At 52.0% G+C, this 144,179-nt stretch overlaps 1 protein-coding gene across 1 annotated transcript; it reads left to right on the plus strand.

Annotated features, from left to right (window-relative positions):
- The first annotated feature begins 35,385 nt into the window (after positions 1–35,385).
- On the plus strand, positions 35,386–108,568 carry LHX1 (LIM homeobox 1). The gene is made up of 6 exons (XM_061561662.1): positions 35,386–36,508; positions 89,173–89,396; positions 90,277–90,554; positions 95,191–95,356; positions 107,719–108,005; positions 108,165–108,568. Exons 1-6 carry the CDS (start codon positions 36,339–36,341, stop codon positions 108,366–108,368), a joined length of 1,329 nt encoding a protein of 442 aa, XP_061417646.1. The 5' UTR covers positions 35,386–36,338; the 3' UTR covers positions 108,369–108,568.
- Positions 108,569–144,179: the final 35,611 nt, after the last annotated feature.

Consider the following 144,179-nt stretch of genomic DNA (forward strand, 5'->3'; position numbering starts at 1 on the left):
GAGAGAGGGGGTAGAGAGAGAGGGGGGGTAGAGAGAGGGGGTAGAGAGAGAAGGGGGAGTAGAGAGAGGGGATAGAGAGAGAAGGGGGTTAGAGAGAGAGGGGGGGTAGAGAGAGAGGTGGTAGAGAGAGAGGGGGGATAGAGAGAGGGGGTAGAGAGAGAAGGGGGTAGTGAGAGAGGGGGGGTAGAGAGAGGGGATAGAGAGAGAGGGGGGGGGGTAAAGAGAGGGGGTAGAGAGAGAGGGGTAGAGAGAGAGGGGGGGTAGAGAGAGGGGGTAGAGAGAGGGGGGGGGGGTAAAGAGAGGGTGTAGACAGAGAGAGAGCGAAAAGGGGTAAGAATAAGAAGGAGCAGAGCTTGAAATCTTTCTTGAAATATTTCATTTAAACAGGGCGGGGGGCGGGGGGGGCACATAAAGCAAAGCATGAAAAAAAACCCCCAAAAAAACGAAATGATGAACGAAGCAAAGTGCCGACTACACCGAGCATCTTCTTGTTTCCTCTGATCGTAAAGAAAGGAGAGAGAGGGGGGCGATGAGAGGGAGGGAGCGAGACGCAGAGAGAGAGAGAGAGCGAGCGAGCGAGGGAGGGAGAGGGAGGTGAGTTATTCCACTCCTTGTGGGATTCATCGACAGCTGTGGTGCTGAGCGGAAGACAAAAACGCACTTAGTGTGTCAACAACAACAACAACGACAGCAGCAGCAGCAGCGCCACAACAACAACAAACACTGTCAACAACAACAAACACGACGTGAGCTGTCACGTGCCGCAGTCATCCTGAGGCATCATGTGTGTGTGTGTCTGTGGGGAGCGGTGGTGCAGCGGTTAGCGCACTGTGCGTGTGTGTGTGCCTGTGTGTCTGTGGGGAGCGGTGGTGCAGCGGTTAGCGCACTGTGCGTGTGTGTGTGCCTGTGTGTCTGTGGGGAGCGGTGGTGCAGCGGTTAGCGCACTGTGCGTGTGTGTGTGCCTGTGTGTCTGTGGGGAGCGGTGGTGCAGCGGTTAGCGCACTGTGCGTGTGTGTGCCAGTGTGTCTGTGGGGAGCGGTGGTGCAGCAGTTAGCGCGCTGCGCTGCGAAACCTACCGACCCGGGTTCGATTCCCGCACACGGCCAACACCGGTGACGATTATCTGAACCGGTCTTGGGCTTCCCCTAGGTCGACTCAGCCTCAAATGAGTACCTGGTGCGGTGTGGAAACATCGCCACTGGGGAGACAAAGGCTGACCACCCATCCTCTCGTGTGACGTGCCGGCCTTCGCAGGTGCTCGCTAACAGCACTTGCCCCTACAGTCTGTTCAGGCTATACGGGAGATCTTTGTCTTGTGTTGTGACATCATCAACCATGGTCCATCCACTGCTGGATGAAGGCATTCCCAAGTCGCCGCTAACTACCTCGGTCAGTCAACCTTCTACACGTGGCCTCAAAGTGCGCGTCGCCTGCCCACAACGTTGCTGGGACGTCAAGGGCACTGAGTGGCGAATGGCGCTTGTTGTATATGTGTTGTAGTTGCGTCTATGACAGAATCACTTGCCCTGTAGCCCCTGGGTTCAAAAGTTAGAGCCCAGCATTAACAGCGCAATACAACAATGTCTAGAATTCTGCGGTCTTGGATGTGTGAATATACTTCCAGCCAATGAATGAGTTCATGATCAACGTTTTTGGGTTAGATCGCGTTATTTATAAATGTGTCGTAACCCTCCACCACCCGACACGGCCAATCAGCAAAAAAAAGTGTCACGTTGACAAAAGACAAATAGTTCACTGCTTTAGCCCAGCGGTGTGTTGAAGCGTGAAACCACACCATTTACAATTATATTGGTCGCGAAAGCCTACGTGTGAAACTTACAATGAATGAGCGTTTGTTTATTATACACGTGGGTGGAAACCGGAGCACCGGGAGAAAAAAAACGACGCGCGCAGTGGGGGCAACGCTCGATCCCACACAGAAGGAACGGATGATTATAATTCCGAACTTTGCTGTACTCCCATGGGAAGGGAGTTTTGCAACGTATGTGTGTGACCCACCAACCCTCCCTCTCTCCCATCCCCTCCCTCACCCTGCAGTCGCCCCCCCCCCCCTCCACCTAAACCAGGGTTCGGGAACCTTTTTGACTGAGAGAGCCATAAAAGCCAAATATTTCTAAATATATTTCATTGAGAGCCATATAGTATTTTTTAACGTTTAATAAATTAAATATGTCTTACTTTTAATGCGACTTCTGGTGCTGCATGGTTTTGCTGGTGGCCTTGTAGTCTGGTTCATACGTGGTGAGGTTGAGCTTCGTGCAGGCGTGACCCGTGAAATTTATCTTCAAAACTAATTTCTGTTTACTTTAAAATGACACCGTAGTATGAAACAATATCACAAGTATTTTAAAATCAGTTCCAAACTGATTTTTTTTTTGTTTTTTCATTATTATTATTTTTTTCAACTCAAAATTGTCTGGGAGCCATAGGCCGTCACTGGAAGAGCCATATATGGCTCGCGAGCCATAGGTTCCCGACCGCTGACCTAAACCCTCCTTCCAATCACTCTCCCCCTCCCCGGCTCACTCCACCTTCGCATCCCTCCGTCTCACTCACCGGACTCGGACTTGTCCGTTGACTACCGGAGGAATCCGTTGAGCTTCAATGCCCGGCCTCTTCTCATCCCCAGCGTTCTCCATTTCCTCCCTCCGTCTCTTACCCATCCACCCCCCTCCCCATCCATCCATCCACCCTCCTCCCTCCCCATCCATCCATCCCTCCCAGACCCACTCCAATCTCGCCCCCCCCCTCCCCTCCTCCTCCTCCCCTCTGTGTTCTCTCCTCCCTGGCACGAGTCGTAGTCAGGGAAACGCGCCTCATTTGCATATCGCCGGCACGGCGCACAATGGAGCGAAACGCATAACTCGCGCCCGTGATTTAAAATGCAAATGGCGCGAATTGACAAACGAGCTCTTTATTAACTCATTAAAGACCATCTCCTTCTTTTTTTTTTGTTACGAGTCAAAGAGCCTCATTTACACGAGAAACGAGCCGCCGCCTTCTCTTTGTGCGCCTGGCACGGCACGGCTCGGGGTCGGCTCGGGTCGGTTTCCATGGACCTCCGGATTGTGTCGGATCGGATTCGTTCCGACTCCACTCTTCGGTTATCGATAGAGGCGCGAGAAATTTTATTTTATTTTCTGCATTGAGGTGTACAAGAGAAACACAAAAATACGAGCGTTGATCGGAGTGCGGTATAAAGAGACAACAAAGACAAAGATCCCCCGTGTAGCCTTTAGCAGACTGTTGGGGCAAGTGCACCTCGCCGAGTATGTGGCAGCGTAGTGGTGAGTGCGCTGCGTTACCAACACGGCCCACCTGAGTTCGATTCCCACTCACGGCTAACGTCGGTGACGAATATCCGAAGGGGTGTTGGGCCTCCTCTAGGTCGACTCGGCCATGAACGAGTACCTGCTGCGGCGTGGCGTAAACATCAACACTGGGGAGACAAAGGCGGCCGCGCGTGGTGTTGGATACCCAGCTCGTGTGCCGTGCCGGTGCTGCTCGCTAACAGCACTTGCCCCAACAGTCTATTAAGGGCTATACGGGGGATCTTTGTCTTTGAGTTTGATTCCCGACCACGGTTAACATCAGTTGAGAATGATATTAGAACCGACTGCGGCCCTCCCCTAGGTCGACTCAACGTGGACACACCAGCAATGAATGGGGAGACGAATCCGATGGGGCGAACTGCGTGCCCTGCCACCCCCTGGCGTGCCCTGCCACCCCTGGCGTGCCGTGCCACCCGTAATAGGCGCTCGCTAACACGTTCCCCAACAGTTTGTTAATGGCTCCATGGGGGACCTTTGTCTTTATGTAAGTGTGTGCGTGTGTGTACAGCACCAGCTCCTGCAGTTTTTGCCGGTAATCTTTGTCTTTGTGTGTAGGCTATATCTGAATCGTTCCTGGGTCTCCCCTAGATCAGCTCGGCCCCAAAGGCAGCCGGGCGTGGTGCTGGCCACCGACCTACCCTCACATGCCGTGCCGGCCTTCATAGGTGCTCGCGAACAGCACTTGCCCCAACAATCTGTTAAAGTGTACACACAACAACAACAACAACCGCCATTCGCCACTAAGTGGCGGTGACGTCACCACGGCGCTCGTGCCAGGCTAGGTGCACTTCGAGGCCACGTGAAGTGTCGAACGCCCGCTTGCAGCAGGCGGTCACGGGGCAGACCCAGCAGGTGCCGCACACAAACACGTTATAAAGGCCCCCCGTATAGCCTCCAGAGGCAAGTGGCCCTTCACTAGCCAGCACCTATGGCTGTCGGGGGCTCGGTGTTGCCGTCACCGCGCCCGGGCCGCCTTTGTCTTCCCTGCGCTCATGTTTTACAACACCGAAACCTCGTACTCATTTGCGGCTGAGTCGACCCAGGGGAGCCCCATGACCGGTTCAGATATCCGTCTCTGATGTCGGCTGCGGTGAGCGGGAATCGAACTCGGGAGCGGCGGGGTTCGTGGCGCAGCGCGCGAACGCCACCGAATGACAGAGACAAAGATCCCCCATGTAGCCTGAACAGACTGGAGGAGCAAGTGCTGTCATCGAGCACCTATACGATGGGGCGGGTGACCAGCATCGCTCCCGGCCGCCTTTGTCTCCCCAGTGGCGATGTTTTACATACCGCACCAGGTGCTCGTTTGAGGATTTGAGGCTGAGTCGACCTACGGGTGGCGCGGGACCGGTTCAGATATTCGTCACTGATGTTGGTGGCCGTGAGCGGGAATCACTACGCCGCCCCCCCCCCCACCCCCCATACATTAACAGACTGTTGGGGCAAGTGCTGTTCGCGAGCACCGACACTATTACGCACGCATGGTCCCTCTCCACGTCACGTGATCTGAAGAAGGACCTTTTCACGAAACCTCGCCAACGATATTGCTCTTCTCTGTAGCAGGTAAAGTCGCTTTTGTCATTCCTTACACCCCACTCCTCTTTAGCCAATTGTTGACGATTCAACCGCCAGGTCTGAATGCGCTTTTTGTTGTCCTCGTTGTCGTCGTTGTTGTAAAGGTGGAATTCGCCCCTGGCTAGACCCACGTCGTTTTTAATCTCATCTTCTATTGGAAGCAACGCACAATGCGGATTTATGCGCAAGCAGCAACAACAGCAGCAGCAACAACAGCAGCAGCAACAGCAGCAGCAACAACAACAGCAACAACAGCAGCAACAGCAGCAACAACAGCAGCAGCAACAACAACAACAGCAGCAGCAACAGCAGCAGCAACAACAACGACAGCAGCAGCAACAACAACAGCAGCAGCAACAACAACAGCAGCAACAACAGCAGCAGCAGCAGCAGCAACAACAACAACAGCAGCAGCAACAACAGCAGCAGCAACAGAAAGCAACAATGCTCTTTTGTTTAACCACTCTCAGTGAGTCCCAAGGCCTCAGAAAATAGTCACAATGAGTCACAAGGCTTCAGAAAAGTCTCAATAAGTCTCAATGTTTGAGAAAAAAGTCTCAATGAGGTCCAATGCTTCAGAAAAGTCTCAATGAGGCCCAATGCTTCAGAAAAGTCTCAATGAGTCTCAAGGCTCCTCTCCTCACTGCCGTGTAAGAGGAGATGGTGGGAAACTTTGGAGGGCAGATCTCGGAGGCGAGGTCGTGGCGAGTCTCCTGTGCAGCAACTGCACGGGACCTGGCAGAAGAAAGGAAGCGTTGGCGCTGAGGTGCGGTGGTTGGTGTTAGTGGTGGTGGTGGTTGGTGATAGTGGTGGTGGTGGTGGTTGGTGTTAGTAGTGATGGTGGTGGTTAGTGGATTGCATTTGGATGTTTTGCCAATGCGAGGAAACCGAAGGATCCGGAGGAATAAAAAAATAAACCCCACCACGCATGCGAGGTGTACGGCGCTGCAAGCTCCGCACAGATGGATTCAATCCACAGCCTCAACGCGCTTGGATGAGCGTGTGAATTCGTGAGTGAGTGGAGTGAATGGTTGAATGGATAACCCGAAGTGGGAATCATTCACAAGGGGATGGACTAGACGTACAGGCTATATCGGTTGTTCACATTCCAATTAGGCCGTTCACACGCTCGCACGTGCCTCGGCATTGGCAAACAATAGCACCACGTGGCAGCAGTGACGCTGCTGCTGCTGCTTCGGCAGTGGTGCGCAAGCAGACGCGGAGAGAACAACTCCGAGCCGGCAGTGGTCGGGGTCCCGGTGCCCGAATGGCCAGCCACAGCATGCCCCAAGCAGCTTCTGTTTGGCCGCAGAGACAGGCCAAGGGGGGGTCTATGCGGGCGCGGCCAAGGGGCTCAAGAAGAGATGGATGGGAGGATGCGGAGCTGAGTGGAGTTGCCGAAGTCCGATTACCCAGCGGTGTCAACATCGGCCTCTGTGGAGGAGGAGCAGGAGGAGGCTCGTGAAGGACCCTGCTGGGCAGTTGGAGGCAGTCGTCCTTCAACAACAACAGCGGACGGTGGGCGCATAAAATGCTGAAAGTTGGCGAGGTAGGGGACACAGGTGGTGCATCTGCCAGCCATCCCAATCAACCCATGGCACCTGGGTGTGTCCCGTGACCTCCTGCTAGCGAGCCTTCGAGACTTCAAGTGACGGTCTGAAGGTGCACCTAGCCTGGCACAAGCACCTTGGGGACGTCGCCGCCACTTAGTGGCGAATGGCGGTTGTTGTTAAGCGAATGTGTGAATGGGTGAGTGACTAAGTGCGTGAGCATGTGGTTGAGTGTGGAAATGAGTGTCTTTGTGTGTGTGCGAGTGAGTGGGTGAGTGAGTGGGTGAGTGGGTGGGTGAGTTGGTGGGTGAGTGAGTGGGTGAGTGGTGAGTGAGTGGGTGAGTGAGTGGGTGAGTGAGTGGGTGAGTGGGTGAGTGGGTGAGTGGGTGAGTGGGTGAGTGGGTGAGTGAGTGAGCGTGTAAGTGGGTGCGTGGGTGAGTGAGTGAGCGTGTGAGTGAGTGAGCAAGTGAGTGAGTGGGTGCGTGAGTGGGTGAGTGAGTGGGTGAGTGAGTGAGTGAGTGGGTGTGTGGGTGGGTGAGTGGGTGAGTGAGTGAGCGTGTGAGTGAGTGGGTGCGTGAGTGAGTGGGTGAGTGTGTGTGTGAGTGGGTGAGTGTGTGTGAGTGTGTGAGTGTGTGTGTGAGTGAGTGGGTGAGTGGGTAGGTGGGTGAGTGGGTGGGTGAGTGTGTGAGTGAGTAAGTGAGTGAGTGGGTGAGTGAGTAGGTGAGTGGGCCGCTAGAGTTTCCCCACTTCTGCACGTTCACCATTGAGCTGCCCACTCCCGTCGGACCATCACCACGAGGTCGACAGACCGATCTCGACGCGTTCGGTAGCGTCTCCTCTCTCCATTGTGACGTCGTTGACGCGGCGACAAGTTCGCGTCATCAATAAGCCAGCGAGCAAGAGAGAGCGGCGTGAGAGAGCGACTTTGTTTATTTTTGTTTGCTCCGAGTCCAACAATTTGAGTTAGAAAAATAAATAAATAAATAAATCCCACCCCCCCTGCGTCACCGCTGCTGGACAAAATGACCCCGATCCGTATTGTTTGTTTCGACCGCGGTTCCACGCCCGAGTGGGAAGTTTTCTTCGCCCGTGCAGCTGTAACCGACTGCGGCCGTATCGACCGTCAATGGAAATCCATGCGGCCCGGCGTGGTCCTGGCGGGTCTACAGCTGGCGAAAGCCCCGCCCACCGATCGTTCAGGCCACGCCCACCGATCGTTCAGGCCACGCCCAAATCGTTAACCGCCACCGCAGATAACATCAGCATATGGCAGTGGACAGGGCACAATATTCTTAGGGTTTTTTTCGGTAAAGTCACGTAGGTAAAAAAAAATCAAAATTTATAAAAGTAAAATTAAATAAAAATCACGACGTTTCGGAGGCAACACAAGCTTCCGTCTTCAGGTGGAACCGTCACAGTACGCTTGCTGTTATCAAGTAAATGAGAGATTCCAAGGGATACTAGCCCGTATATATATACTGGTTGAGGGGAGAGGGGATGGGCCAGGACCGGCAACTTTGGAAGGGTTGGAGGGAAAAGTCCGGGATTAGTTGTCCCACCACTCCCTCCCTCCCTCCCCCCCACCCCCATCCCCATCCCTCCCTCCCCCCCACCCTCCCTCCCTCCCCCCCACCCCCATCCCTCCACCCCACCACCCAACCTCCACTCCCAACTCACTTGGCAGCCACCGCAAGGGTACGCAGAGGGCGCACGTGGGGGTGCGGCGAGGCGGACAGGGGGACGGGGAGAGGTCAGGGAGCTGCATGGGAGCCAGGTGTGGGGGGAGGGGAGGGAGGGGGGAGGGGGTGAGGAGATGAGGGGGGAGGTGGGTTTGGGGTGACCGAGTCACGAGTTGACTTTGCGAGGGATAAAGTTCACGCGACGCTTCGTGTGAGAGCCGTGTGAGAGATGCGCTTCGGGTTCGCTCTGAGCGTTGTCGCCAGTTATTGGGGGGGGGGGGGTATAGACCCCCCCGGACACATGAACGTGGAATGGCCACTCATCGTATTACAACGGCTGTGGCGAGTTAACTACCTCGCCTGGTGTGCAGGAGGTCGTGGGTTCAATCCCGACCTGACGCCTGCTGCTGTGTATTTGGAGTTTGCGGTGTCTCTCTCTCTCATCATCATCACGGTGGCTAGGAGATGTTAACTACCTCGCCTGGTGTGCAGGAGGTCGTGGGTTCAATCCCGACCCTGGCGCCTGCTGCTGTGTATTTGGAGTTTGCGGTGTCTCTCTCTCTCATCATCATCACGGTGGCTAGGAGATGTTAACTACCTCGCCTGGTATACAGGAGGTCGTGGGTTCAATCCCGACCCTGGCGCCTGCTGCTGTGTATTTGGAGTTTGCGGTGTCTCTCTCTCTCATCATCATCACGGTGGCTAGGAGATGTTAACTACCTCGCCTGGTATACAGGAGGTCGTGGGTTCAATCCCGACCCTGGCGCCTGCTGCTGTGTATTTGGAGTTTGCGGTGTCTCTCTCTCTCCCCGTGTTCGCATGGGTTTTTCTCCGAGTTCTCCGGGTTTTCCCTCCACGTTTAGAATCGACATCATCACGCGTTTGGAGTATGTGGCTGTTATAAATGTCCACGCGGCGATGATGATGATGAACCACCTCGTTGAGCTATCATTTGTGGCCAGGTCGCTTCTGAAAAAGAGCCACATAGCTGATCTTGTTGAACAAAAACGTTCATACCCCTCTATCTCACCCCTCCATCTCGCCCGTCCATCTCCACTCGCGCGCGGTGAATGGAGCGCTCCACTCACCACTCCCACCCCCAACCCGGCTCCTCGGTGTTAAAGAGCTTTATAGATAATCGGATTCCTCCAACAGTAATATTCTGATGCTGACAGATGCTGACATGATTTATCGCGATACGGGTGACGCCAACAACAACAACAACCACAACAACAACAGCTACGTTGAGCGATGCCTTAGACGAGCTCGCTTCTTGTTGTTATGGTGGTTGTTGTTGTTGTGGTGGTGCTGGTTGTGGTGGTGGTTGTTGTTGTGGTGCTGGTTGTGGTGGTGGTTGTGGTGGTGGTGATTGTGATGGTGGTGGTTGTGGTGGTTGTGTGGTGGTGGTTGTTGTGGTGGTTGTGATGAAGGTTGTGGTGGTGGTTGTGGTGGTGGTGTGGTGGTGGTGGTTGTGCGCGCGTGTCTCCTGCCTCCGTAACTTTTCCCCTCGGCATTTAGTGGGATGGCAATTCGTAAAATAATTCATTACGCGCAGTTACAGCGCTAATTACGGGGACCGCGCGCCCGTAATTTGACTCCCAACGACTCCGCTGCCCCCCCCCCCCCCCCCCCCGTCTATTGCAGCTCGCCCCGCTCCTACGGGATAATTGGTTATCGAAATGTGAATTTCCTCAGCACCCCCCCCCCCCCACTCTTCTTCGGACTCTCCCCCCCCCCAACCACTTTGACCCCACCCCTCGAGCCTGTGAATTGAATCCATCTGTGCGGAGCTTGCAGGTGCTATACCCCTCCGGTAGCCTCTCATTGCCCAAATATCCCGATGCAATCCACCACCACCACAACCACCACCACAATCACCACCACCACAACCACCACCACATCCACCACAATCACCACCACCACCACAACCACCACCACAATCACCACCATCACAACCACCACCACATCCACCACAATCACCACCACCACCACAACCACCACCACAATCACCACCACCACAACCACCACCACATCCACCACAATCACCACCACCACCACAACCACCACCACAATCACCACCACCACCACCACATCCACCACAATCACCACCACCACCACCACAACCACCACCACAATCACCACCACCACAACCACCACATCACCACCACCACCACAACCACCACCACACACCACCACCACAACCACCACCACAATCACCACCACCACCACCACCACCACCACAATCACCACCACCACACCACCACCACCACAACCACCACCACAATCACCACCACCACAACCACCACCACATCCACCACAATCACCACCACCACCACAACCACCACCACAATCACCACCACCACAACCACCACCACATCACCACAATCACCACCACCACCAACCACCACAATCACCACCACCACAACCACCACCACATCCACCACAATCACCACCACCACCACAACCACCACCACAATCACCACCACCACAACCACCACCACATCCACCACAATCACCACCACCACAACCACCACCACAATCACCACCACCACAACCACCACCACATCCACCACAATCACCACCACCACCACAACCACCACCACAATCACCACCACAACCACCACCACATCCACCACAATCACCACCACCACCACAACCACCACCACCACAACCACCACAATCACCACCACCAACTAACCCGCACCCAGTCGTGGATGAAACTTGTGCGGGGCCTGTAGTATTTGTTATAAAGGAGCCCTAAATAAAATAAAAACACGCACAAATATTAAAAGACAATTGTTTTACTTGCACAGTAAAGTAATTTTATATTTTTATTTGCTATACAGCCAGATAATACAACAAATCGCTAACCTTAAACACCAAGTCGTTCATAAAAGTCGAAGGCGGTATAGTACTATAGTAATAGAACAAGTGCAGAATCACTGAACCGGAATTGATAGATTGAAAGCATTTAGCGCGGGGCCCTTGAAAGTTCGGGGCCCGTAGCTACTACACGTGTAGCTACTACACATGCAGCTACTACACGTGTAGCTACTACACATGTAGCTACTACACGTGTTGTAGCTACTACACATGCAGCTGCTACACGTGTTGTAGCTACTACACGTGCTGCTACTACATGTGTTGTAGCTACTACACGTGCAGCTACTACACGTGTAGCTACTACACGTGCAGCTGCTACACGTGTAGCTACTACTACACTTTTGCTACGAGGATAATCCGGCGTTGACCGCACCTCAGCGCCAACGCTTCCTTCCCTCTGCCAGGTCCCGTGCAGCTGCTGCGCATGAGACACGCAGCTTCTCTTCCGTGTTATTGACGAGTGTGTTGAGTTTGTTGTTGTTGATGTTGTTGTTAAAGCTGTCAGTGTGGTGGGTGGGGGGTGGGAGCGGCTGGTTGTCAGTGGTTAGCGGCACCGCACCACGAACCCCAAACAAAGCTGGGTTCGACTTCCCTTGCCAGGGTCATCGTCAGTGGCGAACATCTGAGAGGGAACCCGTGGCCTCCCGCAGTAGCACAGTGCACGGTGCACACTCGTGTCGAGGAGGTCACTGAAAGATCACCGGCAAGAACGAAAGTGAGCGAGAGACCGAGAACCCAGGTTCGACAACGAGTGCGGGGGTAGCCAACCTGCAGGTTCTGGAACCCGCACGCGGCTCTCCACGGATTTTTTATGTTTTTTATTTTTCTACGAAGGAACGTCTCCTAGTCACGTGGCATTGCGGCTCTTGAAATATTTGGGAGGTTGTTGTTGTTGTTTTCAACCGAATTCGGTAAACAAAAATAGCCCTTCTTGTTTTAATTTTGGTTCCCGTTGGAGTCAGTGGCAATGTACCGGGGTCGGCACGGGCACCGCTACACTGGGGATGGGGCTTCGCACGGCAGCCATCGCACCAGGCGCATGAGTCCAGGTGCAACTGCACCGCCTGCACACTCGACAGCTCGGTCACCACTGAGAGAGCGCGGCGAGAGCGATGATGTGAGAAAGCGAGAGTGAGAGACAGGGGGAGAAAGACAGCCAGGTGAGAGAGGGCAGGGGGGAGAGAGGCAGACAAGGGAGCAAGAGAGAGAGAGACAGGAGAGAAAAAGAGAGGCTGGGGGGAGAGAGAAACAGACAAGGGAGAGAGACAAACAGAGGATAGAGAGAGAGGCAGGGTGAGAGAAACAGACACGGGGGGGAGAGAGAGGTAGACAAGGGAGCAAGGGAGAGAGAGACAGGGGAGAAAAAGAGAGGCTGGGGGGAGAGAGAAACAGACAATGGAGAGAGACAAACAGAGGAGAGAGGCAGGGGGAGAGAAACGGACACGGGGGGGGGGAGGCAGACAAGGGAGCAAGGGAGAGAGGCAGGGGAGAAAAAGAGAGGCTGGGGGGAGAGAGAAACAGACAAGGGAGAGAGTCAAACAGAGGATAGAGAGAGAGGCAGGGGGAGAGAAACAGACACGGGGGGGAGAGAGAGACAAGCGAAAGGGGAGAGAGAGACAGACAGTGGTAAAGTGGAAGAAACTTTTGACTTTTTAAACAACTTTTATTGCCGCCAGCAGCAACAGCACTGGAGGCGATTTCGATATGAAATACACAAAGTCACCAGCGTACAAATGAAAATAAACGCTACAAATCCACGCGCTGTGGCGCTAAAAGCACCACGCACAACACGAAAGAAAAGTCACGTGGTGATGGTGGTGGTGATCATCGCGCACGCCACGGTGACGAGCGAGCGCTTCAGAAGGTGAACACCACGAGGGTGCCGTCCACGCTGGTACAGAGAGGGGCTTTTCCGGCTCCCCAGCGTTCGAAGAAGACGTGCACATCACCGACATGTGTGTGGTACATGGCGTGCTCCAGCCGGAGCCGCGCCTTGAGCAGGCCTCTGAACACTGGAAGCTCAGAGCAGCCGTCAGTGTCACCTTCCAGCATCTTTTTCCTCGTTCTGTACACCGCCAACTTCGCCTGAGCACAGGTGAAGTTGGCGAGGTCATGGCGCTTGTTAGCCAGATAAGGCACCACCCCATATACTAAGCTGCTGTTGTAGAAGGGCACCCCCAGTTTCCTGCCTGGAGATGTCCCCCAAAAGGCGGAGCATTGGTTTTAGGCGCTGGCAGTGTAAGTACTGGTGGGGCAGATCCTCCCTGGCACCGCAGGAAATGCACAAGTTTGTTACCATTAGGTTTTTTCGGTAAAGTCATTAGTATTATTATTATTTTTTTGTTTATTCTTTTTGTTTATTTTTACCTACGTGACTTTACCGAAAAAACCTAAGGATATGAATCCTTGCAGTCACGAAAGCTTCAAACCTAGAATTAAGTCTGTTACCCCTGGCGAGATTCGGCCGAGTCACACGGCCGATGGCAACGTGCAGTGTGCCAACCTCCACTGGAGGTCACCGCAGCGTTTGGCTTACGGGAGAGACTTGTACATTTGTTTCCACTGAGGGGCGGCCGCAATGAGGGTGAGAGAAATGGTCTTTCCATTTGGTGTCCGGTAGGTCGGCCAGGTTTCCGGGAATGCAGCGCCTTGGCGCAGCACGTGTAGATGCGCCGTGTTCGAGACGGCGGGAGTGTGCGAGTGTGTGATTGAGAGTGGATGCGAGGCAGTGTGCGAGTGTGGGAGGGAGATCCGCACCGTCTCGTCTCGGTTGCCCTCCCCCCCCCCAGTAATGATTCTTCAACTCTGCTCCGCTGACTACGCTGAGCTGCGTGCCCCCTCTCACCTCACAGCCCCCCCCCTCTACCCCCACTACACTCAGCCCAAGTGAAAGAGGTATGTTGTGTTGTGTGTGTGTGCGTGCGTGGGGAGCGGTGGTGTAGTGGTTAGCGCACTGCGCTATGAACCCAGCGACACGGGTTCGATTCCCGCTCACGGCCAACACCAGTGACGATTATCTGAACCGGTCCCGGGCCTCCCCTAGGTCGACTCAGCCTCAAATGAGTACCTGGTGCGGTGTGTAAACATTGCCACTTGGGAGACAAAGGCGGTCGGGCGTGGTGCTGGCCACCCACCCCCTCGTGTACCGTTCCACGGCCTTCATAGGTGCTCGCTAACAGCACTTGCCCCTACAGGCTGTTAAGGCTACATGGGGGATCTTTATCTTTGTGTGCGTGCGTGGTATTTTCCTTCGTATGATGTCCGAGAATCATTAAGGAGCGCGGTTACTGAGTAACCGCGCCGCCAGTCACGCGAGACGAACCCCAGACGCGAACTGTGACTCCAGTCGTGACTCTTATTATCTCCGACGTGTGTGTGTGTGTGTTCACGTGTGTGTGTGTTCACGTGTGTGTGTGTTCACGTGTGTGTGTGTTCACGTGTGTTCACGTGTGTGTGTGTTCACGTGTGTGTGTGTTCACGTGTGTGTGTGTGTTCACGTGTGTGTGTATTCACGTGTGTGTGTTCACGCGTGCGTGTGTGTTCACGTGTGTGTGTGTTCACGTGTGTGTACGTGTGTGTATGTGTGTGTGTTCACGTGTGTGTATGTGTGTGTGTGTTCACGTGTGTGTGTTCACGTGTGTGTGTGTTCACGTGTGTTCACGTGTGTGTGTTCACGTGTGTGTTCAAATGTGTGTGTTCACGTGTGTATGTTCACCTGTGTCTGTGTGTTCACGTGTGTGTTCAAATGTGTGTGTTCACGTGTGTATGTTCACCTGTGTCTGTGTGTTCACGTGCATATATCTACGTGTGTGTGTTCACGTGTGTGTTCACTTGTGTTCACGAGTGTGTGCGTGTGTGTTCACGTACGTGTGATTACGTGTGTGTGTTCACGTGTGTGTGCGTATGTATGTTCACGTTTACGTTGGTGCGGTGGTGTAGGGGTCAACGCTTGACGTGAGATGTTAACTCCCTCGCCTCGTATGCAGGAGGGCGTGGGTTCGATCCCGACCCCTTGACGCCTGCTGCTGTATATTTGGAGTTTGCGTCTCTCTCTCTCTCCTCGTGGTCGCGTGGATTTTTCTCCGGGTCCTCCGGTTTTCCCCTCCACGTTTAGAATCAACATCACCACGCGTTTAGAGTATTTGGCTGCTATACATTTCCACATGATGATAAGCCACCTCGCTGAGCTATAATTTGCAGTCAGGTCGCTTCTGAAAAAGAGCCATATTACTCGGTGGGCCTTACCTGGTAAAATAAAACAAAAGTAAATAGTTCCATAGTTTGTAGCATCCCACATCATCATCAGCAATCACGGTCAATCCACTTCCCGTGGTAGTGTGGATTTTTTTTCCGGATCCTCCGGCTTTTCCCTCCACATTTAGAATCAACAACATCACGCGTTTAGAGTATTTGGCTGCTATACATGTCCACGTGATAAGCCAGATAGTAACTGTCACCCGGCTACTACCCGGGAACGGTAAGTCCTCGCTTAACGCGTGGTGTTCACACTACAACGCGTTTGCACCTACAACGCGGAATGCGCCCTCTGTTATAACGCGGTTTCTGAGTGGTCGACGACGAACTACTTTCTTGAGCTGAGCAGTACAGTGATACGGTACGCGGAATGATACAGCAAGGCAGCAGCGTACCCTCAGTTGTTTGTCCCGCCATCTCACTGTGCATGTGCGTGCGCCATATCTCGCCAAACGTTATCGTTGCTTTATTTATAGGGGAAACAATTTTCGCTTAACGCGTCTTTCGCTCAACGCGGCACTTGTCAGGAACGCGTCCGCCGCGTTAAACGAGGACTTACTGCGCAACCCAATACGCACGCGAGTACGTTGAACTTCTTTCGCACCATACGTAGCCAACCGCGCTAATAAATTGTAACAAAACATTCGCCCCTCTCCGTATCTGCGATCACCATCACGCGCTCATCCAATGTGGGGGGGGGGGGGGGGCTTTCCCGTCAGCCCCCGCGGCAAAACTTCGATGTGCCGGGGCCGTCCAGAGGATGACACAGCACGGCTCAGGTCCCGTCTCCACTGGCCGTGGAAACGCGAGATCACAGCACGGCTCGGGTCCCGTCTCCACTGGCCGTGGAAACGCGAGATCGCAGCACGGTTCGGGTCCCGTCTCCACTGGCCGTGGAAACGCGAGATCACAGCACGGTTCGGGTCCCGTCTCCACTGGCCGTGGAAACGCGAGATCACAGCACGGTTCGGGTCCCGTCTCCACTGGCCGTGGAAACGCGAGATCACAGCACGGTTCGGGTCCCGTCTCCACTGGCCGTGGAAACGCGAGATCACAGCACGGTTCGGGTCCCGTCTCCACTGACCGTGGAAACGCGAGATCACAGCACGGCTCGGGTCCCGTCTCCACTGGCCGTGGAAACGCGGCATCTGCTGCGAGGCGGCGCTGATGATGGGAGGCGGTGGCGACGAGGAAGAGGAGGGAGGAGGAGGAGGAGGGAGGAGGAGGAGGGAGTGTGGTAATCACGGAGACGGGGTGATTTACAATCCCCGCTGCATAATCGGCCGGGGCCTAATCGATGCCTCCATCTCGCGCTCCGGTATCCGTTTTTATTTGTCTCCAAAGAGCGACGCTGCGCGCCCGGCGGGGACACGAGGAGCAGTGGGGGGGGGGGGGGGCGGGGGGGCGGGGGGGGGGGGGGCGGGGGGGTTAGGGGGGGAGGAGGTGGGGGCGGGTGGAGGAGGGGGGGGTACAGAGACGTGGCGACCACGAGAAAGCACGGGCAAGTGGGGAGACTGGAACACCACGGGGACGTGGGGGGGGGGGACACGGGGACACGGGGAGACAAGGAGGTGGGGGACACGAGAGCGCAGACGCATCCATCGGGACGTGGGAGGACACCTCCGATTAGCACGGTTGGCTAGGTATGGTGCGAAAGAAGTTCCACACACTTACGTGAACATGACAGGCGGCCACGTGCAGCGGCATGGCCACCACCGCCACCACCACCGCCGCCACCACCACCGCCACCACCACCGCCACCACCACCGCCACCACCACCCCCACCACCACCACCACCCCCGCCACCACCACCACCGCCACCACCACCGTCACCCCCGCCACCACCGCCACCATAGCCACCACCACCACCGCCACCACCGCCACCACCACCCCCACCACCACCACCGCCACCACCACCGCCACCGCCACAACCGCCACCACCACCACCGCCACCACCGCCACCACCACCACCACCGCCACCACCACCACCACCACGACCTTCGCCAGCCGGCTCAGTGACGGGCTCGCGATTCTCAGTGAGGCCGAGCGCGAGAAGAGAGAATGAACTCGTGGATGTTGTTGCGTGGGGCTCGGGTCGTCAGACTCACTGACGCATCATCTCGAGCAGTGGCTCTTGACCTCTACTTCAACCTGCTTCTCAATCGTAAAACAACAAAAAGAAGTAGAATGTTTCGATTTAAAGCTTTCGTGACTGCAGGGATTCATCTTCTTGGTTCTTTCGGTAAAGTCGCGTAGAAGGAAAATAATAAAATAATTCTCACGACGTTTCGGCCACAACGCAAGCAGCCGTCCTCCTTCACCTGAGGACGGCTGCTTGCGTTGTGGCCGAAACGTCGTGAGAATTATTATTATTTATCATTATTATTTTCCTTCTACGTGACTTTACCGAAAGAACTAAGAAGAAGTTTAATGTTAATAAATACATGGGCTTTGATGAAACAAAGTGAGTTGTAACGGACGTGCCTCGCGCTTCATTTGTGTTTCCGATGATTTACCTTCCTGCCCACGTCTCGAAACCCCCAGAAAGGGCATCTCGCACCCCCAGGGAGTGAAGCGTGCACCCCCAGGTTGAGAGGAACAAGAAGAACCACTGCCCTTGAAGATAAATAAGTGCATTCTAGATTTGAAGCTTTCGTGACTGCAAGGATTCATATTCTTAGGTTTTTTTCGGTAAAGTCACGTAGGTAAATTTTTTTAAAATAAAAGTCTAATAAAAAATTAAATAAAAATAAAATAAAAATCACGACGTTTCGGAGGCAATACAAACTTCCCGTCTTCAGGTGGAACCGCCACAGCCACGATTGCTATATCAAGTGAGAAAAAAACCTAAGAATATAAATAAGTGCAGCCAAAGGCGAGAGAACTCCGCCCGGACGACAACCGCGTGGCTTGGAGCCAGTCCTGAGTTCAGCTCCGTCATGAAACAAACAGAAAATTAACCCGTAAAAACAAAGTTTTTCACTATAAATCCTTTATATGCGTGGCGGCTAGAGTCCTCTCGTCCTCTGGCTTGAGATGGCTGCCACCTATGGGTCAGATGATTGTCTGCCAGTATTAAGCAATTGGTAATTAAATATTTTATTTGTTTTCCCTAAACAGTGTAAAATTTGGGGAAAAAAATTTCACGAACATTAATTGTCTCGCACAACGAGTCTGTGTGGAAAATGTCAGCTCGATGGGATCACGGGAAGTGGGTTAAAAAACGACCGAAAGATTTGCACGGTCGTAAGCAAGCAAGCAAGCACGCAAGCACGCAAGCAAGCAAGTGAACTTAATATAAAGGATTTAAAAAAACCCGCGGCCGAACGATGTGGGCCGTGGTGTCGAAGCGTCTCCAACTTGCAACAAAGACGGCACCGGGACGTGGAACCGGTCCCACTCACCGTACCCCGTCCTAAGCAGATCCTCCTACAAGCGGGGGGGGGGGGGGGGGAATAGTTTTGTCGCTCATCGGATACCTCCGGTAGAAATACAATTTCTGGTTAGTCTAATAGGTGCTACTCGCCGCTTTACAGTCTGTTCAAGATACACCGGGAAACTTCACGTCTATATTTGTAAAACTTTGTTTTTACTTCACCAATGCAAACTCATATTCTTAGGATTATTAACGAAGCACTCCCTCGTTTCGGAATATTTATTGGAGGGGTTTGAATGGGGATGGGGGGGGGGGTTCCTTAAACTCTATGGGTGCCCCAAAAAAAAACACGTGGTGGTTGTTTGACCATACTTCACTACGCTGCTGCTCAGCACGGGACCCGGTTGGTGGAATGTTTGGAGAGTTGTCCACGGACGTGTTCAGATAAACCACTCGCCACTGATACTCGCCGTAGTCAAGGAATCTAATCCGGGTTCGAACTCGTGGCTGGGAAACGAACTCGTGGCCAGGAATAGACCTGGGATGATTATTGCGGTCCAGGGATCGAACTCGTGGCCAGGATAAGAAGTCGTGGCCAGGAATCGAACTCGTGGCCAGCTATCAAACTCGCATGGCTATTGCATTCCAGGAATCGAACTCGTGGCCAGGAATCGAACTCGTGGCAGCTATCGAACCAGCATGGCCATTTCAGTCCAGGGATCGAACTAGTGGCTAGGAATCGAACTCGTGGCCAGCTATCGAACTCGCATGGCTATTTCATTCCAGGAATCGAACTCGTGGCCAGCTATCAAACTCGCATGGCTATTTCATTCCAGGAATCGAACTCGTGGCCAGGAATCGAACTCGTGGCCAGCTATCGAACTCGCATGGCTATTTCAGTCCGAGGGTTCAGAGCGCAGTGCGCCAACCGCTGCGCCACCGTTCACTCCCGAGAATGAACAGATCTGAAGAGGGCAGAGTGAACAGATGAGCAAGCGGCAGTGGCAGCAGAACGACGATCCGACAACAACAAAACCACAACTCTAGAATTCTACAACATTCTAGATTTGAAGCTTTCGTGACTGCAAGGATTCATATTCTTAGCTCTTTCGGTAAAGTCACGTAGGTAAAATATTGAAATTAAAATTAATAAAAAATTGTTTATTTTTTATTTATTTTATTAATTTAGGTAGGTAAAAAATGAAATTAAAATTAATAAAAAATATAAATAATTCTTTTTTTTTTATTAACTTTAATTTCATTACCTACGTGACTTTACCGAAAGAACCAAGAGTATGAATCTACAACAGATGCGAGGTTGGAGAACGGCTTTGAAAGACGCGCACGAAGTTTGTTACGCGTCCTCGTCTATAGCCTTCGGATAATTATAGTAACATCCCCCGGTAATGGTGGGGGGGGGGGGGGGGCAGAGGAGGTGGGGGGGAGCCTCCGGGGGGGGGGGGTACACATGGTGTGAGAGTAAAGTGTGAAGACTGTACGAGAGATTGACAGTGGGGGGCACTTTTTGACTCGGTGGTATGAGGGGGGGGGGGGGCGGCGGCTGTGGCTGTGGCTGTGGGATTGTTGATTGAAGGTGTATAGAGGTGGTGGCGATGGGAGCAGGAGGATGTGGGGAACGCGGTAGATGGAGGAGGTGGCTGGAGGGAGGTGGAGGAAGAAGAGGGGGGGGGGGGAGCTGGGATAGGGGGAGGGTTTATAAGGAGGGGGTGATGGAAACGGGGGGGGGGAGGGCGGGGTGGTGGTGGGGGGGGGGACACTGAGTAGGATAGAGAGGGTGGGGACGGGGGGGCGGTGGAGGTTTGTTTTTATTGGAGGGGGGGTGCTTGGGGGGGGGGCGGAGGGGAAGTGAAGGGGGGGTGCGGAGCAGGGAATTTACATTTTAATGAACTCGGGCATCTTACAGCTGCGCTCTCGCTCGCTCGCCCGCGTCTTATTTATAGCCCCCCCCACCAGCCCCCCCCCCCCCACTCCAGCCTCGCACAGATGCGTGCGTGCACGTGGAGGCGTAGGGAGAGTGGGGGGGGGTGTGACGGGAGGGGGACGAGGGGGGGGGGCTGGTGGATGTAAGGGATTAAGGTAGGGGGGGTCACCCCGTGTGCTGTCGCGTGCGCGTTGTCGAGATCGCATTGAGACATCGAGACGGCGTCGTCGTCGTCGTCACGTATGCTCGATCCACTGCTAGATGAAGGCCTCGCTCCCCCCTCCTCACCCCCCACCACCCACCCCCCGCCAAAGCCTCTGGCCATCGCTCGCAATCCACCAAATCCACTTGCACACGAGATTAATGTATCGCTCCATCTCCCCGTTGTACGTCCCATATATATACACACACACGCGAAAACGACAAAGATCCCCCGTATAGCCTAAACAGACTGTAGGGGCAAGTGCTGTTAGCGAGCACCTATAAAGGCCGGCACGGCACACGAGGGGGTGGGTGGCCAGCACCACGCCCGGTCGCCTTTGTCTCCCCAGTGGCGATGTTTACACAACGCACCAGGTTACTCATTTGAGGCTGAGTCGACCTAGGGGAGGCCCAGGACCGGTTCAGATCATCATCGTCACCGGTGTTGGGGGTGTGTGTGTATTTGCGCTGCACGTGCTTGCTAAATTTGGCTCAACTTCGGAACGTGAAACGAGGGATCACAGTAAGTCCACTCGTCAGAATCGGAATATTTATACTCGAGAAATCCGATGAGCTATAAAGATCTTTTTCCACAGAAGTCCAGTCGGGGTAGGTCAGAACGATACAACAACAGACAAAACAAACACACAATAGGAGTCCAAAGTATGGAAAAGCAAAGAAAATCACTTTTTAAAAATATCAAAAAATAGGATGACACTATTTATTTTATCTAATAAATGATGCTTGCTTGTGTTGCAGTCGAAACGTCGTGAGAACTTTTATTGTTTTATATTTATATTATTTTATTAGTTTCCCTTCTACGTGACTTTACCGAAAGAACCAAGAATATAGGTACTGAGCTGTGAGCGACCTGGCCACAAAATGATAGCCCGACGGGAGTGGCTTATCACGTGGACATTTATAGCAGCCAAATCATCTCTAGCAATCTCAACCAATGACCTCTGACTGCCTGACGACCTTTCCAGATCGAGAACTGGGACTCGTTCGGAGTGTCCTCCTCATTCCTTCCCCCGCAACTTCCGATCGGCAACGTACGGTGCGAAATAAGTTCAACGTAGAAACATTCCGCATCAACATTCTACAACTGTTTTATTTTTTTATTTTGCCAGGTAAGGCCCACGGCTGAGTTATGTTAGATTTTTTTCTTTTTTCAGAAGCGACCTGGCCACGAATGATAGCCCAACGAAGTGACTTATTGTCAGTTTAACACGGAGGCTTTCGCGACCAGTATTATTCATAATAAAGGTTTTTTTTGGGGTTAGATCCGGCAAACCGCCCGAAGATGCTGGATGTAATTACGAGCGAAACGTCGTACTACTCAAGTTCTAAATGTTGTAGATTCACTCTTCAAACACACCGGTGGGCTGAAGAAGTAACTAATTGGCCTCTTGTTAACGTGACATAGGTTTTACTGATTGCCTATGTCGGGTGGTGGAGGGTTGCGACACTTTTATAATAACGCGATCGAACCCAACAATATTTATCATGGCGTATTATCACTTGCAAATGCAGAGCGGCAGTCAAATACTCTAAACGCACGTTGATTCTTAGTGTGGTGGGGAAAAAAGCAAAGGAAATTCCAAATATATATGAATCAAGGTTCGGGATCGAACCCACGACCTCATGTATACCAGGCGAGGTAGTTTACATCTTAGTGTACCCAGTCACGTGAGCCATGTCTGGAGAAACCAAATCTGCAGCTCGCTGTCAGAATCGTCATGATCTCGGCCGACACGTGACCATGGTTTTAAAGCTAAATATAAACAAAACAAATTCACGTCTCGGCACCCCAGCCCACGTGTGAGTGAGTTGGGGACGGGGTTGGGGGGGAGCAAGCTACGGAATTCAACCTCTGCCACGATTCATCTTCTTGGTTCTTTCGGTAAAGTCACGTAGAAGGGAAGTAACAACGCAAGCAGCCGTCTTCACATGAAGACGGCTGCTTGCGTTGTAGCCGAAACGTCGTGAGAATTATTTTATTTTATTATGTTTTATTTTTATTATTTTATTACTTCCCTTCTACGTGACTTTACCGAAAAAACCAAGAAAATGAATCCTTGCAGTCACGAAAGCTTTAAATCGAAACTCTGCCACGATTGTCTGAGAAATGCTGCGACCAAAGCCAAGTGGGGGTCTCGTCAGCTGCACACGCACATGGCGTATTTGCATGAACGTCGGCGATGGGCTTACATGACACTTGGCGTTGATTTGTATCTAAACACGGTGGGTTATTGCTGTTGTTGTTGTTGTTTTGCGGTGCGTTCTGCCGTGGGTTTCGTGGTAAATATTCTGTCGTTGTGTTTTTCTCTGTGCTACTTTTTCACATACCCCCCCCAGCTACCGTCACTGAACACGGTCTTGAGGCCGTAGTCTATGGGTCTCTATGGGTCTCTATGGTTCTCCGCGTCACTCTACGATCCTCCGTGTAACTCTAATATACCTCTATGTAACGATGTGGGTCTCTATGTAACTCTATGGGTCCCTATGTAAAAGCTGCGAGTTTCTATGTAATTTCATCGATCTCTACGTAGCTCTAAAGATATTGATGCAACGCTTTCTAACTCGGGCCAAGATGTCTCAAGGATGAGAAGGTGATGATGATGAGAGGATGATGAAGAGAGGGTGATGATGAGATGATGGTGGTGATGATGATGAGAGGGTGATAATGATAAGAGGGTGATAATGATGATGAGAGGATGGTGATGGTGATGATGATGACAGGGTGATGATAAGAGGGTGATGATGATGATAATGAGAGGATGGTGATGAAGAGAGGGTGATGATGATGATGATGAGAGGGTGATGATGATAATAATAAGAGGATGGTGATAATGAGAGGGTGATGATGATGCTGATGATGAGAGGGCGATGATGCTGATGATGAGACGAGCGAGGGAAGAGATGGAGAAGGAGCGAGCAGCAGTGAGCTGCACGTGAGTGGCGTCTGTTTTCACAGGTGGCGTGGCTTAGAGTGGGTGTGGCCACACGGAAAGTCACGTGGCTTACGCGTTGCTTGAGCTGATTTAGATATCGATGTTATTGTTATAATGCACGCTGTTTTTTTATTTTCACGGGTTTTTGTATTTTCCCATCGGCAGTGCTGTCACTCTTGGAACGGGATAACCAATATAATTACAGAAAATAATTAGATATTTTAATCAATTAGTGAACAAACTACTACCACGGCTACAACAACGAAATACTACCCAACTCATGTATTACCCCTTTTTATCTTTAGAAAAAACTTAAATCAAGAGGGAGTCGTTACACGGAGCTGTGTTTAATTTTTAAATTCAACGTGTAACACACACTTACACAGTCGTAATAATCATTAGCGAGCGTTTGTGCCTGTGCGCGCACGTGCGTGCGTGTGTGTGCGTATGTGTGCGTGTGGCGTGCGTGTGTGTGCGTGTGTGTGTGTGGCGTGCTTGTGTGTGCGTGTGTGTGCGTGCGTGTACGTGTGTGTACGTGTGTGTGCGTGTGTGTGCGTGTGTGTGGCGTGTGTGTGCGTGTGGCGTGCGTGTGTGTGCGTGTGTGTGGCGTGTGTGTGCGTGTGTGTGTGCGTGTGTGTGTCGTGTGTGTGTGCGTGTGTGTGCGTGCGTATGCGTGTTCGTGCGTGTGTGTACGTGTGTGTATGTACGTGTGTGTGCGTGTGTGTGTGTACGTGTGTGTGCGTGTGTGTGCGTGTGTGTGCGTGCGTATGCGTGCCCGTGCGTGTATGTACGTGTGTGTACGTGTGTGTGTGTGCGTGCGTGTCCGTGTGTGTGCGTGTGGCGTGCGTGTGTGTGTGTGTGCGTGTATGTACGTGTGTGTGTGTGCGTGCGTGTCCGTGCGTATGTGTGTGTGCGTGCGTGTCCAGTGTGTGTGCGCGTGTGTGCGTGTGTCCGTGCGTGTGTGTGCATGCGTGCGTGCGTGCACGTGGGTGTCTGTGTGCGCGTGTGTGTGTGCGTGTGTGTGTGCGTGTGTCCGTGCGTGTGTGTACGTGTGTGTACGTGTGTGTGCGTGTGGCGTGCGTGTGCATGCGTGTGTGTACGTGCGTGCGTGTCCGTGCGTATGTGTGTGTGTGCGTGCGTGTCCGTGTGTGTGCGTGTGTCCGTGCGTGTGTGTGCATGCGTGTGCGTGCGTGCACGTGGGTGTCTGTGTGTGCGTGTGTGTGTGCGTGTGGCGTGCGTGTGCATGCGTGTGTGTACGTGTTCGTGCGTGCGTGTCCGTGCGTATGTGTGTGTGTGCGTGCGTGTCCGTGTGTGTGCGCGTGTGTGCGTGTGTCCGTGCGTGTGTGTGCATGCGTGTGCGTGCGTGCACGTGGGTGTCTGTGTGCGCGTGTGTGTGTGCGTGCGTCCGTGCGTGTGTGTACGTGTGTGTACGTGTGTGTGCGTGTGGCGTGCGTGTGCATGCGTGTGTGTACGTGTTCGTGCGTGCGTGTCCGTGCGTATGTGTGTGTGTGTGCGTGCGTGTCCGTGTGTGTGCGCGTGTGTGCGTGTGTCCGTGCGTGTGTGTGCATGCGTGTGCGTGCGTGCACGTGGGTGTCTGTGTGTGCGTGTGTGTGTGCGTGTGTGTGTGCGTGTGTCCGTGCGTGTGTGTACGTGTGTGTACGTGTGTGTGCGTGTGGCGTGCGTGTGCATGCGTGTGTGTACGTGTTCGTGCGTGCGTGTCCGTGTGTGTGCGTGTGTCCGTGCGTGTGTGTACGTGTGTGTACGTGTGTGGGGAGCGGTAGTGTAGCGGTTAGCGCGCTGCGCTATGAACCTGGCGACCCGGGTTCGATTCCCGCTCACGGCTAACACCAGTGACGATTATCTGAACCGGTCCTGGGCCTCCCCTAGGTCGACTCAGCCTTAAATGAGTACCTGGTGCGGTGTGTAAACATCGCCACTGGGGAAACAAAGGGGGTCGGGCGTGGTGCTGGCCACCCACCCCCTCGTTCATGTGCTCGCTAACAGCACTTGCTCTTACAGTCTGTTAAGGCTATACGGGGGATCTTCATCTTTGTACGTGTGGCATGCGTGTGCGCGAGTCAACGACAAATACGTTGAGTGGCAGCGGCATTCTTAGCGCAATGCCATGCGAAGCCAGCCCTGCCTGAGTTCGATTGCCGCTCACAGTCAACATTCGCGGCGAATAATATCTGAACCCCAGTTCTGGGCCTCCCCTAGGTCGACTCAACCTTAAATGGATACCTTGGTGCGTGGAAAGGAAACATTAATTCCTGAATGTAATTAAGTCTGGATATTGTCGATGGTGTATAAGGATGCAAAACATTTCTGTGTATATATGTGTGTGTGCTTAACGGTATTATATGTGGAGTGTGAGTGGATTTATTGCAAGTACAATATGAATAAGCATTAATACAAATAAGTATCCAACACACACAATCACGCATGTTGTCATGCTGTCTTTAGTTTTGATATTTACTGATATTTATTCACCATTGTCACAGGGGTGGAAACGTAATATTAAGTCAAACAAAACCAGTTTGTCAATAACAATGTGGCTATAAAATAACATCGAAGATTATATATTTTAACACATTCGTGAAGAAGGGCCATTGCCCGAAACGTCGAGCACTGTTGTTATTGACGAGTGTGTTGAGTTGTTTGTTGTTGTTGTTAATTGTGCTTTTGCATAATATCTGAACCCCAGTTCACAATTAACAACGCAGCAGCGGCAGAAGCTGCACCACCACCACAATAATAGGGCTATACACTAAGTTGTGCATTTTACATTATAATTAATTGTGCGTGAATGGACTGATGTGAACGTTGATAATGTTCTGGTAGTAGGGGACTAAAGAAAGAGAGCTGACATTTCAGTGTATAAGTCAACAAAAGTAAGTCCACTATTAGCTTATATTTGGGAAAAATCCCAAAAAACAACATGTTGGGCCCCCCCACCCACCCAAACTAAAATATCCTGCGCGGAGGTCTGCCCCGCGGTTGGCTACGTACGGTGCGAAAGAAGTTCAACAGACATACTCACACTGGACTGAGATAGGGGCAGACGGTACAGAGATGTCCCCGTGCGACGAGAGAGACCGAGGGCCGCCACAGGCAGAGACACAGGCAACCAGCCGCCACGGTTAGACACGCGGAGAGGTAGCGATGAGCGTATTTGTGTCGATGAGCAAAGCGAGAGACGCACACCGGTTAAGAGAGAGAGAGAGCGAGAGAGACGAAGAGACACGCAGACCGGCAGACAGACAACCAGACAGAGAGACACACGGTGGGTGAGTGGGGTGAGTGGGTAGTTTGGGTGAATGTTTGGTTCGGTGGGTGTGTGGTGGAAAGTGGGTGGTTGTGTGGGAGGTTGTGTGGGTGGTTGTGTGGGTGATTATGTGGGTGGTTGTGTGGGCGGTTGGATGGTTGTGTGGGTGATTGTGTGGGTGGTTGTGTGGGTGATTATGTGGGTAATTGTGTGGGTGGTTGTGTGGGTGGTTGTGTGAGTGGTTGTGTGGATGTGTGGGTGGTTGTGTGGATGTGTGGGTGGTTGTGTGGGTGATTGTGTGGGTGGTTGTGTGGATAGTTGTGTGGGTGGTTGGGTGGTTGTGTGGGTGGCTGTGTGGGTGGTTGTGTGGATGTGTGGGTGGTTGTGTGGGTGGTTGGGTGGTTGTGTGGATATGTGGGTAGTTGTGTGGGTGGTTGTGTGGGTGGTTGTGTGTGTGGTGTGTGTGGGGTGTGTGCGGTGTGTGTGTGGGGTTTGTGTGGTGTGTATGTGTGGTGTGTGCGCGGTGTGTGTGTGGTGTGTGTGGTGTGTGTGTGTATGTGTGGTGTGTGTGTGTGGTGTGTGTGTGGGGGGTGTTGTGTGGTGTGGTGTGTGTGTGTGGTGTTGTGTGGTGTGTGTGTGTGGTGTGTGTGCTATGTGTGTGGTGTGTGTTTGATGTGTGTGTGGTGTGTGTGGTGTGTGTCTGCGGTGTGTGTGTGCTATGTGTGGGGAGCGGTAGTGTGGGGGTTAGCGCGCTGTACTACGAACCAGGCCACCCGAGTTCGATTCCCGCTCGCGGCCAACACCAGTAACGTCCCGGGCTTCCCCTAGATCGACTCCGCATCAAATGAGTAGCTGGTGCAGCGGTGTGTAAACATCGCCACTGGGAAGACAAAGGCGGTCAGGCCACTTACCCCGCTCGTGTGCCGTGCCGGCCTTCATAGGTGCTACCTGCCCAACAGTCTGTTAAGGCGATATGGGGGATCGTTATGTTGGCCTCTTAAAGAGAGCACCACGCCCGCTCGCCTTTGTCTCCCTCGTGGAGACGTTTACAAATCAGGCGACGTTTTTTTTTAGCAGGGCGCTAACCGTTGCACCACCGCTCCCTCGCATAGCCTTAACGGATTAGCAGGGTTGGCTACGTACGGTGCGAAAGAAGTTCAACACACGTACAGACTTGTTTGGGGCCACATCGGCACGCACACATACACATAATAACGCGTATATATGCGTTATTACGTATACACACTAACGCGCAGATTACACGGAGTATATGTGTACATATGTACACACGCACATTGATGTCGGTAGATAATACATGACGACTGAACACCTCTGAGTTCGAGTCTCGACAACGGCTAACACGAGTGGCAAGTGATATGCGAATCGCTATGAATCCCGGCACGGCACGCGAGGAGGTGGTGGGTGGACAGCACTACGCCCGGCCGCCTTTGTCTCCCCAGTGGAGATGTTTACACATCGCACCAGGTACTCATTTTAGGTCGAGTCAACCTAGGGGAGGTCCAGGACCGGTTCAGATAATCGTCGCCGGTGTTGGCCGTGAGCGGGAATCGAACCCGGGTCAGCAGGTTCGTAGCGCAGCGCGCTGACCGCTACACTACCGCTACCCACACACACACGTGCACACACAGACACACACTCACGTGCGCACACACGCACGTGCACACACACACACGTGCACACACACACGTGCGCACACACACGTGCGCACACAGACACACACACAGACACACACACGTGCACACACACACGTGCACACACACACACGTGCACACACACAGACACACACACACGTGCACACACAGACACATACGTGCCCACACACACGTTCACACACACACAGAAAAGTGCACACACACAGACACACACACAGACACACACGTGCACACACACAGACACACACACGTGCACACACACACACGTGCACACACACACATGCACACACACAGACACACACACACACACAGACAAACACACGTGCACACACACACACGTGCACACACGTACGTGGATCGACAGCTGTCGTCGAGTAAAAGTAAAGGAATGTTCGCCCTGGCCGGGAGTCGAACCTGGGACTCCGGGAATGTGCGAGTTTGTCTGTAAAAAGCACTGGTCAACGATCCGAGTCAAAACATCACCATGATTTCCTCCTCCTCAAATGAGTAATGAGCCCTGAACCAGTGGCGGACATTCCACGTTCATATGACGAGCGGCGAGTCCGTCCAGAGGACACAATCAACGTTGAACTCCGCCACGAAGTGGTACGCGCGTTTTTTTTGTATCGACCCCTGCAAGGGATGATGGGCTTAGAATCCAACCACCTCCCTCGCCCTACCAGGAGTTGAACTCGCGTCATCTTGCAGTTCGCCAGCCGCTCGCTCTCCTGCAGATGCAACTCGGCCCGGCAGGTGATGCGGTCCGTGACGTATCACGGATCCCTAACACATTCCTGCGGAGGGAGCTGGTAGAAACGTTGGGTTGCTCGGTCAATGGCCAGGGTCAACGGCGGCGTGGTGTATTCCGCAAATATGCAAGACTGTGAGGGCGGGCACAAGCCGGCGTGAGTAGGTTAAACGTTTAGTTTTATAAGGGCACCACGGGGTGACCAGCCCCTCTCCACCCAGCCCCACCCCTCCCACCCCCCACCCAGCCTCACCCTCTCCACCCTCCCCTCCCCACTCAGCCCCTCCCTCCCCACCCAGCCCCTCCCTGCACGACGGACGGACGGACACAATAATCCCCTGTGGGCTGGTGTAACCAGGAGGTTCCTACCAGTATAAGGCATTCCCCACTATGCAACGTGCATACAGCTCTCCCACACACACACACAGGCATATTGATGTTAGCGAGCACCTAGTGATCTTGCTGAATTGCACGCGAGGTGTATCTCTGAACAGCCGTGCCCGGTCACCTTGATTTCCCCCCATTCCTGATGGCTTTGTGTTCAAATGTAAATATATATACTCATTTAAGGCTGAGTCGATCTAGAGGAAGCCCAGGACCGATGTAGACATTCCGCCACTGGTGTTGTTCGCGAGCGGGAATCGAACCCGTGTGGCCGGGTCCCCGTCTCAGTGAGCTAAAGCTCTCCACGTTGCACACAAACGCACGCATAACAATTCTTGATTTGATCATGCACACAGTCTGCACATTTACGCCGCAGTAAATACATGTGCACATTCATAATCAACGTTTTTGGGTTTAGATCGCGTTATTTATAAATGTGTCGTAACCCTCCACCACCCGACACGGCCAATCAGTAAAAAAGTGTCACGTTGACAAACTATTTGTCTTTTGTCAACGTGACACTTTTTTACTGATTGGCCGTTTTGGGTGGTGGAGGGTTACGACACATTTATAAATAACGCGATCTCAACCCAAAAACGTTGATTATGAATAATATTGGTCGCGAAAGCCTACGTGTTAAACTGACATGTGCACATACTCGCAAGTAACGTGTTACAATTGTGCAAAGACAAAGGTCCCCCGTGTAGCCTGCACAGACCTTTGGGGTAAGTGCTCTTCAACGGGCGCCTATGAAGGCCGGCACGGCACACGCAGTCACGCGCGCGCACAGAGACACAACACAGGCACACGTGAACACACACACACAACAATATTGTACACAAATACACGTACGTACGTACGTGCGGTAACATTTTTAGATTATATACACGCAGACCCACCCAAGTATGAACACAAAAGACAAAGAACACCCGTATAGCCTGGAACAGACTGTTGGGGCAAGTGCTGTTAGCGATCACTTATGAAGGCCGGCACAACGCACGAGGGGGTGGGTGGCCAGCACCACGCCCGGCCGCCTTTGTCTCCCTCGTCGCGATGTTTACTACACGCCGCAGCGCGTGTTCATTTTGAGGCTGAGTCGAACTAGGGGAGGCCCGGGACCGGTTCAGATAATCGTCACCGGTGTTGGCCCTGAGCGGGAATCGAACTCGGGCTGCCGGGTTCGTAGCTTAGCGCGCTAACCGCTACCCCACCGCTCCCCCCCACACACACACTTATACACACATACATACATAAGATAAAGATCCCCTGTATAACCTTACCAGACTGTAGGGGCAAGTGCTGTTAGCGAGCACCTATGGAGGCCGGAACGGTACACGAGGGGGTGGGTGGCCAACACCACGCCCGACCGCCTTTGTCTCCCTAGTGGCGATGCTCACACACCGCACCAGGTACTCATTTCAGGCTGAGTCGACCTAGGGAAAGGCCTGGGACCGGTTCAGATAATCGTCACCGGTGTTGGCCGTGAGCGGGAATCGAACTCGGGTCGCCAGGTTCGTAGCGCAGCGCGCTAACCGCTACACTACCGCTCCCCACATGATGATGATTATAATCATCATCACACACACTTACACACATACACACACACATACATACACACACATACACATACATACACACACATACATACACACACATACACACATACATACACACCCCGGCACGTGACCCCCACCTGAGTAGGGGAGCGAACCCAGTTTTCCGTCCCTTCGCTGTTGCGCTGCTGCTCCCGCAGACGCCGCCGTTGCCTCTCCGCTCTGCGGCGCTTTGTACCCTAAGCTCGCGTCGAGTTGTAATGAAAACAATACAAATAGACGCACGTTACAGGCCTTGCGCAGACACATACATACACACACATACACATACACACACATACATACACACACATACACACATACACACACGTACATACACACACACATACACACACGTACATACACACACACATACACACACGTACATACACACACACATACACACACGTACATACACACACACATACACACACTACATACACACACACATACACACACACATACACACATACACAAACGCATACACACATACACATACACACACACACACGTACACACGTACACACACACACACACGTACACACACACACGTACACACACACACGTACACACGTACACACACACGTACACACACACGTACACACACACGTACACACACACGTACACACATACACACACGCAAAGACAATGATCACCTGTGTAGCCCACGCAGACGATTGGGGCAAGTGCTGTTGGTGGCCGTGAGTGGGAATCGAACTCGCGTGGCCGGGTTTCGTAGCGCAGCGCGCTAACCGCTACACCACGGCTCCCCACCGCATGCACACAGACGCACATGCACACGCACACACACACGTACACACACACACGTACACACACGCACACACACGCGTACACACGCACACACACGCACACACACACACACACGCACACACGCACACACACGTACACACACACATACACACACGTACATACACACACACATACACACACGTACATACACACACACATACACACACGTACATACACACACACACACACGCGCACACACACACGTACACACGCACACACACACGCACAAATGCAAACGCACAAACGCAAATATCCCCGCATAGCCTTAACAGACTGTTGGGGAAAGTGCTGCTATAGCGAGCACCTACGAGGGCCGGAGACGGCACACGAGGAGGGGTTGGTGGTCCACGCCCGGCCGCCTTTGTCTCCCTCATGGCGACACACACACGCACGCACGCGTGCGTTGGCGGTGTTTATCGCACTCCGCAACGGATGTGTCCGCTTCTTCGTGCAATTCCACGCAGATGCTGTTCACAATTACACAAACATTGAGTTGTGAAAGCGCGTCCGAAGCAAGTCACGACTTTTTGTTTTTCACAGCCGTGACCCACGGCCACGCGCAGTGGTTGGAAGGCTTCTGTGGGCGACCTGATGGGTTCTCATCCCTGTCCGGCTCGAACCAGGTGATGATCAGTCACGTGGCCACCCGCTTGCGTGCTACAGCGCTTCGTGGTGTTCCAAAAAACAGGCACTGCTTCCCACGTCGAGGGTGATGATTGTGATGATTATTATGGTGATGATGATTATAATGATGATTATGGTGATGATGATTATGATGATGATTATGATGATTATGGTGATGATGATTATGATTATCAAGATGATGATTATGATGATGATTGTGGTGATGCTGATTGTGATGATGATTATGATGATGATGATTATGATGATGATTGTGGTGATGATGATTATGATGATGATTACGATGGTGATGATTATGATGATGATTATCATGATGATTATGATGACGACGATTGAGATTGTCTTCATCACCGTCACCGCCATTGTCATCACCACGTATTCGGGTCGATAAAGTGAGAAAAGCACCCTTACCGTAGGTTCGGCATTCGGTTCGTGTTGTGGGTTAGCATCGCGCTTGCCATAGGAACGTGGACATTTCCACCGCAGGATACGTACACCACTGCATGTACGTGGGACATGAATAATTCCCCTAATACGCGCATGCAAATAAACACATACTGACAGTACGTGTACTGTATAAACAAAGACAAAGATCCCCCGTATAGCCTGTGACAGACTGTAGGGGCAAGTGCCGCTAGCGAGCACCTAATGAAGGCCGGCACGGCACACAAAGGGGTGGGTGGCCAACATCACGCCCGGCCGCCTTTGTCTCCCCAGTGGCGATGCTCACACACCGCACACCAGGTACTAATTTGAGGCTGAGTCGACCTAAGGGAGGCCCAGGACAACGGTTCAGATAGTCGTCACCGGTGTTGGCCGTGAGCGGGAATCGAATTCGGGTCGCCGGGTTCATAGCGCAGCGCGCTAACCGCTACACTACCGCACACACAAACACACACACACACAGACACACACACACACGCACACAGACACACACACAGACACACACACACAGACACACACACACACGCACACAGCCACACACACAGACACACACACACAGACACACACACACAGACACACACACACGCACACAGACACACACACAGACACACACAGACACACACGCGCGCGCAAAACGAAGGTCCCCCGTGTAGCCCCACAGACCGTTGAGCCAAGTGCTTTTGGCCCGAGCTCCGCGCTGAATGCGTTTCAGAACGAGCACATCGGTCGGGTGGCGTGGCCGCGTTTGTCTCCCCACCGTTGATGTTCAGCATTACTCGTCAGGCACAGCACGTGTATCGACGGCCGGGTCTCGACCTCGGGTTGGTCGGGTTTTTGTTGTTGTTGTAGCGCAGTGCGCTAACCGCCGCGCCACCGCTCCGCACACGCGGACAGATGCACAAACCGCATCCGCGCTACGATCGGGAGCGAGAACCAGATGCCGACACCGCAACCACCACAACCACCACAACCACCACAACCACCACTATCACCACCACCACAACCAACACCACCACCACCACCACAACCATCTCCACCACCATCACCATCACAACCAACACCACCATCACCACAATACCATGACACCGCTACATCCATCATCATAACCACCACCACATCACCACCACATCACCACCACCACAACCACATCACCACCATGTCACCATCACCACCACCACATCACCACCACGTCGCTACCGTTCACTGCGCTACGCCGCCACGACAGAAATAAGAACAGGATGATACACGTGGCATTTCTTTCGCACCGCACGTAGCGAACCGTGTTGACGGCTGGATGAATGAATGAACGAACGTTGGAACGAACGAACGAACGAATGAGAATGAGAGAAATAGACCCTGCGACTCACGGCAGCCGCCTCTGCCGAACCACGGGACCGCGGACTTGGGAGGCGAGGCGAGTCGGTGGGGGGAGAGCGAGCGGCGCGGGGTGGGGGGGGGGGCACAGACGCCTGGTGCGTAAGAGCGTGAGACGAGCGTGAGAGAGAGAGAGTGAGAGAGAGAGTGAGTGAGAGAGAGAGTGAGTGAGACAGAGAGTGAGTGAGTGAGAGAGGCGATGCTTAACTGGAGGCGGTTCAATTAGCGCGTTTCCACGGAGTCAGCCACAGCGCGACATTGCGTGGCGGCCTGGTCTCAAATCCCGACTGCTCCTGCATCTCTCGCCCTCTCTCCATCTCTCTCGCTCCCTCCGGTTTCTCTGCCTACCTCGTTCACCCCCCCCCCGCGCTCTATTTTGCATTTCACGTCGCGTCCCCAAGACCCCTTCACCCCCCCCCACCCACATCACCCCCACCCCGCGCCCCTCCCAGCCCTGCCACCCTCCCTCCCTCCCTCTCTCCCACCCACCCCCCACCCCCCAACTGTCCCCTACCTACTCCTCCCTCCTCCTCCCCCTTCATTCTCCCTCCCTCCCTCTCTGCTCCCCCACACCCCCCGCACCACTCCCAACCCCTCCACGTACCCCTCCTCCTCCTCCCCCTCTAACACACCCATACCCACCCACCCCCTCCCTTGCGCGCGCACACACAGCGAGATATACACGTGCGTGTGCCAGTCGCGGGACACTGACTGCCGAGTGAGAGAGGGGAGGAGAGAAGCTGGGGAGAGCCACAGAGAGAGAGAGAGAGAGCGAGCAAGCGATAGACAGAGCTAGCGAGAGACAGAGCAAGCCAGAGAGACGCTCCACAACACAGAATCATTTAGAGAGGCGGCCAGCTTCAATAATCGCGTCTCTCCGAAGACATGGAGCGTTGACGGGAAGAGAGCGCGAAAGACGCCGAGAGCCGAGACGAGAGAGCGAGCGAGCGAACATCTTCCTCGCTTCGGGGTCCTATTCAAGGGAAGCTCGTCTAGAGACTTCAGCCGGCCCACGTCAGCCGTACGCCGCGCGCGTGCTCGTTACACGGCGCGCGTGCGCGTGAACTCACCACGTGAACTCACCGCGTGAACTTACCGCGTGTACACACGGGCAACGCGCGTGGTTCGTCGCGTACGTGGCCTTGAATCCGTCTTGCCGCTTCTGTGCCATCTCGCTCGCTCTCGCTCTATCTCGTGCCACAATCTCTCTGTCGGGAGGAACTCGAGCGAGAGGAGGAGAAGGAGGAGCGATGTTGCCACGTTCCATCGCCCCCACCATCACCACCACCATCACCACCACCACCATCGCACCGAACCGCGCCACGCTGCCGCTTAGCTAAAACTCAAAGCGCGAAGAGAGAAGAGGAGAGAGGTGGGGGGGGCGAGCCAGTTTGTTGGGAGAAGCGACTTTGACAAGCGCTAGAAGAGAGTGGTCGATCCGAGCGAGAGAGACGACGACACCGACATCGTCAAGAGATCTACTCCCAAGACGCTCCGTTGCTCGCCGTACTCCCGGCCCCAGACATCTCATTGAAGTTGTCGCGTCCGTGTCGACTGCTGCTGCTCACTGCTGCTGCTGCTGCTACTGCTGCTGCTGGCGGGGCCGAGCCGGGCTACGCGGCCCCGCTGTACGGACAGAATGGTGCACTGCGCTGGCTGTGAGAGACCCATACTCGACCGCTTTCTGCTCAACGTCCTCGACCGGCCGTGGCACGTGAAGTGTGTGCAGTGCTGCGACTGCAAGTGCCACCTGAGCGAGAAGTGCTTCTCCCGCGACGGGAAACTCTACTGCAAGAGCGACTTTTTCAGGTACGGGGGGTCGTGGTTGGTGGTGGTGGTGGGTGGTGGTGATCAATGTGGTGGTGTTGTTGTTGGTGATGGTGGAGATGATCAAGGTGATGGTGGTTGTGATCAAGGTGATGGTGGAGATGATCAACATGGTGGTGATCAAGGTGGTGGTGGTGTTGATGGTGGTGGTGGTGGTGATGGTGGAGATGATCAAGGTGGTGGTGGTGGTTATGATCAAGGTGGTGGTAATGATCAAGGTGGTGGTAATGATCAAGGTGGTGGTGATCAAGGTGGTGGTGGTGGTGGTGTTGATGGTGGAGATGATTGAGGTGGTGGTAATGATCAAGGTGGTGGTAATGATCAAGGTGGTGGTGGCGATGGTGGTGGTGGTGATGGTGATGATCAAGGTGGTGATGGTGGTGGAGATAATCAAGGTGGTGATAGTGGAGGTGGTGATGCATGTAGTGTTGGTGTTTGTTGTTGTTGTGGTGATGATGGTCTCAAAGTTCACCTGGCCTGGCACAAGCGCCGTGGTCACGTCACCGCCACTTGGTGGCGAATGACAGCTGTTGATGATCAAGGTGGTGAATGTGGTAGTGATGGAGGTGATTCAGGTGGCTGTGGTGGTGGAGATGATCGGTGTGGTGGTGGTGGTTATTATTGTGGTGATGATCGAGGTAGTAGTTGTAGCGTAGTTATAATTGTGATGATAGTGATGATGAAGTTGGTTGAAGGTGGTGGTGGTGGTCATGATAATAATTATGGTCGCGTGATGATCACGATTATGATGAATGTGCAGCTACTGCTCGCGATGAGTCTGGCTCCTGGTGCTACTGATGATGATGGTGCTGATGAGTGTTCTGATAGGAATGATGATGATGGTGATGATGATGAGAGTGCCGCTGATGATGATGGTGATGATTTTTCTGGTGCGTATGTTGGTGATGATGACGATGATGATGATACTGATGAAGGTCGTGGTGGTGGTGGTTGTTTTGATGGCTGTCCTGGTACAAGCTCCGTCTCGTAGTCTCCCGTCTCGTCACGACGCTTTCCGCTCCGCGCCGCTTGCCACTGACTACCGGCCGCGCGAAATTCGCCGCGAGCCTCTTTCCCCATCCGATCCCAATCGCCAACCCGCGCCACTGCGGCACGTCAAGGACCGTCAAAGGGTTTAAACATCTCCCGTTTAGCCCCCAACGCACCGGCGTGGGGCCTATGGCGAGATCGCGTTCATCGACGCCACGCACGGCCGCCTTTGTCTCCCCGCAGTGTACTTTTGTGTCGAGGTTAAAGACGAGAAACCCAGGGCCCGGTCGTTAGCGGAGTCATCTAGCTCGGTAGAGCGGTGCGCCGGCCGCAGCAGCGATGTTACAACCTCGACACACAAAGATCGCCCCCCACTCCCCCCCGTATCGCCTTACACGGACTGTTGGGGCGAGTGCTGTTAGTGAGTAGCACCTATGAAGGCCGGCACGGCATCGGTCTCTGCACAACGCACAGCACACGCACACACACACCACCTACACACCGTCACCAGCAACACACACACATCACACACACCACCTACACACCGTCACCAGCGACACACACATCACACATCACCTACCCACCATTACCAGCGACACACACACATCACCTACACACCGTTACCAGCACACACACAGATCACACACATCACCTACCCACTGTTACCAGCGACACACACACACACATCACCTACACACCGTTACCAGCGACACACACACGCACGCGCGGGCGCACTTGCATTATAACATAAACATATACACACAAACACACATATACATACGCACACACACACATATACATACACACAAGCACACACACACATATACATAGCGATTCACGGCGAGCGAAAATCTTCCCGCTACCTGTGGGCTTCAGCGTCACACTCCACGGGAAGCGAACAGTCGACATGGTCGGCTGTATTTATGGAATAGATGCGAATTTAGGATTTGTATCTTCTTGTAGCATATACATGTATATCGGAGGGTTAATGATGGGCGTAAATTAATTGACCAAGAGCATTTGCAACATTCATATAATTGCATGGTCGTGAGTTCCATTCCCGCTCACGGCCAACGCCCGGCGACATTGATTATGTGAACTCGTCCTGGGCATCGCCTAGGTCGACTCAGCCTTAAATGTGTGAGCATCGCCACGAGGGAGACGAAGGGGGGGGGGGCTCGGGCTCGTGTAGCCGTGCCGGGTTCCATTCACATTCACGAGTGCTCGCTAGAAGCGATTGCCCCAACAGTCTGTGTCGTGAAGGGCGCGATCTTTGTCGATAGGCTGAGTCTTTGTCTTTTCTTGTTTAACATACGCATGAATACTGCATGTTGCGCGCTTTTGTTGAGCGTACGTGTATACAATGTTCACGCGCGTTATACGTACACGTGCGCGTTTGTGTGTAGAGTTTATTGTGTTAATTGCGTGCGCGCGTGTGCGTTTGTGTGTAGAGTTTATTGTGTTGGTCGCGTGTGCGCGTGTGCGTTTGTGTGTAGAGTTTATTGTGTTGATTGCGTGCGCGCGTGTGCGTTTGTGTGTAGAGTTTATTGTGTTGATTGCGTGCGCGCGTGTGCGTCTGTGTGTAGAGTTTATTGTGTTGGTTGCGTGCGCGCGTGTGCGTTTGTGTGTAGAGTTTATTGTGTTGGTTGCGTGCGCGCGTGTGCGTTTGTGTGTAGAGTTTATTGTGTTGGTTGCGTGTGCGCGTGTGCGCGTGTGTCAATAATTGATACACACGTGTTGGTTGTAAGGACGCGCGTCTTCACGTGTTTATGATTTTGTGCGCACACACACACACGTGTGCGCGTGTGTTTAGACAATATCAGTGGCACATTTTAACTGCGCAGCGCACACGAAACACGCGACGGCCACGCTTGCATTTCCCCCCAATGCATCTGCTGTTGATATTAACAAAGATAACATTGTCAACGATAATATTACCGACGATAATAGTACACATCAATTTACATTTTCAAGTGACAGCGACACCCAACAATAAATATGATTAGCGCTGCTGCGTGTTGGATGTGCAGTTTTGTGTATCAACGAAAAACACAAATCGTGTTAAATATTTTTGTTAAATCATATTTGTTGTTCGTTTCCTAACTTTTTTTGTTATTACAAATTTAAGTCCGTATTACGACAGCAACAAACGTGTGTAAACACACGTAGAAAGATAATGGTTTTAAAATGTCATTTAAATATACAGTACACTATATATGCATATATTTGGCAGATTAACCAAGCACTGATTTCCTCATGCAGCAGTGGATCATGGCTGATGATGATGATTTATTGATGATTGATGGACGATGTGATTAAGAGAAACCCGGACATGGATTTAAAACAAACCGGCTTAATATTCACCTGTTAATTTTATTTTACTTGTTTTCTACGCACATAGACGAAGCGAGGTTGATTTCGTTAATTAAGTGCACGAGTTAGCAGCGGTTACCATGGTGTGAAAGTTTACAGAAGTTACCATGATGTGAAAGTTAACAGCGGTTACCGTGGTGTGAGAGGTAACGGAGGTTACCATGGTGTTGGAGTTAACAGCGGTCACCGCGGTGTGAGAGGTAACATCGTCGTAGTAAACATCGCCCGCTAGGGAGACAAAGGCGGCCGGGCGTGGTGCTGGCCACCCACCCCCTCGTATGCCGTGCCGGCCTTCATAGGTGCTCGCTAGCAGCACTTGCCCCAACAGTCTGGTGAGGCTATCCGGGGGATCTTTGTCTTTGTTTGTTTGTTGTTGTTGTGTATTGTTATACGTTGTGTTGTTTATTTGTACTTACGTGTGTACATTCGTGCGTGCGTGCGCGCGTGCATATGGAGGCGTCGGGTGTAAGGGTGACCGCGGGGAGCGGTGGCGCGGTGGTTAGCGCACGGGCGCTACGAACCCGCCGTGCCGCGTTGGATTCTCGCTCACGGCCAACAACAGTCGCGGGTGTTAGAACCGACTGCGCACCTACCCCAGGTCGACTCAGCGTGCGAACACTTTAGCATTGAATAGGGCGACCGATTCGGTCGGACGTGCCGTGCCAGCCTCTGTCGTGCCGTGCCACCCATTGGCAAGCCGTGCCACCCTCTGCCGTGCCGTGCCAGCCCCTGACGTCCCGTGCCACCCTCTGGCGAACCGTGCCAGCCCCTGGCGTCCCGTGCCACCCATTGGCGAGCCGTGCCACCCTCTGCCGTGCCGTGCCAGCCCCTGACGTCCCGTGCCACCCTCTGGCGAGCCGTGTCACCCTCTGCCGTGCCGTGCCACCCATTGGCGAGCCGTGTCACCCTCTGCCGTGCCGTGCCACCCATTGGCGAGCCGTGCCACCCTCTGCCGTGCCGTGCCACCCATTGGCGAACCGTGCCACCCTCTGCCGTGCCACCCTCTGCCGTGCCGTGCCAGCCCCTGACGTCCCGTGCCACCCTCTGGCGAACCGTGCCAGCCCCTGGCGTCCCGTACCACCCATTGGCGTGCCGTGCCACCCTCTGCCGTGCCGTGCCACCCCCTGGCGTGCCGTTCCACCCGTAATAGGCGCTCGCTAACACGTTCCCCAACAGTTTGTTAATGGCTCCACGGGGGACCTTTGTCTTTATGTAAGTGTGTGTGCGTGTGTACCCCGAGGCGTGGTTCACGCGTGTGTGTGTGTGCGTGTGAGTGTCTTTGTCTTTGTATGGGGAGCGGTGGGGCAGCGGTTAGCGCGCTGCCCCACGAGCCCGGCGACTCCTCGAGTTCGATTCCCGCACGCGGCCAACATTATCCGACGCTCATCGGGAACGGCGATTCTTCGATTGTACTTATCGGAACCGGGCCTGGGTCTCCCCGAGGTCGACTCGGCCTCAAATGAGTACCTGGCGCGATGTGTAGTCGTAATTGACTCATCGCTCACGGCACTTGACACAAAAGCCCGTGAAAGCTATACGGGGATATTTGTCTTTACATTTTGAGTGATTGAAAAGGCGTCACGTGTCTTAGGCGCGGCGGGCGGGCGGGGGGGGCGGGGGTTGCGTTCGGTTTGCGATCCTGCTGCAGCCGAAACGTCTGACATCCCACGCGGGCGAAAGGCAAACAAACGGGGCGGCCTTTGTGTTTTGTACCTCGCAGGATAATTGTAGGGCGCGCAAACCGATTACGCGAGACAAAGCCGCCGACGACGCCGCTGACGACGAAGATCCCTCTGGGAAGGCGACCAACACTGCTCCGAGCAGCGCGCTCGACTTACGCACACAGACAAAGGTCCCCCCGGAATAGCGCCAATCGACTGTTGGGGCAAGTGCTGCTATTGGCGAGTAACAAGCGCGAGTTGGTGGGTGGCCAGCGCCACGCCCGGTGCCGCCTTTGTCTCCCCAGTGGTGCGCTCGACACAATGATACGCAACGCAGGCACGCACGCACGCGTGCGAGTGTTGACTTACGTATGTATGCACATACCTACGTTGGGACATCACGTACACGTGATGAGTCGTTTGGTATGTGCTATTTAGATATGTAGGTACATGTAGCACTATATAACGTACCTGTGATACGTGTGTATGTGTGCGTGTACTTGTAATGCAATATTACGTTAGAATGCAGGACGTGCTGTATATATAGTAGGTATGTACGCATGATGCGTGTGTAGCACACACGGTACGGGTACTTCATGGCAGCAGGATAAGGGGCTTATCGATATCAAGGTGGGACTCCAGATTCAACTTTTACTTTGCCTCTTGCTTAATTGTTCTAAACTATTTTTTTGTTACCAGGTAAGGCCCACTGGGCTATAATAGCGATTTTTGTTTACAAGCCACCTGACCATCGCAAACGATAGCTCAACAAAGTGGCTTATCGCGTGGACGTTTATAGCAGCCAAATGCCCGGAACGCCGCGATGTTGATTCTAAATGTGGAAGGAAAATACCGGAATAGGAACCGGAGAAAAGTCCACGCGATCACGCAGAAGGAGAGAGAGACACACACCGTAAACTCCAAATATACAGCAGCAGGCATCGTCAGGGTCGGGATCGAACCCTCGACCTCCTGTATACCAGGCGAAGTAGTTAACATCTCCTGGCCACAGTGATGATAATGAGAGAAAGAGAGACACACAAACTCAAAATATACAGCAGCAGGCATCGTCAGGGTCGGGATCGAACCCACGACCTCCTGTACACCAGGCGAGGTAGTTAACATCTCCTAGCCACCGTGATAATGGATTACAGAGAGGTGCCGCGTGGCTGATGGAATGTGTACGAAAAAATGAATTCTCCTTCGCGGATATGTGAAAAGCGGCAGTGTTAATATTGTCCGTCTGCGGAATCGTATTACTTGTGATTCTCTACCCCGCCTGTTTCCCACGGGAGTGTCCGTTCGACCTCGATATTCCTGAAACCTTCCGACACTGATTGGAGCTCAAATGCAACGTTAACCCAGGGAACTACGTCCCCTTAATAATGACAACCCCCCCCCTCCCCCCTATCGCTACCAGTATATGATGTAAATATTTTAGTCTTGGTTATTCACCTATGTCTACGCATTTGCGCGAGTACTTCACATCGAACGATAACGCCCGCGTCTCTGATGACGACGTGTAGCTGTGCCACGCGGGCAAAAGTATTCGTCGGAGTGGCACGGGTACGCATCACGACAGCGGTAACACGGAGTGGCACGTGTAGTCATCACGACAGGGTAACACAGAGTGGCACGTGTAGTCATCACGACAGGGTCACACAGAGTGGCACGTGTAGTCATCACGACAGCGGTCACACAGAGTGGCACGTGTAGCCATCACGACAGTGGTAACACAGAGTGGCACGTGTAGTCATCACGACAGGGTCACACAGAGTGGCACGTGTAGTCATTACGACAGCGGTAACACAGAGTGGCACGTGTAGTCATCACGACAGCGGTCACACAGAGTGGCACGTGTAGACATCACGACAGTGGTCACACAGAGTGGCACGTGTAGACATCACGACAGGGTCACACAGAGTGGCACGTGTAGACATCACGACAGCGGTCACACAGAGTGGCACGTGTAGACATCACGACAGGGTCACACAGAGTGGCACGTGTAGACATCACGACAGGGTCACACAGAGTGGCACGTGTAGACATCACGACAGGGTCACACAGAGTGGCACGTGTAGACATCACGACAGGGTCACACAAAGTGGCACGTGTAGACATCACGACAGTGGTCACACAGAGTGGCACGTGTAGACATCACGACAGGGTCACACAGAGTGGCACGTGTAGACATCACGACAGCGGTCACACAGAGTGGCATGTGTAGTCATCACGACAGGGTCACACAGAGTGGCACGTGTATACATCACGACAGGGTAACACAGAGTGGCACGTGTAGTCATCACGACGGCAGTAACACAGAGTGGCACGTGTAGTCATCACGACGGCAGTAACACAGAGTGGTACGTGTAGACATCACGACAGAGTCACACAGAGTGGCACGTGTAGACATCACGACAGCGGTAACACAAAGTGGCACGTGTAGACATCACGACAGTGGTCACACAGAGTGGCACGTGTAGTCATCACGACAGCGGTAACACAGAGTGGCACGTGTAGACATCACGACAGTGGTCACACATAGTGGCACGTGTAGTCATCGAGACAGGGTCACACGGAGTGGCACGTGTAGACATCACGACAGCGGTAACACAGAGTGGCACGTGTAGACATCACGACAGTGGTCACACATAGTGGCACGTGTAGTCATCGAGACAGGGTCACACGGAGTGGCACGTGTAGTCATCACGACGGCAGTAACACGGCTCCTTGCATATCTGCGGTAATCCGCGGGGAACAGCGCGTGCATCGCGATGCGCTACCACCGTTGTTATCCGCACCGCTTGCAAAACGTCTCCGATCCACGCGTCCTTGCGTACGCGGGTTACGTCCATGAGACGAAGATCCCCTCTCGCCACGGCCTTCGACACAGACTGCTGGGGCAAGAACTGTCGGCGAGTAGCACCGACGAAGGCCTGCACGAGACTCTCCACTCGCGCTGATATGTGTGTCCACACCGCACCGGCTAGGAATGTGCACGCACACACACATAAACATATACATGATGAAGCGTATACATATATACAGGGTAAGAAAGCAGCGAGCCGATAGGGAGCACACACAGGGAGCGAGAGTGAATCGCGATGCGCGGCCTCAAAGCGAGATTCACGTTTTCTCTCTCCCCTCCGCACAACGCGTGCGGCGATCGTCTCGGCAGAGGGCCTTGACTTGCGTGCACTTGAGTGTAGAACTTCGCTCGCACCGTGCGTAGCACAACGCGCTCATCAATACTTCTAATCGCGCACACGCACACACACAAATACATACACACGCACAAATACATACACACGCACAAATACATACACACGCACAAATACATACACACGCACAAATACATACACACGCACGCACAAATACATACACACGCACAAAGACCCCCCGTATAGCCTAAACAGACTGTAGGGGCAAGTGCTGTTAGCGAGCACCTATGAAGGCCGGAACGGTACACGAGGGGGTGGGTGGCCAGCACCACGCCCGACCGCCTTTGTCTCCCCCAGTGGCGATGTTTACACACCGCACCAGGTACTCATTTCAGGCTGAGTCGACCTAGGGGAGGCCCAGGACCGGTTCAGATAATCGTCACTGGTGTTGGCCGTGAGCGGGAATCGAACCCGGGTCGCCAGGTTCATAGCGCAGCGCGCTAACCGCTACACTACCGCTCCCCATACATACACACACATGCACGCACACACGCCCCTCATGCGTACACGCACGCTATGCACAGACGCACACGCGAAGACAAAGATCCCCCGTATAGCCGGTAACAGACTGTTTGGGCAAGTGCTGTTAGCGAGCACCGGCTAACGCGGGCACGGCGCACGAGGGGGTGGGTGGCTAGAACCACACACACACGTGCATACACACACACACAAGCTTAAACACGCACGCTTACACACACGCGCATACACACACACGCCTACAAGCATAAACACGCACACACGCTTACACACACGCTTACACACACGCATGCACACATACACACACACGCGCATGCACACACACACGCGCATGCACACACACGCATACATACACACATACATACACACATACACACACACGCGCATGCACACACACACACGCGCATGCACACACACACGCATACACACGCACACACACACAGGTTCGTCCGTCCGTGAATTCGTTCGCGATTCCGTTCAACGGTCGGGCAGTAATTCCGTCCGTCTGTCGTTCCATTCCCTCTGTCCGACCGTTAGTAATCCGTGTCCGACAATAATAACGACACGAATTGTATTGAATTAACACACACACATAGATATACTACATATATACTACACTATATATATGTGTGTGTGCGCGCGTGCGTTCTGCTGCCCAGCGCAGAATTTGTCTTGCGCCACGGGCAGGGAAGGGACAGCGGGAACAACCCCGGATGTGGCGCTACCAACAACTTCCCCGGAGCTCTGCGGACCCATAGGCTGGGGGATGCTTCAGCGACCGACTCCGTCTCTCCCCTCCCTCTATCCGTTCGGTCCTGCTCTCTGCGTCGGTGGCCGTTCGGGTTTTTTTGTTTGTCGTGGAACGCCCGCGGATATTTAAACGCGGAAGATTCCTCTGATGGTGTCGCCTTGGCTGACTTGTTTTGGGGGGGGGGGGCAAGTCCTGTTAGCGAGCCCCATCTGTTACCACGCCCGGCCGCCTTTATCTCCCCATTGGACGAGGTTTTGCGCCACACCGCAACCAGATACTCATTTGAGGCCGAGTCGACCTAGTGGGATACCCAGGACCCCTGCTTCAGGCGCTCGTCACTGCCGTTGGTGGCCGCGAGCGAGCGGGGAAATGGAACTCGGGTCGCCGGGTAAGCGTAACGCAGCGCGCTAATCGCTGCGCCACCGCTCCCCCGCACACGTCTTAGCAAATACACGCACGAACACATTTGTGGGGTGGAGTTTGGTGTTTACGCTGTGTTACAAAGAAACCTCAAGGTCCGTGGCGTGAATCCACGGGGCCTCTTAAATCTTCGAGTCGCTCATCCAGTCTCGGCGGCGACTCCATTGTTCTATACACCACGCGGTGTAGTGCCCCGTTCGCTGTCCTTCCACACCCGCACCTACGATTAGCACGCTTGGCTACGTACGTTACGAAATGATTTCTACATGTATACAATATTGTGGGGGGTGGGGGGGTGGGGTTGATATCACCGCCGCTGTCACCACCAATAAGACGGGCACGCGCGTTCTGTCTGCTGCGCGCATTTGAATTGGGTTGATGTTGCACGGCGCTCACCGCAGTGGCGAGGGTTCGTGCGGGGGTTAAACCGGGGCTGTGTGTCCACGTGTTCGTAGCAAGGAAACGCGCGCTGAAGAAGCTCTCCTGATGAAGGTGGTTGCGACGAAACGTCGGGCATCATCTCGAAATCACCACATGGGAGGGCTGGAATGTTTTAGCCACGGCGTGAAATGCGTTACGGCCAGAGACGGAATTTTATTTCTCACGCTCCAAATCTTCCCGGAACGCTGCGAGGATGACCGCTTGGAGCATGAATCATCGGCGTAAGGCACTACCACTAGAGTTACAAGTTAACGCCTCTCCATAATAATATTCACCCTATATGATTGTACCCTACATGCGCCTGTGAGCCTATGAATTAAAATATTTTAAAAGAATATTCATTGAGCCGGAACAGCTTTCTGCACTCTCCCGGCGGAAAACTGAGCCAATGCCTGACGACGCACGCGACACGATGTTGCCCCCAGCGCGGTTGTCGCATGGTGGTCGTTGCACGAGCCACGCTCTCGTACCCCACCACGCTGGCTTAGCAATGGCTTGAGTGCCATATGCATTGGAGCGTAGTACAGTCTAATAACTCGGCGGTGAGACAGCAGATGGCGGTACAAGCAGCGTCACCGCGTGGTGAGACACGTGGTGAGCCCATGACGCCTGTCATCCACGTGGTGGGCCACTTGGTGAGCCTATGACGCCTGTCATCCACGTGGTGGGCCACGTGGTGAGCCTATGACGCCTGTCATCCACGTGGTGGACCACATGGTGAGCCTATGACGCCTGTCATCCACGTGGTGGACCACGTGATGAGCCTATGACGCCTGACATCCACGTGGAGGACCACGTGATGGGCCACGTGGTGAGCCTATGACGCCTGTCATCCACGTGGTGGACCACATGGTGAGCCTATGACGCCTGTCATCCACGTGGTGGACCACGTGGTGAGCCTATGACGCCTGTCATCCACGTGGTGGGCCACGTGGTGAGCCTATGACGCCTGTCATCCACGTGGTGGACCACGTGATGAGCCTATGACGCTTGTCATCCACGTGGTGGACCACGTGATGGGCCACGTGGTGAGCCTATGACGCTTGTCATCCACGTGGTGGACCACGTGATTAGCCTATGACGCTTGTCATCCACGTGGTGGAACACGTGATGCGCCACGTGATGGGCCTATGACGCTTGTCATCCACGTGGCCCACCACGTGATGGGCCTATGACGCCTGTCATCCAGATCGCTCTCCAGACCCCTGCTGGGCTTTTACAGCTTTGTGACGAGACCGGGTGCATTGTGGGTGATTTTTGTCACACGCCGCCTATACAACAGTGTTGCTTATATGGATAGAGCGGCGCTCGCCATGGTAATGTGGAATTCAACTCACTGCTTGCTCGGATATCAAGCGATGTGCGCCTCTATTGCTCCACAATTGGATTGTGATGGGAAGGGTGGGGGTAATCTGGCGTTTGACCGAAACGTACGGACATGTAATTTGCATATTATTTGCATACCCATTTACATATTCTCGTTATAATTCCTTTCTTTGATATGATGAAGCGTAAGTCAGGAGAGTTAATTTGGCGCGTTGGCAGTGGTGGAATGTTAAGTATAAAGACGTACAATTTATCACGATCACCATCATCATCATCATTGTCACCATCGTCATCATTGTCATCATCATTATCCATATCATGGTCATCATCACGACTGGATCAACTTTACGATCATCATCAACACCGTTATCAATGTCATCATCATCATCATCTTAATCATCAACATCGATGTCCACGTCATCATCATCATCGTCAACACCGTTATCAATGTCATTATCATCGCCAACATCGTTATCAATGTCATCATTATCATAATCAACATCAATTTCAATGGCATCTTTACCATCATCAACATCGTTTTCAATATCATTATCATCAAAATCGTTATCAGCGTCATCGTTATCATCATCAACGTCAGTGCGTCGACAAATATTCGCGTAATTTCCCCTCTCTGTCCTGAATAAGGGTCATCGCTCAAAACGTAAAACAATACATGTGATACAATAACCCGGTGTACCCCCCCACCCCCTCGTCACTCCACGGCCGAATGAAAGCATTTAAACACCGCGTAGGGTCACGTGGGAGGTGGTGGAGCCATACTTCACCACACCGGTCAATGCCCGTTATTCAGATGTCACCCCTCGCCATGGTTGATGTTTGTTGGACGACGAGACCAGGAGTCGAACGTCACCCTCTCTCTCTCCCCACTGCACCCATTACCATTGCGGAATATGTAACTTGTAACGTGTAGAGTGTTTAATTACGTCGCTAAACATATACCGGATATACATATGAAGTTGTATTGACGGGAAGCGGAAGATGAAGGGCGAACAGAATTATAATTGTAAAACAACATTCACAGTTTTGCACACGCGTGTTTGTGTTTTCGTACTTTGGTGGGTTCTATCGTTGATGGGCTATACCATGTGCGTTGCTCAGCATGACGTCCGACGTTTCGCAGCCGCGTGCTGTGATGCGCGCGGTACAAACACGAAATCGCATCGGAGAGTTCCCTTCGTGTCCGACACGGCCCTCGGAAACGTACGCGGTCGACCAATCACAAATACGATTCAGCAGACGGAGATAAAAATCCCTCTGCTTTCCCGTATCCGTGAAAAGTAATTGTTTTGTGCGCGTACCATCAGCACTACTCTCTGTGAGTGTCAAATGTTTGACGAGATGTTTACTACCTCGCCTGGTATACGGGAGTTCGTGGGTTCGATCGATCCCGGACGCCTGCTGTGTGTATTTGGAGTTTGCCTGTGTCTCTCTCTCTCCCCGCGTGGTCGCGTGGATGTTTCTCCAAGGCCCTCCCGGATTTTCCCCTCCACATTTAGAATCGACGTCGCCCGTCTCGAGTATTTGACCGCTGTACATTTCCACACGCTGATGACGAGCAACTTCGTTGAGCTATCACATGTGGCCCAAATCGATTCCGAAGAAGAACTACGTAGCTCTGATTGGCCTTACCTGGTAAAATTAAAATAAATAGCAGTATCACAGAATAACGTCAGCAGAATTTGATAGGCTCGAACCTACGTCCGTATCGGTTTCGACATTCAACGTCTCATCGGCTTGCCTAGGGGACTGCCAAGATGTTTATATATATAGACCCACAGTGTGTGTGCGTGTGTTAGATATGGGGGTCTCCGATTTAGACACAAAAGAGCAACCAAATACGGCAAAGATATCCGATTGACGTTGAACGCTGCGCGTTTGATTCGCGTCTGCGGGTTTCCCCGTCTGCGGGATTCCGGTGTTGCAAGTGCTGTGATGTTATTTACGCAACACATTATTACAAAGACCACCCGTATATATAGCGTTCACCGGTCTGTTGGGGCAAGTGCTGTTAGCGATTGAAAGCCAGGCAAGGTAGGGGGGGTGGATGGTCAGCACCACGGCCGGCCGCCTTCGTCTCCCCAGTGGTTTTAAACGTCGGAACAGGTACTCATTCGAGGCTGAGTCGACCTAGGAGAGGCCCAGGACCGGTTCAGATAATCGTCACCGGTGTTGGCCGGGTTCGGAGCGTAGCGCGCTAACAGCCACACTACACACACGTGTACACACACACGGCGCTTGTGCCAGGCGAGGTGCACCTCGAGTACATACACACACACACGCGTGGGTGTGCGTGCATGTCATGACCTCCAGCACATTGGAGGCAGTAGCAGCGAGGATTGGTGGATCACACAGAGATGTTGCGAGACCGTCGTGGGAGGCGGTGCCGTTCCCTTGGCTCGCCAGGAGAAGGCGGTGCAGCAAATGGCACCAAAGTCGGCGTTCGTTTCCATCGGAGTCGACCTAGGGGAGGCCCGGGTGGCCGTGAGCGGGAATCGGAACTTCAGGTCGCCGGGTCTACGCTGCGCTCCCGCTCCCCCCACCCCGCAAAGACAAAGATCCCCCGTGTAGCCTTAACAGACTGTTGGGGCAAGTGCTGTTAGCGAGCACCTATGAAGGCCGGAACGGCACACGAGGGGGGTGGGTGACCAACACCACGCACGACCGCCTTTGTCTCCCCAGTGACGATGTTTTTACACACCGCACCATGTACTCATTTTGAGGCTGAGTCGACCTACGGGAGGCCCAGGACCGGTTCAGAAAATCATCACCGGTGTTGGCCGTGAGCGGGAATCGAACTCGGGTCGCCAGTTTCGTAGCGCAGCGCGCTAACCGCTGCACCACCGCTCCCCACAGCCACACACACGCGCACATAACGCATGCATATGCGCATACACACACACAAAGACATAGACCCCCCTCCCTCCCTCCGTATCGCCTTAAATACATTTAAATACGCGCACTCGCGCACACAAACAAAGACTTAACGCGCGTTCACAATCACATACAACAACTCACCGCACAAAGACAAAGATCCCCCGGATAGCCTCAACAGACTGTTGGGGCAAGTGCTGATCTCGAGGGGCAACTTTGGCGGGCTGCAACGGCACACGAGAGGGGGTGGTGGATGGTGAACACCACGCCCGGCCGCCTTTGTCTTCCCAATGCCGATGCTTTTACACCCCCCCCCCCAAGCGCAACCGGGGTACTCGTTTTAGGCTGAGTCTACCCAAGCGAGGTCCGGAGCTCGGTTCAGATATTCGCACTCGGGTGGCTGGGTCCGTAGCGCGGTGCGTTCGCATTTAACGCGTTTCTTCTTGTTGTTTGGGGCTCGCTATGTTTTATATATACATCTATGTACGTCACGCAAGGTGTGTGTGTATATATATGTGTGTGCGTTGTATACATGCGCGTGATTATATTTATACTTGGGGGTTTATGTATGGCGAGTAGAGTGTGATGAGATGGGAGTGAACCCCCCCGCCCCCTACTCTCTACCCCACCGGATCGCTAAACGACGAACACGTTACACATTCATCAGGAACACGCGCAGACACACACACAGACACGCAGTCGCTCAGCCACTCTGACAACTGCCTCCTGTCATCGGCCCGTTAAGATGGGACGATTTGCCCCGATAGATATTTCTGTATGTACAAGGAAAGCGAAAAATAAAAACCGGTAACCGTTTTATTGTGTTTCCTTATGGGTTACCGGTAATGGAAAAAAACGATTCGTGTCTCTGTGTGTATATATATAGGTGCTCGTTAACAGCACTTGCCCCTACAGTCTGTTAAGGCTATTCGGGGGATCTTTGTCTTTGTATAGATATAGCGCTACGAAGCTGGCGACCCGGGTTCGATTCCCGCTCACGGCCAACACCGGTGACGATTTTATCTGAACCAGTCCTGGGCCTCCCCTAGGTCGACTCAGCCTCAAACGAGTACCCGGTGCGATGTGTAAACATCGCCACTGGGGAGACAAAGGCGGCCGGGCGTGGTGTTGGCCACCCACCTCATCGTGTGCCGTGCCGGCCTTCATAGGTGCTCGCTAACAGCACTTGCCCCTACAGTCTGTTAAGGCTACACGGGGGGTCTTTGTCTTTGTGTGTTATATATATGTGTGTGTATGCATTGCGCGTTTGCGTGAATGCGATATATCCACAGCACTTGTCCCATAGTCTGTCAAGGCTATACGGGGGGTCTTTATCTTTGATGAACACACGTTTTGTTGCTGATGCAGCTATTTCTAGCGTTCGCAGTGGGTGCACAAGCACAATAAACAACAACAAACTCAACACGTGTGTCAATAACAACAACAACAACAACGCCGTGACATTAAAAGAAGGGAAGTGATGTTTCGGTCACAAAATAAGAAGGGTCATTGTCCGAAACGTCGTCAGATTATATGCCGTCATGCTCGTGGTCTTCTCGCGATCCCGTCTGTACCCTGGACACGATCTGCTAATTTATGCACGAATATATATTCTGGAGAAATAATTCGCTTAATCACGTAAATAAGAGCACGCACTTAAATGAACCGTGGGTCAGTCCTCTGCATGAATCACTCCCGTATCTTCCGTGTCGCTATCTATATATCTATTCTTCAATTCAATTCAATGTTCATTTTGTTACACGGACAAAACCAAATCGCGTGTAGCCAGTTACCCAGCTAGCTTCGGTGGTGGTGGGTGAGGAGTCCAGTTAGCAGCCAGCCAGGAAAATCGAGGCACAGATTATAACATTCTTACAACACAATATATATATACACATACGTGTGTGCTACTGACGAATACAACATGTACGCTTTCGCACACGCGTAATGCATGCACGTGCGTATTACATATCGGTGTGTCTATGAATGCATGCACACGTGTGCATTTGTAAACATCGCCAATAGAGAGATAAAGGTGTCCGGGCGTGGTTCTGGGGACACGGCCTTCATAGATACTCGCTCATACTAATTGCCCCAACAGTCTGTTAAGGGTGTACGGTAGACTATTTCCTGTATGCGTAAATATACACACACACACACGCGCGTGCGTGTACTTGTGTATATATAATTAATGCGTACACACACACACACGTGTGCATGCATGCAGGTATATTCAGGAATGCACACACACACACGTGTAAGCGCATGCATTCATATGCATGAATGCGTATACTGTACACACACACACGTGTGCATGCATGTATGTATATTCAGGAATGCATGCACACACACACGTGTACGCGAATGCAGGCAGGTATATGCATGAATGCGTATACTGTACACACACACGTGTACATGTATGTAGCTACAGTATCTTCATGAATGCGTCTCCACACTGGGGAGACAAAGGGGGCCGGTGCGTGGTTGCTCGTCACACCACCCACTCGTGCGGCGTTGCGGCCTTCAATAGGTGCTCACTAACAGCACTTGCCCCGACAGTCTGTGAAGCGCTACACGGGGAAAGGGGCAGGAGGAATCATTGTCCTTGTGTGTGTGTGTATGATTGTTATGTGTGTGTGTATGTGTGTATGTGTGTGTGTATGTGTGTATGTGTGTGTGTATGTGTGTGTGCGTGTATGTGTGTGTGTATGTGTGTGTATGTGTGTATGTGTGTGTATGATTGCTATGTGTGCGCGTCCGTGTGATGTCAACCCCCTTCAAATAATTATTCACAGAGCCCTGGTGAATTGTGGGTAAACACTGGCGGGGTACATCTACCCGCGATGACAATGAGATCGATGGATCAGCAAGATCTGATTTGACAGATCGGCTCAATCCCTATAGACCCGGGGCCTATGTATATGTAAGTCTATATGTATCTACATACTGTTTACGTGCGCATTGCGTATGTGAATATATTATGGTCGCGCGCGCGTCTGAACCACAACGCCGCATAAGCCACCTCTCCGCAACCCTGCGATGGAAGGGGAACGAATACAAAAATCCATAAAGCGTTCTGCAACACGCGAGCGAAATCTCCATCTACGCCGCTATTGATGGTCCTCCTCCCTTTGGCTGCCACTCCGATGTTAGTCTCGGCCACCGCTTCATCATCATCACCATCATCACCAATCCGCCGCTATAGCGGACGAGTCACAAGATAAAAGTTCCCCCATGTCGCCTGAAGTGTCGTTATCGAGCAGCACACGAGCGCGTGGGTGGGTGGGTGCCCAGCACCACGCCCGGCCGTCTTTGTCTCCCCCCCCCCACCCCCCGCCGCCCCCCAAGTGACGATACACACCGCTCGCATTTGAGGCTGAGTCGACCTAGGGGAAGCCCAGAACCGGTGCAGACATTCGCCACCGGTGTTGGTGGCCGTGAGCGGGAATCGAACTCGGATCGCCGGGTTCGTAAGCGCAGCGCCGCGCCTCGCCGCGTGCGGGAGATCGCAATAGCAGCACCGCTGCCAACGCTGATTACAAATTGATCGTGGGACGAGGGGGGGGGAGCGGTGGCGCAGTGGTTAGCGACACTGCGCTACGACGCCGACGAGCCGAGTTCGAGTTTAGCTCACGAAGGAAAACGAAGAATTATTGAACCGCTCCTACAGGGGGGAGGGGGTCTGTTCCCCCCTTAGGTCGACTCAGCCTCACTAGGGCTAGAGAGACAAAGGCAGCCCTCGCGAACAGCACTTGCCCCAACAGTCTGTCGAAGGCTATCCGGGGGAAGCTTTGGCTTTGCATGAACAACACGTGCCACGGCTAACGCCGGTCTCTCAGCAGACGCGGAAACAACAACGAAGCCAATTTAATCGCGGCAGTCTATTTAAAAACCAATTAAGAGTGCTAATTATGCCCGTCTCCACCATCGTTTCGCGTGAAAATAAATGCCTCGCTGTGGATTCGTGAATCCGTCTGTTCGGATCGAGGTAGTATTGTTAAACCCTTCCCCCCCCCTCGTGTGTGGTGGGTATGGGTGGGTATTCCATGGGTACCCCTTCGTGTATATCTGATTCGGCCGTATATGACAGTGCACGTATCCACACATATGTGCACGCGTGTGTGTGTGTGTGTACTAGGTGCGTGTGTGTGTGTACTAGTGTGCTGTGTGTGATTCCTGGGGAGGCCCAGGACCGGTTCAGACAATCGTCACTGGTGTTGGCCGTGAGCGGGAATCGAACTCGGGTTCGTGGTGTCGCTACGTGTCGCTAATCACTGCGCCACCGCTCCCCCGTATTAGTACAACAAGACAGACAGCTGCCACACACCTGCCCACATGCACGCGCGCGCCTGCCACACGCAACAAAGGCAAAGGTCCCCCGTGTAGCCCTAAACAGACGATTGGGGCAAGTGCCACACAAGACAAAGAGCCCCCGTATAGACTTAACATGCTGTTGGGGCAAGTGCCTTTAGCGCGCGCACACACACTAGTACACACACTAGTACACACACACACTGGTACACACACACACAACTAGTACACACACTCGTACACACACACACTAGTACACACACACAACTAGTACACACACACTAGTATACACACACACACTAGTACACACACACACTACTACACACACTAGTACACACACACACTACTACACACACTAGTACACACACACACTAGTACACACACACACTAGACACACACACACTAGTACACACACACAGCTGGTACACACACACACTACTACACACACACTAGTGCACACACACACACACTAGTACACACACACACTAGTACACACACACACTAGTACACACACACTAGTACACACACACACTACTACACCACTAGTACACACACACACTAGTACACACACACACTAGACACACACACACTAGTACACACACACAGCTAGTACACACACACTAGTACACACACACTAGTACACACACACACTAGTACACCACACACTATACACACACACTAGTACACACACACACTAGTACACACACACTAGTACACACACACTAGTACACACACACTAGTACACACACACACTAGTACACACACAGCTAGTACACACACACACTAGTACACACACACTAGTACACACACACTACTCGTACACACACACACTAGTACACACACAGCTAGTACACACACACTAGTACACACACACACAACTAGTACACACAGACTAGTATACACACACACACACACACTAGTACACACACTAGTACACACACACACTAGTACACACACACACTAGTACACACACACTAGACACACACACTAGTACACCACACAACTAGTACACACACACACTAGTACACATACACTTGTACACCACACACTAGTACACACACACACTAGTACACACACAACTAGTACACACACACACTAGTACACACACACACTAGTACACACACACACACTAGTACACACACACTAGTACACACACACAATAGTACACACACACTAGTACACACACACTAGTACACACACACACTAGTACACACACACTCGTACACACACACTAGTACACACACACACTAGTACACACACACAACTAGTACACATACACAGTAGTGCACACACACACACTAGTACACACACACACGAGTACACACACACACTAGCACACACACACACTAGTACACACACACTAGTACACACACACTAGTACACACACACACTAGTACACACACACTAGTACACACACACACTAGTACACACACACACACTAGTACACACACAACTAGTACACACACACACTAGTACACACACACACTAGTACACACACACAACTAGTACACACACACTAGTACACACACACACAATAGTACACACACACACTAGTGCACACACACTAGTACACACACACACACTAGTACACACACACTAGTACACACACACACACACTAGTACACACACACATACTAGTACACACACACTAGTACACACACACAACTAGTACACACACACACTAGTACACACACACACACACACTAGTACACACACACACTAGTACACACACTAGTACACACACACTAGTACACACACACTAGCACACACACACACACTAGTACACACACACACTAGTACACACACACACTAGTACACACACACACTAGTACACACACACAACTAGTACACACACACACTAGTACACACTAGTACATACACACTAGTACACACACACTAGTACACACACTAGTACACACACACTAATACACACACACACACTAGTACACACACACTAGACACACACACACTAGTACACACACACAGCTAGTACACACACACACTAGTACACACACACACTAGTACACACACACAACTAGTACACACACACACACTAGTACACACACACTAGTACACACACACACACTAGTACACACACACAACTAGTACACACACACACTAGTACAGACATAATAACATAGCGTTGGGAACCGGCATGGCCGAAGAGGGCGAGTCAATGATTCCTGCGCGCTCCGAGCACCAACTACAACAACTACGACTGCACTTCGTACACTGGGACCACCACCACCACCAACAACAACAACCACCACCAACAACAACAACCACCACCAACAACAACAACCACCACCACCAACAACAACCACCACCACCAACAACAACCACCACCAACAACAACCACCACCACCAACAACAACAACCACCACCAACAACAACACCACCACCACCACCAACAACAGCCACCACCAACAACAACAACCACCACCACCACACCACCACCACCACCAACAACAGCCACCACCAACAACAACCACCACCACCAACAACAACCACCAACACCACCAACAACAACAACCACCACCAATAACAACAACAACCACCAACAACCACCACCACCAACAACAACCACCACCACCAGGATCATCGCAACCACTTACAGGCACCATTGCTACCGCTATTGTCACTACTATTGTTCCCCGGCACTCTTAGACTATTGCTTGGCGCTTTAACCGCCTGCAGCAAACCCGGCCCATACCGTGTCGACCCATACGCTTCAGCGCGCATTCTTGTCCAGGGGAACTGAGTTCTCAGGTCCGCACGGCGTACAGACGGTTCCAATGCGGACCACACAACACGTGCCTACGGAGTGGGCAGGTAGCAACTTGGTTGGACAGCGCATTCGTGCACTGCAGATCAACTATGCAAAGAGGGGGGGTGGGAGAGGGGGGGGCGAGAGGGGGGGTGGGGGTGAGCGAGAGGGGGAGGTGGGGGCGAGAGGGGGGGGCGAGAGGTGGGGGGTTGGGGGGGGGGGCGAGAGGGGGGGGGGGAGCGAGAGGGGGGTTGGGGGGCGAGAGGGGGGTGGGGGTGAGCGAGAGGGGGTTGGGGGTGGGGCGATGAGGGTGAGTGGGGCGAGAGGGGGGGGCGAGAGGTGGGGGGTTGGGGGGGCGAGAGGGGGGGGAGCGAGAGGGGGGTTGGGGGGCGAGAGGGGGGGGGGGGTGAGCGAGAGGGGGGTGGGGGTGAGCGAGAGGGGGAGGTGGGGCGAGAGGGGGGGGTTGGGGGGGCGAGAGGGGGGGGTGGGGGCGAGAGGGGGGGGGACGAGTGGGGGGCGAGAGGGTAGGTGGGGCGAGAGGGTGGAAGCGAGAGGGGGGAGAGTGAGGGGGGGGGGTCAGACTCCACCAAGGTCACGCACGTGACACGTTCCGGTCATTTTCCGCCAAGACGCCGTAAACACAAAGACAAAGATTCCACCACCCCCCACGTCCCGTATAGCCTTGACAGACTGTTGGGACAAGTGCTGTTCGCCAGAGCCTATGAAGGGCCCGGGACTGCAAGCGAGGGGATGGGTGGCAAGCAACCACGCCCGGCCGCCTTTGTCTTCTCCCAAGTGGCGATGTTTAATACCACACCGCTCACTTTAACGTTACACTCGTTTAGAACATGACACTCATTGCGTCACCCGTACGACATCGCACACATGATAACGGCAGACCCATTGTAACGTAGCACTCATTATTACATCACACTACAACATCACATTCATTATGACATCACACTCATAACATGACACCAATTATAACGTCACCCTCATTATGACATCACACCCATTATCCTATAACACCACCGGTATTGCGACAAATACACAGCGTGGACACACAAACGCGTGAACACACACACACGTGAACACACACACACGCGCGTGAACACACACACACGTGTAGACAAACGTTTGCAACATCAGTAATGCCGCTTGCTACTGGCCGCTCGGCGCTTTAGGCGGTCGTGACAATGTTTTAGTAGATCTAACTACAATATTACACAGTCTATGATGTTTTAGAAGATCTAACTACGATATTATACAGTATATGATGATCTAGAAGATCTAAATACGATATTACACAGTATAGAATGTTCTAGAAGATCTAAATACGATATTATACAGTATATGATGTTCTAAAATGTCTAAATACGATATTATACAGTATATGATGTTATAGAAGATCTAAATACATTATTATACAGTATAGAATGTTCTAGAAGGGCAGTGCGACGTTTCAAACAATAACCCTTCTTCATAGCAGATCAATATCGGAGGGCCATTGCCCGAAACGTTACATGCGTGTACACATATACAGGTATTTCCTTCCAAGGCCACGGTGTTGTTATTTGTGAACGTGGTAAGTTTCTTGTTATTTTCATTGAGTCTTTCGTTGTCCGTACGTGAGTCGAACAAACCCACGTGTCGTTGCAGAGCATTGTGGGTAAGCACATATTACGTCTCAACATGTAATAATAATTGTAATATATACATAACGTTTTCCTCCATCAGCCTATTTATTGGCTTTCCAGGCCAATATCAACCAGCAGCATTTGTTTTAAGCAAACAAACTGTGCAACGGTTTCGACATTTATGGTCTCATCAGTAGTCTGAGGCTTATTTGAAGAATAAGAAAGCATCCGTCGGTCTGGCATTTGTTAGTGGCCAACATCACGCCCAGCCGCCTTCGTCTCCCCCCCCCCACCCCCCAGTGGCGATGTTTACACACCGCACCAGGTACCCATATTGAGGCTGAGCCGACCTAGGGGAGGCACAAGACCGCTTCAGATAATCGTCACTGGAGCTGGCCGTGAGCGGGAATCGAACTCGGGTCACCGGCGTTCCGAGGCTGGGTGTGTGTTGTTAATGAATCATCCTTAAACTTGATCTGGAGCTTTGGAAGAACGCAATCAACCAGGTAGGGTGTTGACCGTTATGTTAGCCGACTCTCTGTGTTGTATTGCATTATAGTTCTAAGTTTACTAGGTTTGTTTCCATTCATTCGTACCTGATGATGATTGCTCGTGTTGCAATCGAAACGTCGTGTGCTATTATTTCATTTATTTTCTTTCTACGTGACTTTACTGAAAGAACCAAAAAGTTCATTCATTATCCCTGTTGCACCTCTGCCCAACAACGCAACAGCAGTAACAGCGACAGCCACGGATCTTAATTTGCAACGCAATTCCTTCCGTCGCCAAATGTATCTTTGGCGTCTTCGTTATTGTTGCGTGTGATTTGCTAGTGCTCAAAAAAGCTCGCCGACAATTATACATTTTAGCGTTGTCTTTTAAAGGCCTCGACATTGTTCATGCCACTCTCATGCACGTCAAACCGTCCGTGCGGACCTTTAAGTGTGATTCGCCAGAGGAGGGTGGCGAAACATCCCAAAATGCAGGATCATCTTGCCAAACGGAGTCTTGAGACTCAGCTCTTTCCTGGCCCGGCATGATTCCCGTACACACTGTTATGTGTACACCATCGCTGTCAACCCCTTATCAGTGCCCTACCTCATTACGGACCGATTCAGACATCGCTCGGTCACCCCGTGCCCCCTTATAAATCTCAACGTTCATCCTACAAATTACCATCACAAGTGAGAAACACAAACACATAGACAATGTGTTGTTGACCGTATTGAAACAGCTGCACTCCGTATTGACCTGAAAACTCAATTTCCCTGTACAAGAATACGGAGTACGGATAACAACTCTATGCATTCTTGACGAATACGGCACCTGTACGTCGAGTGTGTTGTGCGAGTAAGCCATCGATTGGTCTGTTTGTGTTTTGCGAAGTGTCTTGTCGCTTGTCTGGACACGGGATGGAATCGTTTCACCATTGCGCCCCCAATTTCCCGAGCCGGGAGTCGTTCATTCACACCGAGACGTGGAGACCTCGCGGCCGCCTGTGAGCTCCTCTTGCCCATGATGCATCGTCACCCCGTTGGCGCGACACGATTTGAACAGCGGCGTAACGAGTGCGACGAACTCGGCGTTATAACGAGCGCGCATTATAACGACAAATTCGGCGTTATAACGAGCGCGCGTGTCGTAGCGCGCGCAACGTTGGAACGCGTTTGTTGTCATCTCGAAAACAATGTAACGACCAAGCGCCATGCCCTCCATACGATCTATTAATACGGCACATCTCTCCGCATACCGCCCCATCTGCACTGCTGCGCTTGTGCTGTGCGTACTGCCACTTCGGCTCGATCCCGTTCGCGTCCTGCCTTGTCCCTACGTTCGAGCGCTGCGCGTGCGTGCGGACTGCCCCGACCGTGACGTCTCGTCTGCGCTGAGCAGTTCCCATCGTGCTCTCGAGTTGCGTTTAGGGGCGATCTTCGTTCGCCTCGGGCTCGTCTGTCCCCACACCGAGAGGCAAAGGCGCCTCGTGGGGCGAGTGCCGCTAGCGAGCGCCTTTGAAGGCCCGTCACGGCAAAGGGCGGTGGTGCAGAGGCGTAGCTAGGGGGGGGCAGGGGGGTACATATGTCCCCGGGCGCCAAGGTAAAGGGGCGCCAAAATGAGGGTTGCAACGTTACATTAGAACTTATTGCGGCGGGCGCGGCAGCCTGAAACTACTGCACAAATCTACACCTCAACCTAAACGTTTATATATCCCGCCACACACAGCCTACATGTCATGTAATTACATTTTGGTATGTGATTCAACGGGGGGGGGGGGGCGCCAATTTTATAGTTCGTCCCCGGGCGCAAAATATCCTAGCTACACCACTGGCGGGGTGGGGGCACCACGCCCGGCCGCCTTTGTCTCCCTAAAAGCCCCGCGTTAACCCACGCGAATCGGCGCTATGACAATCTCGCCCCGTCTCACGAAGCTCGATTATTTTAACACTTTTGGGGGGGGGGGGTCTTTGTTGTTGTTTAAATCGACGAATAATCGGTTGAATTCCACCAGGAGCTATGAATCTCGAACATTGAGAGAGGGTGGGGGGGGGGTTCAAGTGGGGCGGGGGAGGTGGGAGAGGCGGGGGGCTTAGAATCGGTGCCACGGGGGGAGCTCTCGGGAGAGATTCCGCGACCGGCGAGGGTCGTGGCGGTCCACACCTCCCTTGCCCTGGCGACAGACTCTAGCTCTACATTACTGTACACTGCTACACTATACACTACACTGTACACTACACTATACACTACACTATACACTACACTATACACTACTATACACTACACTATACACTACTATACACTACACTATACACAACTATACACTACACTATACACTACACTATACACTACTATACACTGCACTATACACTACACTATACACTACTATACACTACACTATACACTACTATACACTACACTGTACACTACTATACACTACACTGTACACTACTATACACTACTATACACTACACTATACACTACTATACACTACACTATACACTACACTATACACCAGAGGTGTGGACTCGAGTCATGTGACTTGGACTCGAGTCAGACTCGAGTCATGAATTTGATGACTTCAGACTCGACTTGGACTTGCATAACAATGACTTTGTCCCACCTCTGAGGTGTGGACTCGAGTCATGTGACTTGGACTCGAGTCAGACTCGAGTCATGAATTTGATGACTTCAGACTCGACTTGGACTTGCATAACAATGACTTTGTCCCACCTCTGCTATACACTAATATATACACTGCTATACACTACACTCTACACAATACACTACACTATACACTACACTATACACTACACTATACACTACACACTACTATGCACTATACACTACTATACACTACACTATACACTACACTATACACTACACTATACACTACACTATACACTAAGATACACTATACACTACTATACACTACACTATACACTACTATACACCACTATACACTACTATACACTACTATACACTACACTATACACTACACTATACACTACACTACACACTGCTATACACAGCCTCTGTCTCTTCCTGTTTAACTCCCCGGCGTTGCCCAGGCCAGTCGAGCGACATCGCCCCGCCAGGGGAGTCGTGTCCTGGGCCGGCCACATACAACGTGGCCAGTGCGAGACCGCGTGGCTCTTCACGAATACATAGTCACGTGACACAATGAGGTCCTTAAAGAGCTGCACGCGGCTCCAGTGACACACGTTTCGCCGACCCCTGGGCTCGATGCGTCGCGCGGTTGTTGTTGTTGTTGTCGTTGTTGTTGTTGTTGTTGTTGTTGATGTTGTTGTTGTTTTGTTGTTGTTGATGTTGTTGTTGTTTTGTTGTTGTTGTCGTTGTATTGCATTGGCAAGGTTATCACAATAACAATACTAATACTGTAATCATCACTGGTATATATATTGTTTTTTTTAACTCGTTTTATATTTATAGAGTGACTTTGATCAAGGCGCTTAGCATAATAATTAAAACTACGGTATATACAGAGATGTTATTTAGATGGCAGGGGCGTGAACATTTTTTTGAATCAGAATGTGGTATTTATACTGGAGGAATCAGATAAGCTATAAAGCTCTTTTACACAGATATCCAGTCGGGGCGGGCCAGAACGTTCCAACAACAAACAACACAAACGCAGGGATAGGCGTTCACAATATATGAAAGGTAAACAAATCACTTTAAAATATACAAATTAAACTCAACTCATTTTATTTGAACAGGTAAACCCCGCTGAGCGATTATCTTCTGTTTGTTGAGAAGCGACCTGGGCCACAAAGGAAATTGGCAGCGGCCAAACAATCTGAATAATCAAAAGGTACGTTGATTTTAAACGAGTGATGAGTGACCCCGACAGAGGGGTTCAAGTTCATTTCAAGTTCATTTATTAGGTATAGCCCTGTGAGCCCTTCGGCTCTTGAATCGGGTGCAACCGCAACAAACAAAAAACTAAAACATGAACAAGAAAACATCTTAAAGTGAATATGTGACTGAGTGCAAACAGAAAATCCAAGAAAAGACAGCTAAATATTGCAGAAAAAAGCACCGTACACCAACACTGTGTGCAAAAATCCCAGTGGGATGCAAGTCAAACAACAACAACCACAAGACAACTTAGATTAAGGCCATCAGTCTTACTCCGTACTACAACAAACAAAACATGGCCAAACCAGTGAACTTTTCGAAAATCACCAAAATAAAGCAATGAAACAGTGATCATAGGAACTGACGGAATTTTCACAATAAACGACAAACAACATGTACCACCAAAACCCTGCAGCCATAGCTGGCTGCACGTGTCACTCCAAAACAGCAGGAGCATCAATCGGAGTATTATAATTTTTCAATGCCCCTTTAAGATCAGCGCACTAAATCAAAACACAGGTCATAGTGTTAGTTCGGGGAGGGCACGGGAGCGGAGGGGGGGGGCAGGAATGAGTGGAGGGGCGAGAGGGGAGGGAGGAGGGAGAGAGCGGGCGATGAAGAAGAGGTGATGGCTTCAAGAGAAAAGCAGCGGAACGAGGTTCGGGAGGGGGACTGCTTCATGAAAGCCACTTGAGTCATATGGGGGAGGGGGGGTTACGGTGGCTAGGAGATGTTAACTACCTCGCCTGGTATACAGGAGGTCGGGGTTTCGATCCAGACCCCGACGCCTGCTGTATATTTGGAGTTTGCGTGTGTCTCTCTTATCATCATCACGGTGGCTAGGAGATGTTAACTACCTCGCCTGGTATGCAGGAGGTCGTGGGTTCGGTCCAGACCCCGTCGCCTGCTGTATATTTGGAGTTTGCGTGTGTCTCTCTCTCTCTCATCATCACAGTGGCTAGGAGATGTTAACTACCTCGCCTGGTATGCAGGAGGTCGGGGTTCGATCCAGACCCCGACGCCTGTTGCTGTATATTTGGAGTTTGCGTGTGTCTCTCTTATCATCATCACGGTGGCTAGGAGATGTTAACTACCTCGCCTGGTATACAGGAGGTCGGGGTTTCGATCCAGACCCCGACGCCTGCTGCTGTATATTTGGAGTTTGTGTGTCTATCTCTCTCTCCCCGTGGTAGCCTGGATTTTTCTCCGGGTCCTCTAGCAGCAACAGCACGCTATAAATACCCACATTGTGAGCCACTTCGTTGGGCTATCATTTGTGACCAGGTTGCTTCTGAAAATGAGCTACATAGCTCAGTGGGCCTTAGCTGGTAAAATAAAATAAAAACTTTTATAGTTGTGTTGTTGAATGGCTTTTTGTCAAGAGGGTCCTGCCGCTGCCACGCTGGCTGTTTCAGTGATGACGGTTTGATTTGTAAGATGTTTTCATTTGTGTTCAGCCAATTAACGATGCCGATTTGTGTTGATCGTTATTCATGTGGGGAGGGAACCAACCCCACCGGAGAAATCCCTCCCCACGCGCTTTGCGCGACCGAGGGTGGGTGGCAGCAGCAACAGCGGTCCTGGGACTCGCCTAGGTCGACTCAGCCTCAAACGAGGGAGACAAGCGCGGTCTGGCGTGGTGCGGGCCACCCCACCCCCTCGTGTGCCGTGGCGACCTTCCTAGGTGCTTTCGAACAGCACTTGCCCCAACAGCCTGTGGAGGCTATACGGGGGATCTTTGTCTTTGTGCGCGCGTGTATATAAATGCTTGCGCGTGTGTTTACCCATGTGTGGGTAAATCAGTGGAGATGCTTTATATACTGTGTGGCATATCGCTATCACTTCCCTTACAGTGCTGTAAATATATGCAGTATATATGTGTAGAGGCTTACACACTCCTATCACATTTTATACCATTAGCACACGCATGTGTGCATGTGTGTGCGTGGTATGCTCTCGAATGCCTTCATAGATTAGTGCAGAGCACACACACTCCGCTCGAATGTCGATTAATTCCGCACAAGGACAAAGATCCCCCGTATAGCCTTCATAGACTTTTTTGGCAAGTGATGTAAGCGAGCGCGCAGTGCGCGGTATGTACACTTTATAGAACAGCAGTCAGTTATTGTAGGAAGATTACGCGCTTCGGTGTTTAGTATTTGCAAGTGCTGCTATGCAAATCGTTACGCACACATGGCGATGTTGTTTATCGTGATTATTAACTGTGTCTGTGTGTGTGCTATAGCGGCAGTGTAGCGGTTAGCGCGCTGCGCTACGAACCTTGCGACCCGAGTTCGATTCCCGCTCACGGCCAACACCCAGTGACGATTACTTTAACCGGTCCTGGGCCTCCCCTAGGTAGACTCAGCCTCAAATGAGTACCTGGTGCGATGTGTACACGTCGCCACTAGGGAGACAAAGGCGGCCGGGCGTGGTGTTGGCCACCCACTCCCTCGTGTGCCGTTCCGGCCTTCGTAGGTGCTCGCTAGCAGCACTTGCCCCAACAGTCTGCTAAGGCTATACGGGGGATCTTTGTCTTTATCTTTTTATATTTAAGTGCTCGCTAACAGCACTTGCCCCTACAGTCTGTTAAGGCTACACGGGGGGGTCTTTGTCTTTGTGTGTTATACATATGTGTGTGTATGCATTGCGCGTTTGCGTGAATGCGCTATATCCACAGCACTTGTCCCATAGTCTGTCAAGGCTATACGGGGGATCTTTATCTTTGATGAACACACGTTATGTTGCTGATGCAGCTATTTCTAGCGTTCGCAGTGGGAGGAGGAGGAGCGGTGGCTGAAGAACACGTTTTGGCCCAATGAAATTCCATTTCCGACGATTGGGCCCAGCAGCGTCAGTAGCCGGGGCGGTAGTGGCCGTCTGTGAATGACCCATCAATTTGGAGGCGGCAGCAGCAGCAGAGGCGAGGGTTGGCGGATCACCGCACAGATGAGTTTGCGAAACCAACCCTTCCTACACCCCGTGCGCGTCGAGGAGGGTGCCGTACGTCTGGTCTGGCCAGGCGGTGCAGCGAAGTCGACGACATCGCCATCGGTTTCCATCTGTACGGGGTGAGAGCGTGGCTCGCGCGTGGCGTGGTGGTGGGGTTTGTCTCCGCCACGTGAATGATAAAAATAACGATCAGCGCGGTCATCCCCGAAGCGGCAGCGGCAGCAGCAGCTTCTGGCTCGCCGTCGAACAAAGAAGGGTCACCGCATCGCGCGGCGCTTTCAGATGCGCTTTTTGCGGCCGTCTGGAACGCTCTTCCTTCCGATATTGGGAAGCCACTGGACCTTATGCACGTCAAACTTCTTTCGCACCGCACGTAGCCAACCGCCCTCATCGGAGGTGCGGGCGAAGGACGACAACGAATGGGAAAACACAAAAAGCAGTTCTAAAGAATTGAGTTCTCAGTCTGGGTGATTTAAAAGTGCCAGAGCTCCAAAGGCTTCCTAACAGCGGAAGGGCAGAGCGTTCCAGACGGCCGCAGAAGCGCATCTGAGAGCGCGCGGATGCGGTGACCTCCGCCTTTGTTCGATGCTGCTGCTGGGATGGCTGGCGGTCACGTGATGGCTGGAGGTCACGTGGCGGCTGGAGGTCACGTGGCGGCTGGAGTTCACGTGGTGGCTGGAGGTCACGTGGTGGTTGACACTCTTCGGTTCCCTCGCTCCACGCCGGTTCAGTATCTGCGATATATATAGATACGGCGGAACGTATTGGCGACCCGAAATTCGCTCTACTGTGCGGCTTGAATTCACTCGACATACGGCTATGCGGTCGGACGTGGGGACAACGTTGTTTGTCCTGTGTGTGTACTGTGTGTGTCCGCTGTGTGTGTCCGCTGTGTGTGTCCGCTGTGTGTGTGTGTCCTGTGTGTGTACTGTGTGTGTCCTGTGTGTGTGTCCGCTGTGTGTGTCCTGTGTGTGTGTCCTGTGTGTGTCCTGTGTGTGTGCACTGTGTGTGTCCGCTGTGTGTGTCCTGTGTGTGTGTCCTGTGTGTGTGCATTGTGTGTATCCTGTGTGTGTACTGTGTGTGTACTGTGTGTGTCCTGTGTGTGTCCTGTGTGTGTCCGCTGTGTGTGTCCTGTATGCACTACTCGGCAGGCAGCTGTCTCGCACAGAGATACACGCAGAAATACATACACACGGAAATACATACACACATAAATACATACACGCAGAAATACATACGCACAGAAATACATACACGCAGAAATACATACACGCAGAAATACATACGTACAGAAATGCACACACACAGAAATACATACACGCAGAAATACATACCCTCTCATCATCATCATCATCACCGTTACCCTCTAATCATCATCATTATCATCACCCTCTCATCATTATCACCCTCTCATCATCATCATCACCGTTACCCTCTAATCAGCATCATCATCACCACCCTCTCATCATTATCACCCTTTCATCATCATTATCACCCTCTCATCAGCATCAGCATCATCATCATCACCCTCTCATCATCATCACCACCCTATTCTCATCACCCTCTCATCCCCGGGACCGATCTTGGCCCAGGTGATGCCTGGGCCAAGTTGTCCTGACCCCTTGGCTCTCGTCTCTCCGTTCCTTTCCCATTCTTTTTCCTTCTCTCATTTCTCACCCTTATCTTTTTTACATTTTTATTAAATATTTTTGTTCCCATTACATGCCACATCCTTCACTCCCCCTCCATTGCCGTGTGGTGTACACACAACACGGGCTGCAGCAGCCTTGCTGATATTTACTCAAATTTCTGCATAGAAATTGCATCCCTCAATCGCCCTCCTCTTTATAAACGGAGACGCAGCTGATTTAAAGACGCGCGGACCCCGTGAGCTCGTGTGGGGTAGCAGTGTGTTGGGTGAGAGGGTGTGTGAGTGTGTGGTGTGTGTGGTGTGTGTGGTGTGTGTATGTTGTGTGCGTTGGGTTACTGTGGGGAGCGGTGGTGCAGCGGTTAACGCGCTGCGCTCCGAACCCGGCGATCCGAGTTCGATTATCTGAGCCGGTACCGTGCCTCCCCTAGGTCGACTCAGCCTCAAATGAGTACCTGGTGTGCGGTGTGTTAGCATCGCCACTGGGGAGACAAAGGCGGCCGTGCGTGGGGCTGCCCACCCACCCCCTCCGTGTTGCCGTGCCGGCCTTCATAGGTGCTACTCGCTAACAGCACTTGCCCCAACAGTCTGTTAAGGCTATACGGAGATGGGGGGGGGAGTTTCTGTCTTTGTTGTACTGCTGTGGTGCTTGCAGTGGTTCCCGTTGGTGGTGGGGGTGGTGGTGCACGCCGCCGTGTTTGTCTCTCTCCGCTGCTGTCTGCAGAGGAGGCGGGGATGCGGTCCCGAGGTTTTGAACGCGGAATAATGTCTGCCCGGCAGAGAGTGAATCGCCCGTAATTGAGAGGTGGTCGGGGAGGCATTGTGTGTGTATGTGTGTGTCTGTGTGTGTGTGGACCTGGGTGTGATGTGTAAACATCGCCACTGGGGAGACAAAGGCGGCCGGGCGTGGTGTTGGCCACCCGTCGTGTTGCCGTGCCGGCCTTTATACGGGCTACTTGCTAACAGCACTCGCCTCCACATTCTGTTAAGGCTCAACGGGGGAGCGAGCGGTGGTGCAGCGGTTAGCGCACTGCGCTACGAACCAGGTGACGATTTTCTGATCTGGCCCAGCAGCGGGCAGACAGAGGGGCCTGTTGGTGGTGCTGGCCACTCACCCACCCACTTTGACTTTGCAGGTTACAATGTCTGATGTTTGAAATTGTACATAACATTACATTGTACATTATATACTGCTGTATACCGGCCCATATAGACTGTAGTAGCAGTAATAATAATATAATGAATTGCATTGACGTTAAAACTTTATGGACCAGCGTGGTGAAGTATGGTCAACGAACCGAGACTTGGGGAGAGATTTTGGATTGTGCAGCTTTAATATTACGCCGCTATAAACACAAGCCGCTACTATTTGGTGGAATAACTTTGAGTTAGTATAGATATCGTGTACACGCACACACGTGGTACGCGTTTCTATATCATCATCATCACGATTACCCTCTCATCATCATCATCCTCTCATCATTATCGCCACCCTCTCATCATCATCATCACCCTCTCATCCTTATCATCATTACCCTCTAATCAGCATCATTATCATCATCCTCTCATCATTATCACCCTCTCATCATCATCATCACCCTCTCATCATCATCATCATCACCCTCTCATCATCATCATCACCCTGTCATCATCATCACCCTCTCATCTCCGAGACATCTTGGTCCAGGTGATTCCTTGACCAAGTTGTCCTGACCCCTTCACTCTCGTTTCACACACACGCACACACACACGCACACACACACACGCACACGTGGTACGCGTTTATATATCCACACAGCCGTGATGACGTAGGGTAATCAATGCATGCGCTTACACGCGAACTCAAATCAATTAATGAAGCAATTAAATACAAAGATACCCCGTTTCGCCTTTAATAGACTGTTGGGGCAGATAGCGAGGATCAATTATGAAGGCCGGTGCGACACACGAGGGGTGGGTGGTCAACACCACACGCCCGGCCGCTTTTGCATCCCCAGTGCTGATGTTTTAAACGCCTCGCCGGGTACTATATTTTTTTCGGCTGAGTCGACCTAGAGGGAGGAACCAAGACCGGTTCAGATAATCGTCACTGATGTTGGTCGCCCTGAGCGGGAATCGAACTCGGGTAGCCGGGTTCTTACCGCAGTGCGCTAACCACTACACCACCGCTCCCCCCAGGACAATTAACACGTACCTGAAACACACACACACATCCAATATCATAATGTTACGCATTTTAACAAACAGTGAAACGTGGACATCCAGGATATCGCATAATTACTGTATATATATGTATGCTACATATACATCCTAAAATAACTCCATACATTCTTATTCACACACACACACACACGGGCAAACCAAATTATATAAAGACAAAGATCCCCCATATAGCCTGAACGCAATGTTGAGACAAGTGCTGTTAGCGAGCACCTATGAAGGTCGGCACGGTGCACAAGCGAGTGGGTGGCCGGCGTGGTGAAGTATGGTCAAACGTCCTCCGATTAGCACGGTTGGCTACGTACGGTGCGAAAGAGGTTCTGCATACGTACCTCTCCTTTCATTCATTAGAACTTGTTTGGCATCATGGCAACGACCCACCGTCCATCCGTTCTCTCCCTCCAGCCAGCCAGCGAGGAAAGCGTGTTTTTTTTCTAATACAGTACAGTATAATAGTTTACTATGTTTATATAAAAGAGACGCACACACACGCACATATATACTTTGGGTCCACTACTCAAGAAGAGCGTTGTATTTGCAAGAAAGAGCTGGCACGCGAAACAATGAATGTACTCTACAAAACGCGTGAAACGAGCATCACAATCTATACAGTATATACATTTGCATCGGAATAACTCGGCAAATCCAGGGTATATTTTTGTTCACACCGATGCATCAACTCGATTGCGTTTCTCAACCCAGAACACCACGATAATTGACATCTTCTTGGTTCTTTCGGTAAAGTCACGTAGAAGGGAAATGATAAAATAATAAAAATCAAACATAAAATAATAAAATTCTCACGACGTTTCGGCCACAACGCAAGCAGCCGTCCTCAGGTGAAGAACAGGGCTGTCGGAAAGACAGCGTCCGCCGAAACGTCGTGAGAATTTTATTTTATTGTGTTTTATTTTTATTATTTTATTATTTCCCTTCTACGTGACTTTACCGAAAGAACCAAGAAGATGAATCCCTGCAGTCACGAAAGCTTTAAATCGATCATTGACATCTCTCACTCAGTCTCACACCTGCCTAGCCGTGTGGTGTATCCGTGTGTTTTTGTCCGGGCAAATTGAGTTTTCAGGCCCACACGGCGCACAGCCGTTTCGATACGACAAACAGAAATGTGTTGTGTCTATTTGTTTGTGAATTTTCCCTCTTGTGACTGAACGTTGTAGGATGCACGTTGAGATTGATAAGGGCACGGGGGTGACCAATACGGTCTGAATTGGTCTGTAATCGGGTAGGCACTGGCACACGGGTGCAGTCACGATCGCCTTTGTAACCGCGCATTCGATATACACGGGAAAGGGCTCCTCTCTATCTCTGAGTGAATCAACTAAAAACTAGAAACTATGTTTTGCTTTACAAGGTAAGCTCCACTGAGCGATATCGCTCGTTTTCATCATCATGATCATCACGTGGAAATGTATAGCAGCCAGACACTCAAAACGCGTGATCTTGATTCGAGATTTGGGGGAAACCGGAGAAAAATTTCACGCGACCACGGGCACAGAGGGAGACACCACCGCAAACTCCAAAATGTACTTCTAGATTTGAAGCTTTCGTGACTGCAAGGATTAATACTCTTAGTTTTTTCGGTAAAGTCACGTAGGTAAAAAATGAAATTAAAATTAATAAAAAATAAAATAATAATAATAAAAATCACGACGTTTCGGAGGCAACACAAGTCTCCGTCATCAGGTGGGACCGCCACAACCAGATTTGCTGTATCAAGTGAGGAAAATATACAGCAGGCGTCAAGGGTCGGGATCGAACCCACGACCTCCTTGCATACCCGGCGAGGTAGTGAACATCTCGCAAACCGTGGAGATTGAAGGGATTTTAATTGATCGCGATTGTCAGCGATCCATCGAGTCGATGTGAAACCCTTCGTCCGATGTTGTCAGTTGTGTCAATTTACATACCAGAGTCACATAGTCCAATTGTACGTGTGTGTTGTGTGTGTGTTGTGTGTGTTGTGTGTGTTGTGTGTGTTATGTGTGTTGTGTGTGCTGTGTGTGTGTTATGTGTGTGTGTTGTGTGTGATTAAAAGCACAGTCACAGTCCGATTGTACGGGTACGATTATCTCAACGGGTCCTGGGACTCCCCTAGGTCGACTCAGCCTCAAATGAGTACTTGGTGCGGTGTGTAAGCGTCGTCGGTGCTGGCCACCCACCCCCTCGTGTGTCGTGCCGGCCTTCATAGGTGCTTGCTAACAGCACTTGCCCCAACACTCTATGAAGGCTATACGGGGGACCTTTGTCTAGAAAACACAGTCCAATAGTGCGACTGTAAATGCGCGTGTGTGTGTGTGTTATAAACTATCTCCCCTCCGACTGAAAAATCATCGTGCCATTTTATTAAATTTGCGAGCCGATAACGCGTGCAAGTCGCGATGGCAAATGTGTTTTTTTTTTGCCCGCATGTAAACTTTGAATTGTGGATTTTAACGATAACAGTGATTAATTACTTCGATTGTAATTATACTGAACATGTTATTGCGGCGGTGGTGGTGATGCCGCTGCTGCTGCTGCGCCGGCAAGCACAATTAACAACAACATTGGGCTGTTTCCCGAAACTTAGTCGGTTGTAATTGTTAAGGCCACAAAATGATTGTTTTTGATGGTAATTATTCGCTTGGCCAACATTCATATCGCGCACGCGCGCGCGGATGTACATTGACAGTCCACACGTCCGCACGTACTTACACACACATCCGCACGTACTTACACACATACAACAAATAGGTAGAACACACACAAAGACAAAGATCCCCCGTATAGCCTGAACAGACTGTTGGGGCGAGTGCTGTTAACGAGTAGCACCTGATGAAGGCCGACACGGCACACGAGTGGGGGTGGGGAGGCCAGCAACCACGCCCGGACGCCTTTGTCTCTCGCGATGTTTACACCGAGCCAGGCATTAGGTTGAGGCCGAATCGACCTACGGGAACACACAACGCGCCTCCGCACGCAAACTTGCGAACATACACATACATAGCAAAATTAAAACGCATTTGTCAATCACACTGTGTGGCCTTAAAGGGGACGTTTCGGGCAATGGTCCTTATTCAAAGCACACAAATAGATCGGCCAGAGAGATGGAGACTGCATTAAACTCCACGGGACCGCATGATAATTAAATACACGGATCGCACTCTAACGTCAACACCAACACAATGGATATCCTCATACCCAACGTACATAATATGGCTCTTACCACTTCATGGCATTGGAAATGTATTATTACTCAGCGTATCGTCGTAGATGTTTAGTCAAGCGGACAAGTTTCAAGTTAATTTAGTTTCGCCGGGTGAAAACTAAAACAAACTTAGGGTGAATCTCATTCGCGTGGGTGAGTGAGTGAGTGGGTGAGTGAGTGAGTGGGTGAGTGAGTGAGTGGGTGAGTGAGTGAGTGGGTGAGTGAGGAGGTGAGTGAATTAGTGGGTGAGTGGATTAATTAGTGAGAGAGTAGGTGAATGAGTGGGCCAGTGAGTGTATGAATTAGTGAGTGGGTGGGTGAATGAGTGAGATGATGGGTGAGATAAGTGAGCAGGTGGGTGAGTGGATGAATTCGTGAGTGAGAGAGTAGGTGAATGAGTGGGCAAGTGAGTGGATGAATTAGTGAGTGGGTGGAGGAATGAGTGAGATGATGGGTGAGGTAAGTGAGTAGGTGAGTGAGTGGATGAATTAGTGAGTGAGAGAGTGGGTGAATGAGTGGGCCAGTGAGTGAATGAATTCACGAGTGAGTGAGTAATAGATTGAGTGAGATGATGAGCGAGCGGGTGGGTGGGTTCAAGTCGATTTTATCGAGGTGACTACTCAGGATAGAGTCTCGTTCCCAATAAGTCACCTGGAGCACGGAAATGACGAAGCCATAATTTTTTTAAAAGTACAGACATAAAGCGAACAGCAATCTTCACAAAAACAACAACAACGCCGCCGTACCACGTGAAGAATCGATCCCTCTCATTATAACAAATATCCAACATATACTGTATATACAGTACATTCATACACAAAGACCCCCTAAAAAGAGACTTTTAGGGGCAAGTGCTGTTAGCGAGCACCTATTGAGATCGGCGCGGGGCACAAGCGAGGGGCTGGTGCGTCCAACACCACGCCGGGCCGCCTTTGTCTCCCTCGCGGCGATATTTACACAAACCCCCGTCAGGTAGCCCGTTTATTGCGGCCGAGTCGCCCTAGGGGAGGGCCAGGACCTCTTCCCTGATGTTGGCCGCACGCTCACGGTTGGCTCGCTGTCTCCCAGCGCTTCAACGAACGCGGCTGTGCTCATTAATGAATATATCACGTGCTATGAATAAGAGCATTGCCCGAAACGTCGGCTATTGTATAAAATGTGTTATTATTATTATTTTAAAGGCCACGGTGTTATTGACGAACGCCTTGAGTGTTTGTGTGGTTTTAAAAAAAATGTAATAGTAATATTAGCGTTTGTAGCTATCTCATGTCCAAGTTCGTTGACATTAAGGGGGTGGAGCGGTGGGACAGTGGTTCGCGCACCGCGCGAGAGAAACCCGGGCGTCCTCCTCCTACTACTACTCCGGTTTTTTTTATATCAACCAAATCAATTGGCTCATTTGGCCCATGTGCCACCACGACTTGATGGGCTGTGTGGTGGTGGGGGGGGGGGCGGTTCGAGTAAAACCAAAAACGTCTTTGATAGACTAGACACGGTGATCTCGCCCGAGCTAAACTCATTTGGCATCAAAAACCATTTCGTCAATCGGACCACGGACCAAATCGGACGTTTATTTGAGGATTTCGGGAGAAAATTTTCGTTTAAAAAAACCCCAGATGAACGAGATACGCACGCTTGCACGAGATAGTCCGGGTTTTCAAATTAAGATGCGAGATATGCCGGTAAGTAATTGTAGACGCGGTTTCATGCGTGTGACATAATGTTAATAATACGATGAGAATAATAATATCGGTAAGGTAGAATATGAGTAAAGCAGGGCATACGATAAAATGTGTGTACACGTGTCTGTGTGTGTGTCTGTGTGTGTGTGTCTGTGTGTGTCTGGGGGAGCGGTGGTGTAGCGGTTAGCGCGCTGCGCTATGAACCTGGCGACCCGGGTTCGATTCCCGCTCACGGCTAACACCAGTGACGATTATCTGAACCGGTCCTGGGCCTCCCCTAGGTCGACTCAGCCTTAAATGAGTACCTGGTGCGGTGTGTAAACATCGCCACTAGGGAGACAAAGGCGGTCGGGCGTGGTGCTGGCCACCCACCCCCTCGTGTACCGTTCCGGCCTTCATAGGTGCTCGCTAACAGCACTTGCCCCTACAGTCTGTTCAGGCTATACGGGGGATCTTTGTCTTTGTCTTTGTCTGTGTGTGTGTCTGTCTGTGTGTGTGTCTGTGTGTGTGTGTCTGTGTGTGTTGTGGGGAGCGGTAGTGTAGCGGTTAGCACGCTGCGCTATGAACCTGGCGACCCGGGTTCGATTCCCGCTCACGGCCAACACCAGTGACGATTATCTGAACCGGTCCCGGGCCTCCCCTAGGTCGACTCAGCCTCAAATGAGTACCTAGTGCGGTGTGTAAACATCGCCACTAGGGAGACAAAGGCGGTCGGGCGTGGTGCTGGCCACCCACCCCCTCGTGTACCGTTCCGGCCTTCATAGGTGCTCGCTAACAGCACTTGCCCCTACAGTCTGTTCAGGCTATACGGGGGATCTTTATCTTTGTCTGTGTGTGTGGGGGAGCGGTGGTGTGGTGGTTAGTGCGCTACGCTACGAACCCGGCGACCCGGGTTCGATTCCCGCTCACAGCCAACACCAGTGACGATTATCTGAACCGGTCCCGGGCCTCCCCTAGATTGACTCAGCCTCAAATGAGTACCTGGTGCGGTGTGTAAGCATCGCCACTGGGGAGACAAAGGCGGCCGGGCGTGATGCTGGCCACCCACCCCCTTCATAGGTGCTACTCGCTAACAGTACTTGCTCCGACAACAACAACACCAACCTGTCACAACGCTATATGGCGGCGAGGGGGTCTTTGACGTGTGTGTACCGGATGTGTGAGTTTTGTATCGACTACTACAGTCACTGCACTCTGCGTTTACAATTCGCATCTAAATCAGCTCAAGCCTCCCGTAAGTCACGTGACCTGCCCTCCACGCCGCCCTCTGCTGCTCGCTCCTTCCCTCTCGTCATCATCATCGTCGTCATCATCGTCGTCAATGTTATCTTCGTCATCCTTCACCCGCACCTCCGATCATCCTCTCGTTGTCACTCTCCCACTCATCATCATGATCATCCTCTCGTTATCACTCTCTCACTCATCATCATCATCATCATCACCCTCTCATCATCATCATGATCATCATCATCATCATCACCCTCTCATCATCATCATCATCATCATCCTCTCGTTATCACTCTCTCACTCATCATAATCATCACCCTCTCATCATCATCACCCTCTCATCCCCGACATCTTGGCGCTGTCATTACTTCTTGAGCCCTTGGGCTCCCGTTTCTCTGTTCTTTTCCCATCAGTTTCCTCCTCTTACTTCCCACTCACTTCTCTCTCCTCACTTCCCTCTCCCGTTCCATTTCCATTTTCCCCCCATTCCGTTACACCCGTGTCTCTATCTGCAGCATCAGCCTTCAGTATCATGCACAACCACCAGTTCCTGAGGAACTGATTTGTGCCCACCTCGTATTGAGGTCACCGTCAGTGAATTTGTGCATCCAACGGCCTATCAGTTTGCAATGAAGGGGCATTGCCTGAAACGTCACCTATTTCGATGTAAAGCTTTCGTGACTCATTCGGACGCTGTCTTTCCGACAGCCCTGTTCTTCACCTGAGGACGGCTGCTTGCGTTGTGGCCGAAACGTCGTGAGAATTGTATTTTATTATGTTTACATTTTTATTATTTTATTATTTCCCTTCTACGTGACTTTACTGAAAGAACCAAAAAGACGTCACCTATTGTTTACTTACTCTTTGGTTCTTTCGGCAAAGTCACGTATGGATTCCTGCAGTCATGAAAGCTTCAAATCAATAGTGTTTACTTGTTTATTCATTATACAGTATTGTTATCGATTACATGCGTCGAGTCTATATTGTTGTTGTTGTTGTTCATTGTGCTTGTGCACCACTGCCAACGCAGCAGCAACGTCACCAAAGCATGTGGTCCAAATAAAAAAAAAACGCGTCACAATAGCAAAAAAATGGCGTCCGTCCACGTGGAGGTGCCGTGCACAACATACCGTCGCGTGTCCGCGTGCGTCTCGGTTCGTCTTGCTGGTTCGTCTGGTCGCCTCCGCGTCTGAGTTGACCGTCTGGTCGCCTGCGTTGAACCACCACGCCAGTCCCCGGGACCCAACCACGTCGTAGCATTTGCGTGACCTCCGACCTTTTCCAATCGGTCGTGGGACGCCCACGATATCGATTATAGAGCCGAACAACGCGTTGGACCCTTTCTGCTTCAATAACGAACACCGTCTATCAGCTGGAATTGGCAAATGTAGCAGCAACACGCTGCACGCGCCGGATTGTTGACAATCGCGGAAAGCTGCGTCGTGTATGAATCCGTCTGATGGGATCTGTCTAACACCTGTCTGTCCGTCTGTCTACGAGTCCGTCTGTCTATCTCTCCGTGTCTGTGTCTGCCAGCTTGTCTACCCGTCTGGCTTGTGTGTCCGTCTGCCGCGTGCTTTGTCTGCAAGTCTCACCGCCCGTTCCACTCTCTCGTCTCTCTCCACGTGGAGCGGCCACCACCACCGCTCTCCCCCATCTCCACCCTGTCTCTCCCCCCTGTCTCTCCCTCCCACCTCTCCCTCCCCTCTCTCTCTACCCCCCTCACCCTTACCCCCTCTTCTCACAAACTGCGCCTTTCATACCGAGTGTGCGTTCTGTAGATGTGCGTTTGTTTGTTTACTGTGCTTGTACGCTTAAACGGAGTGTGTGTGTGGTATCTTTAATGTGTGTGATTAGTGTGTTTGTTTATAAGTACTCGTGTTCAGTGTGCGTGCTCGGAGTGCGTGGTGTATGCATTGTGTGTGTGTGTGATATGCAATGCGAGGAGAGTTTGTTCCAACTGTGTGCTTAAAAGTGCGTGCGTGCGCGTACGTGCGTATTGTGTTAAGCGGTGTGGGGAGCGGTAGCGTAGTGGTTAGCGCGCTGCGCTACGAACCTAGCCACCCGAGTTCGATTCCCGCTCACGACCAACACCGGTGACGATTATTTGAACCGGTCATTGGGCCTCCTCTAGGTCGACTCGGCCTCAAATTAGTGCCTGCTAGCGGTGTGTAGTAAACATCGCCACTAGGGAGACAAAGGCGGTTGGGCGGGATGCTGGCCACCCACCCCCTCGTGTACCGTTCCGGCCTTCAAATTTGCCCCCTAACAGCACTTTCCCCAACAGTCTGTTCAGCCTATACGGGGGTTCTTTGTCTTTGGTGCGTTAAGTGTGAGCGGTGGTGTATCGGTTAGCGCGCCGTGCTACGAACCCTGGCCACCCGAGTTCGATTCCCGCTCGCGACGACAACAGAACCAGTGGAGATGCATCTGAACCGGTCCTAGGCCACCGCTCGGTTAACTCAGCCTAAAAACGGAAGTGACTCGTTGGGAGTGTGTAAGACATCGCCACTGGCGAGACGAGGGATCTTATTCTTATTCACAGATGTCCAGGAGAGGCGGGTTACAACAATCAAACAATACCAAAATATCTTCTTGGTTCTTTCGGTAAAGTCACGTAGAAGGGAAGTAATAAAATAATAAAAATGAAACATAATAAAATAAAATAATTCTCACGACGTTTCGGCTACGACGCAACGCAAGCAGCCGTCTTCAGGTGAAGAATGAGACACTGCCAAGCTAGGAGCTTATTATTTCCCTTCTACGTGACTTTAACGAATGAACCAAGAAGATGAATCCCTGCAGTCACGAAAGCTTTACATCGAAATACCAAAATAAACACGATCGCAGTGCAACGGATAGGATAGGTAAACAAAGCGATGGTTTATGCGACTTCCATATCAAGATTCTATGTAATATTTACTTGGTTTAGCGCGTAAGCTTTCGCGACCAATATTCATAATGAAATGTTTTTTTATTTGGTTCTTTCGGTTAAGTCACGTCTAAAGATAAAATAATAAATTTAATATTATGCTATCATTTAATTTATTATTTTATCTTTAGACGTGACTTAACCGAAAGAACCAAATAATAATTCCTGCAGTCACGAAAGTCCTAATATTAAGATTGAAATGTTTTTGGGTTGGATCGCGTAAGGATCGAAAGTATACTTACGCGATAGAACCCAAAAAACCCTTTAGTATGAATATTGGTCGCGAAAGCCGACGTATTAAACCAAGTAAATATTATATTTACGCGATCGGACCCAAAACCCTTGATTGTGATTCATATTTACTTATTTTGTCGCCGAGGATGCTGTCAGCGGTCGGCCAAAGTCGCTTGCGAGTGGCGCCCTCCTCCCAGGGGGCTCCGTGAGTCGACGCGACCCGCACGAGATTCGCTTTTAGCGGCGCTCTGTTGAGTCTCCAGTGGGAGGGGGAGGGGGGAGGGAGGGGGGGAAGGGGGAGGGAGGGGGGGAAGGGGCAGGGGGGAGGGATGGGGGAAGGAGGGGGAGACGCACCGACTCCACTCCACCTCCATCCTGCAGCAGCAGTAGCAGGGGCAGCGGTAGCCACCACCACCACCCCCATCACCACCACCCCCATCACCACCACCCCCATCACCACCACCACCACCCCCACTACCACAAACACCACCACCCCTACCACCACCACCACCCGCACCAACACCACCACCCCCACCACCACCAGCAGCACCACCACCCCCACCACCACCACCCCCCACCACCCCCACCACCCCCATCACCACCACCACCACCACCACCCCCACCACCCCCACCACCACCACCACCACCCCCACCACCATCCCCACCACCACCACCACCCCCGCCACCACCATCACCACCACCACCCCCACCACCACCCCCACCACCACCACCACCCCCATCACCACCACCCCCATCACCACCACCCCCACCACCACCACCACCCCCACCACCACCACCACCCCCACCACCACCACCACCACCCCCACCACCACCCCCACCTCCACCACCACCACCACCCCCACCACCACCACCGCCACCCCCACCACTACCACCCCCATCACCACCCCCACCACCACCACCGCCACCACCACCACCACCCCCACCACCATCACCACCCCCACCACCACCGCCGTGTTTGTTTTGCGCAGCGTTCTCCGATCTGACCCTAATTATCGCCTTGGGTCAGAGCGATAGAAAAACAATGTGTGAAGGTCGGGGTCACGACTGCGTGTGTGTGTGTTTGACAGTTGTGTGTGCGTGTGACAGTTGTGTGTGTTTGTGTGTGTGTGGCTGGTTTGTGTGTTTGTGTGTGTTTGACAATTGTGTGTGTGGCTGGTTTGTGTTTTACAGGTGTGTGTTTGTGGTTGGTGTGTGTTTAACAGTTGTGTCGTGTGTCTGTGGTTGGTGTGTGTTTGTGTGTATTTGTGGTTGGTGTGTGTTTTACAGGTGTGTGTGTGGTTGTGGTTGGTGTGTGTCTGTTTGATAATTGTGTGTGTGTGGTTGGTGTGTGTTTGACAGGTGTGTGTGTGTGGTTGGTGTGTGTGTTTGACAATTGTGTGTGTGGTTGGTGTATGTTTGACAGTTGTGTGGTGTGTCTGTGTGTGTGTGTGAAATAAAGGCGGCCGGGCGTGGTGCTGGCCACCCACCCCCTCTGTGTGCCACAGTGCCGGTCGCCTTCACAGGTGCTACTCGCTAACAGCACTTGCCCCTACAGTCTGTTCAGGACTAAACAGGGGGACCTTTGCCTTTATGTGAGTCAGTGTGTGATTGTGAGTGTGTATGTGAGTCGGTGTGTGATTGTTAGTCAGTGTGTGATTGTGAGTGTGTATGTGAGTCAGTGTGTGATTGTGAGTGTGTATGTGAGTCGCGGCTAACATCAGTGGCGAGTGGTATCTGAACCGGTGCTAGGCCCGTTGGGTTGATTACGTCTTAAATTAATCACTGGTACGAGATATACATCATATATACTGTAGATATCGTTGTTAACTCATCAGGTATGGGGAGACAAAGGCGGCCGGGCGAGGTTCTGAACGCATCGCAAATCCGTGCGCCGCTCCGGCCATATAAGACATCACTTACTGACGTTAATAGGTGCTCGCTAATTGTTACTCGTGAGCGAGTGAATGCGTCGGAAAGTAGTCGTGTCAATGTGTGTGAGCGAGCGAGTGAATGAAGGACTAACGGAGTGAGGAGGGAGCGAACCGGCGAGCGAATGAATGAATGACTAACGGAGTGAGGAGGGAGTGAACCGGCGAGCGAGTGAATGAAGGACTGACGGAGTGAGGAGGGAGCGAACCGGTGAATGAGTGAATGAAGGACTAAGGGAGTGAGGGGGGAGTGAACCGGCGAGCGAGTGAATGAAGGACTGACGGAGTGAGGAGGGAGCAAACCGGTGAATGAGTGAATGAAGGACTAACGGAGTGAGGAGGGAGTGAACCGGCGAGCGAGTGAATGAAGGACTGACGGAGTGAGGGGGGAGTGAACTGGTGAGTGAGTGAATGAAAGGACTAACGGAGTGAGTAGGGAGTGAACCGGTGAATGAGTGAATGAAGGACTAACGGAGTGAGGAGGGAGTGAACCGGCGAGCGAATGAATGAAGGACTAAAGGAGTGAACCTGTGAATGAGTGAATGAAGGACTAACGGAGTGAGTGGGGAGTGAACTGTGAGCGAGTGGCACGCCTTCAAATCATTCGAGCTCTGCCGGATGAGGAAGAAGTCGAGTGGTGTAAAATGTCGCGGTGATGTTCAGCGGAGATGAAATTCGGTGCAAATAATGAAAATTACACAAAGTTTGAAAACATTAGTTTTCGAACTTTGCCGGTGGACCCCGCCCCCACAGCCCCCGCCCCCCCCCCCCCCCCCCTCGAGACAAAGTGATTTTTTTTATTTTGAACGAAAAAATGTGTCTGGTGGTGGGGGTGATGTTATGGATACGGCTCTCCAGGTGAAGGTAGTACAGAAAGGAGACTAGATTGCCATCTGTTTACATCTGTACGGGGGGATGGCGAGCGGTGAATAACAATCAACACAAATCGTCATCGTTAGTTGGCTGAAAACAAATGAAAATATCTTACAAATAAAACCGTCTTACAAATACATCACTGAAACAACCAGCGTGCAAGGGCAAGACCCTCCTGACAACGAGTCATGCACAAAAAACAATGAAACCAAACATGTGTTTTACTTTTTGGTTCTTTCGGGAAAGTCACGTAGAAAGAAAATCAATTAAATTATAGAGTACGACGTTTCGATTGCAACACAACGAACCGTCTTCAGGTAGAACTCAATGTGCGTGTGTGTCTGTCTGTGTGTGTCTTCGCGTCTCAAATGAGTACCTGGTGCGGTGTGTAATCATCGCCGCTAGGGAGACAAAGGCGGTCGGGCGTCGTGCTGGCCACCCACCCCCTCGTGTGCCGTTCCGGCCTTCGTAGGTGCTCGCTAACAGCACTTGCCCCTACAGTCTGTTAAGGCTATACGGGGGATCTTTGTCTTTGTCTCCGTGTCTGTGTTTCGTCTCTCTCTCTCAAATGTAGTTCTACCTGATGACGATTGCTTGAGTTGCAATCGAAACGTCTTACTCTATTATTTAATTTATTTCTACGCGACTTTACCGAAAGAATCCAAAGAGTAATTGCTGCAGTCACGAAAGCATCAAATCAAGTTTTATATCTATTTTTTTTTTATTTTAGTAGATAAGGCCCAACCAGGCTTTGTAGCTCTTTGTCAGAAGCGTCCTGGGCCGTACGCAATGATAGGTCGGCCAGGTGGCTCATCGCCACGTGGAAATGCACTTGCGGCCCAAGGCTCTTCAAGGCGTGGACGTGGATTCTAAACGTGGAGGGAGACGGGTGGAGGGGGCCGGAAGACCCGGAGAAAAATCCACGCGACCATTGGGGAGAGAGACACCTGCAAACACAAAATACTACAGGCGTTAGGGTTGGGGTCGAGTCCACGACCTCCTGTGTACACCTGGCGTGGAGGTTAACATCTCGCCACCGCGGCTTTACTCTATCGGGCAATCATACCGGCAAAACTGGGCACGTATATACACTGAATGGCGGTACAGTACAACATCATACATATGGATGGCATTGTAAGGGGCAGCTCCCAATCCACAACTCGTGGTGTCCAACAGTCGAATACGTTTGGAGTATACTGCACTGTAGACACACACACACGCATATATATATACATTTCGAAACAGCGCAAATATGACATCCGATTATTCCATCGCAAAACCAACATCGCAGAATGATCGAATTACGGCTCCACGGGCTTGACCCTTGACCCACGACGCTCGGTGGGTCCGAAGTCAGTCGGCGGCGTTGGAAGAAGAGGCCCCCCGAAGACGAAAAACGTTCAACCACTTTTATTCTGGTGGTGGTTTCGGTTTTTTTTTGGCCGCGAGTGTGACGCTAAAGCCGACACAAAGCTGCCGGTGCCTCCAGTGTCAACGACGCTGCAATCAGCGGTCGAAGGATGGGCCCCCACCCCCCCCCCCCCCCCCCCATAATGTAAAGCTACGGCAGTGCCACAGTTACTACATATTATACAGCTAATTCTCTTTGGTTCTTTCGGTAAAGTCACGTAGTTTAGAAATCAAATAAATCAGGCGACCGCTTGTGTTGCGATCGAAACGTCGTGCTTTGTTTTATTTAATTTTATTTTCTACCTACGTGACTTTACCGAAAGAACCAAAGAGTTGTGGATCCCTGCAGTCACGAAAGCTTGAAATCTAAATTGATACTGCTAATTGTTAATAATATAGTTTTGGTAGGCTGTGTGTAACGCTGAGTTGGCGACGTGGATTTTTTAATATTTTTTTTTTATGATATACAGATGCATTTTTTTTGCTGAAATAAACTCCATACAATATTTACATTTTTTTATTTTTAGTTACATTTATTATTTTAGTATCGCGTCATATGACGGGAAATTATAATAGTTAACGATAATAATCATCATCTATGCCTCGAGTTTCCTGGCTGGCTGCTGGCTGGGATCCTGTTGACTACCGCCACCACCACAACAACGATAACTCTGTGTAACACGTAGATGGTCGTTCGCGACCAATATCATCATCCATAATACAGGGGGGGAGAGTTGGGTTAAATCGCGTAAATATATGAATGTGTCGTTAAAACCGCCACCACCACCCGACACAGCCGATTAGTAAGGTTTGCCACGTAAACAAACACGCCAATTCGTTACTAGTACAGCACACAACCGGTGTTACTGCGCTAGTAACGAATTAGCCACGTTCTGTTCACGTGACAACCCTTTACCAATAGACTCTGTCGAATGGCGGCGGGTTTAACGACACATTCATATTTTACGCGATCTAACCCTCCCCAAAAAATTGTATTGTAGGTAATATTGGTCGCGACGGCCTACATGTTAAACAAGCAACGCCTTCTCTAAATAATGACATGATTAAGGTGCTAACTCGGCAAGCGGGTAACTGCAGGGTAAAGGCGTATTGCCTCTTGTTATACGAACTGCATCGACCGCGTTTGTCTTCACATACAAAGAAAAAAGGTAAATGTGTTTTTAAATTCCATCGACCTATTGAGTCTTCATGACCAATATTATTGACTTTTCATGACCAATTTATTGAACAGAGATGAACGAACTGTAGACGTTGAGACGATTAAACGGAGTTCTGCGTGTACTGCATATACTGTACTGTATGTGCAACATCCCAGCAATATCTTATCGTTTTGCTTTTCACATGCGTTCTTTTACTTAGTGACACTCTGCGGTTCGTTAGGGGGGTTTGTATGGTTACTTAAATCTGGCGAATTGCCCGATGATGCTGGATGCAATTACCAGCGAAACGTCGTACTACTCAAAAATTGTAAATGTTGTGGTTTCACGCTTCAAAACACCGGTGGGCTAAAGCAGTGAACTATTTGTCTTTTGTCAACGTGACACTTTTTTACTGATTGGCCGTGTCTGGCGGTGGAGGGTTACGACACATTTATAAATAACGCGATCTAAACCCAAAAACGTTGATTATGAATAATATTGGTCGCGAAAGCCTGCTACGTGTTAAACTAAATAGCTACCGTTGGCATAGCCACTACTACTGCATTCATCACATGGCCAATTTATTCACGAAAACCTGATCATCAGAAACAAGAATGTGTTCCCATGTGATTGTGGAGTGTCCAACTCCAATTGTTCCACGACGTCCTTCGAGTGGCCTCTCTATTTACGCGCTATGAAGAAGGGCCATCGCTTGAAACGTCGCCGATTTACTTTCCCTTTGAAGGCCACGCACAGTGATGCTGCTGCTGCTGTTGTTGTTATTGACGAGTGCGTGGACTGACTTTGTCGATGTCAATTGCTCTTGTGTGCCCACTGCCAAAGCATCAGCAGCAGCATCATCAGCAGCAGCATCGCGGCAATGATCTGCTTAGTTGTTCTGTTTGCACGTAAATGTTGCCCCACAATAGCGTGTTCGTAATGAGGCTGTTGTACACCACTTCGTGTTCGGTTGAGTGAAGGGAATGGGTGAGACGGGCGAATGGATGGCGAGTTTCAGGAGCGCGTGTGCGTGTGCGCGCGCCATAGTTTCATTAAGTTGTCAGAATACACTGTGAGACCTCCTTTACCAGTAGCAAAATATAGTAATAGGTTTTTACCCTTTTATCTGGTACAAAAACTGACACCTTTATACTACTGATGTCAAAATAGTTGCGTCGACCAGCGCGCGCGCGCGCGCGTGTGTGTGTGTATCTCTTTCTTCGTGAGTACTCGGTGCGGTGTAGTAAGCATCGCCACTAGGGAGACAAAGGCGGCCGCGTCTGTGCATCTCTGTCTTTGCGTGTACCTGGTGCTGTGTATTAAACATCGTCACTAGGGAGACAAAGGCGGCCGGGCGTGGTGCGGCCTTCATTGGTGCTACTCGCTTACAATACTTGCCCCAACAGTCTGTTCAGGCTATACGGGGGAGCTTTGTCTTTGTCTTGGGGAGCGCTAGCCCAGCGGTTAACGCACTGCGCTCCGAACCCGGCGACCCGAGTTCGATTCCCGCTCACAGCCACCAACACCAGTGACGATTATCTGAACCGACCCAGGGCCTCTCCCCTAGGTTGACTCAGCCTCAAATGAGTACGGTGTGAGGGAGACAAAGGTGGTCGGGCGTGGTGATGGTCAAACCCCCTCCCCCCCACCCCCGCCGCCGCCTCGTGTGCCGTGCCGGCCTTCATAGGTGCTACTCGCTAACAGCACTTGGCCCAACAGTCTGTGAAGGACTATACGGGGGACCTTTGTCTTTGCGACCCCCAACGTCCTCCTCTTAGCCCCGCCTCTCTAATTATGTGGCCCCGCCCTTCCTTGATTGATCAGCCCCCCCCCCCCTCGATCCCCATAGCCCCGGTGGAGCTGACGCCGATTATTGAATCGTGTTACACAGAGAAGATGACCCTCCACCTACACACTGGCAAATGACAACAACAACAACAAAGACATTGCTCCGACACATTCGTTAACAACGCGGTGGCTAGGAGATGTTAACTCCCTCGCCTGGTATGCAGGATGTTCGTGGGTTCGATCCGACCCTGACACCTGCTCTATATTTGGAGTTTACGTGTGTCTCTCTTATCATCATCACGGTGGCTAGGAGATGTTAACTCCCTCGCCTGGTATGCAGGAGGTTCGTGGGTTCGATCCCGACCCTGACACCTGCTCTTATTTGGAGTTTTCGCGTGTCTCTCTTATCATCACGGTGGCTAGGAGATGTTAACTACCTCGCCTGGTATGCAGGAGGTTCGTGGGTTCAATCCCGACCCTGACGCCTGCTGTATATTTGGAGTTTGCGTGGTTTTTCCTCCCGAGTCCTCCGATTTTTCAACTCAACATTGATAAAAAAAATGCATTTTAAGAGTATTTATCTGCTATATGATCATTTCAACATGATAAGCCACTTCCTTGAGCTATCATCTGTGGCCAGGTCGCTTCTGAAAACGGGCTACATAGCTCAGTGGGCCTTACCTGGTCAAATAATAATAGTGTATGTAATAACGCTGTCGCCTTAAAACGACAAATACATGACTACATAGGTGACGTGGGTTTTATTCACAGCGCGTACAATGTGCGAGGGATAAGGGTCCTTGCCCGAAACGTCGCTTTTTTTTCAGTAAGACCACGCAGACCTATTATATTCTTGCGTGTCAGAATCCGAATATGTATTCACACTGGAGGAATCTGATGAGCTATTAAGCTCTTTTCACAGATGTCCAGTAGACAGCAGCAGGAGTCTGCTGCTGCTGCTGCTGTTCGCCACGACGAGAGGGATTCAGCAGAGAGACAGAGACAGAGAGAGACAGAGAGAGACAGAGAGAGACAGAGAGAGACAGACAGAGACAGAGAGAGACAGAGAGTGACAGAGAGTGACAGAGAGTGACAGAGAGTGACAGAGAGTGACAGAGAGTGACAGAGAGTGACAGAGAGTGACAGAGAGTGACAGAGAGTGACAGAGAGTGACAGAGAGTGACAGAGAGTGACAGAGAGTGACAGAGAGTGACAGAGAGACTTTGCGTCGTTGTGCCGTTCCTCCTCCTCCGTTTTAGCAGCACAGACCACAGTGGCTGTTTTACTCTGCGATCCATACATTGTTGTTATTGACGAACTTTAAAAAAATTTCTTATTGTATTTTTGTAGAGCTAAGGCGCCCCCTATATAACAAAGCTTCGATGGCAAGGCTCGTGCATGGCGGGGGGGAGGTGGTGGGTCACAAAGGGCTATAGGGGAGGGATGGGACGGAGTGGGGGGGGGGAGATGAGAATGGGCGATGGAGAAACAGGTGACCCTTGAGAGAGGAACGAAGAGAGGACGACTCTGCACCACCGCCAACGCAGTCACGTTGCAGCAGCAAGCCATCGACAGCACGACTGTCCCTGCACAAACGCGACCATCCACACATCTTGACGACTCTCCTGGACGTTACACAAAACAAGCTGAACCTTGGAACTCTCTCTCTGCACCCCCCCCCCCCTTCCTCCATTCGCTGCCCCCCACCCCCTCCTTTGACCCCCCCCACCCCACCCCTTACCACAGGAGGTTCGGAACGAAATGCGCCGGCTGTCTGCAGGGCATCTCGCCGAGCGACCTGGTGCGGCGAGCCCGCGGCTCCGTCTTCCACCTCAACTGCTTCACGTGCCTAGTATGTCGCAAGCAGCTGTCCACGGGCGAGGAGCTGTACGTGCTCGACGAGAGCAAGTTCGTGTGCAAGGAGGACTACCTGAGCAGTAGCGGACTCAAGGACACGGGCGCCAACTCGGGTGAGAGGCCGGTGGTTGTGGTGGTGGTGGTTGTGGTGGTGGTGGCAACGGTGGCACGAGCGGTTGACGCGCTGCGCTTCGAACCCGAGTTCGATTGCCGCCCACGGCCACCCAACGGCAGTGGCGATTGTCTGAAGCGGTGCTGGGCCTCCCCTAGATCGACTCGGCCTAAAACGGTGTGTGAGCATCGCCACTTTGGAGGCAAAGGCGAGGGTCGCGCGTGGTTGCTGGCCACGCTAACCCGGCCTTCATAGGCGCTCGCTAACAGCACTTTGCCCAAGAATCCGTGAAGGCTATGCGGGGGATCTTTGTCTTTGGTGGCGGGAGGGGATGGTGAGTGGAGGGAAGGAGAGGCGTGTTCGCATGTCGGTGGTTGGAGGTCGTGGCTGACATGTTGGTCATAACGAAGATCACTTTTGACAACGGTAGTCGTCGTTGTGGTGGTGCGTGGGTGGATGTTTGTGTGTGTCCGTGAGTTTGTCACGCGACGCTGTGTAGGTCATTGTGTGTACACGGGAGTGTTGGTGGTGGTAGCGGTGGTGGTGGTTTGTGGTGGTTTGTGGCGGTGGCTGCCAGCGAGCAGCACCTACGAAGGCCGTCACGGCACAGCAAAGGGGGTGGGTGGTCAGCGCCACGCCCGGCCGCCTTTGTCTCCCAAAAACGCTGATCTCTACACGCCGCACCACACACACGTACTCATTTACGACCGAGTCGACCTAGGGGAGAGGCGCGGAACCAGTTAACAAAAATGTCGCCACCGGGGGAGGGGGCGTTTGCGGCGGGCGGCGGCGGCGGGCGGGTCGGGGGTATCCGTCGCTCAGCGCGCGGCGCTAACCGCTGCGCCACCGCTCCCTTTTCTCCCCCCCCCGCCACCACGCAGTGACCACGTGCAGCGACCGTAGCATGTCGCCGGACCTGCAGGAGCAGGGCGCCGACGAGGCGAAGGAGGGCGACCAGTCGGCGTCGTCCGACAAGGAGGCGGGAGCGGGCGAGGCGGAGGAGCAGAGCCTGGGAGCCAAGCGGCGGGGGCCCCGCACCACCATCAAGGCCAAGCAGCTGGAGACCCTCAAGGCGGCGTTCGCGGCCACCCCGAAACCCACGCGGCACATCCGCGAGCAGCTGGCGCAGGAAACCGGCCTCAACATGCGCGTCATTCAGGTAGGCTGATGATGCTGATGCTTGCTGCTTCCTGCTGCTGCTAATGCTGCTGCTGCTGCTGCTAGAGATAGCGTCTCAACATGCGCGTCATTCAGGTAGGCTGATGCTGCCTGCTGCTGCTCCCTGCTGCTGCTGATGCTGCTGCTGCTGCTGCTACTGCTGCTGATGCTGCTAGAGATTGCGTCTCAACATGCGCGTCATTCAGGTAGCCTGCTGCTGATGTGGTACTAGCATGGCCGGGGCAGGTATGCAGGTGCTACTGCTGCTGCTGGTGCAGCTGTAGGAAGTACAGTACTGGCATGGGGGTAGGTGGCGAGTGACAGACTGCTCGAGGACTGGTACAGCACGAGAGGGAGGGAGTGCACACAGGTGTGTGTGTGTTGGGTCACACAGGTAATGGTACCTGGGCTACTGTGGGATCACACAGGTGTGTTGGGTCACACAGGTAATGGTTCGTGGGCTACTGTGGGGATCACACAGGTGTGTGTGCGTTGGGTCACACAGGTAATGGTTCCTGGGCTACTGTGGGATCACACAGGTGTGTGTGCGTTGGGTCACACAGGTAATGGTACCTGGGCTACTGTGGGGAGCACACAGGTGTGTGTGTGTTGGGTCACACAGGTAATGGTACCTGGGCTACTGTGGGGAGCACACAGGTGTGTGTGCGTTGGGTCACACAGGTAATGGTACCTGGGCTACTGTGGGGAGCACACAGGTGTGTGTGTTGGGTCACACAGGTAATGGTACCTGGGCTACTGTGGGGAGCACACAGGTGTGTGTGCGTTGGGTCACACAGGTAATGGTACCTGGGCTACTGTGGGGAGCACACAGGTGTGTGTGCGTTGGGTCACATAGGTAATGGTACCTGGGCTACTGTGGGGAGCACACAGGTGTGTGTGCGTTGGGTCACACAGGTAATGGTACCTGGGCTACTGTGGGGAGCACACAGGTGTGTGTGTGTGTTGGGTCACACAGGTAATGGTACCTGGGCTACTGTGGGATCACACAGGTATGTGTGCGTTGGGTCACACAGGTAATGGCACCTGGGCTACTGTGGGGATCACACAGGTGTGTGTGTGTGTTGGGTCACACGTGTACTATGGGAGGGGGGGCACTCAGCACAACCTTCTCTAACCGTGCCCCCTACAACACCTGGCAAGCCCCAGGGTGGTGGCGGGGCAGTCACAAGTCCAAGTTGTCACCAGGTGCACGCCTGCTTAGCTTGCGAGGTCCGGCGAGTTTGTTTGGTGTGAGAGTCGATTGGTTGCAGTATAATAGAGTAGAAACACTTCTTAACGGATAATAATCGCTTAACGACGGACCTCCATAGAGCCCAATGTGTCGTGTGTCGTGTATGGTATTGTCGTTTATAGTAGTGTATAGTGTAGTTTATATAGTAGTGTATAGTGTAGTGTATCGTGTAGTGTGTAGTGTATATAGTAGTGTATAGTAGTGTAGTGTATGGTATTGTCGTGTATAGTAGTGTATAGTGTAGTGTATATAGTGGTGTATAGTATTGTCGTGTGTAGTAGTGCATAGTGTAGTGTATATAGTAGTGTATAGTAGTGTAGTGCATAGTATTGTAGTGTATAGTGTAGTGTATATAGTAGTGTATAGTAGTGTAGTGTATAGTATTATAGTGTATAGTGTAGTGTATATAGTGGTGTATAGTAGTGTAGTGTATAGTATTATAGTGTATAGTGTAGTGTATATAGTGGTGTAGAGTAGAGCCCAATGTGTTCGTTTACCGAACATTCCCCTGTTAACGTTATAGGTATGAATTAATGCATTTATTAACCATGTTTATTTTAATAGTGTGTGTTTATCGTGTTGTTTGGTATCTGTACGTATTGATATCCATTGTTTAACATCATAAAGTGCGTTTTGGGGGTGAAAAGGGGCAACTTTCGATGCGATCGGAACGAATTTATTTGGTTCTTTCGGTAAAGTCACGTAGATAGAAAAATAAAAATAAATAAAATAAAAACTACGACGTTTCCTAGACTCGCTGAACGACCCAATCACTGAACCAATTGCGGTCGTTAAGAGGGTTTCTACTGTACTGTGTATACTTTATGTGTTTACACATTCACATACCTATCGTTACACATTATCACCTCTAGACATTCAAACATTCAGATAAATACCTGTGTATGCGCATGCATTTGCACGTGCAGCACTGTGCGCTTGAGCAAACATTCCAATTAACACACAGACACTTGTGTTGGCAGATTGTGATTGAAGCACACACGATCAGTCACCTTGCAAGAAAGGCAGTGTCCGATTGTTTGGCGTTCATTATCAGACTGTAGCTCGACACGCACACACGTGCAGACACAACAAAGATCAAAGATCCGCCCGTGTAGCCTTAACAGACTGTAGGAGCAAGTGCTATTAGCGAGCACCTATGAAGGGCGGTGGGTGGCCAATACCACGTCCGGCCGCCTTTGTCTCCCCAGTGGCGATGTTTACACACCACTGCGCACCAGGTACTCATTTGAGGCTGAGTCGACCTAGGGGAGACGCAGGACCGGTTCTGATAATAATCGTCACCGGTGTTGGCCGCGAGCGGGAATCGAACTCGGGGAGCCGAGTTCGTAGCGCAGCGTAGCGCTTAACCACTGCACTACCGCTCCCCAAAGACAAAGACCCCCATATAGCCTGGAACAGACTGTTGGGGCAAGTGCTGTTAGCGAGCACCTATGAAGGCCGGAACGGCACACGAAGGGGTGGGTGGCCAGCACCACGCCCGACCGCCTTGGTCTCCCTAGTGGTGATGTTTACACACCTCACCAGGTACTCATTTGAGGCTGAGTCGACCTAGAGGGAGGCCCGGGATCGGTTCACTGGTGTTGGCCGTGAGCGGGAATCGAACCCGTGTCGCCAGGTTCATAGCGCAGCGTGCGAACCGCTACACTACCGCTCCCCACACACACACGCGCGCGCAGACACACACACGTGATTAAGAATAATTGCCTCTCAAAATCTAATAGACTTCAAGCAATGACAATCACTTACTCGAATCGTCTGCGATCATTATGCCACTCGGAGTGCGGTCCCCGCCTCTCCCTTCATAACTCTTCAACTCAAGGGCGGGGGGGGGGGGGCTCCCTGCAATTTTACCCGCGACCTCAAAGACCGCTCTGGTAAACCGACTCGCGCGCGTGTTTACGCAGTTTTTGTTTTTATTCATTTTAAAAAACAAGCAAACACGCAAAAAGACAAAGGGCATTGGTGCCCCGTATAGCCTGAACAGACTGTAGGGGCAAGTGCTGTTAGCCAGCACCACGCCCGACCGCCTTTGTATCCCCAGTGGCGATGTTTACACACCACACCATGTACTCATTTGAGGCTGAGTCGACCTAGGGGAGGCCCAGGACCGGTTCAGATAATTCACTGTGTAATAAAAAAAAATGTTCCTGGGTAGTAAGTGTTATTTTCCGATTGCTTATGCCTCAAAAGTACAGAAGATAGCTATCATTACCCACACACTTTGCTTTTGTGAACAGGACAGTGATATTTTGAAATGTGCCTATTTTCAATGAGAAAACGTGTCATTCCTTCACGTAAAGTCCTGGTCACAAAAGCAAAGTTTGTGGGGAATAATAGCCATTTTCTATACTATCGAGGCATAAGCAATTGGAAAATAACACTTACTACCCAGGAACAAATATTTTTTGTTACACAGTGATATATATTCGTCACTGGTGTTGGCCGTGAGCGGGAATCCAACTTGGGTGTCCAGGTTCGTAGTGCAGCGCGCTAACTGCTACACCACCGCTCCCCACCCCCCAATCACTCAACTCATTCGTCAAGAACACTGCTGTGTGGCATTAGATTTTTTTGAAAGAATGTCTATTTATAATAGGTGACGTTTCAGGCAATGGCCCTTCTTACAACATTATTGTTTTTGTGCCACGCCGTTTTACGTGCAATGGAAGGCCCATTACCCGAAACGTCGGGCTATTCCATATTTGATATAAAAACGAGTGTTTGCTGTTGTTAACTGCTCTTGTGCACCACTGCCAACGCAGCAGCAGCGGCAACATGAAAATGTTTGTTTTGTAATTCAATCTCCGCTTATGTATTAATTCAAATCAAGCAGGTGGGAAGACAACGGTCTAGCATGCGCGAAAACATTTAATAGAAAAAAAAAAGTAATACGATAACGAGGAATGCAATGCACCAAGTTTAGTCCGCGAATCGTGACGCCGTCCAGACAACGGTGCCTCTCAATCGATGTGGGGGGGGGGGGGGGGAGTCGATGGCTGGCGCGGATCTTGCTTTTGAAAGCAAAATGCTTGTCCTGGCTTCGCCTGCCGCGAGCGTCATCATCACGGCGTGGCCTCGTTCCTCCGCTCACTGACACGCGTCGAGTTCGTGTCTCCCCGTCGGTTGCGACTGTGTCACTTGCTCGGGCGTGTTTCACTGAGCTCACTTAAAGTCACTGCCCACCTACGCTTGTTTTATTTTCAGCCAGGAAATTGCTCCCCCCCACCCCACCCCCACCAGCATCCCTGCTCCCCCCCCCCCCCTTGTTTGGGGTGCAGGGGGGGGGAGGGCGTTGATGGCAAAGGAGTTCTCTTCTCCAAGCAGTCACAAACACCGTACCGACCGCGCACGTGGCCCTGTGTAGGTTTGGTTCCAGAACCGGCGCTCCAAGGAGCGGCGGATGAAGCAGCTGAGCGCCCTCGGGGCTCGCCGCCACGCGTTCTTCAGGAACCCGAGGCGCATGCGTACCCTGGGCGGTCGCCTCGACGAGGCGGAGATGATGGCGAGCGGACCCTTTAACTACTACGGCGGTACGTTGGGGGGGGGGACACGGGGGACACGGGGGAGGGGAGCGGGCATGGAGACACAGAGGGGGCACGCGGGTTTGGGCGGCGTTGAGACAGTCAGGATACTGGGAAATGGTAACACGGGGACATGTGGTCATGGGGATGGGGGGAAGAATGGAACAAGAGGATATGGAGACGCAGGGAATATGGAAGCAGATGGGGAAGGGGGCATCGGGACAGGGGGGGGGGGCTAGGGGGGTAGAGTGGGGGGGGGCATGGGAGAATTGGCGGCACCCGAGGACATGGGGGGGGGGGTGCATGTGGATATGGAGAAATGGGGACGTTGGGTCATGGGGGTACAGGGTGTTTGGATCGATGTTGGAATATGATGGGAAGACGCAGGGATTTGGATGTGTGTTGACACAAAGGCGCAGAGACACGGGGTGCATGGCGCATGAGTGGGCAGAGGGGAGAAGGGGGCCGTGGAGACACGCGTGTTTAGAGACACGCGTGTTTAGAGACACGGGCGACACGTGGCTCAAACGCGGAGGTGATGGGGCGATGGGTTTGGTGTGCGGTTGGTTGGCGCGCCGTGAGAGCGAGTGCGGTTAGCGAGCACCTATTAAGGTGTGATCGAAACCACACCCGGCCGCCTTTGTCTCTCCGCGGCAGAGCCGAGATGTGTGTTACACGACGGACACGGCCACTCATTTAAAACAGCGAGTGGACCTCGGGAAGGCCCAACACGGGAGCAGGTAACGGGGTTTGAGTTATTAACTCGATCCGCCGTGTTTCGTAGCGGAGTGCGCTAACCACTGCGCCACCCACCCCTCCCCCCACACACACACACCCCCGTCCCCACTTCCCCCAACACACGCGCGCGCTCAAACCTCAAATCCACCCACTCACTCAACCAAACCTCTCCCCCCTCCCTGCCTGAACACATCCCCCCACCACCCACAACCCTCCTCCACCCCCCCATACACAAACCCGCTCGTATGAATGGGCGCGCTGTGTTGTGTTGCCCGCAGTCTGTGTGTCGGGAGGGGGTTGGAGTGGAGGGTTAGAAGGGGGTAGAAGTGGGGGGGGGGGGGGGGGGGGTAGCAGAGGGGGGTAAGAAGGGGGGAGGGGGGGGGGGTGTAGCCGGGCCCTCGGTGGCCGTGATAATATCCGGACAAAGCCGCATCTGCGGTCCCTTTTTGTCGCACATTCGGCGTCGGATTTGTTCCAATTATGCGCGACACTTCAAACGCAGTGGAGGTCAGTGTTCCCCCCCCCCCCCCTCCCCCTCTAAGCTCCCCCTTCCACCCCCCCCCCCCCCCACACACACACATTGCCCCCTCCTCCCCTCCCTCCTTCCCCCACCTCTCCACCCCCACCCTCACTCACCCTACACCCACCCTTCCCAAATCCCAACTCTCTCCTTCTCCCAAACCCTCTCCCTCCCATCGCTCCCCCCGCCCCCCCCCCCCCCTCCTCGCGTGGGCTCTCTCTCTCTCCTCGCGTACAATAATTATATAATGAACAGCGCTTTGTCGATCTACTGCTGGATGAAGACGTCCCCGTACCTGGCCTCGTGTTGAGCCTCGGGGGTTGTTTTGACCATACTTCACCAGGCTGGGCAGTGCGGGTTGGTGACCAGCAGCAGGTCGCCACTGATGGTCGCCGTGGGCCGGGGAATCGAAGTCGCTTTTACCAAATGTGCTGACCACTGCGCCACCACTCGTTTCCCAGTCGCCTCGTGGAATTCACGGTCAGACCTCCCGAGCGTAGCAAGACCCTCCCGAAAACGAGTAGCGAGACTCGGTGAGGCTTTGCAGGGATGTCGATGCCTCGCGGGCCGATGTCAGACGCGCGTCTGATTTTTCTTATTTCGTGTGAACCCTAAATACAGACGGGAATAACAATATGATAAACAATATTTCTGATGAAACACCACGAGGCTTTGAAGTTACGTCGAAACTTGTCAAAATGGCGCTATTGTGACGTCATCGGGAACGTGGTTGAAGGGCGGGGCATCGTAAATGTCACACTGTGCGTGGCCTTCAAATACAAATGAATATATATAATCGGCGACGTTTCAGGCAATGGCCCTTCTTAGCACAGAAACAAATGTTTTATTTTCTTGGTTCTTTCGGTAAAGTCACGTAGAAGGGAAATAATAAAATAATAAAAATTTTACATAATAAAATACAATTCTCACGACGTTTCGGCCACAACGAAAGCAGCCGTCCTCAGGTGAAGAACAGGTCTGTCGGAAAGTCTGAAGACGCTGTCTTTCCGACAGACCTGTTCTTCACCTGAAGACGGCTCCTTGCGTTGTGGCCGAAACGTCGCGAAAATTGTATTTTATTATGTTTTATTTTTATTATTTTATTATTTCCCTTCTACGTGACTTTACCGAAAGAACCAAGAAGATGAATCCCTGCAGTCACAAAAGCTTTACATCGAAAATTAAATGTTTTATTTGTTTACTTTTAAGGCCACGGTGTTGTTATTGACGAGTGTTTTGAGTTGTTGGTGTTGCTGTTAATTGTGTCAACGCAGCAACCAACGCAATTTGTTCAATCACGTATCGATGTAGGAGCATAGGAGTTGAGTACAACAATTAGATTGCCTTTGCACCGCCTGCAGCCCCCGCAGCCTCTAACACCTGTTATGCACGGCGCTCGCCTCGTCCTTGTGCGACGCAGGCCAAGACCTGCTTGGCTTGTTTGCTTTCGCATCTTCCACCCTGCAATGCCGCTGTGACTTGGGCTGTGATCTATGGGTCTCTATGTGACTCTATATAGCTATGAACCTTTATGAGTCTCTTTCTAACTCTATAGATCTCCAAGCAGGTCTATGGGTCTCTGTCTAACTCTATAAAGCTCCAACAGACAATGATGGGTCTCTGTCTAACTCTGTAGATCTCCAAGCAGGTCTATGGGTCTCTGTCTAACTCTATAGAGCTCCAACAGACTTGATGGGTCTCTGTCTAGCTCTATAGATATCAAAGCAGGTCTATGGGTCTCTGTCTAACTCTATAGAGCTCCAACAGACTTGATGGGTCTCTGTCTATCTCTGTAGATCTCCAAGCAGGTCTATGGGTCTCTGTCTAACTCTGTAGATCTCCAAGCAGGTCTATGGGTCTCTGTCTAACTCTATAGAGCTCCAACAGACTTGATGGGTCTCTGTCTAACTCTGTAGATCTCCAAGCAGGTATATGGGTCTCTGTCTAACTCTGTAGATCTCCAAGCAGGTCTATGGGTCTCTGTCTAACTCTTTAGAGCTCCAACAGACTTGATGGGTCTCTGTCTATCTCTGTAGATCTCCAAGCAGGTATATGAGTCTCTGTCTAACTCTGTAGATCTCCAAGCAGGTCTATGAGTCTCTGTCTAACTCTATAGAGCTACAAGCGACTTGATGGGTCTTTAACTCGACAGATCTCTATGTAACTCTGTGCGTCTCGAGGTGACTCTATGGAACTCGATGAGTCGATATGTGACCACGATGTCCTGTCACTGCCGTCACTGCTGACGGCCCTGGACTTTGGTCTGTGGGTCTCGATGTATCTCCATGAATCTCTGCGTCACTATGATTAATTATCTGTGTAACTCTGTAGATCTCTATGCAGCTACATGTGTCTCTATGTAACTCTATGCCTCTGTATGTCAATGTATGGAAGGCCCATGACCGGTTCAGATGATTCGTCACCGATGTTGGCTGTGCTGAGCAGGAATCGAACTCGGGTCGCCGTGTTCGGAGCGCAGTGCGCTAACCGCTGCACCACAGTTCCCCACACTCGCATCACCACCACCAACAACACCATCATCACCACCACCACTGCTACCAAAGACAAAGATCCCCCGTAAAGGCTGAACAGACTTTTGGGGCAAGTGCTGTTAGCGAACACCTACGAAGGCAGCCGCACGGCACACAAGGGGGGTCGGTGACCAGCACCACGCCCGGACGCCTTTGTCTCCCCAGTGGCGATGTTTAAAAACCACACCAGGTACTCATTTGAGGCTGAGTCGACCTGGGGGAGGCCCATGACCATCACCACTACCACCATCGCCACCACCAACAACCACCACCACCACCACGTCCATCACCATCATCTTCGCATAATTGGAACCCCCTGTGAATGTAGCCATAGCTTTTGAGACTCAACCGCTGCTCATTATATCACGGGGGGCGGGGGGGGGGGTCTGTTTGGGGGGTGGTGGGATGAGGGGGGGGGATTGGAGGTGGTTGGGCGGTGGATGGGTGGGAGGGGAGGGGGGGCGTCCCCAAACATGTTGGGTGATTATGCGTTTCTGGCCCCAATTTGGGTTCAAAGATACTTTGAGGGGTAGCGAAGTGGGGGTGCGTGTGTGCGTGTGTGCGTGCGTGTGTGCGTGTGTGTGCGTGTGCGCGTGTGTGTGTGCGTGTGCGTGCGTGTGCGTGTGTGTGCGTGTGTGTGCGTGTGTGTGCGTGTGCGCGTGTGTGTGCGTGTGCGTGCGTGTGTGTGCGTGTGTGCGTGTGTGTGCGTGCGTGTGCGCGTGTGTGTGCGCGCGTGTGCGTGTGTGCGTGTGTGCGTGTGTGTGCGTGTGCGTGTGTGCGTGTGCACGCGTGTGTGTGTGCGTGTGTGTGCGTGTGTGTGCGTGTGCGCGTGTGCGTGTGTGCGCGTGCGTGTGCGTGTGTGTGCGTGTGTGTGCGTGTGCGCGCGTGTGCGTGTGTGCGTGTGCGGTAGTGTAGCGGTGAGCGCGCTGCGCTACGAACCCAGCTACACGGGTTCAATTCCCGCTCAAGGCTTTTACCAGCGACGATTCGTGAACCGGTCCTGGGCCTCTCCTAGGTCGACTCAGCCTCAAATCAGTGCCTGGTGCGGTTTGTAAACATCGCCACTGGGGAGACAAAGGCGATCGAGCGTGGTGCTGGCCACCCACCACCATGCATACCGTGCCGGCCTTCATAGGTGCTCGCTAACAGCACTTGCCCTAACAGTATGTTAAGGCTATACGGGGGCGTGTGTGCGTGTGTGACGTGGTGCTGACCACCCACCCCCTCGTGTGCCGTGCCGTCCTTCATAGGTGCTCGCTAACAGCACTTGCCCTAACAGTATGTGTGCGTGTGTGTGCGTGTGTGCATGTGTGACGTGGTGCTGACCACCCACCCCCTCGTGTGCCGTGCCGTCCTTCATAGGTGCTCGCTAACAGCACTTGCCCCAACAAGTCTTTTGAGGCTATATACGGGGGGCGGGGGTCTTTGTCTTTGTCGTGTGTGTGGGATTTTCTGGGTGAGAGGAGGGATCTGCATCGCTCCGTCCGGGGTTATTTCGCGAAACGGAGCCGCCAGGCGCAGGGCCTAATCCCACAGGGTTTTTTTATTTCGTTGGCGCCAAAGCCCCGTTGAGTTTCGCCGATTTAGCTTTTGCTGTGTCCCACCAATCTACCCACCTCCCCGCCGACCCACACACCCACCCACCCACCCGCTCGTCCACCCGCTCACCCACCCGCTCACCCACTCGCTCACCCACCCACCAACCCGCCCACCAAGCCACTCACCCACCCACCCACCCACTCACTCATCCACTCATCCACCCACTCACCAACCCACCCACCCACTCACTCACCCACCCACCCATTCAATCACCCACTCACCCACTCACCCACTCACTCACTCACTCACCCACCCACTCACTCACTCACCCACCCATCCACCCACCCACTCACCCACCCACTCACCCACTCACTCACCCACCCGCCCACTCACCCACTCACTCACTCACTCACTCACTCACCCACCCACTCACTCACTCACTCACCCACCCACTCACTCACCCACCCACCCACTCACCCACTCACCCACTCACCCACCCACCCACCCACTCACCCACTCACCCACCCACTCACCCACTCACCCACCCACTCACCCACTCACTCACTCACCCACCCACCCACTCACCCACCCACCCACCCACTCACCCACCCACCCACCCACCCACCCACCCACTCACCCACCCACCCACCCACTCACCCACCCACCCACCCACTCACCCACCCACTCACTCACCCACTCACTCACCCACTCACTCACTCACTCACCCACCCACTCACCCACCCACTCACTCACCCACCCACCCACTCACTCACTCACCCACCCACTCACTCACTCACCCACCCACTCACCCACTCACTCACTCACTCACCCACCCAATCACTCACTCACCCGCCCACTCACCCACCCACTCACCCACCCACCCACTCACCCACCCACTCACCCACCCACTCACTCACTCACTCACCCACCCACTCACTCACTCACTCACCCACCCACCCACTCACCCACTCACCCACCCATCCACCAACCAACCCGCCCACCAACCCGCCCACCAACCCTCTCTCCCACTTGCCCGTTTGCTCGCTCGCTCATCCACTCATCTACCCACCACCCACCTACCTGCTCGCTCGCCCACACACTCGCTCGTACCTCCACCACACCACTAACTCACTCGCACCTCCACCTACCCACTAACTCACTCGCTCATCCACCGACCCACTAACTCACTCATCCACCTACCCACTAACTCACTCGCTTATCGACTTGCCCACTAACTCGCTCGCTCATCCATGAAATCTACCCACCCACCTACTTATTCGCTCGCTCATCCACCGATCTACATACTCATCCACCCATTCACCAACCCACTCTCTTTCTCGCTCAGTAACTCACTCATACAATCGCTCACTCACGACAATAATAGTAGTAAAACAACTTGAAACGCTCAACATTTTCGACAACGTGCGAATGTTGAGTGCGCAACGGGAAGGGAACCCATCAACCCACTCACCCACTCAATCGCTCACTCAGCAACACACCCAGCCACCCATTCAACCACTTACTCATCCATCGAATCACAGGCCCACCCATCCACTCACACACGCACTCAATCACTCACTCACCTATTCACCTACTCACCACTCACTCATCCATCCATCCACTCACTCACTTCACTCGCTCATTTTTTCCATTCATCCACCGACTCACAAATTCAGCCACTCGCCCATTGACTCACCAGGTCATCCGTCCACTCACTTATCCATCTACCTACTCACCCCACGCATCCACTCACTCACTCACTCGCCCGTCCACCACCGCAATTCACTCAACCATTTACTCACTCACTCGCCCGTCCACCACACTCACTCACTCTCCCACCCCTACAAGACAAAGATCCCCCGTAGCCTTCAAAGACTGTTGGGGCAAGTGCTGTTAGCGAGTAGCACCTATGAAGGCCGGCACGGCACACGATGGGGTGGGTGGCCAGCGCCACGGTCCGGCCGCCTTTGTCTCCCCAGTAGCGATGTTTTTACACATCGCACCAGTTACTGATTTGAGGCTGAGTCGACCTAGGGGAGGCCCAGGACCGGTTCAGATAATAGTCACCGGTGTTGGTCGTGAGCGGGAATCGAACCCGGGTCGCCAGGTTCGTAGCACAGCACGCTAACCGCTCCCCAATACGCCTACACACACACAGACACACAAACACACACAGACACACAAACACAGACACACAGACACACAAACACAGACACACGCACGCACACCTAGTAACCCTAACCCCCCACCCACCATCCCTCTCCTCCCTCCCACCCCCAGTGAGATTTGCATGTGAAGTGAAATACAAGAGAGAGAGAGAGAGAAAAAAAATTATCAGAACTGACGATAATGGCAGGAGCCCTTTCTCTGCGGTGCTTGTAGGCCGCGTAAATCCGCGTGTTATTCGCTTAATCTCCGTACAAAATTTGGCCATTCCTGCTCTCACTCCCTCCCCCAACCACCCTCATCACCCTGAGCCTCCCTAAACCTCCTCCCCCCCCCCTCTCTCTCTCCCCTTCAGCTCCCTCCGCGGCTCTCTCCGAAACTCAGCAAAGGCAGCGTCGTTGTTGAAAATAACAAATAAATAACAAATAGGCGGGCAGATTAGCATCTGCAGATGAATTGCGCCTTACAAATGTCAACTATTATTATGTATCTCCCCTTCCCCTCCAATGCCCGTCTCTCCGCATACAAACAATAAACAACGATTGTTGCAAAGCCAAATCAGGCCATATCCTCCTGTGAGTGCACGATCCCAGCGTTGATTCAGGACAAGCAAAACTCCGCCTGGACCGGTTTCGACACGCAGCGTATCATCGGCAACAGCCACCCATTGCTATTCTGGGCGGCTCCCTCCCTCCATCCCTCACCCCCATCCCTCACCCCCCACTCCTCACCCCCGCCTCCCCCGCCTCCCCAGCCCCCCACCGCACCCCCGGCTTTTTAAATCGATCTCCAATTGAGAGCGGGAGATGCCAAACAGTCTCCCTGACGACACATGAAGATCTTACGGGCGCGGCAGCTGAATGAATGAAGTGGCTTTCTTACCCCCCCTCCCCCCACCGATCTCTCCTCTTCATCCCCCTCCGCCCCCCCCCCTCTCACCCCCACTTGTACCCCCCCCACGCCCGCCCCCCCTACAGATCCTCGCACCCTCCCTAACGAACCCCCCCCCGCCCCCCACTCTCATATTCTTTGGGTCTTTCGGTAAAGTCACGCAGATCGGTTCAAAGAGAATAACAAAAACAACGACGACGACGTTTCGATCGCTACACGAGCGGTCGTACATCTCCACGACCACGAACTTCCACCTCTCTCGATCCTCGTTCCAACCGCGCCACCACCACCACCTCTTCCCCTGTTCAGTTTCATTCATTATTTATTTTTTGTTGACAAATCATAACGCAACTTGGTGGGAAGGAGCGGCGAATAACCGCCATGACAGACACGCCATCCAGCAGTGGATTGTGTGTTTTGTAGCGGGGGGAGGGGGGGGGCGGTGGGCCGAGCTTGGCGGTGTTGTGGTGCAATTGGCGGATGGAGGCGACTCGATTCAGACAGATCGGTGCCCAGGGGGCTACTGTAATTTGTCGGGATGACTAGATGTAAGCACGCATCGATTAATCGATTGGATAAAACGAACAAACTAAAATCCCCGGACATCTCACGCGCTAGAACCGATCGTTTATTTACGTTCCGTGCCGCGTGTCCACGCGCTGACGTGCACATGTTGCCGAGAGTGGAGCGGCTTTCAAAAAAACTGCAAGCGAACGAGAGGTGGGGCCTATAGAAGAAGGGGCGGGGCTAATGGGCAGGAGGCGTGGCCTAGAGAAAAAGGGGGCGGGGCTAATGGGCAGGAGGCTTGGCCTAGAGTAGAAGGGGCGGGGCTAATGGGCAGAAGGCGTGGTCTAGAGAAGAAGGGGGCGAGGCTAACAGACAGGAGGCGTGGCCTAGAGAAGAAGGGGGCGGGGCTAATGGGCAGGAGGCGTGGTCTAGAGAAGAAGGGGGCGGGGCTAATGGACAGGAGGCGTGGCCTGGAGAAGAAGGGGGCGGGGCTAACAGATAGGAGGCGTGGCCTAGAGAAGAAGGGGGCGGGGCTAACGGGCAGGAGGCGTGGCCTAGAGAAGAAGGGGGCGGGGCTAATGGGCAGGAGGCGTGGCATAGAGAAGAAGGGGGCGGAGGCTGCAGAGGTTGAAATCGCCATATTCTTAGGTTTTTTCGGTAAAGTCACGTAGGTAAAAAAAATTTAATTAATAAAAGTAAAATAAATATAAAATAAAAATCACGACGTTTCGGAGGCAACACAAGCTTCCGTCTTCAGGTGGAACCGTCACAGCATGATTGCTGTATCAAGTGATACCTGAAGACGGAAGCTTGTGTTGCCTCCGAAACGTCGTGATTTTTATTTTATTTTTATTTTACTTTTATTAATTTTTATTTTTTTACCTACGTGACTTTACCGAAAAAACCTAAGAATATGAATCCTTGCAGTCACGAAAGCTTCAAATCTAAAATTAAATCGCCCTGTTGTTGGTGGCATGGATCAGATCAGAATGAGACTCTTAATTTGGACTGGAGGGAGGAATCCGATGAGCTGTGAAGCTCTTTCGCAAAGGGTCAATTAGGGACGGGGTCGGCAAGTTACAACACCAATCAATGCACTGGAAATCGATAAACAACCTCGAGTGTTTACACCATTGGAACCTCATTTGCCAGTAAAAAATATGATAATTGTTTTTTTACCCTTCCATCTGGCAACAAAACTGACACCTTTTTAACAAGGAGTCATGTTGTTTTTTTTGTTTGCATTATGACTGCAGGTATTGTGGTCTATGCAAACACGACTCCTTGTAAAAAAAAGTGTCAGTTTTGTTGCCAGATGGAAGGGTAAAAAAACAATTATCAACCTCGAGTGTGTGTACAAGTACAAATTGCGTAAGTCGATAAATTGCCGCCGATTTGTTTTGATCACCAAACGCAAGCTTGGGCAATTTAGCAAAACAACAAAAACAGTCTCCCAGACCAGGCACCAACACGCGATCATGGGCCGACTCGTGTTCGTTTCGAGACGCTGTCATATTTGCATGACGTGCTACGTGGTCGACACGTTTATAGACACACAAAGGCGGGTTGGGTGGCCAGCCTCACGCCCGGCCACCTTTTCCTCTCGAGTTGTGATGTTTACACCACCATCATCATCACCATCATCGTCGTCATCATCGTCATCATCACCATCATCGTCATCATAACCACCATCATCGTCATCATCATCGTCATCATCATCGTCATCATCACCATCATCGTCACCATCACCACCACCACCATCATCATCACCACCATCATCGCCACCATCATCGTCATCATCATCGTCATCATCACCATCATCATCACCATCACCACCACCACCATCATCATCACCACCATCATCGCCACCATCATCGTCATCATCATCGTCATCATCACCATCATCATCACCACCACCACCATCATCATCATCATCACCACCACCACCATCATCATTACCATCATCATCACCACCACCATCATCACCACCATCATCGTCATCATCACCACCATCATCGTCATCATCATCGTCACCACCACCACCATCATCATCATCGTCATCATCATCGTCACCATCACCACCCGCTATGTGTAGTAATTTAAAAGCCCCGCTGAACTGTCCTGTCGTATGCTCGGGACGATGACGCTAATCGGGACGACATCAACTAGGTGACCTCGACAATCCCGCGTGGGTTTGTGCAGTTAGCAGTGTCGAGTGACAGCTACCGAGAACACGCGGAGATGATGTTTAAAACACGCGGAGGTGATCTGTGCTTCTTGTGTTTTCAAATCCTCCTGATTGGTTGAGTTGGGGCGGGGGGCGGGGTTGACTCAGCCAATCATCCTTGCTAGGGTCGATACAATTAATTGGAAGTCAACAGTTTGGACAGAACTCCGCCCCCCCCCCACCCTCAGTCATAGTAATGTGGAATTTCCACCAATTGTTGTAAGAAGGATTGACTCAGGCCGATACAAATAATACGTAACATATTTTGTAGGAAGCGACTTCAGGTTGCTTTCGGATCTAGTTAAATGACTCATGCATGTAAACAGTCATTGATTGGCTGATACTATAGACATATATAGGGAGAGAGAACCGCAGAGCTTGGGAAATTATTGGTGGAGCCGGCTCCAGTTTGGTGACCCTGAGTGACTTCTTCTTGGTTCTTTCGGTAAAGTCACGTAGAAGGGAAATAATAAAATAATTAAAATAAAACAAACTAAAATACAATTCTCACGACGTTTCGGCCACAACGCAAGCAGCCGTCCTCAGGTGAAGAACAGGGCTGTCGGAAAGACAGCGTGTGACTTCTTGCCATTGAGCCTCGATCGTGGTCTCCACCTGAGTTCTCGCCAAACAGCATCTGGTCATCTGTGACAAAGAGGGAAGTAATAAAATAATAAAAATAAAACATAATAAATTTTAATTTTATTATGTTTTATTTTTATTATTTTATTACTTCCCTTCTACGTGACTTTACCGAAAGAACCAAGAAGATGAATCCCTGCAGTCACGAAAGCTTTAAATCGAAATGTGACAAAGAGCTTCATCATCATCGGCCTTTGTGTCTCGAGAGACAATTCTTTTGCGCCTCACGAGGTCAGCTGTAGGTTTTTGCAGCGCCTAGAATGACTTAGTAGGCCAATCCTTGCCACGGCACTTGCAAGTGAGTGCGGTGGCAACTCCAGAGGTGTTTGTTGATTTTTCTCAACGTCGCTCCCTCTTGGTCTGCCAAGCGGTGCGTCTCTTCTCCTCGCCTCTCCTGAGGCCTGTTTTCACAGCCTGCTGCCAAGCTGAGTCGGTCGCCGGCAGTTTCCCCCCAGTCATTTTGGTTGATGTCGCAGCTCTTCACGTCCCGTTTACAGACAAAGAGCTTCATAGCTCATCGGATTCCTCCAGGCTCAACGGAGACTACGTTGCTGAAATACTAAACTTGACCCCCCCCCCCACCCTTCTCACCCCCCCGTATTGCCCACAGACTACCAGGGTGACTACTACGTCCCGGGCAGCAGCTACGACTTCTTCCCGCAAGGGGGTCCCCCGGGGCAGCCGCAGAGCGCGGCCGAGCTCGCCTTCCTCCCCACGGTGGGGGGGCTCGCGGGTCCCGGCGAGCACCCCCACCACGCTCACCCGCACACCCACCACGCTCACCCGCACCCTCACCAGCACCCCCACCACCCCACCAGCATCCCCGGGCCCGACGCCGGAGGGGTGCCTCGCTTCGCAGACATGCTGCCCCACGGGGGCGCGGGGGGGCCCGGAGGCGGAGGAGGTGGCGGAGGTGGCGGGGGAGGTGGGGGCGGTGGAGGAGGTGGAGGAGGAGGCGGTGGAGGAGGAGGTGGGGGTGGAGGAGGAGGAGGAGGAGGAGGTGGGGGCGGTGGATCCGGACCAGGAAGCCCATCGGGTCCGGGGGGGGGGGGTGGGGGAGCGGACACCCCCAGCCCGGAGCCTCAACCCGGAGGGGGGCCGCCCCCACCGCCGCACCTGCACGCCATGGGGGTCCCACAGGGGGACGTGTACGTGAGCGCGGGGCCCAGCCCCCCATTCCACATTCCCGGGGCGGGACCTGGGCCCTATAACGGTCACCCGCTGGCGCACCCGGAGATGGGCGAGGGCACGGTCTGGTGAAACGAAAGGCGAAACATCAACAACAACAACAGCAAGAAAACTGTAGCACAGTGATGATGATGGTGATGATGGTGGTGATGGTGATGATGACCGACACGTGACTCACCCGACACGCCCTCCATCTCTTCTTCTTATGAACTTTGACTCGTCAACCTCGTTGTCCGCTCACGCAACCGAACCAAAACGCAAGATGATGGAGGGCCCGTCCGGGAGTGGTGGGATTTGGGGGGTGGGGGGCGAGGGGGGAGGGGCGGGGCGGGGGAGGAGGGGGGGAAATAATTAAACAAAACCTTTTAGAAGCCAAAATCTGTAGCTGCTGACCTCTATAACTCCTCGGGAATTCGTCCGTCCCGATGTTCATTGAAGATTTAAAAAGAAACCTCGACTCGAAGCCGCGATGAGCACGTGCGACTATGCGCGCGCGCGTGTTGTGTGTGTGTGAGTGTGTTTTGAAGAGGACTTTGTGACGTCACGAGTGGGCGTCGTGAGGGGTGGGGGGGGGGCGACTTGCGGGGGCTTTGGGGGGGGGGGGGTGAGGGGCGCGTTGGGGGGTGAACAAACAAGCAAAGCGACAAAACTAATAAACAAGCAAAAAAAATTATAATCATCAACATGATTCACAAAGCAAATACAATGACTCGTAAAACTCGAACAAACCCTTCGTGTAACAAAACAGTGTTGAGCCGGCCGGACGAGAGCGTTGGAAGAAGACCCGACACTTGAGCAGAACGAAGAGACCTCCTTCCAATCTGTCACGGCGTCACATTTATCAAACCTCCAGTGTTTTTCGCTCCCGTGGTGAGCTCGTTTATAGCCATTATGAGTCTATTGCGCGCTCGTATACGCGCGCGCGCGTGCGTGTGCGCGCGCCTGTGGGTGGGTGGGTGTGTGTGTGTGTGCGCACGCGTGTGTGTCTATCTGTCTGTGTGTGTGGGGGGGGAGCGGTGGTGTAGCGGTTAGCGCGCTGCTCTACGAACCCAATGACCCGAGTTCGATTCCCGCTCGCGGCTACCAACACCCAGTGACGATTATCTGAACCGGTCCCGGGGTCTCCCCCTGTCGTCGACTCAGCCTCAAATTGGTGTGTGTGTGTAAAGATCGCCACTGGGGAGAGACAAAGGCGGCCGGGCGTGGTTCTGGCCATCCACGCCTTCGTGTACCGTGCCGGCCTTCGTAAGGTGCTCGCTAACAGCGCTTGCCCCCAAAACAATAATAATCTGTTATGGCTATACGGGGGGGGGATATTTGTCTTTGTGTGTGTGTGTGGGCGCGCGCGCGTGCGCGTGTGTGTGGGCACTTCTTATTTAGCGAATTTCTCTCGGGGCGCACAGCATTCTGGTCGGATGGAGACCCCCCCCCCCCCCCCCCGATAGCCACGATCAGTCGCACACCCCCTCGGAACAACGGAGCGAGAGGCGGTCGAGCCGAAGGGTCGGAGTCCGTTCCTCTGCCGTTCGCCCACCGGGTTCGCGGTTGCAACTCTGTCTGTCTGTCTCTCTCTCTGTCCTCCGTCTCTGTGTCTCTCTCGCAACTGGTTGCAGGAGACGTTCGCACACGGCATAAGCGATTCGATCGCGTGGAACCGCGAGCATCTGCAGCAAATACGATCGCTCAGGCGTGGACTGCGGCTCTTTTACTCGCGACTTCAGTATTGAGATTTGACGGATTATTGAGATTTATCTCCGGTTTTTCTTGGGGGGTGGGGAGGGGTGGGGTGGGGGCGGAGGGGAGGGGGTCGAATGTTTATTCAGTAATAATAATCACCACCACCACGACGACGACGACGATGATGATGACAGTAATGTTTTTTTTTTCGTTTTGACGCGTGAACAGCAGCATTACGAACACGGCAATCGTCTCCGCAGTATTATTATTATAATAATTACATCGTTGTCGTCGTTATTGTTGTTGTTCACCGCATCGCCACTGCCGTCGAGGGTTCCCTGCCATCGAACCGTCAACCACAATCCCAGTCCCCCTCCCCCCCAATTCACGGCGCTGTCCCATGGATTTAATTTGTAAGTCTCACTTAGCGTTTTTCCGGTCTCTGTTATTGGAAAGGAGACGCAGAGCTGTGACCGGCGAGGGGTGGTGGCGGGGGGGGGGGCGGTGTAGAGGTTCAAAATCCTCGATCGCACGGCCGATCCGTGCCGCCGCCTGCTCGCTTCAGGCCTAATGGTCAACAACAGGTCGTCGTCGTCGTGAGTTACGACGAAAAACACTCGGATTTGTTTCGGCAAACTTACAAACATTTTGCTGCGCGCGGTCCGTGCGGTTGCGTGCGTGCGCGTGCGTCTGTGTGGAGCTTCTTGCGGGGCTGCACCGCCTTGTCGCTCGCACACGATGATAGCGGCGGTGGTGGTGGTGATGATGTCCGACGTTTCGAACCACCGCGGCTAGCTGGCTGGCTGGCTGCCTGGCTGCGAGCGAGAGCCGTGCCCCGGGAAGCGAAACGTCGGGCACAAGGTCGAGGCGCCGAGCTGATCGCGCGGTACAACCCCGGAAGACGACGCGGGGAGAACCAAACCGGTTGTGCAGCGATCGATAATTGGGTTCTTTTGGGTGATGTCATCGTGTAGAAATGTGTGTGTCGTAACCCCTCCTCCACCCGACACGAGCGGTGAACAAGAGTGTCGCGTGAATCAACACGTGGCCTAATGTATGGCCGGTTCAGAAGCAATCCCGATTGTCTTTGTTGTTGTTGTTGTTGTTGGAGAGTAATTCATCTCGCAGCATTTGAATGGGCGCGAGGTTTCGCTGGAGATTGCAGCCAGTATCATCAGGTTGATAACAGGAGCTCAGTTCAGCCTGCGTCGGGTGGAGGACGCTCTATGACACAACATTGTTACTTTACACGATTACGTAGCGCGCAGCAGAAGAAAAAAAACAACCCCGATTATGAATCGTAAAATGGGTCGTGAAATAACTGCACAGTGTAAAACCAACTGCGCAGAGTATCGATACAACGACAATTACAGCTACAACAATTTCTTTTTTTAAAGCAGCACACTACAGACTCGCCCTTACGCTGTGTGGTCTCTCTCCGTGATATGGCATCTCGCTTTCAGTATTAATCCGTTACTCATCACTCATCGCGGACACGAACGAAATTTTGTGTGGTTTTTTTTTAAAGACCGATATTGACTTTCAGACATTCATCAATCTGCGGCTAATTGCTCAAATAAACTAATTTGGGGGGGGGGGGGAGAGGTGGCGGTTGTCACCTCCATCGATCCGGTGGTGGGAAATTCCACGTTATCATGGTGGGTGGGGGATTTAATTTAATCAAATAAAACAGTAACCGTCTATGGAAATAATTTGTTGAAACTTCCAGTGTTACTTTTTGCTAAGATCGTACGATTATAAATGATCACTTACAGTCTCTCTCCCTCTGCCTCTTTGCCAAAGCGCTGAGATAAGAACTTGGAAGGGGGTAAAGTGGCGATGGCTGCGAATTCTAACGGTGAGGTCAGTGCCAGGAAGTAAGCGGCTGCTGGTGGTGGTGATGTGAGTGGTGGGTGGTGGTTGTGGTGGTGATGTGAGTGGTGGTTGTGGTGATGTGAGTGGTGGTTGTGGTGATGTGAATGGTGGGTGGTGGTTGTGGTGGTGATGTGAGTGGTGGGTGATGGTTGTGGTGATGTGAGTGGTGGGTGGTGGTTGTGGTGGTGATGTGAGTGGTGGGTGGCGGTTGTGGTGGTGGTGATGTGAGTGGTGGGTGGTGGTTGTGGTGGTGATGTGAGTGGTGGTTGTGGTGGTGATGTGAGTGGTGGGTGGTGGTTGTGGAGGTGATGTGAGTGGTGGGTGGTGGTTGTGGTGGTGATATGAGTGGTGGGTGGTGGTTGTGGTGGTGATGTGAGTGGTGGTGGTTGTGGTGGTGATGTGAGTTATGGGTGTCGTTGTGGTGGTGGTGATGTGAGTGGTGGGTGGTGGTTGTGGTGGTGATGTGAGTGGTGGGTGATGGTTGTGGTGATGTGAGTGGTGGGTGGTGGTTGTGGTGGTGATGTGAGTGGTGGGTGGTGGTTGTGATGGTGATGTGAGTGGTGGTTGTGGTGGTGATGTGAGTGGTGGGTGGTGGTTGTGGTGGTGATGTGAGTGGTGGTGGTTGTGGTGGTGATGTGAGTTATGGGTGGCGGTTGTGGTGATGTGAGTTATGGGTGTCGTTGTGGTGGTGGTGATGTGAGTGGTGGGTGGTGGTTGTGGTGGTGATGTGAGTGGTGGGTGGTGGTTGTGGTGGTGGTGATGTGAGTGGTGGGTGATGGTTGTGGTGATGTGAGTGGTGGGTGGTGGTTGTGGTGGTGATGTGAGTGGTGGGTGGTGGTTGTGGTGGTGGTGATGTGAGTGGTGGGTGGTGGTTGTGGTGGTGATGTGAGTGTTGGGTGGTGGTTGTGGTGGTGGTGATGTGAGTGGTGGGTGGTGGTTGTGGTGGTGATGTGAGTGTTGAGTGGTGGTTGTGGTGGTGGTGATGTGAGTGGTGGGTGGTGGTTGTGGTGGTGATGTGAGTGGTGGGGTGAGCGCTGGGTGGTGATAATGTGAGTAGTGGTGGTGTGAGTAGTGGTGGTGTTGGTGATGTGAGTGGTTGGCGGTGGTGATGTGAATGTTGGGTGGTGATGGTGGTCGTAGTGATGTGAGTAGTGGTGGTTGTGGTGGTGGTGGTGATGGTGGTGGTGATGGTGGTGGTGAGAGAGATGCTCACGTGATCGGGTCTCACTCGCGATGTCACCTCCACGCCACACAACTCCAGATCTCACCAACTCACCACTCACCAGCTTACTCGCTCACCACCTGGTCAGTCACTAGCTCACCACGTGATCACTAGCTCACCACGTGATCACTAGCTCACCACCCGATCACTAGCTCACCACGTGATCACTCGCTCACCACATGATCACTAGCTCACCACGTGATCACTAGCTCACCACCCGATCACTAGTTCACCACGTGATCACTCGCTCACCACCAGATCACACACTAGCTCACCACCAGATTATTAGCTTACCGAAGGTTTACCACTGGATTACTCACCACCCGATCACTAGCTCACCACGTGATCACTAGCTCACCACCCGATCACTAGCTCACCACGTGATCACTAGCTCACCACGTGATCACTAGCTCACCACGTGATCACTCGCTCACCACCAGATCACTCACTAGCTCACCGGATTATTAGCTTACCGAAGGTTTACCACTGGATTACTCACCACCAGTTTGCCATCTTTACCACCAAAATCCGATCTTTATAACGTTTCTCACCGTCAGCTCACCACCTGCACCAGTGTATCACCACATTCAGGACAAGGTTTACTACGAGATTACTAGCGGTAAATATCACGTGACCCGCTAGCACACCGCCCTGACCAGCAGACTCTCACCTTCACTTGCTTTCATCACCAGCTTACCACTTTCATCACCACTTCATAATCACCTTAACTACCAGATCACCACGCGAACCACCGCATCCTGCACACTTCACCACCTTTCACGATCACGATCACGACCACCACCAACAACCACAACAACAACCACCATCACAACCACCGGGGCTTAATTGCTCACTCGAAAGTGTCATGAAGTAAGGGGATGAGCATGGCGTAAGGCACTACCACGAGAGTACAAGGTGACGGCCTAGCCATAACACAACAATAACAAGAAATAATCCGATATCATTGTATCATATATTGCTGTAATCATAGACAAAAAACATACCTAGGACAACGTTAAATGCGAGCAGGGTGTAAACTGGGTGCCAACATCATTCCCGCTAACTGTGTCTCCTGGACTGTTCCGTCACCATTTGATCATCACTGCAACCACCACCACCAACAACATCCCCCCCACCACCCGTGCCCCCACCCCCCCCCACCAATCTCAAGAAACTGTGACGACAATTGAAGCACAAATGAAGTCGATCGGCCATAGAAACAAAAACAAACAAACGACAACAACAAAAAACTCCTCGCTGCACCGTGAAGCTGCCACGACACGTGGGGTCGTGACGCGACCCCCACGTGACGCGACCCCCACGTGGAGCTGGCGGGCAGCAACTGCGAGACGGGGCAGCACGGCGGAGGAGACTTTGGGGTTTTCTCGTCAAATTGAGGAGGGGGCGGGGGGGGCGTCTCTTGGGGGTGTGGGAGGGGCTTAGGCATTGTGACGAACGCTGAGGGGGGAGGGGTCGGGAGTGGTGGTGGGGAGGGGGAGATTTGTGGTTTGGAGGTGGAGGGTTGGGATGGGGTGTGGGGAGTGATGTTGACTCGACTTTAAGAAGTTGAACCTCAGCGATGTTGACCTCGGCCTCGTCGCGCGCGCGATGTCAACAACAACAACGAGAGAGAGAAAGACGGAGAGAAGCGAAGGAACGAAAATCGGAACGTACAAAAACAAAACCACCGAAACGGCGTCTATCTCACCTGGGAAACCGTTCACCTGCGTTTCCTTCTGGCAACTGCCCTTGCTCGACCTCCTCCTCGACCGGCTTTCAGAACCGACCTCTGACAATCGTGAAAAAATGACCCTGACACCCACCCCACACACGTCTTTCCCCACCAACCAACCACCCAACCAACACGCATCATCACCATCACCACCACCTAATCCTGGGACGCAGTGGATTGGCCAACAGGGCCACTGATGACGACGAAGATCACTAAACCAGCCTCGTACCCCCCCCGCCCCGCCCTTCCCAGGCCCCCAGCCCTCGCTATGTAAATCGTTTTATAATTATATTTAAGGGGTTTTGTCTTATCTATGGGCGCTTTCTCTGTCGGGTTCACCCACGCGCAAGGCGCCCTCCGTGGAGGTGTTTGTTGTTCGCGAAGGCAGTGTTAGCCCTTCCGTGTGACTTGGTCTGGTTATTAAATAAATCAATAAAACAAATCTTTATCGCTGGACAGAGTCCATTCTCTATCATCGTCATCATTGTGATGTGCTCGTGTGATTGTTGTTTGTTTGTTGTTGTTGTTGTTGTTGATGTTATTAAGTAAAGTCACGGAGGTAGAAAAACAGCTCTCTCTCTCTCGCTGTGTTCTCCCTGGCTCAGCAGTTCCACTGCTGGATTATTTTATCCGCCTGAGGACGACCGCTCGTATTGCGATCGAAACGTCGTGATTTATATATTTTTTTAATTAGTTTTTATTTTATTTATCTACCCACGTGACTTTACCGAAAGAACCAACGAGTAATGGATTCCTGCGGTCGCGAAAGCCTCAAATCAAGAGTGATGTATACACCATTGGTACCTCATTTGGCAGTAAAAAAAATATGAGAATTGTTTTTTTTTTACCCTTTTATCTGGCAATAAAACTGACACCTTTTAGACGAGGAGTCATGTTTGCATCGACCACAATACCTGCAGTCATAATGCAAAAAAAAACATAACTCTGATAATGTATGCACTGTCCTTGAAGTTGATTGGTCCACACCCGAGACAGCTTTCCTTAGAGCCTAGTCTCACATGGGTTGGACCAGATGACGCCAAAAGGCGCAAAACTCAAAGACAATGCACCATCAGAGTATGAGAGCTCGGGGTAAGCATTTACACCATTGGTACCTCATTTGCCAGTAAAAAATATGATAATTGTTTTTTTACCCTTTTATCTGGCAACAAAACTGACACCTTTTTTTCCTAACGGGTGTGGACCAATCAACTTCAAGGACAGTGCATACATTATCAGAGTTATGTTTTTTGTTTGCCAAAGAAGTTCAACATACATATACCACAGTGGTGGTCGCATTGATTATGGCCTTCACGAGTTAGTTCTAGTAGATAATAATAATACCAGCAACCTTGCACGTGATCCCAGGACGTGACGATCCTTTGGACGTGACTATTACAGGCGAGAGGATAATACGGGGAAAGCAGCCAGCCAGCCGGCAAAACTTTTTTTCATAATATAGTCTAATATATAGATGTTCGTGCATGATTAGGATTCGGATAAAGTTCTAGCAGAAGGATCATGACATATTGGGACTTCGCTCGGCATTGATTCAAGCAATGGGCTCACTCCTGCTGATGAAACACTGGGTGTCAAAACCGGTCCGTGCAGACGTTTGCTTGTCCCGAATCAACGCTGCTGAAATTAAATGAAGCACTCTCAGGAGGATGTTCCGTGCGGCTGATGAGACGTGTAAGAAATGCCTTTTAGCGTTACATTTAGATAGCTTCTCAATCTGGCACGCAAATAGAGTCCAATCTATGGGCACGACTAGAAAATATCTTAAATATCTAACTTAAAATTTGCCCCCCGTCACAACAGTGAATTGGAGGGGGTAGGTCATGTTGTTTTTCTGAACCCAAATTATGATGTGTTTTTAATTCGATCATTAAAATAGTCCACACAGACACACAAATAAAACCCGTATAGCCATCACAGACTGTTGGGGCAAGTGCTGTTCGAGACCTCGCACCCATGAAGGCCAGCTCGGCACACGAGGAGGTGTGTGGCCAGCACCACGCCCGGCCGCCTTTGTCTCTCCAGTGAAGATATTTACACACCGCACCAGGTACTCATTTGAGGCTGAGTCGACCTAGCGGAGGCCCAACACCGGTTCAGATAATCGTCACTGGCGTTGGTGGCACGTGAGCGGGAATCGAACTCGGGTCGCCGGGTTCGTAGCGCAGCGTAGCGCTAAACCGCTGCGTCACCGCTCCCCACGTTCACAAAGATAAAGATCCCCGTGTAGCCTTAACAGACTGTAGGGGCAAGTGCTGTTAGCGAGCACCTATGAAGGCCGGCACAGCACACGAGGGGTTGTGTGGCCAGCACCACGCCCGGCCGCCTTTGTCTCCCAAGTAGCGATATTTATACACCCCACCCAGTACTCATTTGAGGCTGAGTCGACCTAGCGGAGGCCCAACACCGGTTCAGATAATCGTCGCTGGCGTTGGTGGCCGTGAGCGGGAATCGAACTCGGGTCGCCGGGTTCGTAGCGCAGCGTAGCGCTAACCACTTTGCCACCGCTCCCCACGTTCACACACACATGTTCACACACGTGTGCGAAGAGTCGCTGCACCCCCAAACTGACAACGAGTGGCGGCCAGGAGTCGGTGCCAAGGCGCGGGTTTGTTTACACGCGGGGCAAGTTGGCAACAGCCAGAAATCACGTAAACAGCGACCAGGCAACAGCGGCGCTCAGCCAACCACCGCTCCCCCTCCCTCCTCCTCCTCCTCAACACCCCAATGACAAAGATCCCCCGTGTAGCCGTGACAGACTATTGGGGCAAGTGCTGTTAGTGAGTGGCACATATGCCGGCACGGCACACGAGGGGGTGGTTGGCCAACACCGCGCCCGACCACCTTTGTCTCCCCAGTGTCGATGTTTTACACACCGCACCGGGTACTCATTTGAGGCTGAGTAGATCTATGGGAGGCCCACGACCGGTTCAGATAATCGCCACTGTTATTGGTCGTGAGCGGAAATCGATCTCGGGGTCGCCGGGTTTCGTCGGGCAATGCGCTAACAGTTGCGCCACCGCTCCTCTCTACACTCCGCACTCCCCCACACAGTCATCCCGACGCAGCCATAAACAGATGTTGTGTTCAATGATGCACGTTGAGGAAGCACTTTTGTCTCTATATATATATGTAATAAAGGTCGTTGAGGCGACTTCTGGACTCCGTCTTTTATTCAACTTGTATTACAGCTTTCCTTCACGCTGCTGACAGGCAGCGTGAGAGGGACAGATAGAGAGAGAGACGCACACCGCCACGTGGCAACCCGGAGCCCCGCTCCCGCGTGGCCCCCTTCCTCTGTTCGTTCCTGTTCTGACCACGTGTCGTTCGTCTCCACTCCTATTTAATACCTGGGTCACGTGGTACGTTTCCACCAGTCCTGGTTAGCCTTCATGGAATATTCCAGGCTCCCTCGTAAGCTCCCGGGACCACGCCCCTGACTCATCTCCCCATTGGCTGTGGCTAAAGCCAGCAGAACCAATCCTTACAGCTGTCACCTTTCCATTACGTCAGGGCCACGCCCCTAGGCTTCCCCCCATTGGCTATAAACCAGGACCGGCAGAACCAATCATCATGACGAGTTGTGATACGTCAGTGAGCCGGATATATCCTCACATTACATACACATGTATGTATGTATCCGAACTAGCAACTTTCTACCCGTGGCTGCACCATCACACGAAGGGATGTAGTGTAATGGACTACAAAGATTTTAACATTTATTTTTTATTTTGCCAAGGAAAGACCCACTGCACTCTATAGCTTATTTTCAGAAGAATGGAAAGAGATCAATGAGCGGGAGAGAGGGAAGAGATTAAAATATAAGTAACGAGATGTGAGGGGTAAATGATGGCATCGCGACGGAGAAAAGGGAGAGAAGGGCATGTTGTTTTTCTGAACCCAGCTAGAGAAGGCTGCATCACGGCCTCGGCTGCTGCTGCTGCTGCACGGAGGAGCGGCGTCTGTTTCCACAGTGGGTGGGGACAGGGGAGGGGTTCAGAGTGGGCGTGAGTGGTGTGCAAAGGTAGTGCATTGACGATTAAAGATACCTCTTATTGGTTATTTCGGTAAAGTCACGTAGAATGGAAATAATAAAATAATAAAAATAAAACATAATAAAATAATTCTCACGACGTTTTGGCCACAACGCAAGCAGCCGTCCTCAGGTGGAGAACAGGTCTGTCGAGAAGACAGAGTCTTAAATCGAAATTTGATGAAAGATACTTCAACACAATTAAAGTGTGTGTGTGTGCACGTACACACACACTCACACGCGATATCGGGGGAGCGTAGTGTCGTGGTTCGCGCGCTGCGCTCCGAACCCGGCGAACGGAGTTCAATTCTCGCTCACGGCCAACACCAGTGACAATTGTCTGAACCGGTCGTGGGCCTCCCCTAGGTCGAATCAGCCTCAAATAAGTCCCTGGTGCGGTGTGTAAACATCGCCACTGGGGAGACAAAGGCGACCGGGCGTGGTGCTGGTCGCCCACCCCTTCGTGTCCTGTTCCGGCCTTCACAGGTGCTCGCGAACAGCACTTGCCCCAACAGTCTGTTAAGGCTACACACGGGGGATCTTTAGTCCTTATCATCCAATGTCACCTCGACACAAAACCCCCGTCTCCATTCCTCCTCCCGACGCTCGCCTCTGCCGCTGTGTACATCACCAGCAGTGTGATGATGACGACGACGGCTAATTGTATCTTATAATGCGGCCATCCGTCAGCACGTGTCCATAGGGCGCATTCACTTCTCTGACTCGTGTCTCTCCATCAACCACATTTGGTTTTTTTTTGGCTCGCTCTCCGGATGAGGTCACGCACTTTCCGACAAAGAAAAAAAAACTTTCATTTTTGTCAACGAGAGTCATTTGCGGAATGTCGAGCGCGATGACACGTGTCTTGAGAGACATTGAAAGTAACACGTTTACATAAACGTTGATGCAAATACTGTGTGTCCATTTCACGGTGTGTGCCACTGAGCTTCTCGTTATACATCAAGTGGGGGCGCCACGGTGGCTAGGAGATGTTGACTACCTCGCCCGGTATACAGGAGGTCGTGGGTTCGATCCCGACCCTGACGACCGCTGCTGTATATTTGGAGTCTGTGTGTGTCTCTCTCTCTCATCATCATCACGGTGGCGAGGAGATGTTAACTACCTCGCCCGGTATACAGGAAGTCGTGGGTTCGATCCCGACCCTGACGCCTGCTGATGTATATTTGGAGTCTGTGTGTGTCTCTCTCTCATCATCATCACGGTGGCTAGGAGATGTTAACTACCTCGCCTGGTATACATGGAGGTCGTGGATTCGATCCCGACCCTGACGCCTGCTGCTGTATATTTGGAGTCTGTGTGTGTCTCTCTCTCATCATCATCACGGTGGCTAGGAGATGTTAACTACCTCGCCTGGTATACAGAAAGGTCCTACCAGTATAATCCCCTGTGGGCTGGTGTAACCAGGAGGTTCCTACCAGTAATACTGTATTCTCTTGCGCGTGCTGGCATCCGTCTCGTTCAGAGCTCGATGCTAATGTTGCTGCTGCGTCGATGGGTCTCTGTGTCCCCATGATAGGTCTCTATTCATCTCTATGTGTCTCTATTGGTTTTATTTTCATAATTGTTTTCTACCTACGTGACTTTACCGACAAAACCAAAGAGTATGGATTCCTGCGGTCACGAAAGCTTCAAATCAAGATGAATAATAACGATTACATGTATATAGGGATTTTTTTAATCAAGATCTCAAAGCGCTATACAGCAGCAGCAGACACTGGCCATACAATGCATATTATAAATACATTTAAAAAAGCATTTACTAAACGAACTAAAAGTTGAATAAGCGGAAGCGCATAAATAGGGTTTAAGTGTCTATACTGTTAGGTTTTTTTCGGTAAAGTCACGTAGGTAAAAAAATTAAATTAAAAGTTAATAAAAGTAATAATGAAAATAAAATAATACATTTAATATAAGTGTATGATTTATTATTATTTTATTTTATGATTTATTATTATTTTATAAATTTAATAAGTTTATGATTTATTATTCTTTTATTTTATTTCCATTATTACTTGTATTAACTTTTAATTTTATTTTTTTACCTACGTGACTTTACCGAAAAAACCTAACAGCATGAATCCTTGCAGTCACGAAAGCTTCAAATCTAGAATTTAGGTGTCTATGTTGAACTTCTTTCGCACCGTACGTAGCCAACCGTGGTGGGGGGGGGGGCGTCATAGGTTGGGTTGGTCCATAGGTCGGGTCGCGTGGTCACAGTCTTTATATTTGACGACGACGACGACGATCTTTGTTTACGATGCATCCTCATGGCTCCCGTACACATTCTCCACCCAGCCCCTGCAAAGGCCTCATCTCCTCTCCAGCACGACCCCACGCACTCACCCCTCCAGACTCACGAATCTCTCAGCAGCCTGTCACCTCCGAATACAAACAAGAACAACACAAAGACGCGACACACAGTCCCTTCATCCTTGAGGCTTTCATTATATGTGTTTTTTTTCTGTATGTGTGTGTGTTTCTCCACCACCACCACCCCCTCCTCCCTCTCTTTCTCTGTAGCGCGCGTCTATATTTTTCGTGTCCTCTTTTCGAAAAGAAAGAAGCAAATAATGAAATAAAGATACACACACATAGAGCGAGAGAACAATAGGAAATCTGCAGGAGTGAAGAGAGGGGAGGGACACGTGCTCGCAGTGTCTGCTACACCATCTGCGGCCTGATTCAAAGGCGAGCCCGGAGCCCAGTGGAGACAGCCGAGAACAGGGGCAAGAGACACGAGGAGACACGGGAGACACAGAGAAACAGCTGTGCCTCTCGCAGGGAGACGCCTGTCCGTCAACTCTCCCTCCCTCCCTCTCTCTTTGGCTCTCTCGTTCGTTCTCCCTCCCTCCCTCTCTCTCTCTCGCCATCTGTGTTCTCTCACTTCTCTTTGTACCGGAGCCGAGGTCTCGATTTGGTCGTGGATGGAGGAGGCGCGCGGTGCGGTTATGTGGGCTGCGGCGGTGATGCGTGGGTGGTAATGTCGTGGTGGTGATGTGGTGGTGATGTGGTGATGATATGGTGGTGGTGATGTGGTGGTGGTGATGTGGTGGTGCGGTGGTGGTGATGTGGTGGTGGGGATGTGGTGGTGTGGTGGTGGTGATGTGGTGGTGGTGATGTGGTGGTGGTGCGGTGGTGGTGTGGTGGTGGTGATATGGTGGTGGTGGTGTGGTGGTGATGTGGTGGTGGTGCGGTAGTGGTGGTGATGTGGTGATGCGGTGGTGGTGGTGCGGTGGTGTAATGGTATGGTGGTGGTGTGGTAGTGATGTAGTGGCGGTGTGGTGGTAATGTGGTGGTGGTAATGTGGTGGTGGTGGTGTGGTGGTGTCAGATCCCATTAAATATTCACGGAGCTCTCTGCCTTTCCCTCTCTCTTCATCTGTGTGCGTGTCAGCAGTGTGCTGTGTCGATGTGATGCGTCTGTGTGTCCATGCGTGTCCCTGTGTACGACTATGTCTGTGGAAGTCTCACCCTCCCATGCCCCCCTCCACACCATCAAAATCCCCCTCGGAATGAACTAACCAATCAGAAACCAGTACCAGCTCTAACCCTAACCTCACTAGCCAGCCAGACCCTAACACTAACCCCACTCTCCAACCAGACCCTAACACTAACCCACTCTCCAACCAGACCCAAACACTAACCCCACTCTCCAACCAGACCCTAACACTAAACCCATTCTCCAACCAGACCCTAACACTAACCCCACTCTCCAACCAGACCCTAACACTAACACTAACCCACTCTCCAACCAGACCCTAACACTAACCCCACTCTCCAACCAGAAGACCCTAACACTAACACTAACCCACTCTCCAACCAGACCCTAACACTAACCCACTCTCCAACCAGACCCTAACACTAACCCCACTCTCCAACCAGACCCTAACACTAACCCCACTCTCCAACCAGAAGACCCTAACACTACACTAACCCTACCCACTCTCCAAACAGACCCTAACACTACCCTACTCTCCAACCAGACCCTAACACTAACCCCATCTCCAACCAGACCCTAACACTAACACTAACCCACTCTCCAACCAGACCCTAACACTAACACTAACCCACTCTCCAACCAGACCCTAACACTAACCCCACTCTCCAACCAGACCCTAACACTAAACCCACTCTCCAACCAGACCCTAACACTAACCCACTCTCCAACCAGACCCTAACACTAACACTAACCCACTCTCCAACCAGACCCAAACACTAACCCCACTCTCCAACCAGACCCTAACACTAACCCCACTCTCCAACCAGACCCTAACACTAACCCCACTCTCCAACCAGAAGACCCTAACACTAACACTAACCCACTCTCCAACCAGACCCTAACACTAACACTAACCCCACTCTCCAACCAGAAGACCCTAACACTAACCCCACTCTCCAACCAGAAGACCCTAACAATAACCCACTCTCCAACCAGACCCTAACACTAACCCCACTCTCCAACCAGACCCTAACACTCACCCCACTCACCAACCAGAAGACCCTAACACTAACCCACTCTCCAACCAGACCCTAACACTAACCCCACTCTCCAACCAAAAAGGTAAGGCCCACTGAGCTAAATATCTCATTTTTCAAAAGCGGTATGTCCACACGTGATAGCCTAATCAAGTGGCTTATCACGTGGACTTTTCTAGCAGCCAAGTACAATGAACGCATTCTCATTCTAAATGTGGAGGGAGGACCCGGGGAAACATCCACGCGACCACGGGGAGAGAGAGAGAGACAGAGAGACAGAGCGAAAGAGAGACACCGCAAACTCCAAATATACAGCAGGCACATCAGGCTCGGGATCGAACCCACGACACCTTCTGTATACCAGGCGAGGGAGTTCACGTATCGGCCACCGCGGTTGAGAGCCCATCGACGTTTTCGCCGGTCAAGAGATGGGGTCACAGGCGAGCTGCGACGCCCACGGGGGTCAACTCGTTGCTACCTCGGGGATCGGGAGATTGTTCCCGCACGGCCGCAGGGGGGCAGGGGGGGGTGGAAGCTGCCGTCTTTGTTTTGTTTCGCATCCGAGATCCATATTTTGAACAAGGCTCAGGCGACAACCAAGAAAACAACTCAAGGCGTGCGTCAATAACATTTACCAACACTGTGGCCTTAAATCAAATACATATATACATCCACGAAGTACAGACTATGACCATTAGTCATTGGGGCGTGCTGAGAACGTAGGGCCGTTGGCCGAAACGTCGCCTATTATTTTCGTTTTGCTGAGCCGGCTGGCCAGGATTGGGCAAAATCTCGTCCCAGGCAGCAAGTGGAGAGGTGCACAGACACTAGTGTCACTAACCGAGCATTACAAACTAACAATCACATTTTGAAGAATCACAATCAACAGACACACAACACGTATGCAATAAAAAATATATCAAAAAAAACATATTCTTGGTTCTTTCGGTAAAGTCACGTGTGTTGCAGTCGAAACTTCGTGAGAATTTTGTATTGTTTTATATTTTTATTATTTTATTATTTCCCTTCTACGTGACTTTACCGAAAGAACCAATAATATGAATCCCTGCAGTCACGAAAGCTTTAAATCAAACAAAAAAAACATTTAAATATAATTTTACTTTGAAGGCCACACACAGTAGTGGTGTTGTTGACAAGAGTGTTGCGTTTGCATTGTTAATTGTGCTTGTGCACGAACAACTCAGCACCACTACAACAGCTCTCTTCTCCACGATGACAAAGTCCTTCCTCAAAAAACCACTGCGACCAAGGACTTCCTCCCAACGATATTCACTCAGCAAACTCTGCATCGGACCCTCCTCCCAGTTGCGATCCCACTGTTCAAATTGCGGACAGTCTACACTCAGTTCGCCATATTTCCCCATACAGTACCTCGAATGTTCCCAGTCAAAAATAAACCTCGTGTTCACTCACTTAGGGGCCGTCCATAAATGACGTCACGCGATTTTGGACGATTCTTGACCCCCCCCCCTTCGTCACACGGCGTCACAAAAAGTCAGACCCCCCCCCCTTAAATATGACGTCACAAAGCTCTGCCCCCCCCTCCCCCAAAACCATATTTCCATTTTTAAAATAAAAAATGCTTCAAATCGCTTTAAACTATTGTCATTTTAGTGCGTATTTAATGTGGCGCTGCACTCTGATGTTGTAGGAGAAAACATTTATAAAAAAAAGTATATTTAATTAAGTAGAAAGTGTTGTCTATATTTATTTAAAGTTGCGCATTTTTTGTGACATCACATTTCTCAACCACCCCCCCCCCTAGGTGAGTGACGTCATTTATGGCCGGCCCCTTACGTGTCCAAGAAGTCTAACTTTACCTTTCTTGAATGATCCTCACTCTCCTATGCTGCACCCTGCGACCATCCACAAATGCGGTTGTGTCGCTCATCTGTCCGTGACACATTAAACATCCTCGTTCTTAAAACAAAGCAATCAAAAACACATTTCTGCTGCCTCTCGTTTACTCTGTCGGTCCTTTGTAATCGTCCGCCTTGCATATCGGAATGAATAAGTAAGTGAGTGAGTTAGTGAACGTCAGTGCGAGTGAACGAATGAGTGAGCGAGCGAGCGAGCGAATGAGTGAATTTTAGATTTGAAGCTTTCGTGACTGCAAGGAATCATACTCTTAGTTCTTTCGGTAAAGTCACGTAGGTAAATTTTTTTTTTTAATTTTACCTACTTGATGCAGCAAATCTGGCTGTGACGGTCCCACCTGATGACGGAGACTTGTGTTGCCTCCGAAACGTCGTGATTTCATTGTTTTATTTTTATTAATTTTTATTTCAATGTTTTTACCTACGTGACTTTACCGAAAGAACTAAGAGTACGAATGAGTGAATTTCGAGTCGGTGTCAGCGTGTGAAAAACGGTGTCACCCTCCCCCTCCCCTCTCCCCCGTCCCTCCCCCACCTTTCGTGCGGTTCCGTAGTGCCACAATGGATCACCGCGGATTTTCTGTACCCCGCTTATACCCACATTTCTCGGCGGGTGTTGTATCGGGCTCAATAAGAAAGAGCGAATGAACCAGAGAATGGGATGAGTGAGTGGGCGAACACGTGTGCGCGCGTGTGTGCGTCTGTGTGTGTGTCTGTGTGTGTATGTGTGTGTGCCTGTGTGTGTCTGTGTGTGTGCGTCTATGTGTGTGCGTCTGTGTGTGTGTCTGTGTGTGTGCCTGTGTGTGCGTCTGTGTGTGTGTGTATGTGCGTGTGTCTGTCTGTGTGTGTCTGTGTCTGTGTGTGTCTGTGTGTGCGTCTGTGTGTGTCTGTGTGACTATGCGTCTGTGCGTGTGTGTGTCTGTGTCTGTGTGTGCGCGTGTGCGTGTGTGTCTATGCGTCTGTGGGCCTGTGTGCGTTTGTGTGTGTGTCTGTGTGTGTGCGCGTGTGTGTGTCTGTGTGTGTGTGCGTCTGTGTGACTAAATAAATAACTCTCGCGCGCCCCGCGGACTCTGGGGCCTTTTGGAGCCGAGTCGGCGAGCCGCTGGTCGTGTCAGGCGTTAATGATGGAGGGAATTGGGTGCCAAGTCTCTCCTCCACCCCCCGCCCGCCCCCGCTCTCGACCCCATGAACCCCCCCCCCCAAGCACCCCCCGACACCAACACCCCCCCTCCCCCTAATCCCTCCTCTCTCACCTTGTCCTTCTTGCTCCCCCAGTCGCTTTGTGTGCGTGAGGTTTTGTGTTTTTTTGTCTATTTCGGAGCACGAGTCGCGAACAGAAGCGACTGTCCCACGGCTTGTGCTCTTCGTCACTTACCGCTGCTGTCATTGACTGAGTGGGGGGTTGAGTGAGTTGAGTGAGTGAGTAGGAGATTGAGTGAGTTGAGTGAGTGAGTGAGTAGGGGATTGAGTGAGTTGAGTGAGTGAGTAGGGGATTGAGTGAGTTGAGTGAGTGAGTAGGGGATTGAGTGAGTTGAGTGAGTGAGTGAGTAGGGGATTGAGTGAGTTGAGTGAGTGAGTAGGGGATTGAGTGAGTTGAGTGAGTGAGTAGGGGGATTGAGTGAGTTGAGTGAGTGAGTGAGTAGGAGATTGAGTGAGTTGGGTGAGTGAGTGAATAGGGGATTGAGTGAGTTGAGTGAGTGAGTGAGTAGGGGATTGAGTGAGTTGAGTGAGTGAGTGAGTAGGGGATTGAGTGAGTTGAGTGAGTGAGTGATTGGGGGATTGAATGAGTTGGATGAGTGAGTAGGAGATTGAGTGAGTTGAGTGAGTGAGTGAGTGGGGGATTGAGTGAGTTGGGTGAGTGAGTCGGGGATTGAGTGAGTTGAGTGAGTGAGTGAGTAGGGGATTGAGTGAGTTGGGTGAGTGAGTAGGAGATTGAATGAGTTGAGTGAGTGAGTGAGTCGGGGATTGAGTGAGTTGAGTGAGTGAGTGAGTCAGGGATTGAGTGAGTTGAGTGAGTGAGTGAGTAGGAGATTGAGTGAGTTGGGTGAGTGAGTGGGGGATTGAGTGAGTTGAGTGAGTGAGTAGGGGATTGAGTGAGTTGAGTGAGTGAGTAGGGGATTGAGTGAGTTGGATGAGTGAGTAGGAGATTGAATGAGTTGAGTGAGTGAGTGAGTCGGGGATTGAGTGAGTTGAGTGAGTGAGTGAGTAGGAGATTGAGTGAGTTGGGTGAGTGAGTGAGTAGGATATTGAGTGAGTTGAGTGAGTGGGGGATTGAGTGAGTGAGTGAGTGAGTGAGTCGGGGATTGAGTGAGTTTGAGTGAGTGAGTGAGTAGGGGATTGAGTGAGTTGGATGAGTGAGTAGGAGATTGAATGAGTTGAGTGAGTGAGTGAGTCAGGGATTGAGTGAGTTGGGTGAGTGAGTGAATAGGGGATTGAGTGAGTTGAGTGAGTGAGTGAGTAGGAGATTGAGTGAGTTGAGTGAGTGGGGGATTGAGTGAGTTGAGTGAGTGAGTGAGTCGGGATTGAGTGAGTTGAGTGAGTGAGTGAGTAGGAGATTGAATGAGTTGAGTGAGTGGGGGATTGAGTGAGTTGAGTGAGTGAGTGAGTCGGGGATGAGTGAGTTGAGTGAGTGAGTGAGTCGGGGGATTGAGTGAGTTGGTGAGTGAGTGAGTCGGGGATTGAGTGAGTTGAGTGAGTGAGTGAGTAGGAGATTGAGTGAGTTGGGTGAGTGAGTGAATAGGGGATTGAGTGAGTTGAGTGAGTGAGTGAGTAGGGGATTGAGTGAGTTGAGTGAGTGAGTGAGTAGGAGATTGAGTGAGTTGAGTGAGTGAGTGAATAGGGGATTGAGTGAGTTGAGTGAGTGAGTGAGTAGGAGATTGAGTGAGTTGGGTGAGTGAGTGAATAGGGGATTGAGTGAGTTGAGTGAGTGAGTGAGTAGGGGATTGAGTGAGTTGAGTGAGTGAGTGAGTAGGAGATTGAGTGAGTTGAGTGAGTGAGTGAATAGGGGATTGAGTGAGTTGAGTGAGTGAGTAGGAGATTGAGTGAGTTGAGTGAGTGAGTGAGTGAATAGGGGATTGAGTGAGTTGAGTGAGTGAGTGAGTAGGAGATTGAGTGAGTTGAGTGAGTGAGTGGTGAGTAGGGGATTGAGTTAGTTGAGTGAGTGGGGGATTGAGTGAGTTGAGTGAGTGAGTTGGGTGAGTGAGTCAGTGAGTGGTGAGTGGGGGATTGAGTGAGTGGTGAGTGAGTGAGTGAGTGGGGGATCGAGTGAGTTGAGTGAGTGAGTGAATAGGGGATTGAGTGAGTGGGGGATTGAGTGAGTTGAGTGAGTGAGTGAATAGGGGATTGAGTGAGTGAGTGAGTGGGGGATTGAGTGAGTGAGTGAGTGGGGGATTGAGTGAGTTGAGTGAGTGAGTGGGGGATTGAGTGAGTTGAGTGAGTGAGTGAATAGGGGATTGAGTAAGTTGAGTGAGTGAGTAGGGGATTGAGTGAGTGAGTGAGTAGGGGATTGAGTGAGTGAGTGAGTAGGAGATTGAGTGAGTTGAGTGAGTGAGTGGGGGATTGAGTAAGTTGAGTGAGTGAGTGGGGGATTGAGTGAGTTGGGTGAGTGAGGTGAGTGAGTAGGGGATTGCGTGAGTTGAGTGAACTCGTGAGTGAGTAGGGGATTGAGTGAGCTGAGTGAGCTGAGCGAGCAAAGTACTTGAGTTTCGTGAGCGAGATGGGTAAATGAATTACGTGATTGAAGTAGCGAGTGAGTGGCGAGCTGAGTCGAGAGTGAGTTGATATTGAGGGACTGAGGGGGGGGGGGTGCGTTGCCGAGTGGACTCGTCCGTGACCTCGCGCGTGACCTCGCGCGTGACCCCGCGCGTGACCCCGCGCGTGACCTCGCGCGTGACCCCGTGAGTCTCCGCGTCGGTGACTCTTCTCTCCGCGGCCGTTGTCGACACTCCCTCGAGTTGGCTCCGTTTGGGGCCGCGGGCTCACATCACAGATGGAGGGCCAAAGCAGGGTTAACTCAACCTCCCATTCCTCCCCCCACGTCACTCTCCCTCCCATACTTCACCAGGCTGGTCAGCAGGGAATTGGTGACGGGGGTTTGGAGAGTTCAAACCCGGATGCACCTGATGGTAGACAAGCCCGCGTCCTCGAGTGCAGTGAGCTGATGGTGTCAACGCGGCCAGCGGTGACACTGACTGCACAGGATCACATCCTGATCACGCGAATAGTCCTGTTCCCGCTGAATATCTTAATCATTTGGATGGAAAGCGATCAACTAATTTTATTGACGAGGTAAAGCTCACTGAGCTCTTTCTCAGACGCGACCTTGCCGCAAATGATAGCCCAGCGAAGCGACTCATAAAGTGGAAATGTTATAGCAGCCAAATGTTCTGAACGCGTGATGTTGATTAGAAATGTGTGGGGGGTGGGGGGGGGACCGGAGGATCCGGGAAAAAATCCACGCGAGCACGAGGAGAGAGCGAGAGAACGAGAGAGAGCGAGAGAGAGACATGCAAACTCCAAGTATAAAGTCGCCAGGGTGTGGATCGAACCCACGACCTCCTGCATATCGGGTGAGGGAGCTAACATCTCGCCATCGCAGATGATGTGAGGCCACAGGGCCAGGTAAAGCTGTCACACCCATTCTTGAATTGTGTTGCAACTGAGTACCCCCATTGCCTGACCCAACACGGTTCTGAGAAAATAACTGTGTGAATTCACGAACGTCAATATTTGTTTCATCTAGATTTGAAGTTTTCGTGACTGCAGGAATCCATACTCTTTGGTTCTTTCGGTAAAGTCACGTGGGTATAAAATAAATAAATCACAATTAAATGTATTTATTTTATTTTATACCTACGTGACTTTACCGAAAGAACCAAAGAGTTTGTCAATATTTTAACCAAATGTCCATTTTTGTGTGGAACCCGAACTGGCTCGTAACGGCAAAGAGAATAAAAACAAAAAAAATGCGATTGAACTCTCCGCATGCACCACGTCGTTTGTTTGCTCGAGGTTACCGCACGGATTAAAATATTACCGCACGGATTAAAATGTTACCGTGGTTTATTTTTATATATCGGGCAGATTGACACGTGATTGTTGACCAGCGACTGTCGCGCGCGATACAAAATGATTTCACTCACCTCGCGGTAGCCCCGAGGGCCATTGCCACGCGTATTCCATTCACCCATCTCGCTCACGAGACTCAACCGAATACTCACTCACTCAACTCACTCAATCCCCTACTCACCACTCACTCAATCCCCTATTCACTCACTCACGCAATCCCCTACTCACTCACCACTCACGCAATCCCCTACTCACTCACTCAACTCACTCAATCCCCTACTCACTCACTCACTCAACTCACTCAATCCCCTACTCACTCACTTACTCACGAGCTCACTCAATTCCCTTACTCAACACTCACCTACATCACCTGGACAGAGAAGACCTCACTCACCTACATCACCTGGCTAGTGATGACGTCACTCACCTACATCACCTGGCTAGTGATGACGTCACTCACCTACATCACCTGGCTAGTGATGACGTCACTCACCTACATCACCTGCACATAGAAGAACTCACACACCTACATCACCTGGCTAGCGATGACGTCACTCACCTACATCACCTGGCTAGTGATGACGTCACTCACCTACATCACCTGGCTAGTGATGACGTCACTCACCTACATCACCTGGCTAGTGATGACGTCACTCACCTACATCACCTGCACATAGAAGAACTCACACACCTACATCACCTGGCTAGCGATGACGTCACTCACCTACATCACCTGGCTAGTGATGACGTCACTCACCTACATCACCTGGCTAGTGATGACGTCACTCACCTACATCACCTGGACATAGAAGACATCACTCACCTACATCACCTGGCTAGTGATGACGTCACTCACCTACATCACCTGGCTAGTGATGACGTCACTCACCTACATCACCTGGCTAGTGATGACGTCACTCACCTACATCACCTGGCTAGTGATGACGTCACTCACCTACATCACCTGGACATAGAAGACCTCACTCACCTACATCACCTGCTAGTGATGACGTCACTCACCTCCATCACCTGGCTAGTGATGACGTCACTCACCTACATCACCTGGCTAGTGATGACGTCACTCACCTACATCACCTGGCTAGTGATGACGTCACTCACCTACATCACCTGGCTAGCGATGACGTCACTCACCTACATCACCTGGCTAGTGATGACGTCACTCACCTACATCACCTGGCTAGTGATGACGTCACTCACCTACATCACCTGGCTAGTGATGACGTCACTCACCTACATCACCTGGCTAGTGATGACGTCACTCACCTACATCACCTGCTAGTGATGACGTCACCCACCTACATCACCTGGCTAGTGATGACGTCACTCACCTACATCACCTGGCTAGTGATGACGTCACTCACCACATCACCTGTACATCACCTTGATCCCCTAGATGACCGTCACTCACCTACATCACCTGGCTAGTGATGACGTCACTCACCTACATCACCTGGCTAGTGATGACGTCACTCACCTACATCACCTGGCTAGTGATGACGTCACTCACCTAACATCACCTGGACTAGTGAAGACGTCACTCACCACATCACCTGGCTAGTGATGACCGTCACTCACCTACATCACCTGGCTAGTGATGACGTCACTCACCTACATCACCTGGCTAGTGATGACCGTCACTCACCTACATCACCTGGCTTAGTGAAGACGTCACTCACCTACATCACCTGGCTAGTGATGACGTCACTCACCTACATCACCTGGCTAGTGATGACGTCACTCACCTACATCACCTGGCTAGTGATGACGTCACTCACCTACATCACCTGGCTAGTGAATGACGTCACTCGCCTACATCACCTGGCTAGAGAAGACCTCACTCACCTACATCACCTGGCTAGTGATGACGTCACTCACCTACATCACCTGGCTAGTGATGACGTCACTCACCTACATCACCTGGCTAGTGATGACGTCACTCACCTACATCACCTGGCTAGTGATGACGTCACTCACCTACATCACCTGGCTAGTGATGACGTCACTCACCTACATCACCTGGCTAGTGATGACGTCACTCACCTACATCACCTGGCTAGTGATGACGTCACTCACCTACATCACCTGGCTAGTGATGACGTCACTCACCTACATCACCTGGCTAGTGATGACGTCACCTCACGCTTACGATACCACCACCCCTGGCTAGTGATGACGTCACTCACCTACATCACCTGGCTAGTGATGACGTCACTCACCTACATCACCTGGCTAGTGATGACGTCACTCACCTACATCACCTGGCTAGTGATGACGTCACTCACCTACATCACCTGGCTAGTGATGACGTCACTCACCTACATCACCTGCACATATAAGACCTCACTGACCTACATCACCTGGCTAGTGATGACGTCACTCACCTACATCACCTGGCTAGTGATGACGTCACTCACCTACATCACCTGGCTATTAAAGACCAATACCTACCTGCCTGCAATGGGACGTCCATCGGTCTTTAATAGCCACCAGCATTGATTCATCAGCTCCCGATGCATCAGCTCCACTACGAATGTTCAGCTGATGCCGCCCGTTCGATCTCTCTGCGCGGCACCTGAAAGCAACGGGCGCGACTTCTGTGCGAATGGGCACGGCCACAGTCCGTCGACTGGCATCGCCAAGACGTCTGGCCTCATCGTGGAAGAGTAGGCCAAAACACCAGTACGGGTGATTGAGGAAGGCCTTCAGCCAGCAGTAAAGCGAGTAAGACATTGCAGGGCTGCACCTTTATCTATGCACCTACCAACTCGTACACCAAGCAGAGAGAGGGGGGGGTAACAGCAGCAGCAGCAGCAATAAAAACGATCTGGGTCAGAACTCGTGGTGGAGTTCGCGGCAGCTGAATGCCGAAACCGCACGGTTCACCCACGCGTTCATTAAGCACACATTAGCATCGGGTTAATGTCACAGAGCGGCCCCTCCCCCTCGTCCGCCTGATCCCCCCCCCACCACCCTTAGCCCCCTCCCTCCGTCCCCCGCCCCCCCCCACCCCCCCCCCCCCCGCCCCCCATCTCTCACATCTCATCATCTGCTCTTCGCGGGGGTCCGACGTGCAGAGCGCGAACTCATTACGGGCAGGGGGCAATGGGGGCTGCGGCTTAAATGCTGGTGGGGGTGGGGGGGAGTGGGGGGGGGTGGGGCGGGTGGGGGGGTGGTGGGGGGGTGATGGGGGGGTGGTGGGGGGGGGGAGTGGGGGGGGGGGGGGCACCGGTGACAATTTTTTTTTACCTGAACCGGTCCTGGGCCTCGTACCCCTGCCTAGGTCGACTCAGCCTAAAAAAAAACGTCGGCACTGGGGAGACAAAGGCGGCCGGGCCTGGTGGTGGCCGCCGCTCCCCCCTCGTGTGCCGCTGCCGGCCTTCACAGGTGCTCGCTAACAGCACTTGTCCTAACAGCCTGGGGAGCTTTGCATTTGGTGCGTACCGTGTGTACGTACGTGGGGAGCGGTGGCGCATGAGTATCCATGTATGTTGAACTTCTTTCGGCGCCGTACGTAGCCAACCGTGCTCACCAATTCACCCTCACCTACACTCACCCTCACCCTCATCTACACTCACCCTCACCTCCACTCACCTTACACTCACCTACACTCACCCACACCCTCACCTACACTCAACCACACCCTCACCTACACCCACCCACACCCTCACCTACACTCACCCTCACCCTCACCTACCCTCACCCACACCCTCCCCACACTCACCCTCACGCACACTCACCCCCACCCTCACCTACACTCATCCACACCCTCACACACACTCACCCACACACTCACCTACACTCAACCACACCCTCACCTACACTCATCCACACCCTCACCCACACCCACCCTCACCCACACTCACCCCCACCCCCACCTACACTCACCCTCACCCTCACCCACACTCACCCTCACGCACACTCACCCCCACCCTCACCTACACTCATCCACACCCTCACACACACTCACCCACACACTCACCTACACTCACCCACACCCTCACCTACACTCACCCACACCCTCACGCACACTCACCCCCACCCTCACCTACACTCATCCACACCCTCACACACACTCACCCACACCCTCACCTACACTCACCCACACCCTCACGCACACTCACCCCCACCCTCACCTACACTCACCCACACCTACACTAACCCACACTCACCCACACCCTCACCTACACTCACCCACACCCTCACCCACACTCAACCACACCCTCACATACACTCACCCACACCCTCACCTACACTCACCCTCACCCTCACCTACACTCACCCACACTCTCACCTACACTCACCCTCACCTACACTAACCCACACTCACCTACACTCACACTCACCTACACTCACCCACACTCTCACCTACACTCACCCTCACCCTCACCCACACACTCACCTCCACACCGTCACCTACACTCACCCACATTCTTACGGACACTCAGCCACACCCTCACCCACAACCTCACCTGGACTCACCTACACTCACCTACACTCACCCACACCCTCACCTGCACTCACCCTCACCTACACTCACCTACACTCACCTACACTCACACTCACCTACACTCACCCACACCCTCACCTACACTCACCCACACTCCTACGTACACTCACCCACACCCTCACCCACAACCTCACCTGGACTCACCTACACTCACCTACACTCACCCACACCCTCACCTACACTCACCCACACTCACCCCAACCCTCACCTACACTCACCCACACCCTCACCTACACTCACCCACACCCTCACCTACACTCACCCACACCCTCACCTACACTCACCCACACACTCACCTACACTCACCCACACACTCCCCCACACTCACCCACACCCTCACCTACACTCACCCACACCCTCACCTACACTCACTCACACCCTCACCCACACTCACCCACACCTACACTCACCCCACCCTCACCTACACTCACCCACACACTCACCTACACTCACCCTCACCTACACTCACCCACACCCTCACCTACACTCACCCACACCCACACGCACACTCACCCACACACTCACCTACACTCACCCCCACCCTCACCTACACTCACTCTCACACTCACCTACACTCACCCACACCCTCACCTACACTCACCCCCACCCTCACCTACACTCACCCACACCCTCACCTACACTCACCCACACACTCACCTACACTCACCCCCACCCTCACCTACACTCATCCACACCCTCACCTACACTCACTCTCACCCTCACCTACACTCACCCACACCCTCACCTACACTCACCCCCACCCTCACCTACACTCACCCACACCCTCACCTACACTCACTCACACCCTCACCTACACTCACCCACGCCCTCACCTACACTCACCCACACTCACCCCCACCCTCACCTACACTCATCCACACCCTCACACACACTCACCCACACACTCACCTACACTCACCCACACCCTCACCTACACTCACCCACACCCTCACCCACACTCACCCACACCCACACTCACCCTCACCTACACTCACCCTCACCTACACTCACCCACACTCTCACCTACACTCACCCTCACCTACACTCACCCACACCCTCACCTACACTCACCCACACCCTCACCCACACACTCACCTCCACACACTCACCTCCACACACTCACCTACTCTCACCCACATTCTTACGGACACTCAGCCACACCCTCACCCACAACCTCACCTGGACTCACCTACACTCACCTACACTCACCCACACCCTCACCTGCACTCACCCTCACCTACACTCACCTACACTCACCTACACTCACACTCACCTACACTCACCCACACCCTCACCTACACTCACCCACACTCCTACGTACACTCACCCACACCCTCACCCACAACCTCACCTGGACTCACCTACACTCACCTACACTCACCTGCACTCACCTACACTCACGCACACCTTCAGACACGCAAAGATAAAGATCGCCCGTATAGCCTTCAACAGACTTTTGGAGCACACGTACCCCCACACACACAGCCTGGGCAAAAATCAGAATCACCCCCCACCCCTTCGCGACCCCCCCCCACCCGAGCCCCCCCCCTCCGCCCCCGCCCCCGTGCTCTTTCTCCAGCCTTGGTCAACAATGGAGCGCAGGGTTAATAAGGAGGCTTAGAGGCTTCGGAGCGCGGAGATAAAGGCCAGGCGAAGGGGGTGGGGGCAAGGGTAGTGGGGTGGGAGAAGGGGGGGGGGGCACTTGGAGTGTAGGGGCAGGCGGGGGGGGGGCTGATCCCAGTCCGGGGGGGATCAACCATTCACCACCCCTCCCCTAAAATGACCTTCATCGCCCACGGCGGCGACTGGGAATCACCGAGCAGGGCGGAAGCAGCAGCAGTGACATCAGTAGCAGTAGCAGCAGCAGTGGCAGCAGCAGCAGTGGCAGCAGCAGTGGTAGCTGCAGCCGTGACAGCAGCAGTAGCGGTGACATCAGCAGCAGTGACATCAGTAGCAGCAGTGTCAGAAGCAGCAGTGTCAGCAGCAGCAGTGGCAGCAGCAGTGGCAGTAGCAGCAGTGGTAGCTGCAGCCGTGACAGCAGCAACAGTGGCAGCAGCGGCAGCAGCAGCAGTGGCAGCAGCAACAGCAGTGGCAGCAGCAGTGGCAGCAGCAGCAGTGACATCAGTAGCAGTGACATCAGTAGCAGTGGCAGCAGCAGCGGTGACAGCAGCAGCAGTGGCAGCAGCAGCAGTGACATCAGTAGCAGTGACATCAGTAGCAGTGGCAGCAGCAGCAGTGGCAACAGCAGCAGTGGCAGCAGCAGTGACGTCAGTAGGAGCATCAGTAGAATAGCCATCATCACCATCATCAGCACCAGCAGCAAAATCATCAACATGATCATCATCAGATCATCAGCAACAGCATCACCACATGAGCAGCCGCTGCAGTACAGCAGCAGTAGCAGCGATCATCGTGATTATAAACATGATCCCCATCATCATCAGCAGCATCAACCCCATTATCATCCCCATCATCATCCCCATCCTCATCAACAGCAGCATCTAATTCTTCATGAATATACATTTTCGTTTTGACTTCAAGCTTCCGTGGCTGCAGGCATTCATATTATTTTGGGTATTTCGGTAAAGTCACGTTAGATAGGTTCAAATTAATAAAAAATAAAATAAACAAAAAACTACGACGTTTCGATCACAACACAAGCGATGACGATCGCTTATTTTATTTTTTATTAAGTTGAACCTATTTACGTGACTTTACCGAAAGACCCAAACAACATCACAACATCAGGACTGGTCGTGCGTTCAGCCAGAGAACCAGGTGCCTCTCTCAGCGTGGACGGCACCTTCGTGTTCACCTACTGAAGCGCTCGCTCGTCACCGTGGCGTGCGCGATGACACCACAACCACCACGTGACTTTTCTTTTGTATTGTGCGCGGTGCTTTCAGCGCCACAGCGCGTAGATTTGTAACGTTTGTTTTCTTTTGTTTGCTGGTGACTGTATTTCATATTGAAATCGCCTCCAGTGCTTTTGCTGCTGGTGGCAATAAAAGTTGTTTAAAAGTCAAAAGTCTTTTTGTCTCCGCGTGTGTGTGTGTTTGTGTGTTCTAGACAAATCGCACTTTCCACGAGACGCACAGGAACGGTTCAGTGTTGGCCGCGAGCGGACCTCGAACTTGACTTCGCCGGGTTCGCAGCGCAGTGCGTTAACCCCGCTACCACTACCACTGCCCCACACGCGCGCACATACATGCTCGTACACAAAGACAAAGACCCCCCGTATAGCCTGCAACAGACTCTTGGGGGCAAGTGCTGTTGATGAACGCCTGCACGGCACCACGCCCGGCCGCCTTCGTCTGCCGAGTGGCGACGTTTACTACACGCCGCACCAGGTAATGGCTTGAGGCTGAGTCGACCTAGGGGAGGCCCATGACCGTTTCAGATATATCTGTCACTGGAGGTGTTGGTGGCCGTGAGCGCGAATTGAACTCGGCTCGTCCGGGTTGGTAGCGCAATGCGCGAACGACTCAGCCACCACTCCCCACAAATTGATGATCTGCGCGCGCGCGGAAGAACGGATCCGGCATCCGAGACGATAATGAGGGTGGTGGAGAAAGACATCCTCTCGTCTCGTAAGAAAACAACGGTTCGAGTAATAACACATTTTTTTTTCTTAAATCATAAAATACGTTTCTAAAGTTGCGCGCAGCGTTGCATGTCGGGTGGTAAGAACGTGGGATATGGCACTGGGCGGGAGAGGAGGAGGCAATTAGCCTCCGTTAGCGCCTTTAATGAGCGGAACTTGAGCGGGTGGGGGCGACAGGGCGAGAGGGGGGGAGCGGTGATGATGACGGGGTGGAGGGGAGGGCGGGTAACGGGGGAGACGTCAGTCGTTTCACGATATAATTGGGATCACGGTCTTTGTTACGAGACACGCATTATTGCGGTTCACAGCGAGGGCACGTCCGTGTCACGCGCAAAGCAAAATAACATCATATGCGCGCTGCTGATGAGACACAAGTGGGTCGAAATCGGCCCTAAGTTTGTCTGTGAAAAGGTTAAAAAAACAAATCTGCCGGAAAATCATGGTCCGATCCGGAAGGCCACTGCGAGTTTGATCGACTAAACACATTATATGTATTGTGCGCAGAGCCGAGTGGGAATGGAGAAGTATTTTAAAATAAGCTGTAGAATTGTTTGTTTTTAAGAGAAATGGCTCGCATCGCACAAGTCCTTTGCACGTGACCGTCCGTCCGTCCGTCCGTCCTGCCAGCCAGCCAGCCAGCAAAACGTTTGTTTTTAAACTTCGTATACATTGCACTGGCGTTTAATTTGTGCGTTCGATCGGAGTTCTGCATACCGACGTGAGTAGTTGTTGTGACGTTCTGGACATCCGTAAAAAAGACCTTCATAGCTCATCGGATTCTTCCCGTGTAAATACATATTCTGATTGTGAATGCATACCACGAAAGCCGGTACTCGCCATCAGCCACGACTAAAGGGGAGGTAGCGTTGTTAGCACCGTCTTTATTTCTCATGAACGAAGTTTCAAATCTCGTGCTGGACATCCAGCCACGCATTCTCGGCTGTGCAGGAAACTACAAGGCAGGAGGAGCTCATAGTCTTTGGTCCTTTCGGTAAAGTTACGTAGATAGAAAATAATAATACAAAAATAAAGTGAATCAAAAGAATTAAAATAAAATAAAAATAGCAAAAAAATTAAAACCACTAATAGAGACTGTAGCCTTGTTCTTAATCTTATTGAGTGTACTGGCAGTCTATAATGTAGACTGTAGCCTGGCTATTGAGTTGGTGAGTGTACTGACAGTCTACAGTGTAGACTGTAGCCTGGTTAATGAGTTTGGTGAGTGTACTGGCAGTCTATAATGTAGACTGTAGCCTGGTTATTAAGCTGGGTGAGTGTACTGGCAGTCTATAATGTAGACTGTAGCCTGGTTATTGAGTTTGGTGAGTGTACTGGCAGTCTACAGTGTAGACTGTAGCAATTGTTATTAAGCTGAGTGAGTGTACTGATAGTCTATAATGTAGATTGTAGCCTGGTTATTGAGTTTGGTGAGTGTACTGGCAGTCTATAATGTAGACTGTAGCAATGGTTATTAAGCTGGGTGAGTGTACTGACCGTCTATAATGTAGAATGTAGCCTGGTTATTAAGCTGAGTGAGTGTACTGGCAGTCTATAATGTAGACTGTAGCCTGGTTATTAAGCTGAGTGAGTGTACTGGCAGTCTATAATGTAGACTGTAGCCTGGTTATTAAGCTTGGTGGAAAATAACTTGAATAAAAATAATAAAAACAAAATACCGAAAGAACCAAAGAACATGAATTCCTGCAGTCACGAAAGTTTGAAATCAAAACAGGAGGCGCTGTTAGTCCTTCCCAAGATGCCTTTCGACTTCAGCACCACGGACAGCGCACGGCGCTCGCGCAAGCCACACTGACGCTCTGAATAAAGAAGTTGTACTGGTAGGAACCTCCTGGTTACACCAGCCCACAGGGGATTCTTGTGTCCGTCCGTCCGTCGTGCAGGGAGGGGCTGGGTGGAGAGGGAGGGGCTGGGTGGGGAGGGTAGGGAGGGGCTGGGCTGGTTGGGGCTGGGTGGGGAGGGTGGGGAGGGGCTGGGTGGGGAGGGTGGGGAGGGACTGGATGGGGGTGGGAGGGGTGGGGCTGGGTGGGGAGGGGCTGGTCACCCCGTGGTGCCCTTATAAAACTCAACGTTTAACCTACTCACGCCGGCTTGTGCCCGCCCTCACAGTCGGGCATATTTGCGGAATACACCACGCCGCCGTTGGCCCTGGCCATTGACCGAGCAACCCAACGTTCCTACCAGCTCCCTCCGCAGGAATGTGTTTCAGCACCCCGGTGGCTCTCACGTTGATTCCGTTTGACCAGGTGAGGAGCTGATCGACCAGGATTTAGCGTCATTCATAAGAGTGAGTGAATGAGTGAGCGGGTTGAATGAGTGGGTGAGTGAATGATAGCGTTAATGAATTAGTTAATGAATGAATCAGCCTCAAGTATATTCTTTTTCACCAGGTGAGGAGTTGAGAAACCAGGATTCAGTGTCATTCACAAAAGTGAGTGCATGAGTCAGCGGCTAATTGAGTGGTTGAGTGAATGATTTGCGTTAATGAATTACTTAATGAATGAATAAGCCGCAGATGTATTCTGTTTCATCAGCTGAAAACTCACGAGACCAGCATCGATGAGTATTTGCAAGGGTGAGCTTCGAGATCTGTCAGAAGGAAGGAAGTGGTGGCGAGGCTCCCGGTGACATCAGCGGCATGTTCCTGGTATGACCTCTTGACCTCACCCTGACCTTTCGAACGAGTCAGAGCCGCGCCGCGTTACGACGAACCCTGTGACGAGCACTGGACACGAGAGTTCATGAACAGTGAGCCTGGTGAAATTTGGGGAGCGCATCGTCAGTAATGTACCTTTGGTTCCTAGGGTGTTTCGGCCTTTCACACTATACACCCTCCCCAAAGGCGGCCAGCGACAGGGTGATCAATCCTACGCTTGCGTCCCATTCCCAATTAGTCATAGGAGTTGCCTTGTTGTTGATTAGCCAACAGTTGCACCAACGTCCATCTGTGCGTCCGCGGAATGGTCCGTGCGTGCGTCTGTCCGTCCGTCCGGCTCCGTTTATCGACGGTGGCCGAGCTGGGTGGCTGTGAATGGCTCTTGGGGGATAACGAGGTCCCGTCAACTCCGGCCAGAGCCTTAACACGGCGTCCGCGCTGCTGTAGAGAGGTGGTGGTGGTGGAGGGGGAGGGGGGAACGCGTGTGGGGTGCGGGCAGAGACATCGCAGAGCAGAGCCGCAATAAACACGCCGCGTTACGAGTTTCAAATATACACGCGCGTGCGTGCGTGTAGTAAGGAGCGGTGGCGCATTGGTTAGCGCGCTGAGCTCCGAACCCGCTCAGGGCCAACATCGGTGACGAATATCTCCACCGGTCCGGGGCCTCCCCTAGGTAGACTTAGCCTAAAATGAGTAACCTCGTGCGGTGGGGAGAGTCTGGTCGGAGCCAGGGTGTGGTTGGAGTTCCGCCATGTGGCGCGGCTGACCCACGCCGTGCCGGCCTTCAAGGAGCAGTGGGCGCTGGAGGAGGCCGTGTGCTCGGTGGCAGATGACGGGGAGCTCTGCATGCTGATATGAGCTACCCGTCGGAGGCCGTCGGACTGCGAGAAGGGCTGCGTGCAGAACGAGAGAGAGCGAGAGAGAGAGCGAGAGAGAGAGCGAGAGAGTGAGCGAGAAAGTGAGCGAGAGAGTGAGCGAGAGAGTAAGCGAGACAGCGAGCGAGAGAGTGAGCGAGAGAGTGAGCGAGAGGTGGGGGTTTACATAAAACAAAGTTTAAAAATTTAATTAAAAAAAAATTACGAAATGATGAACGAAGCAAAGTGCCGAATACACCGAGCATCTTCTTGTTTCCACTGATCGTAAAAAAGGAAGGGAGAGAGAGAACGGATGTGGAGAGGAGAGAGGTGAAATAGAAGGGAGAGAGAGGGGAGAGTGAGGGGCGAGAGGGGGGGGGGGGGAGCGTGTCATTTGTCAACGTTAGTCCGGTATTAGCGGATCTGAGCAGAGGGCGTGACCCGTATTGGACTCACACAGCTGAGCCCGCGGGCCTGGGCGAGACCTTCAACTCTACACACGCGCGCGCGTATTCACACACACACACGCATACATATACGTAGACAAAGATCCCCCGTGTAGCCTGAATATTCTGTTAGGACGAGTGCTGTTCGCTTACACCTATGAAGGCCGGAACGGCACACGAGAGGGTGGGTGGGTGGGTGGCCAGCACCACGCCCGGCCGCCTTTTTCTTCCAAGTGGCGATGGGTTACACACCGCACCGGGTACTCATTTGAGGCTGAGTCGACCTAGGGGAGGCTTAGGACCGATTCAGGTAATCGTCACTGGTGTTGGCCGTGAGCAGTAATCGAACTGGGTTCGTAGCACAGCACGCTAACCGCGTACCACCACTCTCCAAAGCCGTACATATACTGTACTGTGTATACCCACAGGCATGCACGTTCACATACACACGTGGTTGTGCCAGGCTAGGTGCATACTGAGGTGAAGTGTCGAAGGCTCGCCGGCAGGTCACGGGACAGACCCAGGTGTGTTTTTTAACCGCCCGGCGCTCTGCTCGTTGTTGTGAGCATCGCTCCTCCGCCCTCCGTTGTTGTTGGAGTGCGACTGCCTCCAACTGCCCAGTCGCGTCCTTCACGTACCTCCTCCACAGTGGCCGATCTTGGCACCGCTGGTACCAGCCATGGACAAGTGCAATCAGCTCGACATCCTCCTATGTAGCCCCCTCTATGATAAGACCCCATCTCTTAATAGCACGCTCCAGGTCCAGTAATAGCGTCTCCAAGTTATTCTCAGAGTGAGCAACAATTACCAGACCTGCATACATAACATGGGTTGAGCAATAGGGAGCCATCCCTTGACCGCACCCAAGCATCGGTTAGCCTCCCCTTGTATCCGTAGCGGATGAAAATTCCACAGGTACATCTATGATAAAGCTTCTCGAATCACGTGATCAAAGAAGACGTTAAATAGTCTAGGGACCAGAGGACATTCCTGTCGCACCCCAAGGTGAATAGACAAAGGCTCGAACTCTAACTCCTGGCCACGCAGGTTTATCCAGGCCTGCCCACCATCATGAAGGCCCTTAATGATTGTGAGCAGACAGTCAGGAAAGCACGAATAACAGCAAAGAGCCCTGGCCTATTCATGGTGTCATAGGCCTTGACCAGGTCGATACGGCAGGAATTCCCGACACCTCTGCTGGCATTAAACGGCGTCCGTGCAGGACCGCACCAGCCTGAAACCGCATTGGGGCTCCGCAAGCCTCTCCTCGGTGTGCTGCCTGTAAATGGGGCGATGTTGAATAACACGGGTCAACACAATTTTTCTGGCATAAGGTATTCCAACGGCTTTAAGGCATTTTTGGGGTGCTGATTCCAAATCTGGAATCAGTTTTTGTTTATCACATCAGGTTTTTGAGATATCAAATATTGCATTTTCAATAAAACTGCAGAAGAAAAATATGAAATAAATGTGGATATCTACATAAAATGATATTATAAACACGCTATCCTAAAAATACAACACCATATTTTAACACTAAAGCAGTCACTGACTCGCAATGACTTGCAATCATAAGTGACAGAGTTACTTTCGGGTAAAATCAATGAAAATAGGGTATGCCGATAGCATAAAAATGATGTGATAGAGCAAATCTGAGATCAGATTTGGAATCAGCACCCTGAAATTAGTCTAAAACAGCTGCAAAAGTCCAGGCCAGAAAAAAATGTTTTTTTTGTTGACCATTGTAATCCTTGCCAGC

Source organism: Lethenteron reissneri, chromosome 28 (assembly GCF_015708825.2).
Source record: "Lethenteron reissneri isolate LAM-NWPU_2019-01 chromosome 28, ASM1570882v1, whole genome shotgun sequence".
Taxonomy (NCBI): domain Eukaryota; kingdom Metazoa; phylum Chordata; class Hyperoartia; order Petromyzontiformes; family Petromyzontidae; genus Lethenteron; species Lethenteron reissneri.

Coding starts and splice junctions, on each gene's coding strand:
- LHX1 (XM_061561662.1), top strand. CDS start 36,339: ATGGTGCACTGCGCTGGCTGTGAGAGACCCATACTCGACCGCTTTCTG. Junction 95,357..107,718: donor ACCCTTTAACTACTACGGCG/GTACGTTGGGGG, acceptor TATTGCCCACAG/ACTACCAGGGTGACTACTAC. Junction 108,006..108,164: donor GCGCGGGGGGGCCCGGAGGC/GGAGGAGGTGGC, acceptor GGGGGGGGTGGG/GGAGCGGACACCCCCAGCCC.